Below are 105246 nucleotides of genomic sequence, written 5' to 3' on the forward strand. Positions count from 1 at the left end.
CTCCAATGGCTCATTTCTCTCAGAATAAAAGTCAAGATATTTACAATGACTTCTGAGACTTTATGTAATTGAACTCTTGTTGCTTCTGTGACTTCATCTTCTATACTGTCCTCTCACTCACTCTACCTCAGTTTCACTCCTCTTCTCTTAATATCCAAGACATGTTCCCACCTTAGGGGCTTTGCACTTATTGTTTGTCGATTTGTAATGTTCTTCCTCAATATATCCACATGGTTCACTCCCTCACCTCTTTTAAGTCTTTGCTTAGATGCCACCTTTTCAGTAAGGCCTACCCTGTCCAACCTATTTAAAACGTCAATACCACCTCTCCTACCCATCCTGCTCTATTCCCTTATTCAGTTTTATATTTCTCCATATCATCTTCTACTAACATTTGTCTAATTTATTTATTATATTTATTATCTACCACCCCTTATCCACCACTAGAATGTAAGATCCATGAGGGTAGAGATTGTTTTTATGTTTTGTTTATATTCCTAGAACTGTGCCAGAAACATTAACATTTAATTCAATTTGATTTAACAATGTGAGCCTGGAAATATTTATGCCCAAACAAAATACCAGAAGTGATTTCTTTGAGTGGTAGAATTATGGATCTTTATATTCTTTTTTCCCATCTATATATTTTACTTTTCTACAATAACCTTTTAATATTTGCTTAGTGAAAACAAACAATGTCAGGGTGCAGATTTAAACCAAAGGCATTGAATAGTAGCCTTAATTTATTTGTCTGCTACTTGCTCATATGTTTGTTTAGAAAGGAAAACCACTATCATGGTTGTACTTTAAGAATGTTATCTTGCAAAATGGATCAGATCAGGGAAAGATTCTATTTCGACAATTCTTAGAAGATATAATGAGAGTCTTAACTCTAATGATGGCAGCAAGACTGCTTTCATCATTGAGAATAGGCTACATTATAACTGTGGTAAAACAGCCACAAAATTACAGTTGTTTAATATAACAAGCATTGATTTCCTGCCCATGGTAAGTCCACTGCGAGTCTCATGATTTTCCCTGCAGCCAGGATTTCACAGAAGTTGAAAAATGATGGTTGTCAAAGTCCCAAGCAAGTGGTTAACCTTGTAAAAGAGGAGGAAGACTTCTTAAGACATTTGAAAATGGAAGAGACAGGGATGATGGGTAGGGAACAAAAGTCATGAAGCTATCGTCTAACTCTTCATTAGCACTGTAGGAGAAAAGTACTTTAGGGTATGTCCAGGGTAGTTTATGTAGGTGAAAAGATCCCTGGCAGTCTGGAGAAAGAGGTCAGAGGATACATGTGCATAAACGGTGATGGGACTAGTGATAGCAACTTCAAAATCTGCTATCTCTTATTTGTCAGAAACTTCACTAGAGCTTTTTCTCTCATTTAATTATCTTAGTAACCCTGCAAAGTAGGCATTTTACAGATAAGGTACTTGATCCCAGAGACGGTGAGCCATATGAAATGTTCAAGAGTTTGAATTCCGGTCTTATAAATTAGTAAAGGACAGACAGTAATTTTAAACCTAGATCTATCTTACACCCAAACCATTTTTTCCCTGGATACACGGGGCTTCCCAGTTTCCTCCCTCCTTTTATCAGGATTTGAAAGTGTATATTTAAATGGATACTGAATTGAACACACAAGTTCCTACGTATCATGTATGCATTTTTTTCCTATATTCATCATTTCTTCTCCAAAGAATATAAAAAGAAATGTAGATATTACATCTCTTCTTAAATAAAGCAAAATGTATTACAAAACAACCAATAGAGCATAATGTCAATCGTCTGGATACCAAAAATCTAGCAATCTATATATCTAAATATCCCGGAAAGAGCATACATCAAAGTACTGGTTATCTTTGGGTGGTGAGTTTGAAATCTTATTCTTCCTCATCTCCACCCCGCCCTTTTTTAAAGTGTTTTCACATTTTATACAATGAACATTTTTTTTGTAATCATAAACTCCCTACAATAGATATCATAGAACTCCATCTCACATTTTATGTGACAGTGATAAAATTATACAGATTAAAACGTCACTCTCATCAGAAGTATTGAGGTAATTTAGCAAACGAGGTTTTCCCTGGTCTTTATTATGATAATTGCACCAGTTTATTCTTTCTGTAGTTATTCAAGGTCTGTGAGAATCCCAAAGGACCCCCAACCTTGCTGCATAAAACAAAACAAAACACGACGTAACAAGACTTGAGATCCATGGATCTCAGCTTGGGTATTGGAGATAGACGAGGAACAGCACCCTTGACTGGCAACACATTTTGGGTAGGCCTTGCCTGGGATCTGTCCCTGATCCTTTAGCTTTTCTCTGGACGCTCCCGTTGCTTGGTTACGAGAACCTCCGTCCCCGAGCTCCGCCTCCTTCTCTTAGACCTCGCCCTTTCTCCCTTGCACCTCTCGGACAGGGGCGGGAAGTTGGACTCCTTCAGCCACTCAAAGCCTTCCACTGATAGTCCTCGAGCGATGATTGGACAACATTATGGGCGGTGCTTGGTGAGGGCTTTCCGCGACTCGGAGAAACGTCAGCGCGTCGACGCGGGGTTTTTCTCTGTCCCAGCTCCGCTAACCCTACTCCATGGTATCTGCTTATTTGGCCCTGTGGTACCACCAAGAGGACGGCGGTCATTGTCCGCTCGTTGTCCGCTCGTGGGTTTCTCGCGGTTTCTCCTCTGTGCCTATCCACCTCTGGGACGCCTCGGAGCGGCGGCGACCCCCAAGACTCGGCCCGAAGCAGCGCAGGGACCCATCCCCGCTCCGGGCTCGGATGGGAGGCGGTGGGAGGAGCGGCCTGGGATGTTCAGTCTAATGGCCAATTGCTGCAGCTGGCTCAAGCGGTGGCGGGAGCCGGTCAGGTAGGCTGAGGCGGTCTCGCCTGGCGCGTTCTGGGGGCGGGGGACAGCTGCGCCCCGCGGGTAGGGGCGGGCCGCCGGCTCTTCTCTCTGCGCGGGAGTAGTCTTTCCTAGGCAACGGGGGATGCTTTGCTCCCAGTTTGACTTTGCTCCCAGTTTTGCCCCAGGAGAGAGAGAGGTTATACGGCAGTTGCAGCCTTATTGTCTGTCTAGTTGCCTTTGAGACAAGCTGTGATCAGCAGTACTTATTATTATCTTTTAAATGGGTTCGCATTTCCTAAAAAGTTGTGGAGTGTGTGTTGTGTGTATGGAATTGGAAACTATTCGTTGTTTATTTTTCTTCCGAAGTTTTCGTAATAGGATTTTTTTTTTTTAAGGGAGAGGCATGGGATATAGTTTCCATAAAATCCAAACACCTCTTCCAGTACACACACATGCACACACGTGAACACACACGGTTTTGTTTGAGGACCGGGGCTTGCAATCTGACTCCACTACTTAATCTTATTTTTTAAATGTAATTTTATTGGGATATAGTCACACACCACAAACAGTATACAAAAGGTATACAATCAGTGGTTTACAGTATCATTACATGGTTGTGCATTCATCACCATGCAGTTAGAACATTTGCTTTACTCCAGAAGAAGAAATAAAAAGAAGAAAACCCTACACATCCCATACCGCCGTCACCCCCCCCCCCCCCCGGCTTATTGACTATTAGTATTGCATTCTATCCAATTTTTTTTTTTTTTAAGTAACCAAATTTCTTATTATATTTCACTGAGTTTTTTTTTTATCTTCATTTTGTTGAGATATATTCACATACCACGCAGTCATACAAAACAAATCGTACTTTCGATTGTTTACAGTACCATTGCATAGTTGTACATTGATCACCTAAATCATTCCTTGACACCTTCATTAGCACACACACAAAAATAACAAGAATAATAATTAGAGTGAAAAAGAACAATTGAAGTAAAAAAGAACACTGGGTACCTTTGTCTGTTTGTTTCCTTCCCCTATTTTTCTACTCATCCATCCATAAACTAGACAAAATGGAGTGTGGTCCTTATAGCTTTCCCAATCCCATTGTCACCCCTCATAAGCTACATTTTTATACAACTGTCTTCGAGATTCATGGGTTCTGGGTTGTAGTTTGATAGTTTCAGGTATCCACCATCAGCTACCCCAATTCTTTGGAACCTAAAAAGGGTTGTCTAAAGTGTGCTTAAGAGTGCCCACCAGAGTGACCTCTCGGCTCCTTTTGGAATCTCTCTGCCACTGAAGCTTATTTCATTTCCTTTCACATCCCCCTTTTGGTCAAGAAGATGTTCTCCGTCCCACGATGCTGGGTCTACATTCCTCCCCGGGAGTCATATTCCACGTTGCCAGGGAGATTCACTCCCCTGGGTGTCTGATCCCACGTAGAGGGGAGGGCAGTGTCTATCCAATTTTAAGACTTACAAAGGGGTAGGTTAACTAAGACAGTGTAGTATTGTCTGAGATAGATTTATAGATCATTAACACTTTATTTTGAAAAGCTAGTAGTGTTACTATTCAGTTCATGTTACTTGATAATCATTAGCAAATAATTGAGAATATAGCATGTGTCAGGCACTGTGGTAGGGAAGGAGGAAGGAAAAATGATTTTAAAACTCAGTGACCCAACTTATAAAGAGACCTTGAGTTTATTACACCTTGACTTTATATAGTTCAACTCTGGAATTAGGCTAAAGGTAAAATATAGCAAAGTTTTGGGTTTTTTTATTATTACCATTGAAAATATAGTGTGACGGATGAATTATCTGTTAAAGAATGAATCTTAGAAGCTACACTTATAAGGAAAATACGTGTACATTCGGAAAATAAATTAGCCTTAAATGAACTTTTGAAATTCTTTCCCCATCCTGTTGTGATTGGGTAACATATTTAATATCTGAAGCAACACAAAACATTCACTATTTAAATATAAGTGATACGATCGACTCTGAGTCAGAGGTGTGTTTGAGTGTGTAGATGGTGATTTATTTTGTTTGTTTTAATCATATTCTTATCTCATTCCATGTTCGCTGCTACGAGTTGAGTGTCATTCATGATAGATTGCCCCTCATGTTTTTCCAGCATTTGCGGTTTAAAATGTATTTGATTTTTATAAAAGGGTATTATCATATAAGTCCTCTTAAGAACTAAAAACAGAGATAAAAACACACAAGGAAGGAGTTTTTAATATAATTCATCATTCTTAGTCTTTGTTTTTCTTAGAGAATACTCTCTGGTATGATTTGTTTAAAGAAAAGACAATCCAGAGAGATAAGAGTGTATTGATTTCAAGTAGAGACAGATAATAGATTTTATTAGCAAAGCAAAATTGAAACCCAGTGCTATAACTCAGTACATGGTGTCTCTCATCCTAGGGGATAAATTTGGATTGGTAAATTACCCTCCTCAAATCAGATTTGGTACTTAGCTGTATAGATACCTTTCCCTTCCTCTTTTCCTGTTTTAGAGGAAGGAGGATTCATTTTCCTTTTCAAAGCTAATTCTTATACCTGTGTTCTGGTTATTAAATCCAGTGGAATCTTTTCATTCCTTTCCTTATATGACCTCTTGTTTGGCATTATCTGACACTTATCTTTCTCCTGTGATTTCCTTGTGAACCTGAATTGTTCAACGTTCAGCCAATCCTAATCTATTAAAATCAATGTACAGATGAAGTCAATTATTACAGAGTAAATTTCTGGAATACAAGAATAAACTTAAACTTTTATCCCAAAATTTATTATTTGATTTTATTGTCAGAATTACAAAATCTCTTTCTCTTAGTCTTCAGATCTTCTCTTATATTTTCTTTAGCATGTAAACGTACTTGTCTCTCTAACTTAAAAAACAACCCAAACTAAAGGTATTGGTTTCTTATTGCTGCTTTAACAAATTACCACATGTGTATTTTGCTTAAAGCAACACAAATGTATTATCCTTCAGTTCTGAGGTCAGAAGTCTAAAATGGTATAATGGGTCTGCTGGACTCAGTGCCTTTTGGAGGCCCGAGGGGAAAATTGGTTTTCTTGCCTTTTCCAGCTTCTAGAAGCCATCCGCATTCCTTAGCTCTCGGTCCCCTTTCTCCATCTTCAAAGCAAACAGTAGAGCATTTTCTGTCCTCTCTGATCTCCTACCTACCTCTTATAAAGACCCTTGTCATTACATTGGGCTCACGTGAATAACTGAAGATATCTCAAGATCCTTAACATAATCACATCTGCAAAGTTCCTTTTAGCATGTAAGATAACATATTTGTAAGAGATTAGGACATGTATATTTTTGGAGGGAGCATTATTTTGCCTATCACACTAAACAACCCTCTCTTCCTTCAGCCATCACCATTTTTCTTCCCTTCCCCACCTGGCTTTGCAATCCACAGTGGATTACTGGCTCTTTCTCAACTTCTTCCCTTCTCATCCATCACTTAACTCATGGCTTTAGAAGCTTCTGCTCTGACCCTTCCATTGAATTGCTTTCTATATCAGATGCTGCCTGGTTATTAAATCCAGTGGAATCTTTTCATTCCTTTCCCTTATATGACCTCTTGCTTGGCATTATCTGACACTTAAGACCACTCTCTCCTTGAAATTCTCTGATTTCCTTTTTCTGAAATTTTTTTCTGTACCTTTCTGACTGCTTCCTTTTCTGTCTTTTTTTGCCAGCTATCCTTTTTTCCTCTGACTTCCAAGCTTTCCCCTAGGTTCTGTCTTTAGTCCTTTCTTCTTTTCTGTTTTCTCCCTGGTTGATCAATCTCATTTTAAATTGGGATTTCAGCTACCACCCGAACGTTGATTCTGAAGTTCATGTTTCCGCAGAGACCAGGACTCATCTATCAATCCCAAGATTTAGATGTTCATTTGCCACAGAATCCTCAGTCTCAGCATATCCAAAATTGAGCTAATGTTCTCTCTCATTTCTGTGCTGAACAGTCCTGCTGTTTCCCCTGGACTTCCTGTCAGTGAATTTGTCTGCCTTCCTTTTAACCAAATCAGAAGCTGAGAGTAATCCTGGACTCCTCCTGCCTTGTTGCCTGTGCCCAGGTGCCTTAGTTTCTTCTTAATATCTCCTATATTTCTCTCCACTCTTTGTGCCTTCCCATACCCACTGTTGCTGTTTTAGATCAAATTTTTATTATTTCGCTCCCAGATTTCTTTGATAAGACTTTCCACTGTTCCCTCTAATTAATTCTGCATACTGCTGTCAGTGGTCTTTTTAGTATGCAACTGATTTTAAATCCTTCAATATTTCTTCATTGCCTTCAGGATAAAATCTTAAACTGCTTATTTTACAAGGCACTTATGATTTGACCAGAGCCTGGCTATATGTAGACTCTTTACAAGCCATTCTTTCCCCACCTGTCATGCCAGTTTGGAATATTAAAAGTTCTCTACTCCTGTCTGAAATGCACTTGTCTTCTTTTGACTGTTCCCAGTCATGCTTCAGAGCTCAGCTCAGAGATTCTCTCCTTCAGGAAACTTCTTTGAATTCCCACTAGATTCTTTACCCTTTCTTTCTGTTTCCTTAGCACTTTCTCCCTGTCTCCTCTTATTCATGTATTGTAATGAAATGTTTACTCAACTCTTTTCACTAGTCCCAGAGGATCTCTGGAGGACTGGAGCTGTCTTGTTGCTACCTTTGTTACTGCATGTTTATTGTTATATGCATGTTTATTGTAGAACATTGAAGGCACAAGTTACCCATAATCTTTTCTCCCAAAGATAACCAGTGTTAGTGTTTTGGTGTATAATCTCTTGCATACACACATAAATTTTAAACAGTAATAAAATAATAGAGTGCTATTTCGTAGCTGCTTTTTATTTCTTGCTTTAATGTATTAATGTCTTTCTACATCACTTACATATTTTTCTACATCTTTTAAATAAAAGAGTAGTCCATTTTATAGACTTACCAAAGTATATTTCATCATTGTCCTGTTACTATATATTTAAAATGTGTAAACGTTTTCAACTGTTATCAATAATGCTTTGGTGAGCATCTTTATAAATATTTTTGGAAATGGAATTCTTGTTCAAGTGTTACGAAAAAGTTTAAAATGTTTGGTATATATTTCCGAATTGCTCTTCAGAATTTTTTTTTTTTTTAACCAATTTATACACTCTTACCAGCAGCATATGAGAGTGCCTTTTTCCCTTAAAAAAATGGGGAGTCATTGTCTTTTTTTATCTTTTGCAGGTTATAGGCTAAAATGATGTCTGCTTTAGTTTCTATTTTCTTGATTACTGATGAAATTAAAAGTTTTTACCTTGGACATTTGTATTCCTTCTTATGTGTATTGCCCATTGATTCCTTTTGCCTGTTTTTCTGTTGGGATAGGTGCATTTTCTTACTGAATTTTAAAAAGAGATTTTAAATGTTTATAGTAGTAACCCTTTACCTGTAGTATATGTTACAGATATTTTTCTTCCATCTTTCTTTTTTTTAATTTTTTGATGATTTTTAAGTATAAACCTTAAAAATTTTTCATCAAATATATCCTGTTTTTAGTGTAATGTTAGAAATTTCATTGCCATTCCAAGATTATATTCACCTATACTTTTTTCTAATTCTATATTTTAACTTTTTAACATTTAAATCTTTAATCTTTTACAATTTATTTTATAGCTAGGGAGAAGCTTCGTTCTGGGCACAGAACACAAGGTCTGTCAAACCATGGTGTTCGGTAAATATTATCACATACATACCCTGTGCTTCTGTTATTTATACCAAGTAGTATCTACTTGATGAAATACTGCATATAAAATATGATAAAATATGCCAAGAGTTGAATGATGAATTCAGTGATCTTTAGCAAGAATTAGAAGACAGATTTTTGGAAGAGATAGATTTGCCTAGATTTGAAGGAATTTGTGCATTCTAGGCCTTTCATAAGCGTCATTTCAGGAATGGCCCACAAAAGAGAAACAGAAAATTAAGACAATTTAAATAAAATGATTTTGACAGTGAATTGAAAACAATTGAAAACAATAGAAAATATTTTTGCAATTATTTAAACAAAAAGAAAAATATAATAAATACCCATGTGCCTACCACCTAGCTTTTACAGATATTAATATTTGATCATCATATTTAAAGAAATAGGTAACAAATCCTTAAAGCTCCCTGTATATTCATATCCCACCATCTCTTCCCAGAGGTACCTACTATCCAGAATAGTTTTTCTGCCCATCTCTGTATTATCAACGTCATATTTTTGCCTAACAAAGCTTTACTTAGAATTTATTAGTAAATGATTATTCATTACAGCCAAGTCTAAAAAAAGGTACTCAGATGTAACACCAAGCAATATGAATTGATGCTTACTGTACATCCCTGTGATATCTAGTAAATCATACTATGACATGATATGTCATCTTTGCTATGAATTTTTTCAGTGGGAGAACAGCTCCCTAATACTGTTTTTCTTGGTCTAGCTCATATAACTGGAATTTTTAGACCATTTATAGAAACTGCTGAGTTCTTAATTTCCTAATTAAGCTGTACATCAGATTAGCAAGGATTATCTGATATGCTGTACACAGAACTGGAATACATTTCTTGCATTTCTTTTTGTCCCCCCACAGCTTCTTGCTTATATATAGTAAGAATCATAGAATTTTAGGATAGAAATTTGCCTACAAACATCTAATTCTACCCCCTTTTATTTTAGAAATGAAGAAACTAACACAAAGAAACTGACTTGATCAAGGCTTCAGAACTAGCATATGACCACGTTTCATGCTCTTGCTATCTATTAATGCTCAATAAATACTGGTTTCAATGTAATGTTATGCCGGGCTCTACAACTTGAATTAAAATGTCAGGAAATAATGCATTTGTGTATTAAAAATAACATCATATTTTCTTGTAATATTTTTCATTCTATCATAAATTTTTTTGATAAGTTATTTCATTCTCTCACACTAATATTACAAAACAGTTTTGCCAGGTCTCCTTGTCATATATGTGTTTATGTTACTTTTAAAATTTAGAACTTGCTCCATGCATTTTTAAATGTTTTAAATAATAATAATTTTGATGTTTGTAGTGCAATATTTTATCTTAGGCATATATATCTGAAGTTATAAATAGCTTTTATCTCATTTGAAGTATTATCTTCCTTGGTTGACAGATGGAAGTTTAGACCTGCAGATGTTTAAATGACTGCAATAATGTCCCACACAAAAGATTCAAGTGTTTTCTGAGTCTGAGTTCAGTAGCCTCTAGTATATATGCTGTTTATATTTCTGATGTATATCTGCTATATAAAAAAGGAGACCTGAGATAAGATATCCTCATATATTCACTTTTGGAGTCTCTTACACATATGTTGACATGAACAACAGCAAATACTAGCCTCTGGATACAAATCTTTGCTTTGTGAGGCAAATATAGTTAAAATTATATAAAGCAGGCCTTTGGGTGTCTTCATGCTCTACCTTTTTTTTTTGTTTGTTTAACTCAAAATTATTTTAGTTTTTTTCTTTCTTTCCCCCTGTTAATTGTTAGGTTGAAACAATGAGTATGTAAGCTTTTGCAGAAAACTTCAGCCAATTTGATATATGTGATTTTAACTACATTCTTTAATATTGAACTGTTACTTTAATGTGAAGATTTCTATAGAATTACAGTGCCTTATCAAGTTAAGTTGTATATTTTAATTTGACTTAGAATTTACTTAGCAAATGGGGGATCAGAGAATATATTTATGTTATTTCATTTGGTAAAGATGTCTACTGTGTGCTTTGCGCATTTGATACTTGGGCAACAGCACTGACTAAGACAAATATCTCTAAGTAGAGGAGAATAAGAAAAGTTACATGAGCAAGTTAGTCTTGTCAGTGTGGTAGTAGGGGTAGTCAGGAAAGGCTGGGGCAATTACAAGTTTTGTGGGCCTGCGTGAGTGTGGTAGAAGAGGCTGCAGAGTTTGGACTTGATTCTTTTTAAGGATTTTAAGCAAGAAAATGGCATGGTTAGATTTTTATCAACCTCATAGTTAAGTTTTATCAACAGCGTGCAAGTCATGACCTTAATTAATCTACCTGCTATTAATTAATCTGCCTTCTATTAGGTTGTGATTGTGGGCCTAAATCTGGGGAAATTTTCCTAGATATTTCATTGAAAATGAACTAGAGGGGGCTACCTGATTTGGTGTGTATATATAAATGTGCACAAATTTTAGGATAAACAAAAGGGTACAAGGTACTCTTTTAAATAATTATTTTACTACAAACCGCTGTGTTTAATCTTCCCATGGAAACTTCTGTAACCTTGGGTAATTTATACCTGCTCTACTTGCAGAGACAGTATGGAGGTAAAATGATAGGGTAAAATAGTTTTGGACTATCAAGAGGTGTATATAAATTCAAAGCAGTGGTTATTGAGGGTCTGGGAAGAGTGAGAGCATTTAATTTTGACATACTTAATTTGGGGTAATATCAAAAGGATATTTTTATTTTATAAAACTTTGCAGTATTTGATATTTTTCTTTTCTGAACCTTCTGGAAATTGTTCCTAGTGCTGGCACTTTTTTGGTCTCCTTTTTCTTTCTGACTACAATTTTAAAGGTTTCTTCAGAGGTTCTCAGAGTTCTGTGTTCTCCGGTCCCTCAGTTCTTTTCCCTCTTGTGCTTTCCCTGGGCTCTTTCATCTGTTGTGATGGTTTTGATTACCACTTACGTGATTTATAAGCTGAGTCCAGATTTCTCCACCAGCTTCAATGTGAGATGAGTCCCCTTGCTGCCATGTCCAAAACTGAACTAATTAATCCTCTTCCATAATGAGCCCCAGCCTGTTTCTGGTCTCATCTCTTGGACCCCCTGCCTTGAAGTTTGTGCTGTGTTTTAGTTTTCTAAGCTTCTCAAAGCAAAGACCATGAAATGAATTGGGGTAAAAAATGGGAATTTATTCATTTATAGTTTTGAGGCTGGGAAGAAGCCCAAATCAAAGCATCGTCAAGGCTATGCTTTCTTCCCAAAGACTGGCTTCCAGCAATCCATGGCTCCTCTGCCACATGGAAAGGCAGATAGCCTCATCTGCTGGTCTCTCTCTTCTTTTCCCAGTTTTGTTGATTTCAGCATCTTGTTTCCATGGCATTTTCTCTCTGTCTGAATTTCATTTTCTCAGAAAGGACTCTCAGTAATAGATTATCACTCATCCTGATTGAGGTGGGTCACACCTTAACTAAAGTAGCCTCATCAAAAAGTCCTATTTACAATGGGTTCACACCCACAGGAATGGGTTAGATTTAAGAACATGTGTTTCTGGGGTACATACAGTTCCAAACCACCACCTGCTGTAATAAGATTAGCTTTTGTCTGAGCACTTACTGAGTGCCATAGGCACCAAACACATTACTTGCATTGTCTTATTTGTCACCACAACCCTATAGAATGGGTATTGTTATTATCCCCATTTTACTGACAAGATTCTGAGAAGTTAAGTAATGTCTTGCAGGTCATATACCTTAGAAATGGCAAATCTGGGACTTAAATCAAGGTCTAATACCAAGTTTATGGCTGTATATCAAAATGTCCACAACTCCTATTATGTTACTTTTTACTAGTACAAAAATACTATAAATTTTACAATATCACAGAGTTCCTGTCTGTCTCAGCCTGTCTGGTTTGGTATGTAACCAGAGACTCAGGGATAACCATAAATATTGAGAGTGAAGTGAACACTTTCAATTTCTGGGAAGGTCACATTATGAACTGTTTTTTAATACTGCTCTCTTTTAGAAGTTTGCCAAGTTCCCTTTAGGCTCAATATATAGTTGTATTGTGTTGTTTGTATGGATGAGTCCAACAATTGTGGTCTCCTTTTGTTTAAGACTGTCAAATAAGATGTGCTAAAAACCCCTGGGTTTATCAGCTTACAACATCTGGTCAGTTTTCATCTCCTTAGTGTAGTGACTTACTATGCAGTGTTGTCTGACTGGAATACTTCAACTTCCTCCTATTTCAGTTTTCCTGTTGCTTGCAAACTTCTCTGCTTTAAGAACTTAGCTCAGGCATCTCCTTAGAAGAAGTTTCCCTCATCTTCCCCCCAACCTCTGGTCTGGGTTAAATTCCCTCGCTTTGTATTCCTCTAGCATCTTTGTAGATAGATGGATCATTTTACACTATCTTAGTATCACAATGTATGAATATTTGTTTTTGCTTCAGTCACTCTCATTACAGGGTTAGCACCTTGGGGTAGAAGCCCAGGCATTTTTGTGTCCCTAATGTCTAATGTGCTTCTATTGAATGGCCATTTGACTGAAAGTGTAAATGACTGATTTCATTGCTTGTGTCAACTTTTGTAGACACTATAACCTAAGAACATTCCTATTTATTTTCTTCAATTTGAAGGGCCAATGTGAGTATTTGATAAATAATCATAAGATTGAAAGGCTTAAGCAGTATTCGTCTTTCTATTTCTGTATAGCACCCTAACCAATGATAATTTATTATCTGTTAAAAAGCTGTAATGACATGGACATTGTAACATGTCATATAGATTGTCCATCTTTATTTCTTGAATAGTTGAATAGAATTTTGAGAGTAGGTAAATGTTAATCTTTTAAACTCATTCTGTGCTGGAAATATAAATTGAATGCTTTGATATGAGGCATTGTAGTAATTTTTGCTGTAATTTTTATTTGTACTGATAACATTATGTTTATTCATTAAGGATTTAATTACTGAAATAGTTAATGAAAGCCATTTTTTTTTCAAGTACATGGCGTAATAATCTTACAAATTAAATGCTTACAGGGGTAGTCAAAGTAAAAATAGAAATCCAGAGATACTTACGTCGTTCCAGTTTCAGCATGATTTTGATTTTCTGAAGTGATTTTCATCTTTAAAGGACTTTGTTTTGTTTGTTGAACTTAATATCCTGTAAAAACGAAGAGAAGCTTTTAAGGTAAAAGCTAACATCCTTAGTAGCTTTCAGAGTGATGCTTCAAAATGGGTAAATTATCTGAAGGTTTGGTTTTTGTTTTTAACAGAAATCATGATGTGAATGAGGGTAAGGAAACTAAGATGCCACCTGTGTAATAGAGAATGCGGTACCATTTTCCTTAAAAGGGTATATTTGGGATTTCTTCTCCTTTGGCTTGTAAAGAATGTGAAAAGAATCCACACCGTTCTGGTAACTGCTGACTCAGTTGAAGTTTATTTGTAGTATAGTCTTCCCTGATTTCTAGGGTAAGTTCTGTTAGCCTGTCCAGTCTTCCCATAACTGCCTGTGTTTTACCTTTACAAAAGGTAAATTACTTATTTATTTATCTAATTTCCTATTTTCTTGCTAGGCTCCAAGGTTTACTGTAATTACTTACCTAATTCCTATTTTCTTGCTAGGCTCCAAGGTTTATGAGGGCTAGGAATTGTCGATGTTTGTTTGCCACAGTATAATAGGTGTTTAATAGCTATTGAATAAATGATGCAAACAAGCAGAAAACAGATGTTTCTCCAAAAAGTAGCTGTTTTGGTTTATGCTGATGTTTGAAGCACTATAGGTCTAGAAATGTATTAAAAATCATTAAGGAGTAATTGAATTAGCTTTAGTAGTAGTGTAATTCATTGTATATCTAATAACTTGTATTCTATGTAATATTTATTTAAAGTGCTACATTATTCCTCTTTTCTAGATAGTCATTTACTTTATTTTGTTTAGGAAGATATTGTTGTACTTAATCTTGTTTTTTGAAAATTGGTCATTATGAATATTTCAAACAAAATAATAAAGTTATATTCTAAGTATTTCATAGCTTCCTTAACGAGTAATTCATATTTTTCAAAGTTGATAATGGACATACAATTTCCACGTGGATAGTGGTACCTACACCTCACATACTACCTTGTCTCCTTAAATTCATAATCTGCTGTGGACTCCTTGAATGTTCCTACTGGCTCCAACACCAGCAGATTGGGGATGGGATCAGAGAGTGCTGCTTATTACAGTTTATCTTATTCTTCTGCTGATTCAAGCATAGATATACTTTCATGAATTCCCTGTGGTGGGTAAGCATTTAGAAAAGGCTAAGGTTCTTGGATAACAAAGGAAATTAATATGGAGAGTAAATTCATTTCACTCACAATAAAAGCCACAGTCCTCACAAGGGCCTAAAAGATGCTAAGTGATGTGACCACAGATGCATTTTGGGCTTCCAGTTCTACCTTTCTCACATGGCTTCACCACACTGGCTTCCTTGCTGATACATGAACATTTCCACGTGCCCCTACCTTAGTGTCTTTGCACCAGCTGTTCTTTCCTACCACAGTGCAATTATTTGTATGACCAACTCCCTCCCTTCAAGTCTGTTCAGGTTTCACCTTCTCAAGCTAAATAAAACTGTGACCCTCCCCCTACTGCCTATTTCTTGTCCCCTTTGCACTCTGTTATTTTTTTCCATGGTACTTAATCACCTTCTTACATACTTTATAACTTATAATTTATTTATGAGTTATTTTTATTATTATTGTCTGTCTTCCACCACTAGAATGTACGCTTTTTAGTAAGGGCAAAGTTTCTTTGTCTGTTTTGTTTTCTTTGTTAGTTTTTGTTTCTTGTTTTGTTTGTTTTTTTAAATAAGCAGATATATCTTCACTACTTAGTTCTAAGTAACATTGCTCTAAGTAAACAAATGTCTGCCATTCAGAAGATGGTCAGTAATTATTTGTTTAAGAATTAACTAATTTGTGTTTTGCGAGTCTAAGTTTGTTCTTCCTGGGCTTGTGACTGGTAGCTGGACTGCCTCACACTCCCACCTCTGGCCTTTCTCTGTTACACAACCCTTTTGAATACGTCTGAACCCTCCCTCTATATCCCACGGGAGTGTGGCCATTCCCTGTGGTCTTACAAGGGAAGCTGTGTGAGAAGATAACATTCCATTTCATGGGCTATCTTTCTGTATTTCCAAAACAATTCTCATTCCCAAATCTATGTTGGTAATGGACTACCTCATCTCTCTTAAAGTGAACAGAGATTTAGCCTGGTACAGAAATGAGCTACCAGCTGAATTAGTGGTGGAATGAGCCAACCTCATAGACTAGCATACTAGGTTTGACTTTTGTACCTGTACCAGATTTAGGAAGTTCCTAGGAATTAGGTGAATTAGATTCTGGTTCTGACTCCATAACTGATTCATTTTGTGACCTTGGACAAATTATTTATCTGGGCTTTTGTTTTCTTCGGTTGTAAAATTGAACTAGGTTTTATTTTATTTTATTTTTGCCTGTATGGAGTTTAGTTAGCTATAGTAACAGAAACATTTTAAATTTTATAATTGTGGGAACCTTTTTTGCAAATATGTTAGCATATTTAATAATCATGTTATTATGTTGAAGATTTATACTTGGTAAGCTGCTACATATCTAAAAACAAAGAATTGAGCATGTCAGTAGTACCTAGGACCTAGCAAGAATTCTTGTCCTGTGTATTTTGCCTAGGTAGACAGATTTCTGATAATTCATGGAATTTAGTTAATTAAAATAATTGAGTCTTTGGCCATGAAAATTAACTCAAGTGTTAGAATTCATCTTCTTTCTTTCCTTCTTCTTTTTCTCCTCTCTTCTCCCTTTTTCCCTTCCTTTCTGCTTCTCTTCCTTCTTTTCCTTATCCCTTCTTTATCTTTGGGTTATATAGTGTGCAATTTTTCTTCATTTGCCTAGATAGCGAAGGGATGGCACTTTGTAGGTATTTTATATGAATTTTGCTTTATGAATCGATACTTTGCTCATCATTATACCCCCTAGCATCCAGCAGATTGTCTTGTACATAGTAGATTTTCCTCAGATGTTGCTTGAGTGGATGAATTTGCACTTATTTCTCCCCAATACTAAATTAACTTGGAAAGTGATTGTTAAATTCTTATTATTTCAAGAAAGGTGACTCTTGTGATGGTGGGACTTGATAATGCTGGTAAAACTGCAACGGCAAAGGGAATCCAAGGAGGTAAGCTGAATATATTTGTATGTTTTCTGAACTCGATTAAATTATTCTGAATTATTTACTTATTTTTTAAATGCCTTATTAAATATTCCATAGATACAGATAGTGTGTTTGGTTCTACACTTCATTACTTTATATTCTTAATATTCTTGTGACTACTATAGTTAATAGGCTCAGGCTTGACAATGCTGGCCTATTTTCATATTTCACATTCGAATAGGTGCAGAGATACAGAAGCTCCCTGAGTGCTCTGATCAGCTAAGAGGGATCACATCTGTACTCTAGCCAACAAGAAGGAAAAAAGTAAAAAAGAATGGTATGCCCCTGCCTTTAAGGACACCTCACTTTTACTTATGTTCTGTTGACTAGAATTTAGTCACATGGCCACACCTAGATGAAATGGAGGTAGAGGCAAAGCCACCCTGTTCTTTTAACATCTTTTGATGCTTTTTTTCAGTATTATGTAGTTTTTATACTTATAAAGATATGGCCTCTGTGCTACTAAAGGGTTTATATCATATACAGTACATCTCATGGGATGGATTTAATTAATCTTCTTAATTTAATGCTTTGTACTACAGTATAGCAGTGACCAAGCTAATGAGTTTGTTATGCACCTAGAGAATTTAGCATGAGTCAGGCATCTTAAGACTATGAATTACAAGAAAACCACCATATGTTTATTCCTGAAAACCAATGATTGCAACAAGATCCCATGCATACCACATGGTCAGTGACTTTTATTTATAAGAGTTTATGAAAGAAAAATAACATCTTGCAAAGCTCACTGTTGGGGCAAAACATTTTTTGACTCTAGATTCTACTATATAATATTAAATGTAAATTATGTGTTCTTGTCTGAGAGTCCTTTTTGGTGCCATTCATGCTATCTCCTAAATCATATCCTTATAGAACAGGTACTACATCATCTAAACCAGGGGTCAACAAACATTTCTGTAAAGAACCAGATGGTTAATATTTCAGACTTTGAGGGCCATATGGTCTCTGTCCCACTACACAACTCAAATATGGCTGTGTGAAAGCAGTCATAGACAATAATGTGAATAAATGAGCATGTCTGTGTTGCAATGAAACTTTATTTATGGACACTGAAATTTGAATTTCATATAGTTTTCAAGAAGGGTAGTAGTAAATTTGCTTTTTTATTTACCAGTCAGTTGAAAATGTAAAACACATGCTTAGCTTGTAGGCCATACAAAAACAGGTGGTGAGCCAGTCGTGGCTTAGAGGCCATGACCTCTGATCATTTATAAATTGCTTCCCTTCTGATTTTCCTTCCAAGTCTTACCTTCTAGGGAGCAGGCGTCTAAGGAGCTGCTAAGCAGAACCTTTATAATTTGTTGTGTTTATTTAGAACATCTTCTTTCCCTTCTGTCTTCCGCCTCCATATATCCATCTGTTCCTTTTTCTGAGTCTAGAAAATGCTTGGTGTGTTACAGTGTGAACAAAATATCAAGTCTTTGACTTTGAGCTACCCTCTGGATCTGTTTCTGTTCTTCATCCTAAGAACTTTTAAAAAAAGTTTCCAGTAATATAGAAGCACTTGAAGTTTCCCACATAAGCCTTTTCATTCCTTTGGGTTTTTGTTTGTGTTGTCACCACTTGTCTTACTAGGGAGAATAATTACTTATCTTTATAAACTTATTTTGTTATATAGTCTCCCCTTTGAAGTCTTCTCTGATCCCTTGCTTTTCCACCACAGAAGTAAAATTGACTACTTGCTCCTTTTTGGCATACTCCTACCTATACCCACAAGTATTGGGCTAGTGTGCCTTGCCTATGCTGTTCACTCTGTAACATCCTTATTTCTACCCTGTCACCTGAAAAACATCCCTTTCCCCCCAAGAAATCAGGAAACCTCTGATTCTCTTTGCCATAGACTCAATTATTTGTTTCTTTTGCTCTGTTCTCATGGGACTTTGTTAATACTTTTCATATCACATCTTCATTATAATTATTTGTATATTTTTATTTCCCCTATAAACTAAGAAGACTGTAAGATTAGAAGCTAGATATTATTAATCTTTGTATTTCTAGAACCTTGCCCAGTGTCAGATTCAGTAAATATTTATTATGTATTTGCATTTTATCTTGGACTTTCTAGCGATTATGTTTTAATACATATACTCTCCTGAAATCTTCAGGATTGGGGACCATGTGTCTTTTTATCCCTAATTCTTGTATGCTGCCTGATCTATACTAGGCCCTCAATAAATTATTACAGTGATGGATGGATAGATAACTAAATGGAAGGAAAAAAGGACAGTTGGGCAGATGGACAGCAGCTTCAGCTATCTTAGAAGTTGGGTACTGTTTTATTGAGCCACTATATACTTTGTGCTGGATGCTAAAGATACAAAGACATGATCCCACCTTTTGGGATGGTATAGGCTACATGAAGACCAACAAGTAGCCAGAATATTGCAATAGAGGATGTAGGTGTTAAGACAGATTTGTTTTGCTAATTATCTTATGCGTACTGGAGGTAGAGAAGGAATCACCAAGGAAGGATTTCTGAGGAAAGTAATACTGAAACTTTTAGTCTTGAGTCTTTTTTTTTTTTAAATCTTCATTTTATTGAGATATATTCATATACCACGCAGTCATACAAAACAAATCTCACATTCGATTGTTCACAGTACCATTACATGGTTGTACATTCATCACCTAAATCAATCCCTGACACCTTCATTAGCACACACACAAAAATAACAAGAATAATAATTAGAGTGAAAAAGAGCAATTAAAGTAAAAAAGAACACTGGGTACCTTTGTCTGTCTGTTTGTTTGTTTGTTTCCTTCCCCTATTTTTCTTCTCATCCATCCATAAACTAGACAAAGGGGAATATGGTCCTTATGGCTTTCCCAATCCCATTGTCACCCGTCATAAGCTACATTTTTATACAATTGTCTTCGAGATTCATGGGTTCTGGGTTGTAGTTTGATAGTTTCAGGTATCTACCACCAGCTACCCCAATTCTTTAGAACCTAAAAAGGGTTGTCTAAATTGTGCGTAAGAGTGCCCACCAGAGTGACCTCTCGGCTCCTTTTGGAATCTCTCTGCCACTGAAGCTTTTTAATTTCCTTTCACATCCCCCTTTTGGTCAAGAAGATGTTCTCCATCCCACGATGCTGGGTCTAATATTCCTCCTCGGGAGTCACATTCCATGTTGCCAGGGAGATTCACTCCCTTGGGTGTCTGATCCCACGTAGGGGGGAGGGCAGTGATTTCACCTTTCAAGTTGGCTTAGGTAGAGAGAGAGGGCCACATCTCAGCAACAAAGAGGCATTCGGGAGGAGGCTCTTAGGCACAATTATAAGGAGGCCTAGCCTCTCCTTTGCAGCAACAGTCTTCCCAAGGGTAAATCCTGTGGTAGAGGGCCCAACCCATCAAGCCAGTAGTCCCCTATGTCTGTGGTCATGTTAGCAACCATCGAGGTGGGGTAGGCGAATACCCCTGCATTCTCCACAGGCTCCTCAAGGGGGCTCTACATATTTTTTTCCTTGTTTTTTTTTTTTTTTTAACTTTTTTTTTTTTAAGTCAACTGTATGAAAAATATAAAAATAAAAAAAATAATTAAAAAAAATAAAATAAAAGAACATTTCAAAGAGACCATAACAAGGGAGTAAGAAAAAGACAACTAACCTAAGATAACTACTTTACTTCCAACACGTTCCTACTCTACCCCAAGAAAGTTACCTAATAACGCAACATTTCTGTGAACTTGTTCCTACTATACCCATCAGAAATTAGCAGACCATAGTCATTCCTGGGCATTCCCAGAACGTTAAATTTACCCATGATATCTTATCTGTTCTTCTTGGATTATTGTTCCCCCTTCCTTAATTGCTCTCTTTTGCTAGTTTCCCTACATTCTACATTATAAACCATTTGTTTTACATTTTTCAAAGTTCACATTAGTGGTAGCATATAATATTTCTCTTTTTGTGCCTGGCTTATTTCGCTCAGCATTACGTCTTCAAGATTCATCCATGTTGTCATATGTTTCACGAGGTCATTCCTTCTTACTGCCGTGTAGTATTCCATTGTGTGTATATACCAAATTTTATTTATCCACTCATCTGTTGAAGGACATTTGGGTTGTTTCCGTCTCTTGGCAATTGTGAATAATGCTGCTGTGAACATTGGCATGCAGATATCTGTTCGTGTCACTGCTTTCCGATCTTCCGGGTGTGTTGTTTAACCTCCAAGTATTTGTGAATTTTCTAAGTCTCTGATGGTTATTGACTTCTAATTGCATTCCATTGTGGTCAGAGAATGTGCTTTGAATAATTTCAATCTTTTTAAAGTTATTGAGCCTTGTTTTATGTCCCAGCATATGATCTATTCTGGAGAAGGTTCTGTGAGTACTAGAGAAGTATGTGTATCCTGGTGATTTGGGATGTAATGTTCTATATATGTCTGTTAAATCTAATTCATTTATCAGATTGTTTAGGTTTTTAATTTCCTTATTGGTCTTCTGTCTGGTTGATCTATGTATAGGAGAGAGTGATGTGTTGAAGTCTCCCACAATTATTGTGGAAACATCAATTGCTTCCTTTAGTTTTCCCAGTGTCTCTCTCATGTATTTTGTGGCACCTTGATTGGGTGCATAAACATTTATGATTGTTATTTCTTCTTGTTGAATTGCCCCTTTTATTAGTATCTAGTGGCCTCAAAACATCTCTGCATTTAAAGTCTATTTTATCTGAGATTAATATTGCTACACCTGCTTTCTTTTGGCTGTAGCTTGCATGAAATATTTTTTTGCATACTTTCACTTTCAATTTCTTTGTGTCCCTGTGTCTAAGATGAGTCTCTTGTATGCAACATATTGATGGTTCATTTTTTTTGATCCATTCTGCGAATCTATGTCTTTTAATTGGGGAGTTTAATCCATTTACATTCAACGTTATAACCGTGAAGGCATTTCTTGAATCAGCCATCTTATCCTTTGGTTTATGCTTGTCATATATATTTTTCCCCTCTCTCTATTAATATCCTTTAATGTACCCATACTGAATCTCTTTAGTACTGAACCTTTCTCCAAGTCTCTCTCTCCGTTCTTTGTTTCTCTGTCTGTAGGGCTCCCTTTAGTATCTGAAGTAGGGCAGGTCTCTTGTTAGCAAATTCTCTCAGCATTTGTTTGTCTGTGAAAAATTTAAGCTCTCCCTCAAATTTGAAGTATTCTTGGTTGGAAATTTTTCTCACTCAGAATTTTAAATATGTCGTGCCACTGCCTTCTTGCCTCCATGGTGGCTGCTGAGTAGTCACTACTTAGTCTTATGTTGTTTCCTTTGTATGTGGTGACTTGCTTTTCTCTTGCTGCTTTCAGAATTTGCTCCTTCTCTTCCGTGTTTGACAATGTGATCAGAATATGTCTCAGATTGGGTTTATTTGGATTTATTCTATTTGGAGTTCACTGGGCATTTATGATTTGTGTATTTATGTTGTTTAGAAGATTTGAGACGTTTTCCCCGACAATTTCTTTGAATACTCTTTCTAGACCTTTACCCTTTTCTTTCCCTTCTGGAACACCAATGAGTCTTATATTCGGACGTTTTATATTATCTATCATATCCCTGAGGTCCGTTTCAGTTTTTTTGTTTTTTTTCTCCATTCTTTCTTTTGTTCTTTCATTTTCCATTCTGTCATCTTCCAGGTCACTGATTCATTGTTCAACTTCTTCTATTCTTGTACTATGAGTATCCAGAATCTTTTTAATTTGGTCAACAGTTTCTTTAATTTCCATAAGATCATCTGTTTTTTTATTTAGTCTTGCAATGTCTTCTTTGTGCTCTTCTAGGGTCTTCTTTTTATCCTTTTTATCCCGTACTATGGTCTCATTGTTCATCTTTAGTTCTTTGAGTAGTTGCTCTAGGTGCTGTGTCTCTTCTGATCTTTTGATTTGGGTGCTTGGGCTTGGGTTATCCATATCGTCTGTTTTTTTCATATGCTTTATAATTTTCTGTTGTTTTTGGCCTCTTGGCATTTGCTTAACTTGATAGGCTTATTTTAGGATTTCTTGACCAATTGAAGTCCTTATCTCTAATTTATCAGATCTACAGCTTCGTGGAGTACACTTTCTCTAACTAACCAGCAGGTGGCATCCACGAGCCACGTGTTCTCCACAAGCCAGTTTTCCCCTGCTTTGCCTTTGTGATGAGTGGGGGAGTGAGTGTTGTGGGGTCCAATTGGTGTACCAAGCTTGCGTGTGTAATTGGTGTTGCCTGCCCTGTATATGGGGCGTGTGTCTGGGCAGTCAGGGAAGGGGGGTGGCTCTAACAATCAAATCTCCCTGGTGTTCCTGGAGTTTTAAAGCTGCTGCAATAGTGTAATCCTTCAGTTAAGTCCTGCCGCAGTTTGTCTCTGCCACTGACCCATGAGTCCTTGGTATTGGCATATGGCCCCTGAGAGTTGCGAGTGGCTCCCTCTTCCAGGCCGTGCACCTCCTGGTCCTCTGTTGAGGGATGACTGTGCTATGTCACAGGTGAGTACCATCCCCCCAGGGCGGTTCTGGGCTGCCGGGCTGTGTAGGGAGGCTCCCAGTCTGCTGAAATGATGGCTGAATGGGGCTTTGTTAATTCACACTGCTCCACCTTCCCAACTCTGGGACAATCAGCTGAGGGTGCAGGGAAGGCTAATGTTCATGCCCAGTTTTGTGGTGTGTGCCTGTTATTTGAAGCACTTCCGTCACACTGGGTTGTTTGGGGCAGTTCTGGGCTCTGGGGCTGGCGACGGGCAAGAGTGTTTCCTGTCCACCAGGATGATGGCTGTGAGCGGACACCCCCCTTTTCTTGGGAAGTTGTGTTTAGTGAATTTTCTCAGCCACTGGATTATTGCCTTTTGTCTCAGAGCTCTCCTAGCTCTGCTCTTGTCTTGATCTGCCCAAATTGCAAGTCTTTGAGGCTTTCTGCACTGGGCCCCCCAGAGTAATTGTTTTAGAAACAGAAAAAAAAAAGATTAAAAAAAAAAAACACAAAAAACAAAGCCCTCCTCGCAAATCTAATGGGTTATTGAAATGCCAAGAGACAAAGCAATTAGGATCATTAAGGAAAGATCCAGGGGGGGCAGAGAGATCAGTTTTTCTTTGGGATTTGCATATGAGCCTCAGGGCCTGAGCTCTGCCCCTCCCCTTTCTGTGTTCACCAGAACTCCAAAAAGCCTCTGCTTTTATTTTGAAGTTTTTCTTGCTGTGTTTTGCTGTGCCCGTCTCCTCTCTGCTGGGCTGGCTGCTCTCAGATTCTCTGGTGTCTGGTCTCAGTCTATCTATGGTTGGAGTTTGGATCAGTAGAATGAGTTTCCGATAAGAGCTGCCACTGCAGTTCTCCCTTCTCCTTCCCGGCGCTGACAGACCCTCCTCCCACGGGACTCAGCCTGGCAGGGAGGGGGGCGGGTCCCCTGGCCGCAAAAACTTACAGATATCGCTGATCTCAGCAGTTCCACGTTTTCATGAGTGTTGTATGAAGTATGCCCAAAGTCAAATTGCTCTGCGGTGTCCGGTCCACGCAGTTCCTGGCTTTCTACCTACTTTCCTGGAGGAGTAACTAAAACATACAGCTCACCAGTCCGCCATCTTGCCCCGCCTCCCTAGTCTTGAGTCTTAAAACACAGACTCATGAGTGTGAACCATGAGAAAGGGTAGAGAAGCAGGGGAGGGTATTCCATGTAACAAAAGAAGCAGGCTTTTGAAGTTTTGAAGACCTACATTTGAGTGTGGCTCTGTATATCATGTAACTTTGAGAAAATTACTAATCTGATTTGGTTTACTAGGAATATTACGATCATTTTATCTCTGCCTACATTGCTCCTTCTGCCTCGTATGTTCTTCTGTTTTCTCTGTTACAACTGTATAACTTTTAAAACTGGACTCGCATTTCATTTCCTCTCTGATGTCTTTCTAGACCATAACTTGCCCTCCACCTCCTGCTCTTTGCTTTTTCTCTCTGATTCCTTCACATTCTCCTCCACAAGCTTTTTCACAGAACACATAAATTTTGTATTATTTCCATTAATATTCTGTCTCTGTATTGCACAGTATGTTCCTTGAGGATAGTACCGTATCATATTCAATTTTGTATTCTAAAGCCTAGTAAGTTCTGGTGCAGAGTAGGTGTCCAATACATGTTAATGCCCTTTTTCTTTGTCCAGCATAGTTGATTTACTTTATTTTCAGTGATCATTTCCTGGGGTACCTCCCAGATTACACTCAAAGACAGACCTACCTGTTTTACTTATAGAAGCCAGTTCTGGCCTGGATTAGATAGATATGCATGTTCAAAAGTCCGGTGTAATCCTTGTTCTGGAAAACCAGACTGCTTATATTAATTCTAACCTTGCCTGTTTCTTCTTTAGATAATGAAGACCTGAGCATCAAAATGTGATTTGTAATCGCTCTAAGTTGCTAGGGAGCTCTGTAGACTCTAATAGGGTGACTAATGAAAGGGAATAATGCATTACAAGTCTGTTTCTCAGTTACACTTAACCTAGCAGCAAATGCTTTTCTTATTTGTCTTTGTAATAACAAATGTTTTGCTGAATGTGGGGTTGATAAGTCCCTCTAAATCAATCTTGTCCAATAGAACTTTTTGCAATGATGAAACTGTTCTGTATCAGCTCTGTCTAGCAGGATAGCCACTGGCTTTTTTTTTTTTAATTAAATTCAGTTTTATTGAGATATATTCACATATCATACAGTCATCTATGGTGTACAATCGACTGTTCACAGTACCATCGTATAGTTATGCCTTCATCACCCCAATTTATTTTCGAACATTTTCCCTACATCAGAAAGAATCAGAATAAGAATAAAAAATAAAAACAAAAAAGAACACCTAAATTACCCCCCATCCCACCCTATTTTTCATTTAGTTTTTGTCCCCATTTTTCTACTCGTCCGTCCATACACTGGATAAAGGGAGTGCGATCCACAAGGTTTTCACAATTACACTGTCACCGCTTGTAATCTACATTGTTATACAGTCATCAAGAGTCAAGTCTGCTGGGTTGGAGCTTGATAGTTTCAGGTAATTACCTCTATCTATTCCAATACTTTAAAAGCTAGAAAGTGTTCTCTATATAGTTTAGGAGCTTGATAGTTTCAGGTAATTAATTGTATCTATTCCAATACTTTAAAACCTAGAAAGTGTTATCTTATGCACTATAGCATAAGAATGTCCACAGAGTGACCTCTCGACTCCATTTGAAATCTTTCAGCCACTGAAGCTTTATTTCGTTTCATTTCGCATCCCCCTTTTGGTCAAGAAGATGTTCTAAATCCTACACTGCCAGGTCCAGATTCATCCCTGGAGTCATATCCTGTGTTGCCAGGGAGATTTACACCCCTGGGAGTCAGGTCCCATGTAGGGGGGAGGGCAGTGAGATCACCTGCCAAAGTGGCTTAGTTAGAGAGAGAGGGCCACATCTGAGCAACAAAGGGGCACTCAGGGGGAGACTCTTAGGCACAATTATAAGCAAGTTGAGCCTCTCCTTTGCAAGAACAAGCTTCATAAGGGCCAGCCCCAAGATACAGGGCTCAGCCTACTAAGCCATCAGTCCTCAATATTTGTGAGAACATCAGCAGCAATCCAGGTGAGGAAGTCCAACACTTTCGGATTTCCCCTCAGCTCCTCACGGGGGCCCTGCATATATATTTTTATTCTCTGCCCAAATTACTTTGGGATGTGTTGCTATTTCATGCTAACCTATTCACACCTACCATATCTCACTTCCTATTCAAAGTTCCATGTAATTGTGGTATTTGAACAAATTGACTGTACAAGTTGTATAGTTTAGAAAATATAGATCCTACACCAAATAAACATCTTTTCCCTTGGTCTCACATGGAAGTTGAAGTTTTAACACACAGTCAGTTTCAGCCTTTGCCCTTTGACTAGTCTTAACCAGATCTGCTTCATTCATATCTCTAATTGAAGTTTGGGCTCTTCTTCAGCTTTTTTTTTTTTTTTTTTTTTTTTTAACAGTTGCTGTATGCATTAATACTGACATTCACAACTGCCGAGCTCTAGCTCTGAGTTTCAGGTGTTACACAGTTACGAAATGTTCCAGGTTATACACAAGGGATCAACAACTCAGAGTTTGGAGATAGACATTACAATTCAGGAATAGATTTGACTGCTGTAAGAGTTTACAATCTAGGTACCATTACAATAATCATTTCCCTATTAGGCTGTGCTCTGAGATTCAATTCTGGGTTTACACATTGTAAGTTAGTCCATATTGGTGAGGCCTTAAAGTGTTTGCCTTTGTATCTGGCGTACTTCACTCAAAATGCTGTCTACAGGATCCATTCACCTCGTTGGTTGTCTCTCAGCTTCACTCCTTCTTGTAGTTGCTCAATTATTCCATTGAATGCATACACCACAGTTCGCCATTCTGTTCCTCAGTCGGTGTACTCTTAGACCTCCTCCACCCATTGCAAATCATGAATACTGCCTTCATAAACAAATGTCCATTCATGTCTCTGCTCTCAGATCTTCTAAGTACATACCCCATAATGAGGTTGCAGGATCTTATGGCCCCCACCTACTTAGATTCTTGTGGAACCACCACACTGATCTCCAGGAAGGCTACAGCATTCTGCCTCCTCATCAGCAGTAAATAGGTACATCCCACTCTCCATGTTTTCTCCAGCACTTTTACCCCATTTATATTTTTCCTACGATTTTATAGATTTATATTCACATACCATAAATTATCCACAGTGTACAGTCAGTTGTTCATGGTATCATCATATAGTTGTACATTTATTACCACAGTCAGCACTTGAACATATTGATTACTATGAAAAAGTTTTTTTTGTGTGTGAATAATAAAAAAGATAATAAAAAGAAAAATAAAATGTCGTACAATACAATATAATAGTTCATTTGTTCTCCCACATGTAAAAACATTTTTATATTTGTACATTTAGCAACAGTCATTGGTGACTCCAGTTTTTGCCAAGTTATTCCCAGTCTTTATCATCTTTCTTTAACACTGATGTCATACATTCCCCTATCCCACCTCTTTCAGCTTTACTCACAGACATCTTTGTTCAGTGCACTTACAATGTTTTGCTACCATCGCACAGTATTATGCTATCTATTTCTGGATCTATACAGTTAATCCTGCTGAACATTCTGTAGTCTTTCAACATCAAATACCCGATCTCTACCCTCTTTCTATCTCCTGGTAGCCTGTGTTATCAGCTTTTAACTCGCAAAGTTTGCTCATTAATGTTAGTTCATATTAGTGAGACCATATAGTTTTTGTCCTTTTGTTTCTGGCTAACTTCACTCAACATAATGTCCTCAAGGTTCATCCATGTTATTATATGTTCCATGTCTTTGTTCTGTCTTACAGCTGCATAATATTCCATCATGTGTATATACCACAGTTTGCTTATCCACTCATCCGTTGATGGACATTTGGGCTGCTTCTATCTCTTAGCAATCATGAATAATGCTGCAGTAAACATCGGTTTACAACTGTCCGTTTGTTTTAACTTTCAGTTCCTTTGAGTATATACCTAGCAATGAAATAGCTGGGTCATATGGCAGATCTATACTTAGCTTCCTGAGGAACCTCCACACTGTCTTCCAGAGTGGTTGCACCATTCTACATTCCCACCAATGAATAAGTGTGCCTCTTTCTTCACATCCTCTCTAGCACTTGTAATTTTCTGTGTTTTTGGATAATGGCCATTCTGGTAGGTATGAGATGATAATCTCATTGTGGTTTTGATTTGCTTTTTCTAACAGCCAGTGAAGTTGAGCATTTTCTCATTATTTTTGAGCCATTGTATTTCCTCTTCAGAAAAGTGCCTGTCCATGTCTTTTGCCCATTTTTTAATTGGGTTGTTTGTCTTTCTGTTGTTGAGTTGTACGATTGCTTTATATATTTGGGATATTAAACCCTTATCTGATATATGGTTTCCAAATATTGTCTTCCATTGTGTAAGCTGCATTTTTACTTTTCTAACAAAGTCCTTTGATGTCCAAAAGTGTTTGATTTTGAGGAGATCCCATTTGTCTGTTTGTTCTTTGGTTGGTCATGCTTTGGGTGTAAGGTCTAGGAGACCACCTCTTATCATAAGATCTTTAAGATATTGCCATACATTTCCTTCTAAGTCTTATGGTCTTAGTGCTAATGTTTAGGTCTTTGATCCATTTCGAGTTTATTTTTGGATAAGGTGTGAGATAGGGGTTCTCTTCATTCTTTTGGAAATGTATAGCCAGTTCTCCAAACACCGTTTATTGAAGAGGCTGCTCTGTCCCAGTTGCTTTGGCTTGTGTGCCTTATCAAAGATCAATTGTCTGTAGATGCAAGAGTGTATATTTCTGAACACTCAATTCGATTCTGTTTATTGGTTTCTCTGTCCTTATGTCAGTACCATGCTGTTTTGAGCACTGTAGCTTTGTAGGGTAGTGTGAGAGCTCCCACTTAGTTCCTCTTTCTCAGGTTATTTTTGGCTGTTCGGGGCACCCTGCCCTTCCAAATAAATTTGGTTATTGGTTTTCCTATTTCTGCAGAGTAAATTGTTGGGATTTTAATTGCTACTGCATTGAATCTATAAGTCAATTTAGGTAGAGTTGACGTCTTAATTATATTGAGTCTTCCAATCCATGAACATGATACATTCTTCCATTTTTTTAGGTCCTGTTCAATTTCTTTTAGGAGTTTCTTGTAGTTTTCTTTGTATATGTCTTTTGTGACCTTCGTTAAGTTTATTCCTAAATACTTGATTCTTTTGGTTGCTATTGGAAACGGAGTTTTTTTTTTTTTTTTTATTTCTTCCACTTGTTGCACATTACTTGTGTATAAGAATATTACAGATTTTTGCATGTTGATCATGTAGCCTGCCACGTTGCTGTATTCGCTGATCAGCTCTAATGGCTTTGCTGTAGATTTTTCTGAATTTTCTATATATAGAATCATGTCATCTGCAAACAAGGGAAGTTGTACTTCTTTCTCTCCAATTTGGATGCCTTTTAGTTCTTTTTCTTGCCTAATTGCTCTAGCTAGAACTTCCAGCACAATGTTGTATAACAGTGGTGACAGTGGGCATCCCTGTCTTGTTCCTGAACTTAGAGGGAAAGCTTTCAATCTCTCCCCATTGAGTACTATGTTAGCTGTGGGTTTTTCATATATTGCCGTTATCATATTGAGAAATTTCGCTTCTATTCCTATCCTTTGAAGTGTTTTCATCAAGAAAGGATGTTGAATTTTGTCCAATGCTTTTTCTGCATCGATTGAGATGATCATGTGGTTCTTTTGCTTTGATTGATTGATGTGTTGTATTATATTAATTGATTTTCTTGTGTTGAACCACCCTTGCATATCTGGAATAACTTGGTCGTGGTGTGTGATTCTTTTAATCTGATTCTATTTGCGAGTATTCTGTTGAGGATTTTTGCATGTATATTCATTAAAGAGATTGGTCTATAATTTTCTTTTTTTGTAGTATCTTTGTCTGATTTTGGTGTCAGGGTGATGGTGGCTTCATAGAATGAGTTGTGTAGCTTTCCCTCCTCTTCAATTTTTTGAAGAATTTGAGCGGGATTCGTATTAATTCTTTCTTGAAATCTTGGTAGAATTCACATGTGAAGCCATCTGGTCCTGGGCTTTTCTTTTTGGGAGCTTTTTGACGACTGATTCAGTCTCTTTGCTTGTGATTGGCTTGTTGAGGACATCTGTTTCTTCCCGGGTCAGTGTTGGTTGTTCATGGTTTTCTAGGAAGTTCTCCATTTCATGTAAGTTGTCCAGTTTATTAGCATATAGTTGCTCATAGTATCTCCTCATTATCTCTTTTATTTCTGCAGCTTCAGTAGTTATGTTTCCTTTCCCATTTCTGATTGCATTTATTTGCATCCACTCTCTCTTTTTTTTTTTTTTTTTTTGTTAGCTTAGCTAGGGGTCCATCAATTTTCTTGATTTTCTCGAAGAACCAGCTTCTGGTTTTGTTGATTCTCTCTGTTGTTTTCCTGTTCTCAGTTTCATTTATTTCTTCTCTGATCTTTGTTATTTCTTTCCTTCTGTTTGCTTTGGGGTTTATTTGCTGTTCTTTCTCTAGTTCCTCCAGGTGGACAGTTAATTCCTTAATTTTTGCTGTCTCTTCTCTTTTAATATGGGCATTTAGGACAATAAATTTCCCTCTCAGCACCGCCTTTGCTTCATCCCATAAGTTTTTATATGTTGTGTTTTCATTGTCATTTGCCTCGAGGTATTTACTAATTTCTCTTGTAATTTCTTCCTTTACCCACTGGTTTTCTAAGAGTGTGTTGTTTAGTCTCCATGTATTTGTGAATTTTACAATCTTTTCCTTGTTATTTATTTCCAACTTCATTCTATTATGATCTAAGATAGTGTTTTTTATAATATCAATATTTTTAAATTTGTTGAGACTTGCTTTGTGACCCAGCATGTGGTCTATCCTAGAGAATGTTCCATGAGCACTTGAGTATCTGCTGTTGTGGGGTGTAGTGTTCTATAAATGTCTGTCGAGTCTAGTTCCTTTATTATATAATTCAACATCTCCGTTTCCTTGTTGATCCTCTGTTTAGATGTTCTATCCATTGATAAGAGCTGTGTATCCAACTATTATTATGGTGTTACCTACTTCTCCTTTCAGTGTTCTCAGTGTTTGCGTCATGAATTTTGGGGCACTCTGGCTTGATGCATAAATATTTATGATTGTTATGTTTTCTTGATGAATTGACCCTTTTATTAATATATAGTGTCCTTCCTTGTGTCTTTTAATTGTTTTACTTTTTAAATCTACTTTGTCTGATGTTAATATAGCTACCCCTGCTTTTTTCTGGTTGCTGTTTGCATGAAATATCTTTTCCCAACCTTTCACTTTCAGCCTATTTTTGTCCTTGTGTCTAAGGTGAGTTTCTTGTAGACAGCATATAGATGGGTCCTGTTTTTTAATCCATTCTGCCAGTCTGTGTCTTTTTTGGGGTATTTAATCCATTAACATTTAGTGTTATTACTGTAAGGGCAGTACTTTCATCTGTCATTTTGTCTTTTGGATTTTATATGTCATGTCTTATTTTTTCCCTCTCTCTTTTTAGCCTTCCTGATAATCTTCATTTCTACACTCTTCTCCAAACCTCTTTCTCCTTTCTTTTCCTATCAGTCTGTAGCACTCCCTTTTGTATTTCTTGTAGTACCGGTCTCTTATTCCCGAACTCTCTCAGTGTTTCTCTGTCTGGAAATATTTTAATTTCTCCTTCATTTTTGAAGGACAGTTTTGCTGGATATAGAATTCTTGGTTGACAGTTCTCTTTCACTATCTTAAATATATCATATCACTGTCCTCTCGCCTGCATGGTTTCTGTGGAGAATTCTGTACATAGTCTTATTGAGCTTCCCTTGTATGTGATGGATTGCTTTTCTCTTGCTGCTTTCAAAATTCTCTCCTTATCTTTGACATTGGACAATCTGATCAGTAAGTGTCTTGGAGTAGGTCTGTTTGGGGTCTATTCTGTTTGGGGTGTGCTGTACTTCTTGAATCTCTAATTTTCTGTCTTTCATAAGAGTTGAGAAATTTTCAGTGATTATTTCTTCTGTTATTCTTTCTGCCCCCTTTCCCCTCTCTTCTCCCTCTAGGACACCCATAACACATATATTTGTGCCTTTCATGTTGTCACTCAGCTCGTAAGACCCTGTTCATATTTTTCCATTGTTTTCACCGTCTGTTCTTTTGTGTGTGTGAATTCAGATGTTCAGTCTTCCAATTCACTGATCCTTTCTTCTGCCTGTTCAAATCTACTGTTGTAACCCTCCATTGTATTTTCATCTCCTCCATTATGCCCTTCATTCCCATAAGTTCTGCCATTTGCTGTTTCAAGTTTATGCATAATCTCTTCCTTATGGTCATCCAGTGTCCTTATATGCTTCATCTCTTTTGCTATATCTTCCTTCAGTTCATTGAATTGATGTAGCATTAGTTGTCTCACCTCTTGTATCTCTGTTGAACTATTTGTTTGTTCCTTTGGCTGGTCCATATTTTCATGTTTCCTAGTATGGCTCATTATCTTGAGCTATCTAGGCAGCTGACTTTCTTGATTAGTTTATTCTGGGGCTCATTTTCTCTCTTTTACCTAGGATTTTCTGGTTGGTTGGCTTTGTTCTCTAACCTCTGGTATTTAGTTCAGCTTCTAGGCCTCTAACTTAGGCTCTATTTAGCTGATCGGAGTTTTTCACCCCTTGCTTTTCTGTTTCTTACCCTTCTTCTATGTAGCCTTTTTTTGTGAGGGTCTCCTCAGATATGGTCAACCCCAGTCCAGCTTTCTCGGTCCAGAGAGGTCCAGGTCTCAGGAGGAGCGTATGGAGTTTCCTTGAGATTGAGACCCTCCTTTGAGGCCTCTAGACTCACTGTTTGTCCTGTGCTGCCCATCAGGTGGCACTTGCCAGTCTGCAGCTCCCCCACCAGTGTAAAGAGGCATGGAGCCTTTAGTTCTCCTGGTGACCCTGACCCTGTTGGGGGCATGGCTGACTGAAGCTTCTTCCTGAATTCCAGCCCCTGGGGCCTAAGCTCCCCAGGCAGGACTGCCACTGGAGCTGGGCCACGTCCCCCTTCTCTTAGGAAGTTATGGTCCTTAGCGAATTTTCTCCACCCCTAGACTTTTTGCTTTGTCTCTCAGAGCTTTCTTAGCTCTGCTCTTGCCTGGGCCCAAATTGCAAGTCTTTGAGGCTTTCTGTAATGGGCTTCTTAGAATAGTTATTTAAAACAAAACAAAACAAAAAAAAAAAAAAAGAAAAAGAAGGGCCCAGTATGGACTATTTACTGTCCTTGCAGTTCTCATGGATATTAAAATTCTAAAAGACAAGGAGTTGAGGGCAATTAAGGAACAATCAAGAAAACAGAGAAATGGGCTTTTCAGAGAAGGGATTTGGATTTGCATTATGTGCCTGGTTCTGTTTGAACTCAGCCCTTCTCAGTATTATGTTCACCCCAACTCCAAAACTCTGTTTTTATTTTTTATTTTTTTGCTGTTTTTGTTAGCCCTCTGTATTATGTTCACTCCAACTCCAAAAGTCTCCTTTTATTTTTATTTTTATTTTATTTTTTTTTTTTGCTGTTTTTCCTAGCCATATCTTTTCTCTGCTGGGCTGACTGCTCCCAGATTCTCAGGTGTCTGGTCTCAGTTTATTTGTGGTTGGAGTTTTTGTTCAGCAGTCTGAGTTTGTTAATCAGTGCTGCAACTGCAGTTCTCCCTCCTGGTTCCCAGCACCGATGGCCCTTCCTCCCTTGGGATTGTTCCTGGCAAGGAGGGCTGTGGGCCCCCTGGCTGCGAGAACTTACAGATTTTGCTGATTTCAGCTAATCCACGTGTTTGTGAGTGTTGTATGAAGTATGTCCAAACTCAAATTGCTCTGCGGTGTCCGGTCCACACAGTTCCTGGCTTTCTACCAACTGCCCCAGAGGAGTAACTCAAACTCACACACCTCACCTCTCTGCTATCTTGCCCCACCTCGCCACTGACTTTTGAGGAGTTGAAATGTGGCTGGTGTAACTGATGAACTGAATTTTTAATTTTTAAAAATTTTACTTTTTAATTTTAAAAGTAACATCCTGTTTGTGGCTACTGTGTTGACTGTGCAGCTCTAAACAAAACCTGATCTTTTGTATTCTAGGCATAAAACATGAAGCTTGAGCTCTTTTTTCCTTTAACAATTGAGTCACCAGGTTCTATTAATCTTCAGGAGTTCCCTCTTTTTCCATTCCTTCCTTTTTATTTTCATACCTTATATAGATTTTCTCAGTACCTTCTGGGAAGTGTCTCACTTCTAATCAGTTCTAGAGATATTTGCAAGATGAATCTTAACAAAACAATGCCATAGTTACTTTAATCATATCCTTGGTCAGCTGAAATGCTTTCAATGGCTAACCATTTTCTATCTTCAGAACATTCCTCAGGGTAGCTTCGTTCTATATTCCCAATCTTATACATGTCCTCAACCACAGTGTGCAACTTGTTTATACTTACTTGTCTTTGCCATTCCCTTACTTAGGTTACTCTTCTGCCTGCTTAGATCCTATCTTTATTTAAGGCGTGAGTCCTGTCTCCTCTGTGAAGTCTTTCTTGACCCTTGGTGATCTTTTTGATCTCTTTCCATATTGCTATTACTACTGCTTGGCAGTTATAATCATATGTATTCTGTACCTTCTTTGTGTCATATACAGTAGCCAAAAAAAATTGATTATGAATTTATTGGAACATCCAAAACATGTTCTTCTAGAAATAATGAGATCTTCTCTTTCTGTTAACAAGTTGTGTTCAAAAGTCTCTTTAATCAATTGTACCTGCAATTCAGCTTATTAAAATGAGTGGACTTACTTTTGGTACCATTTCTTATTCTTTGATTTTTCTAAACTTTTCTGTTCTGTAAATGTTCATGGATTCCATTATAAGTCCACTGAAGTTGTAACTGTCCCTGGCTATGGGCACAAAGTGTTGAGATTTTTGTTATTTGTTATATGGGAAATAAAACCCCATAAAGGCAGGGATTCATTCATTTAATCATTTAATAGGTGTTTATGAAATACCTATTATATGTTAGGATTATTCTAGGTGCTGGGTTATATCAGTAAACAAAACAGACAAATTCTTATCTGCATTGAACCCAAATTCTAGTTGAATATTTTATAATATTTACCCTACCCTTTCAATATGCTTGGATATAAAGCAATAGTAAACTTTCCACTTAGAACTAAGATATGATTGAATAATACTTTTCATGTCATTCAAGTTGTAGAGTTAAATTAATGTTATTGATTTAAAGCCTCAAGATTGTTTCTTTTGTGTCATTTGGAACAGAGCATCCTGAAGATGTAGCTCCTACTGTTGGATTTTCCAAAATTGACCTTAGACAAGGAAAATTTGAAGTAACCATCTTTGACTTGGGAGGTGGAAAGAGAATTCGGGGAATCTGGAAGAATTACTATGCTGAATCCTATGGGGTAATATTTGTTGTGGATTCCAGTGATGGAGAGAGAATGGAAGAAACAAAAGAGACGATGTCAGAAGTGCTTAGACATCCCAGGATATCTGGAAAGCCTGTTTTGGTGTAAGTAGCTTTGTAACATTACTTGGGTATTAGCTAATGAAGAAATTTACATAAGTTACAAAATACTGAATAAGCCAAAATAGCTACCCCTAGTATAATAAAAGTATGTGATTAATTGGGAGTTGTTAATATACTGAAGCCTTGTTATGATGCTGTCTCTAGGGATTAAGGGTTGAGGCTATATTTTGAACAAACCTTATAATTACATCTTTTGGGTATTCAAATTTAAATTCTTTGTTTTATTGATGATTTACTTTTTATCAGATTTTGCATTTTGAAATTGTCTAGAATAAATTTTTTTTTGTCTTTTTATAACTTATAGTCTATTAACAAGGCTCTAGAAGAGTATTTTTGTTTGCAGTGTATTTAAATGGTTTATTTTTTTAATGCCACATTGATTTCCCAATTTCATGTCTGCATCTTCATACTGAACATGTAATCTGTGTCTGTATTAATTTAGCAATATGCTTTTATCAGTGTCCAGCTGTCTCACCATTTTTAAAAAAACTAAGTGACAAAGGACTTTTGCACTACCTGCCTTCATAGCATTTATGCACAGTAAACACTGTAAAGTGCTATAACTATGAGACGTAGTAAAGTGAAAGTTTACAATGCATGTTTATGTTGTTCTTAAACTTGGAGTAAACTGAATATGTGCTTGTGCCTTCTTGTTCCTTTTCTCTCATTCTTATGATCCATTAGTTAAGAATTAAAAAAAAAATTAGCCTATCTTTTGGTTAGGTAAGAAGTGAGAAGCAGAGCTTCTTAGTATAGTCCAATGGTAACTGAACATTTTTCAATGAGGCATATTGTAAGCTCTGATTACAAATGGTAAACTTTATTGTATCATTTTTTGGTAAAGTTTATATTGTTTAATTTCTATATATTTAATCACTTGAGAAGTTATTTGTCTTATATAATTACTTCTCACCTTTATTAAATCTGAAAGTAAACTTTAGTAGTGCTATGTATGAAGAATGAACTTTGTTGAACCCCATAGGCTAAATTAGCCTCTAAAAATGTTTATGCATAGAACCAGTGACTTCTAGATTAAATTAAGTAGTATTAATGACTGATAGTCATTTGAAAAAAAAGTGAGTGCTTTTCTTTAACCAAACACTCGTTTATTTATTAATTTATTTTATGTATTTATTCACTCCTTTATTCTTTCATTCATTAATTCATTCATGCATGCATTAATTCAGTTATTTGTTGAGCACACTTTATGTGCCACGCCTTATTTTGGTGATGGAAATGCCTTTTGGAACAAAACAACAAAAATTCATGTATGAGCTCAAGAACTTACAATCTAGGAAGTGAGACACAATAAATATAGTAAATAAATTAAATTGCACATGAGGTAATAAGTATCTGGAGAAAAATAAAGTAGGAGAAAGAGGATCGGGGGTGCCTTTGTAGCAGTGGTGGCAAGGGCATGTTGTTCTTATAATTTGAATAATCAGGTCTTTTGGAAAAGATGACAGTTGAGTTAAGGGAGTTAGTCATGCAGATCTCTTGAGAAGAGCCTTTAGGCAGGGGCATGCAACTGACAAGTGCTGAGTAATTGGGTAACTCTGTAGGCTAGTGAAATCTCCTGAATGGAAACAAAAAATATTTGTGACTAGGGTGATTGTTTGACCATTATAGTCTCCTAGTCTGTGAAAACTTAGAAAAACATGGTAGGTAATTATGAAAAATATAAAATGTTTATGAAATATAGAGTGATTTGCCTATTACCACTTTTTCTCAAGTGAGAATTACAACCATAGAATTTTTATAAATTAAGTAAATTGTTTTTTAAAGTGAATGTGCTTCAAGAAAATATACAGGGGGAAAAGAAGTGAAACAAAACAAAGTTTCAGTGGCTGAGAGATCTCAAAGTTGAGAGATCAATCTGGAGGTTATTCTTATGCATTACATAGATATTCCTTTTTAGTTTCTAGTGTATTAGAATAGCTAGAAGGAAATACCTGAATATGTTGAATGGAAAGCCAATAGACTTGATCCTTACTGAAAATCGTATAACTTACAGCTTTTATCGTGTAACCATGTGATAGTGAAAACCTGGTGACTGACAGTCTCTTTAACCAGTGTGTACAGATGAGTAATAAAATAATGACCAAAAAATATATAAATAATAGGGGGAGGGTAAAGGATATGGGATGGTTTGGGTGTTCTTTTTAATTTATTTATTTTTATTTTTTAAATGTTTTATTTATTTTGGAGTACTAAAAATGCTCAAAAATTAATTGTGGTGATGAGTGCACAACTATCTGATGATACCGTGTGCCACTGATTGTATACTTTGGATGGATTATATGGTGTGTGAGAATATCTCAGTAAAATTGCATTAAAAATAAGTAAAATATATATATATATATACATACGAAATGTACAAAAAATACGTATTCTTAATTTAGAACATATAAGAAAGAATCAGTTAAAAAAATGTAATTGATCTATCCGTCCAGAGCTAATCACTGCTGACATTTTGATGAATTTCCTATGCGTATTTTTGTAAAACTTACAATATGTGTAGTTTTCATATAAATATAGAAATGTGTCTTCCTCTTTTTTTAACTCGTTGTTTTGAAATAACTTCAAACTTGCAAGAAAGTTGCAAAGAGCTTGCTCTCATATGTTCAGAAGACAGAGCAATAGATGATGGATACTAGGGAGGGAGGGAGGGAAAGAAAGAAATGGTGGTGTGATAGGATGTTAAGGTTGGTGGATCGGGATATCGGGGTCGGGGTATACTGGTTTTCTGTGTATGGAGTTTGTATTGTTTTTGCAGCTGTTCCTGTAAGTTTGAATTTATTTCAAAATAAAATAAAAAAATGTGGTGATGGATGCACTAGTAACTATATAATGGTACTGTGAGCAATTGATTGTACACTGTGGGTGATTGTATGGTATGTGAATATATCTCAATAAAATTGAATTTAAAAAAAAGTTGCAAAGATAATACAAAAACAATACATAGAACTCCAATTTATAAACCCCTCTTCAATATCTGCCCAAGTCTTATATTTGAGAGTTCTCCTGTTCACCTTTTTCTTCTGACCTACAATTAATTTTTCTTATCAGTGCTACTGTCCTAATATTTCTCGAGTCATTACTCTTTATTCCCTTTGATATTACCTCCCTCAACTGCTCTTCACTTTTCCCTTGACTTAGTGATAGCTAGTTTCCTAGCTAGCCTCCCTGCCAACAGCCTTGTCTACCCTCCAAGTTCTCTTAGTTACTGGCATGAGCTCTTTTATTTGATGTTTTACAAATTACAAAACTATTACATGTTTGTTATAACAAGTAAAACAATGCAAGCATATGTAAAAAAATATGAAAGCTTTTTTAAAAATGCAAATTTGATAATTGCACTATTCCCCTGCTTAGAGTACTTAACAGCTTTCAAAATCAAGTGCTACTTCTTTATTTTGGCACCCAGGGCTCTTGGTGATCTGGTTCCAGGGCGCCTCCTTGTTTTACCACTCCCTTTTGCCATTAGCTGCTCAAGCCATAGTGAACTCTTTGCAAGTTCTCTAGTCTTTAAGCTGTTGAACATGCTGCTACCTCCTGCACAGAGTGTTTGTTTCTCAATCTTTTATATGGCTAACTTCTATTATTTTTAGGAGTCAACTAAAATATCTATCCAAGGAAGTTTTCCTAATCACACTCACACATGAACCCCTATCTGAGTATGATATTACTGTTTTGTAACCACCTCACTATATTAAAATTACTTGTTTACCTACGTCTTCATTATACCCTAAGCTCTTTGAGGTCAGAGATCTGAGGGCTCTAATACTGTGCTTCACAAATGTTTGTTTAAGGAACAGAGTCAGGTTCATGATTTAAAAAATACCCATACATACTTACATACTGATGATGCAGGTAATCTGAAATGGGCATGGGACGTTATAGAACGTCTTGGAACTCAGAATATTACTGAGAAACAAGCTGTAGTCAAGTGTAAATTCCATTTGCTCCATTTGCCAGCAGATGGTGATATTGTTATTGTGAAATGTTGGTGTGACATCTGCCAATGAAATGCTTTTTGCCAATTTTTACAAATAATGGAAATTAAGATAAATAGATTAACATGGTGAAAAGTCAGAAGAACTGAATATTTGTCCCATCTTTGCTGTTAATTATTGTGCTCTTGGGCCATTCATAGTTGAACTGGATGATCTTTAATGTTTGTGGACTTTTTAAAGGAAGAGTCAGAGATAAAAACCACCAGTTTATGGCTTTGTAACATAAAACTGTTTACCTAGCAGGACACTGTCTGTTTTATTCCTTCAGTCCTTGAACATTCTGTGCTTAGATTTGATCTTTTTTGACATGTAGATCTTTTTCTGACTTTACATGTACATATATTATTATTTACATAGTCCCTGGAAAGAATTATTTGGAATTATTTGACTTTTGGTCTTTAAAGTGTGGGTTACTGTGGGGGAGTAGGTTAGATAACAATTTTGAGAAGACTACACAGGTGAAATTTATGTTTCTTACACAGTCAGCCTTTAATTGGCATAGTCTATTTTGTTGACAATAGGAAAGAAATGATAAAAAATAATTTAGATTTGAAATACATTATTTTCCTTCTTCTGTAGCAGTTGTATTTCTCTAATTCTGTTGTGATTAAGTCGTACCATACTAACCTAGGAAGGTTCCTAATATAAGGAGAAACACAAGGAATCTGATTTTAGATAGGAGGACTGCCATCTGATTCTCAATGTGAGACTATGTGATCTCTAGCAAGCTACTTTGTTCTTTCATTTATGCAGATCATTTCTACCCTACCTTTCTCACAGAGCAGTTTTGAAGAAAAAAATGTGAGAAAGTAAAAAGTCAGGTTTTACATTCAATGTTGTAAGGACATGAACTTCCCTTCCCCCTTTTTTATTTAAGTGATGCAAAAAATATTTAAGCAAAACAACACATAGGGAAAAAACATCTTTGTCTGCCCTTAGACACCAGGGAAGAGTGCTGTTCCTGTTATAGAATCTTAAAGGAATTTATACAATTTGTAGGGCAAGTGACCTGTATGGAATGAAGGGCTAACCAACCTATGGTTTCCTTACAGCATTGAAAAATCCATTGTATGGTAAGTGGGAAGGACCTTTTGCAGAACCCTGCTAAACTCTGTGCTAGAGGCTTGGTGGGTTGTGGAGAAGTAGGGGGAGGATCCTTGTATTAGGAAGCAGGATACAGTGCCCCTTGTAGCACAGCTGCTTCTTTCCTGCCCACAGACATCTGTGATTCTCATCTGCAGAATACAATTACAGCATCTAATTTCTTTCATTCATCCCTTTTATGAATCTAAACTAGTTGCTATAAGACCCACAAAGCCTCTCAGAACTCATTTTAACACCTGAATAACTCTTTCCTTCTACCCTCCAATAATGGGCAAAAAGATAACAAGACCTCTGAAAAGATTATTTGTTCAATAGAAAGAGATAAACCAGAAGAATTAGAATCTTGCCTGTAATCACCAAATTAGAAATTGCTAGAAACCAGGATTCATTATTGCTGGTGAGATGCAGTGTAGATGACCCAAAAAAAGTGTGGGTACTGGACAGTCTTTAGCTCTGTCCTACTTACAGCATGCGTGATTACAGGTGATGCCTCAGCTCTTAATTTCACTTTATGTCACAGACAAGGTTTCTCTTAAAAAGTTAAAATCACACGTCATCACTAGGCTTTTGTGTTTAATATCTCAGAAGTTCTATTTGGCAGTTCTGTAGCAGTTGTTAATCAGCATAATATTTTAGTTAAAATCTTCTGAAATCAGTTATGAAAAGTTGAGCAACATTGGTTGAGAGAAAAGATGGAGAGTTTGGGAACTGTATTCTAAGAACTACCAAGAGTTTATTTATGGCACTGGCAAGTCACTTTACTTCCTTGGACTTGATGATTAAATGCTTCTATAATAAAAGTAGCTTTGAAATATTAAAATTCTGTGTTTTTCTTCAGTTGTATTTAGTAAGGTGAACCATACTAAAGATTATCAGATAGATTCTGAGAACCAAGCTCAATAAGAAGCTTAGAATGATTTGTATTCCTTCTAGAGAGTAAAAATAGGTGCCAGACATTCTGCATTATGTGCATTTGTTTATTTACCTAGAAAGTCTTTTTTTGGGGTCATGTATACTAGAGAGATAAACTTTAGGCCATACTCTGGTTAACCAAGGGAGCTATGTCTGAATTATGTTATCTACTCCCACCTCCCCTCCTGCTTACACTCTTTCTTTAACCATTTATAAATTAATTTAAAAAGAAAAAAAAAAATCTAAAAAAATCACAAAACCTCAAACTTAGATAGTCTTGACAGGTAAAGAAGGCCTTTCCAAAAGAAAGTTTTGTAAATAACACTGAAATCAGCAGTACTCCCAAGTTTTAAGCTCAACATCCACCATAGAAAATTTCTTTTAATAATATAAGGCACTGGTTACTGGTTACCTATGAAACAAACTGAGCTGGGAGGTATTTTAAGTATCTTAACTTATTGAAATTTTCAGCTACCCAAGGTTACATCAATATTATAAGGAGCCAACCCATGATTCCAAATAATGTGTTTAAAGCATCTAGTACAGTGTTTTGTCGTGCTCTGTAAATATATATGATTATTGTTATTGTTATTGTTGATGATACGACGTGCCTTGGTAGAGATGAATTAGGAGAGCCTGTGGCAACATATCTCATCATATGAATTTAAGCTACCTGAAGCTTATAATTACAGAAGATGGCAATGGCATAGTTTAGTGATTAAGAATATGACCCGTAGTGCTTATACTAATTTCACAATCATTATTTTGTTAGTATAATAATTTCTATTATTAGATACTTCCAGGGCCAGTAGAGTCCCGATGTTGTGCTTCCAACTCCAAATAATTTTTTCACCTTAAAGTAGTTATTTTAAGAATGACTGCTTTTAATGCCTATTAAGTATGTGAATAAAATATACAAAATATTCAACAATTAATTTGTTAAATATGTTGTTTTGCTGCTTAAAATAGGATACTAATTGGTTTGAAAATGTAACAATGAAAATTGTTTGTGATACATTGTATTGTAGTGAATCTATGTTTAAGTCTTGCTTTAAAAAGATTATAAAATGTTACAGTAGTCTTTCACAAATCTATCAGGTATGATTATGCTATTGAGTGTTAAATAATACTTAATATTCTAAGTTTCCATAAGGAAACATTTATGAACAATTAAAAAAAGATTCACTAAGGCTCTGGATAAAAGGATATAACACAGATTTAGAGGGAACAGAGGAGATATGACTGTCACCATCCAGTTAGCTGGGGAGTTTATAATCTTTTTTGAATTTGTCTTTTTTTTTAATGTTCCTTAAACATTTGAAGCTGATGTGTGAAACATTCTCCATTAATGATTGATAATCGACATAGTAGAAAGCTCTTAAATTTCTCTGTATTTAATAAATTAAAAATTATTTTATCGTGTTTATGTAAAATAAATAAGTAAATAACTAAATAAATTCATTCCTTTAAAATACCCAAAATTCCATTGACACGGTTTTCCTACATTGTATGTGCTTGGAAAAGCCACAGCTTTGGTTGGACCTAATTACTTACCTGCTCACTCTGTTTCAGCATGTGGGCATCTAAACACTGATAGGTAAAAACACAACACTGTGCCTTCTGAGTTCACATTAAAGTTCTAACCAGAAATTTCAGATGGGCTCTAACTACTCCCTGGTAATCCTACTGCCTTTCCTACAATGTTTATATCCTCCTTTTCAAAATGACTACATCACTCCTTGTCCTCTCTTCTTCTTCCTCCCTTAATGTATTTTTGCCTCATAGTTCTTTAGGGAAATAGCAACTATCAAACAAGAATTCTCTCATCTTCCCACCATGACATTTACTCCACTATTTGCATTTGTTCCTAAACACTGCTTCCCTTCTATACTTTGAATGAAGTGTCTCTGCTCCTATTCAAGGCCAGCTTCTATGTTTGTGATCCCTCCCCTTTCTGCTTTTGCATATTATCCCTTCCCTTTCTTGTATCAAGAGCTTCTCTTTGGATCCTCTGGATTGTTCCCCTCAGTAGAATGTGCTTTTGTTTCTTATCTTTAAATATTGTGGAAGCCTTTGGCCACATCCTTTCTCCAATTATTGACTCTTTTTTCTAATCCCCTATTTAAGCCTCTGGAAAGGATTACTTGTAGTGGTTGCTGCACTTCTTCATATCACATTCCTTCCTCAACACACTAGTCTTGTGCTTCCATCTCTACAAAAGTCCTTGAACTGCTCTTATTAAAGCCAACACATACCTTCCTGTTGCCAAATCCTTTGTCACTTTCCTGTTCTTAATTTACTTCAAGTTGACTATTTCCTTCTCCTTTAAACTCTCATCTTTCTCATTACAGCACAATTCTTGGGTTTTCTTCTGCCTCATTGATGGTTCCTTCTCAGTCTCCTTTACTGACTCCTCTTTTGCTTTAAATCTAAATTTTGTATTACCCCTGGCCATTTTCTGGGCTTCCTGTTTTTAAATCTATGTACTTCATCCCTGAAGTCGCCTGGCCATAAATACTATTTATTTACCCAATATAGAGACTAATTTATACTTCTAGCCCTGACATCTCCCAAGAGGTTCTATTGGTATAGCTAACATCCTAGAAACTCCCACTTGACATCATATAGTCATCTCATTCTCTTGGCCAAAACAGAATTCCTGATTTTCTCTTCACCCCCAATTCTGAAATCTTCAGTCTCTGTCTTTTCTCATCTCAATGATTGCCTCACCATCCAACCAGTATCTTATAGATTCTACCTCTTAACTCTGTCTATCACATATTGATCTAAATTTTTCCGTTACCACTGTTTTAGTATATAGTGTGTAAGAGCTGGCTCTGGACTCAAAGCCTGGGTTCAAATCCTGATCACTATGTTTAGTTTCTGAGTCCTGGGTGGTTATTTAACCTTTACCATATCTCAATGTTGTTACTGGTGAAACTATTATAATAATATCTACCTCACACTTTACCTACTGTAAAATTATTACAATAATGACCAGGACATAACAAGTACTTTATTAATGTTGAGTGTTAGTATTGCTCCTGCCACCATCACTATCACCACCACCATTCTAATCCAAGCTCATCCCTCTTTCCTTTGCATGTGTTGTACAGTCCTATGGTTTTGTTTTTTAATTCTTATTTTAGTAACATATATACAACCTAAGATTTTTCCTTTGTACCACATTCAAATATGTAATTCAGTGCGGTTAATTATGTTCACAATGTTATGCTACCATCACCACTATCCATTATGAAAATTTTTTCGTCTCCCCAAATAGAAACTCTGTAAATTTAAGCATTATCTACCCACTCTCTACCCCCACCCAAACCCCTGTATTCTAGTTTCTGACTCTGTGAATTTGCTAATTCTTACTACTTCAGATTCAGTGAGATCATATTGTCCTTTTGTGTTGGCTTATTTCACTCAGTACACGCCGTCATCTCTTGCCAGGGATATTGCAATAGCTCTCTAATTGTTTTCCATACCTATATGCTTGCCTTCCACTTCCCTAAAACCCATTTTAATCTATTCTACATACAATACATAGAATAAACTTTCTGATATATAAATTATATAACATTACTTCCAGGTTTAAAGCAGTCTGAGGACCTTGCTTTGATTTCACTTGCTATAAACCTTAGACTTCTATGGCGTACTGAACTTTAAATCTAGCCCCTGCTAACCTTTCTTAACCTTACCTCTTAACTATACTCCCTCTTTTCCAAAATGCCCTAGCAGTACTGGCCATTTTTTTTTTTTGAACAGAGTAAGCTCATACTCTCCTCAGCATCTTTTCATTATTTGTTTTCTATGCCTGATATATATCCTCCTCTGTCCTCATCATTCAGATCTTCACTTAAATATTACCTTTCACAGAGTCATTCAGTGACTACCCAACCTTAAGAAGCCACCCTGACAGTCTCTCTTTCATCACCCTATTTTAATTCTGCACAGATTTAATATTATCTAATATTTGTATTTGTTTGTTATCTTCTTTCTCCACCAAAATGTGAGTTCCAAAACTCTATCCCTGTGTGAGCTCATAACTTATATCTCTAGACCATAGTACAGTGCCTGGCTTTAGCTGACAAAACCTTCAGAAATATAATTACCTGCACTTTGACTTTATCTGCAAAGTCTCCTGAACCAGTATCATGAATGGATCCAGTTTTGGGAAAGCAGTGCCTCAAACCACAATGCTAGTCTGTAAGCTAAATTTAGCTCCCAGGTACCAGCTAGATATCTCATCAAGTACATAGTTGGATTTTTCCAAGATTTGTTCACCACTGAGTTAACTGACCTATCAGAACATAAAAAATTTGATACAGACTCTTGTCTGGTTTTGCTTTAGTGTAGCACCTTTAAGGTCTTACTTTATACAATTCTTAACCACCAAAATATTCCCAAGTAAGCCAAAAGGATTGCTTAAGTAGTCATCACTTATTGAACATGCCCCTTGGCATAAAGCGTTGGAAGTTACAAAAATGAATAATCATCTTCATATCTGATCAGAAACTTAAGATCATTCATCTCATTTTCAATAGTTAATTGCATGCTTAAAGGTAACCATATTGTTTTTAGTTTAATTAACTGTTTATGAGTACCTAGATTTAGAAGAGACTAGAAAACACGTTTGACATTTATTTAAACCACTTCTCTATTTTTTCATGATTTTGGAGTGCAACAGGTTTGCAAAGGTTCGCTTTGCATCACTGGCTTCAGAAGTTTCTGTAATTCTAGTGGGTAAGGGCTAAAAGGGAAATTATAACTTACTAATGATTAAAGGTATTTGAATAGATCCATGAAATGAGGAAAAGCAATATAAGATGCTGAAATGGGACACCCTCATCCTAAAGCTGAAAACATTTCTGAAGTAGTTTCTTTATTGTGAACTACAGCATGGACAGCAGCAACAACACAATACTTTGCAAGGATTTCTTTTTTTGTATTTTGCAGCTATTCCGAATTTCTCTTTAGTAGTGATAACATATTCTTTTGTACTATTCACTGTCATTTCAATATTGTTGATGCTTTCTCCATGCTCCTCTACTAAAAGAGATATCTGAATAAAAATGTCCCTTAAATCCTTTATTTGGCTCTCCAAATTAACAAGTTCCTTGTGTCTCTGTTCTATCTCTGAGAGTTGTGCTTTAGTGATACTGATTTCTGTAAGTAAGCTTCCATTGAAAACTTCCCATTTTCCTTGAAGAAGCATATCATTTACTTCTTCTTCAGACACTTCTTTTCCAGCAACTTCAAACTGACGGAAAATAAATGTCTTGCACTTCTCTTGCTTTGCTGTTATTGTGTCGTTGTATATAAACATAGTTTGCTGGAAATGGCGGAACATCACAGCATGCTGAGATTTAAGTATCCTTGTGATCACTGATGATGGTCCGTTTTCAGTCTCTGACTTTTTAACTTCTTTTATTAAATCATCCAAACTTCTTTTAATGTGTTCTGCCTGGGTTTTTATCTCCTTTGTAGTGCTAGATTCTCTCTTAAGTAGACTAAATCTTCTCATTGAAGCCAGTAGACTTTTCTGTTGCTGCCCAAATTTTTGAACATCTTCTGTCAAATTGTTAATACACTCCTGTAGTTTTTGGATCTCATGTAGGTGTCTCTCAACCACAGGTTCTCTTTCATAAATAACAGCTTGCTGCACAAACTCCCCTTGTTCCTCTGCCTCCGTGTTCGACACATGCCTGTCTCTAGAGAGTTCAATTTCCTTTGTTCGCTGTTTTAATTCTTGAAGTCGGTCTTTCATCTTCCCATTCCTTCTAAGAAGCAAAATTGAAAAAAGAGAAGTTTGATATCTTCCCGCAGTAGCAGCTGGCTTCACATAGTTATGCTTGTTGCTCTCCTAGGTTTCTGAAAAGAGATTTAAAAAATAGGAAAATCAATAAGAATTTCCTTATAAAGGTCATTGAAATGAATGTAAAAGTCATGTAAAATAATGTATATATTACTTTGCTTGATGTTGGGCTGCTCTGAGTTCCATTTAGTGGGTAAAGTAGCTGAGAAAGCAATGATGGAGATTAAATTGTCCAAAAAATGGTTTCTTCAGTATCATGATACTGTCAGATGATAGATTTTTTAATGTACAGTGCTTTTGACCATACTTTCAATTTTTAGAAGTAATCTTTAGATTCTGAATGTACCCTTGTTACTAAAGATACTGTTCTCAGTTAATTTGGTTAACTAATGTTAAAAATACACTAATTTTGCTCAATGTGCACACTTCGGTTACAACCAATATAGTGAAAAGGAAGAGTCTTTATGAGAGCTTTAAGCAATATAAACAATGTTGAATTTATCTTAAAATTTCCAAGGCTTCAGGATTGATTAACATGTTATCTGATGTCACTTTGTTTTCTTATCCATTACAAAATATGAAAACATATTCTTGGTTTATGTTAATTTCTCACTCTTAGCATTCCTATGCAAAAATACCTAGATTGTCCTAGAACAAAGTTTACATTAATATTTTTACAAATGTAAGATATATATAAAATCTTGTTTTGGGGGTACGGATATTATATCTGAACATTTATCACTTCCTGTGTTGGTAGTTATCCACAAGGTCAAATTGATTTACATAACTTATATTAAGTGAATAAGAAGAAATCTTTTTAATAAATCACTTTTTTACAGAGTATACTGATTTTAGGAAGGCATTTAATAATGTTTTTTATGATATTTTTTCAGATAAGAAACTGTTCAGGGAGTTCAAATAGCTTGTTGAACCACATATGATATCAGTATCAACTAGAGAAAAGGCCTCTAATGTCATGTTCAGGGACTCGGTCTTTGATATGTTTATGCAAATATATATATTTTTTTGTATCGGAATTTTTCTCTGTTGTTAGGGCTTTGATAAAATATCAAGTAAATTTTTTTAAGTGTTTGACTTCAAGCCATGAAATGAGAATTGTGTGTGATTTTATTTTGTACACACCACAGTACCAAGTGTATTATGTACTTCCTTTGCCAACCCAGATTAGAGATTATATTTCTAAAAAATAGTGTGATTAGCAAAACTGTTATTGGTAAGATCCAGAACTCACACAGTAAGGCATGGGTCAATAAAGTATGTACAGACATTTATAAATGTTGTTGAAATTTTAAATGTGAACATTAGGTTCTAGATCTAAAGTGTTAAAACCGGCTCTGGCAGATGACCTATTTCTTAAAGCACTGTAGCATCAATTAACACAATTAATTGTTTCTTCTTGAAACACTTCCAGGTGCTTTTCCTTGTTTTCTGCTTACCCTTTCTTCATCGTTTCCAAAAGTTTTATGTTGTGCAGATTGTATCATCTTAAAGTTTTTCAAACAATCCTTGCCTTAATTTGTACTTGAATTTCTCCTTGTCATCTTTCATTTTAATATCTTAGGAAAATGTTTGTTTAATACACTGCCTTTTAGTAAATTATCTCAATGCTTTAGGACAAATTCTCTATCTGGATACTCTATTGAGAGAGGGATGGTTTTTTTTTTAATTCAGTTTTATTGAGATATATTCATAATAAAATATATCAGTCATCTACAGTGTGCAATCAGTTGTTCCCAGTACCATCATATAGTTGTGCTTCATCACCACAATCAATTTTTGAACATTTTCATTAAGTTCTTCACTGTGATCTCAGCCATTCCACCTGTTTCAGTCTGGTGTACAATGCATCTCTGGTCGCAGAAGTAACCAAAACAGTGTTCCAAACAGTTCCTGGCTATTTACCAGCTGTCGTAGAGGAGTAACTAAAATTCCACACCAGTCTGCATCTTTCCCTGCCCTATACAAATATTTTATCAGTGATTTGCATGTTGTCATGGGAGACATACTTATCAAAGTTGTGGTTGGTACAGAGTTTGGAGGGTTCTCGAGTATATCAAAGTATATAGTTGGGATTGAAAACATTAAAACAGCATGAAACAATATACTAAAAGTAACAAAACATATTTAACAAAGATAAATGTAAAGTATTGCATTCTGTTGTTGAGAAAATACCTTCACATCTACAAAATGAGGGACCCTTGGTTTCACAACTGTTGCCCATGAAAAATACGGGTTTATTTTGTGAGGTTTTTATTAGAACTACCAGAGCTGTTCATGTGCTTTCATGAATAACAGTGTGTTATCTAGATAAAATAAGAATGATACTTGTTCCACTGACTCTACTGCTAGTCAGAGCAAATGAGGAGGACTATGTTATGTTCTGAGTGTAATAATTTAAAGTGAAAGTTGATAAATTAGGAATTTCCAAATTAGCATGAAAAATGAGATTAGAAAACTATACCATATGGAAGATCATTGAAAGGAATTTAAGTATTTGTACTGTAAAAGGAAGACTAAATGAATACATACAGTTATCTTCTAAAATGTGAAGGACTGTACATACAAGATGGATTAGAATTATTTGGCTTAACTCCAAAGGGCAATGTGCAGAGAAATTACAGAGAGAGGTTTGGTTTAGTATGAAGAGGACTTTCCAAACAATTGAAGTATAATTGAAAAGTTAGACAACATCTTAGAATTGTCCCAAGATGGAGTAAACTGTCTCTTGAGATAATAAGCGTGCCATCATTAGAGATGTTCAGTATGTTCTTGACTGATGATCCAGTCAAGGATGTTGTAGAAATTATGCTTGTATGGGGTAAAAAGTTAAAACAATGGCCTCATGACATTCCTTTGGTACTATGAAAGTACCAATATTTCATCAAATAATTATTGAGGCCTACTGTTTGCAAACTTTTAAATGCTGTAGTATACAGTCAATAATGCCCTCCCTTGAGGAATTCATAGTCTGTGAGAGGGAGAGGGTAAATATACAAGTATAGATAAACAAAATAATTGATCTGTCTTGATACATCAATCGAGCAAGCTCTCTTTAAGAAGATATTTGGGCTGAGAGCTGTTTTAAGAATGAAACAAATGCCAAAATGATAGAAATTAATGAGAAGAGTAACATAGGAGGAATGAAGTCAAAAAGGTAGGCAGGGACCAGTTCATAAAAGGCTTTAAGGGCCAAAGTAAGGAGTTTAGATTTTATTCTGGATGCAGTGGAAGACAAATGAAGGTTAAGCAGTCCATTATCAACAGAAAAATAAAGCAGAAAAGACCGAGTTCCCATATACGCCCCCTTATACACACAGTTTTTGCTGTTGTTAACACTTTGCGTTAGTGTGGTACCTTTGGTAAAATTGATAGAACAATAGTATTATAGTCCATAGTTTACATTAGGGTTCACTGATTTATACTTTTTTTAAATCACCCTTGTTGCTTGCTGTATAGAGAATAGTTCCCTGGGGTAGGGGAAATTGTTTACAGGAGAGAGTTGGATGATAATAATAAAGATGAAATTAACAGGAACTATTCAGGATATATTTTCGAGTTAGAAACAACTGGCCTTAGTGAGATTTCAACCCATCAGTAGCAGTGAACACAATTTATTGTTTCTTCTTGAACACTTTCAGGTGCTTTTCCGGGTTTTTTGCTTACCCTTTTGACTTCTTCATCGTTTCCTGTGCTGGTTTCTATCTCCCCCACCTCTGAATATTGGAAGTCTTCCGGGCTAAGTCCTCTTTTTATCCACCATCATTTCTCCAGTCTTCTCATCCAGTCTCATCACATTAAATGCTGTCCATTTGCTGATGACTCAAATTTGTATCTCCAGCTTAGATTGTTCTCCTAACACCAGACTGTCCACTTGACAGCTCCACTTGAATTGTCTTTGTCTAAAACTAAGCTCCTGATACTCCTCTGACCACCAGACTGCTCCATCTCAGTAAATGGCAACTGTTCTTTCATTTAAAACTTTGGAGTCTCATGCGTGACTCTCCTATTTTTCCTTCTCCTACTTGATGTCCACACTAATAGCAAATCTTGTCAATCCCTCTTTCAAAGTCTATCTAAATCCAAACACCTCTCACCACTTCCCTGGTCCAAGTTATCATCATTTCTCACCCAGTTTACTGCCAGTAAGCTTCCAAGTAGTGTCCTTGTTTCTTCCCTTGCACCCCTCTCTCCTTTGGTCTTAACATGGAAGACAGAGTTAAAATGTAAGTCAGATCATGTCATTCTTGTTTTTGAAATCTTTCAATAGCATTTTATATTAAAGGACAAGTCAGTTTTTTTTAAAGCCTACAAGGTCCTCCGCTTCCTCACCCTATTTTTTTACCTCTGACCTCACCTCCTCCAACCCCCACCCCCACCCCCTCTGCTTCAGCCATGCTGTCTGCTATTCCTCACACAAACTAGGCATGTTCCTGCCTCAGGGCTTTACCGTTTACTGTTTCCTCTGCCTGGAATGCTCTTCTCCATATAGGGCATGATTTCTTAATGTTCCTCACATTCCTCCAACTTTAGGTCTTGCTCAAAATATCACCTTCTCAGTAAGGCTTTCCCTGGTACCTTATCTCAAATTGCAGTCACCCTCTCAACCCTCTGACCCTTCCCAGCTTTTTCTTCTTCCTTTTCTTTATTTAACATGCTAAATATTTTACTTATGTATCTTATGAATTGCCTGCCTTCTTCTCCAAATATAGGCTTCATAAAGGCAAAGATTTTATTCATTCCAGTATTCCCAGCTCCTTGATGACTCTCACGTTGAGCTCTCAATACCTCATATTTACATGAGGTCTTAATATCTGCCAGGCACAGTACTAAGTGCATTGCATGTTCTTCTAAGAACTTTGAATTAAGTATTAACATGATTCCTATTTTAAAGATGATGAAATTAAGAACAGCGTTTTAGTAACTTAACCAAAATGTCAGTGGTATATAGAACAGGAATTCAAATTCACCAACGTCTGGAATGAAGGACTCACTCTACTATGCTATAAAGCCTTTTTCAGTGGTGTCCCCATGCTACAGAGAGAAGAGCTAGGGTGAGTTCTGAGACAAGGCAATTAGGTCAAAGGAGTGGTTGGAAAAGATGCCAGGTCACAAGGGACAAGACCTCAAAATTGTTTTTTTTAATAGAAAAGCTCCTTTATAGATATTAAAGATTTACTCAGAAACATTTGCTGATTAACTGTATTGCTGAATACAGTTTGGGAATGTTTTAGAGTAAGTTTTTGAGGCCTGTAATACACTTAAAGATTTCTGCTGTTTATTTATTATATTTAAGCCAAATAGCTTGTAGTGCTTTATTTTGTTACTGATTTGTTGTATTAATTAAAAAATAAACAAACAAAAAGTTTAATTAACTCAATTTATGCAAATAAGGGACTTTTAAACCAGGAAGGGATTTCTCCCCAGCTTTTCATTCTTTGTATTTTATCTTACTTTCATCTTACCTGCAAGGAATAATTTTTCTACTTAGGAGTAGAACAATGCAAAGCTAGTGGTTCTTTAATGTCCATGGGAAAAAATGATAAGCTATGACATTAAACCTGGAAAATTTGTGAAAAGGGAGATTATTCAGGGAGAAATATAAGAAGGTAGTATAGATAGGACTGCCATCTTTGGGTATCAGAAAGCAGATAAATATAAAATGCTATTAATCCATATGTTAGGATGTTTTGTAGGAATTTATTGGCTTTTTTTTCTATACAGATAGGTATTATGGCATATAATCAGAATGTATTATATGATCAAAACAGAGGAAATGAAGAAAATATATATGTGAGCATACTATTATTTATGTCCTTTATTAAAATAAGAACAAATTGATTTTAATAGGGAAAAATTTTGAGTACTAGAACAACAAAATAAATTTGCAGAAAATCTGATATTCTCTTTTCTTTACATCCCTATAAATTACTGATATTAAAGGAAAGGCATTAGAGTAAGATTTCCTTTCAGTGTCATATACCATGGCATACATATTATAGAGGATGATGTGACCTATAAAGTTCATTCTGTGATCATCTTGGCTTATGAACCTTATGTCTTCATGTATTTCTTTTGAACATTTAAAATATAATTATGTTATAGATCCTTCACATTGTTAGGCTACATCTGGCTTCTCAGGAATAAACTCCCTTGTTTGTTGTATTTGCTGTTTCTTTTGGTGGCAAATTTTCTGAGTCCGTTTTTGTGGTTATCACTACTAGGTCCCCTCTGGAGTTTACCCATTGTAGCCCAGGTCATATAAATATGGGCCTGATTTTCCTCTAGTAATTTTTATAGCCTGGAGCGGGTAGTCCACTTCCTGCCGAAATCCTGGGAAGGTCAACTGCGAATTTCCTATCTTTGTATAGGGATTATGTTCTATTTTCCCTAGTATACTACTTCATCTAGGAAATCCGGTTCCAGTTCCCTGTTTAGGCACAAACCCAACTTCTAAGCTGTAATACTTGCTTTCAGTAGGTCAGTAGAGTTAGCTTCAATTCCTGCTATCAAATTTGACTATTATGAGTGTATTCCTTCTTCATTTCTGGAACCTGGAAATTTTCCTCTCTTACTTTCAAGTTTAATAAGTATTTTACAATTTTGTCTGTCTTTTTTTTCCCCATAAGATTATATTAAACATTTCTGTGTATTTGGAGCAGGAGGGGAGAATTTTGTATCTGTACTCTTCCTTAAAAGTCATAGGTTAAAAGTCAGAGTTTATTATTATTACAGAATTAATATTATTCATCTGTGTTGAAATTGACTTAATGTAGGTACTCAGGTGTACTTACATGCTGTATATAAATTATATTTTCCGGTATTTGCATACTCATAACTTTATATATAACTATTTCCAGTTTAATTGCCTGATCTCATATCTTCACAAATTGGAATATTAGACAAATGAGACACCTAAGCTTATTAGAATTTAAAAGTTGGAAGAGACCGAGATCATATAGGTATAAAAATATTAATTGCATAATTGTGAAATCATTTAATTGCTTAGGCTAGATAAGATTGAGGAGACCACCATTTTGCACAATCTTTTCTGTGCCTTAAATTTATTTTCCTAATGTTCGAAGAGTTCTAAACAAATATGAATCATTTTTCAGCATGTTTAACTTACTGCTTTGCTATACAGAATTATACTAGCAATAACTGCATATATCTATAAGCTTAAATGTGATACTTGAGAACAGGAAGTTAGAACACTAATTTATGGTAATCAGTTTTGGCAATTTGTTCTTAGAGATAGAGAAGTAAACCCATATGACTCAAATAAAACTTTCCCCACCCTATTTTAGATAGGAAACATTCCCAGGGACAGGAAAATTAATAGAAATTACCTAGTGCTTTAAGAAATATACTCTGGGATGGATACTCTATAGATTTATATATATTTTTAAAAGTAAAACATTCCTTTCTATAGTTATGATATTAAGTAAAATATTTCAAGAAATATAACGAGTTTTTAGCCAACATAAAATATTCTTTTGGGTGTGAAGATAATTTGCGAATTTCCCTAGTTCAAGCTGAAATTATTTGAATATTAACATCTGGCTACTTAAATGAGACAAAAGAATGGCTTCAAAAGCAAACTAACAAAAATTATTGTAAATTTCAAATGTTCTTTCTCTGCTAAATTTAAATTATCTGACATTTTTTGTAATGTGGTCTTTAAATGCTTTTTATTATGCTTTTTATTTAGTTAAATAAGCTAATGTAAAACAGTAAGATTATTATTCTTGTTTAAATATCAAATCTTCTTTAATTTTGAACCCTCACTTATCTTACTCAAGTAAGCTATAAATACGTAGAATCGCCTCTATTAAATTTACAACCATGTAGCCATGAAGATAAAATGTTATTAATCCTAAGTATTATATGAACAACTTACAAGACCAACTTTAAAATACTTATTCAAAGTCACTATTATTTTGATTTGGAGTATGGTGCCTATTGAATTCTAACCTGGTAACAGTTATATGATAACTTTGAAGAAATCTCAAAAAAAAAAAAAATGTTTGGGCTAAGCATCTAAATATTGTTTAATTTTGAAAGTGTCATACCTATCTATATATATTGCTTATGTGATGCTGACTTCAATTTTTCAAATTATCAAATCAAATGTAATTTTTATATTAAATTTTATAATTTAAGTACTTTCAATACACTAACAGACATTAAAGAGGTAACTGGGTACTTTGATATTTTACAGTAGTCTTTTTACAATAAGATAATTTTCTGATTTCTTGAAGTTAATTTATAAAAATTCTGGGAAACCACAGTGAAGAAATTAAGACCTTGTAGAAAATTATCTTCACTTTAAAGGTTATGTATGTATCACAATTAAGCATAAGCTGCTTTGCAAGTTTAAAAGTAAAGGTATTTTTTCAGGCAAGCATAGTCTGTTTAATTAGTAATCTGTTTATAAACGAAAGAATTTTAAGTTTGTTTTTATAAGACCTGGCTTTCTAGTGTTTCCAGAGTGAGTTGTTTTGTAAACGACTTAAAAAAGAAAAAGCTATTTCCTTTGAAGTTTATTTTTGTTTAAGTGATGTATTTCCAAGGGCTCAAAATCCAATACCCAAACCTCTTTTAGGATATCAGTAGCATATAGGAACAAATCAGCTGCCTATAGCCAGTCCAGATCTGAACAAAATAAGTAACTTGAATGATCTGTTGAGTTGTTTTTAAATAGTATAACCAGATTTCAGCCTATGGATGTCTGATATTTAAAAGTGCAAAAAAGAGTCATTTATTTACCTTTCTGTCTTGTTCCTTTTGTTGATTTTCCACGTGCGATGGAGTCCTGCTTTGGAGAGAAAATCTGAAAATCATCTCATGTAATGTTTTGATCAAATTATTTAAATATCCATCCAGTAGTTCACAGGCTAATTTCTGTATAGTTTTCGTATGGTGAGTTTAACTGAAAACCAAATAACGAGGTCAAATAAGTTGGAGATAAAGTTGTTCTTTTGCTGTTAATATTGTATGAGGACAGATTGCTTACTTCACACTTGGAGAATCCGGTTCTGCTTGTTAGACGCCTATTCTTTGGCTTAAAGAAAAATCATTTTCATTGGAGCTAGTTGGTAACAGGAAGTCCTTGTTAAACTGCCTACACTGAGTGAGTATATGGCACAACTCTGTAATCCTAGTTATACATTATATATAAAATACATTCCTCATAAAAAATAGCTTTGTGTTTAAACAAGGGTTGCTTCTTTATTTTCTTTACATATCAAAACTTGCAAGAATTTAGAATTTGAAATAAATAGGAATAAAAAGAAGCTTGATGTTAAGGGCTTATATTTTTTTCATTAACATTACAATGAGTGAATTCTATCCTATTTTAGGAAATCCCATAGAGCTTAGCTCATAAAATCATAGCGTTTCAGAAGAACAGTCAAAAAAAGAATTCATATCTTTAAGCCTTCCACTTCATTTTTCATTTTACTAAACCTGCTATTTTTATTTTCAAATAATTTTCTTCCATAGTTTTCAGTTTAAGGGGACTGAAGTTATGCAACTGTATATGTTAAGCAGTTTCTTTATTATAATAATATAACATACTCAGGGATAAATATTTGTAGGAAAAACTAGAAATGAAACTTCTCTTATTTTACAAAATTTCCTTACCTTCCTTTTTATTATTTCTGAGTTGTTATGATTTTGGTGGTGGGGGCAGAGGGATAGAAATATTGCTATAATACATATCTAAGAAATGTTTGCATTTATTCTTTGGCTTAGTAGTTATATTTCTTGGAATCTGTTTCCAAAATAAGAAAAGACTTCTCTTATACCTATTTTTCACAACAGTTCTTGTAAAAACCGAAGATCGGGAACAACCCCAAAGTCTTTCATTTTAGGACTGGTTGAAATACAGATTTAATTTTTAAAACTGTTATATGGTTCCAAATTCAAAACTATAAAAACAAGTTGCATTCAGAAAGAACACTCTTCCATCTCTGTCCCTTTCTCCTCTTTATTTCTTCCATTCTCCTAAAGGTAGCAATTTTCACTAGTGTTTAGTTTATCCTTCCATTGTTTCATTTTGAAAATATAAATAACTATATGGAGGAATTTTTCTTTTTAAATTCAATTTTATTGAGATTGTTCACATACCATACAGTCATCCAATCAATTGCTCATAGTACCATTGTACCATCATACAGCTGTGCATCCGTCACCACAATTAATTTTTTTTTTCAATTTTTAGAACATTTTCATTACTCCAGAAAAGAAATAAAAACAAAGAAAACTCCAATCCTCTCATACACCTAACCACCCCCCACCCCATTATTGACTCATAGTATTGGTATAGTACATTTGTTACTGTTGATGAAAGAATGTTACAGTACTACTAACTGTAGTACATAGTTTGCAGTAGGTATACTTTTTCCCTGTATAACCCTCTTATTAACTCCTAGTTATAGTGTCATATATTTGTTCAAGTTCATGACAGGGATTTCTAGTATTTGTACAGTTAATCATGGACATTGTTCACCACGAGATTCACTGTTTTATACATTCCCATATTTTAATTCCACTTTTCCTTCTGGTGACATACGTGACTCTAAGCTTCCCCTTTCCACCACATTCACACAGCATTCAGCAGTGTTAGTTATTCTCACGATAACATGCTACCGTCACCTCTCTCCATTTCCGAACACTTAAGTTCAACCTAGTGAAACATTCTGCTCATGATAAGCAACTGCTCCCCATTCATTAGCCTCATTCTATGTCCTGGTAACTTATATTTCATGACTATGAGTTGACATATTATAATTAGTTCATATCAGTGAGACCATAAAATATTTGTTCTTTTGTGGCTGACTTATTTCGCTCAATATAGTGCTCTCAAAGTTTTTTCATCAACCTATTTTTTCTAAGATGGTTTTGTTCACCCACCATACATTCTGTCCTAAGTGAACAATTGATGGTTCACGTATAATCATGTATTAACACATTCACCACCATCACCACTATCTATAGAACGACATCTCCGTTTCTTCCACAAAGAAGGAGGAAGAGTCAAAGAAGGTAGAGAGACAAAAGGAAAAAAGAAACAAAAAAAATGAGAGTTCAAAAGCATCAAAAGGAAAGATAGAATTAAACTAAAGTATAATAAAAGAGTCAGACAGCATCCTCAATGCCAAGAGTCCCATACCCCTCCCTTATATCCCCCTCTTATAGATATTTCGCTTTGGTATATTCTCTTTGTTACTTTAAAGGAGCTATAATACAATGTTTCTGTTAACTATAGTCTCTAGTTTGCATTGATTGTATTTTTTTTTTTACCCAATACCACCCCATTTTTTTTTTTTTTTAATTCAGTTTTATTGATATATATTCACAAACCATACAGTCATCCATGGTATACAATCAACTGTTCACAGTATGATCATATAGTTATGCGTTCATCACCACAATCTATTTCTGAACATTTTCCTTACATCAGAAAGAATCAGAATAAGAATAAAAAATAAAAGTGAAAAGAGAATACCCAAACCATCCCCCCATCCCACCCTATTTGTCATTTAGTTTTTACTCCCATTTTTCTACTGATTTTTTTTCAATTTTTTAACTTTATCAAAAAATTAAAAACAAACAGGCAAACAACAACCAAAAAAACCCCACAACATTTCAAACAAAGCAATGGATTAAGGAAAACAAATAACCTAAAATAACTACTTTGCTTCCAATATGTTCCTACCATACCCCAAGAAAATTAATAAACCATCTCCAAACAGAGGAGTAAGAAAAACAAATAATCTAAAATAACTACATTGCTTCCAACATGTTCCTACCATACCCCAAGAAAATTAACAACCCCTAAGAAAACAAAGGAATAAGAGAAAAAAAAAACCTAAAATAACTCTATTGCTTCCAACATGGTCTTACTATATCCAAGAAAGTTTACAAACCATAATCATTCCTGAGCATTCCCATAACATTGAGATTACCCTCCATAGTTTATCTGTTCTTATTAGATTATCATTCCCCCTCCACTAATTGGTATCTCTAAGTCCCCTACATTCTACAGTATAAAACATTGTACATTTTTCACAGAATTCACATAAGTGGTAACATACAATATCTCTCTTTTTGTGCCTGGCTTATTTTGCTCAGCATTATGTCTTTTTTTTTTTTTTTTTTAATCTTCATTTCATTGAGATATGTTCATATACCACGCAGTCATACAAAACAAATCATACTTTCGATTGTTCACAGTACCATTACATAGTTGTACATTCATAACCCAAATCAATCCCTGACCCCTTCATTAGCACACACACAACAATAACAAGAATAATAATTAGAGTGAAAAAGAGCAATTGAAGTAAAAAAGAACACTGGGTACCCTTGTCTGTTTGTTTCCTTCCCCTATTTTTCTACTCATCCATCCATAAACTAGACAAAGTGGAGTGTGGTCCTTATGGCTTTCCTAATCCCCTTGTCACCCCTCATAAGCTACATTTTTATACAACTGTCTTCGAGATTCATGGGTTCTGGGTTGTAGTTTGATAGTTTCAGGTATCCACCACCAGCTACCCCAATTCTTTAGAACCTAAAAAGGGTTGTCTAAAGTGTGCGTAAGAGTGCCCACCAGAATGACCTCTCGGCTCCTTTTGGATTCTCTCTGCCACTGAAGCTTATTTCATTTCCTTTCACCTCCCCCTTTTGGTCAAGAAGATGTTCTCCGTCCCACGATGCCAGGTCTACATTCCTCCCCGGGAGTCATATTCCACGTTGCCAGGGAGATTCACTCCCCTGGGTGTCTGATCTCACGTAGGGGGGAGGGCAGTGATTTCACCTTTCAAGTTGGCTTAGCTAGAGAGACAGGGCCACATCTGAGCAACAAAGAGGCATTCGGGTGGAGGCTCTTAGGCACAACCATAGGGAGGCCTAGCCTCTCCTTTGCAGCAACCGTCTTCCCAAGGGTAAAACCTGTGGTAGAGGGCTCAACCCATCAAACCACCAGTCCCCTATGTCTGTGGTCATGTTAGCAACCATGGAGGTGGGGTAGGCGAATACCCCTGCATTCTCCACAGGCTCCTCAAGGGGGCACTGCATCTTTTTTTTTTTTCCTTGTTTTTTTTTTTTTTTTTTTTAGGGATGTATAAATGCAGCTTTATTTTTTCTTAACATAGGGAGGAAATTTCCCCACCACCAGCCACCCTATAGCCTGTTCATCCCCCTGAAGGTGGAGGTGCCCTGGGAGGCCATGCAGGGCTGTGCTTAAGAGCATGGGCCCTGGGGCCTGGCCGCCCAGGTCTGAATCCCAGCTCCAAAATGCACCAGCTTCATAACAGAGGCAATATTTTACAGGCCTCCGAATTGCAATGGGTTTTTTTTTTTCACTGAGATGTGATATTGCATTTTTTTTTTACATTCAGTTTTTTTTTTTTTTTGTAATATGTATTTTTATTTTTATTTTTATTTATTATTTTTTTTAATCATCATTTTATTGAGATATATTCACATACCACGCAGTCATACAAAACAAATTGTACTTTCGATTGTTTACAGTACCATTACATAGTTGTACATTCATCACCTAAATCAATCCCTGACACCTTCATTAGCACACACACAAAAATAACAAGAATAATAATTAGAGTGAAAAAGAGCAATTGAAGTAAAAAAGAACACTGGGTACCTTTGTTTGTTTCCTTCCCCTACTTTTCTACACATCCATCCATAAACTAGACAAAGGGGAGTTTGGTCCTTATGGCATTCCCAATCCCATTGTCACCCCTCATAAGCTACATTTTTATACAACTGTCTTCGAGATTCATGGGTTCTGGGTTGTAGTTTAATAGTTTCAGGTATCCACCACCAGCTACCCCAATTCTTTAGAACCTAAAAAAGGTTGTCTAAAGTGTGCATAAGAGTGCCCACCAGAGTGATCTCTCGGCTCCTTTTGGAATCTCTCTACCACTGAAGCTTATTTCATTTCCTTTCACATCCCCCTTTTGGTCAAGAAGATGTTCTCCATCCCACGATGCCGGGTCTACATTCCTCTCCGGGAGTCATATTCCACGTTGCCAGGGAGATTCACTCCCCTGGGTGTCTGGTCCCACGTAGGGGGGAGGGCAGTGATTTCACCTTTCAAGTTGGCTTAGCCAGAGAGAGAGGGCCACATCTGAGCAACAAAGAGGCATTCAGGAGGAGACTCTTAGGCACAAATATAGGGAGGCCTAGCCTCTCCTTTGCAGCAACCGTCTTCCCAAGGGTAAAACCTGTGGTAGAGGGCTCAACCCATCAAACCACCAGTCCCCTTTGTCTGTTGTCATGTTAGCAACCATGGAGGTGGGGTAGGCGAATACCCCTGCATTCTCCACAGGCTCCTCAAGGGGGCACTGCATCTTTTTTTTTTTTCCTTGTTTTTTTTTTTTTTTTTTTTTAACTTTCCCTTCTTTTTTAAATCAACTGTATGAAAAAAAAGTTAAAAAGAAAACAAACATACAATAAAAGAACATTTCAAAGAGACCATAACAAGGGAGTAAGAAAAAGACAACTAACCTAAGATAACTGCTTAACTTCCAACATGTTCCTACTTTACCCCAAGAAAGTTACCTAATATAGCAACATTTCTGTGAACTTGCTCCTACTATATCCATCAGAAATTAACAGACCATAGTCATTCCTGGGCATCCCCATAACGTTAAATAGCTTATCTGTTCTTCTTGGATTATTGTTCCCCCTTCCTTAATTGCTCTCTATTGCTAGTTCCCCTACATTCTACATTATAAGCCATTTGTTTTACATTTTTCAAAGTTCACATTAGTGGTAGCATATAATATTTCTCTTTTTGTGCCTGGCTTATTTCGCTTAGCATTATGTCTTCAAGGTTCATCCATGTTGTCATATGTTTCACGAGATCGTTCCTTCTTACTGCCGCGTAGTATTCCATCGTGTGTATATACCACATTTTATTTATCCACTCATCTGTTGAAGGACATTTGGGTTGTTTCCATCTTTTGGCAATTGTGAATAATGCTGCTATGAACATTGGCGTGCAGATATCTGTTCGTGTCGCTGCTTTCCGATCTTCCGGGTATATACCGAGAAGTGCAATCGCTGGATCGAATGGTAACTCTATATCTAGTTTTCTAAGGAACTGCCAGACTGACTTCCAGAGTGGCTGAACCATTATACAGTCCCACCAACAGTGAATAAGAGTTCCAATTTCTCCACATCCCCTCCAGCATTTGTAGTTTCCTGTTTGTTTAATGGCAGCCATTCTAACCGGTGTTAGATGGTATCTCATTGTGGTCTTAATTTGCATCTCTCTAATAGCTAGTGAAGCTGAACATTTTTTCATGTGTTTCTTGGCCATTTGTATTTCCTCTTCAGAGAACTGTCTTTTCATATCTTTTGCCCATTTTATAATTGGGCCGACTGTACTATTGTCATTGAGTTGTAGGATTTCTTTATATATGCAAGATATCAGTCTTTTGTCAGATACATGGTTTCCAAAAATTTTTTCCCATTGAGTTGGCTGCCTCTTTACCTTTTTGAGAAATTCCTTTGAGGTGCAGAAACTTCTAAGCTTGAGGAGTTCCCATTTATCTATTTTCTCTTTTGTTGCTTGTGCTTTGGGTGTAAAGTCTAGGAAGTGGCCACCTAATACAAGGTCTTGAAGATGTTTTCCTGCATTATCTTCTAGGAGTTTTATGGTACTTTCTTTTATATTGAGATCTTTGGTCCATTTTGAGTTAATTTTTGTGTAGGGGGTGAGGTAGGGGTCCTCTTTCATTCTTTTGGATATGGATATCCAACTCTCCCAGCCCCATTTGTTGAAAAGACCATTATGACTCAGTTCAGTGACTTTGGGGGTCTATCTCCGAATTCTCAATTCGATTCCATTGATCTATATGTCTATCTTTGTGCCAGTACCATGCTGTTTTGGCAACTGTGGCTTTATAATAAGCTTCAAAGTCAGGGAGTGTAAGTCCTCCCACTTCGTTTTTCTTTTTTAGAGTGTCTTTAGCAATTCGAGGCATCTTCCCTTTCCAAATAAATTTGATAACTAGCTTTTCCAAGTCTGCAAAGTAGGTTGTTGGAATTTTGATTGGGATTGCATTGAATCTGTAGATGAGTTTGGGTAGAATTGACATCTTAATGACATTTAGTCTTCCTATCCATGAACATGGAATATTTTTCCATCTTTTAAGGTCCCCTTCTATTTCTTTTAGTAGAGTTATGTAGTTTTCTTTGTATAGGTCTTTTACATCTTTGGTTAAGTTTATTCCTAGGTACTTGATTTTTTTAGTTGCTATTGAAAATGGTATCTTTTTCTTGAGTGTTTCTTCGGTTTGTTCATTTCTAGCATATAGAAACATTACTGACTTATGTGCATTAACCTTGTATCCCGCTACATTGCTAAATTTGTTTATTAGCTCTAGTAGCTGTATCGTTGATTTCTCAGGGTTTTCTAGATATAAGATCATATCATCTGCAAACAATTACAGTTTTACTTCTTCTTTTCCAATTTGGATGCCTTTTATTTCTTTGTCTTGCGGGATTGCCTTGGCTAGCACTTCCAGCACAATGTTGAATAACAGTGGTGACAGCGGGCATCCTTGTCTTGTTCCTGATCTTAGAGGGAAGGCTTTCAGTCTCTCACCATTGAGTACTATGCTGGCTGTGGGTTTTTCATATATGCTCTTTATCATATTGAGGAAGTTTCCTTCAATTCCTACCTTTTGAAGTGTTTTTATCAAAAAGGGATGTTGGATTTTGTCAAATGCTTTTTCAGCATCTATTGAGATGATCAATTGATTTTTCCCTTTTGACTTGTTAATGTGTTGTAATACATTGATTGATTTTCTTATGTTGAACCATCCTTGCATGCCTGGAATAAACCCCACTTGGTCATGGTGTATGATTTTTTTAATGTGTCTTTGGATTCGATTTGCAAGTATTTTGTTGAGGATTTTTGCATCTATATTCATTAGGGAGATTGGCCGGTAGTTTTCCTTTTTTGTAGCATCTTTGCCTGGTTTTGGTATTAGATTGATGTTAGCTTCATAAAATGAGTTAGGTAGTGTTCCATTTTTTTCAATGTTTTGAAAGAGTTTGAGTAAGATTGTTGTCAGTTCTTTCTGGAAAGTTTGGTAGAATTCCCCTGTGAAGCCATCTGGCCCTGGGCATTTATTTGTGGGAAGATTTTTGATGACTGATTGGATCTCTTTGCTTGTGATGGGTTGGTTGAGGTCTTCTATTTCTTCTCTGGTCAGTCTAGGTTGTTCATATATTTCCAGGAAATTGTCCATTTCCTCTACATTATCCAGTTTGTTGCCATACAGTTGTTCATAGTATCCTCTTATAATTTTTTTAATTTCTTCAGGATCTGCAGTTATGTCACGTTTTTCATTCATTATTTTGTTTATATGGGTCTTATCTCTTTTTGATTTTGTCAGTCTAGCTAGGGGCTTGTCAATATTGTTGATCTTCTCAAAGAACCAACTTTTGGTGATATTTACCCTCTCTATTGTTTTTTTGTTCTCTATGTCATTTATTTCTGCTTTAATCCTTGTTATTTCTTTTCTTCTACTTGGTTTAGGATTGGTTTGCTGTTCATTTTCTAGCTTCTTCAGTTGATCCATTAGTTCTTTGATTTTGGCTCTTTCTTCCTTTTTAATATATGCGTTTAGTGCTATAAATTTCCCCCTTAGCACTGCTTTTGCTGCATCCCATAGTTTTTGGTATGTTGAGTTCTCATTTTCCTTCGTCTCTATATATTTAGCAATTTCTCTTGCTATTTCTTCTTTAACCCACTGATTGTTTAGGAGTGTGTTGTTTAACCTCCAGGTATTTGTGAATTTTCTAAGTCTCTGATGGTTATTGACTTCTAATTGTATTCCATTGTGGTCAGAGAATGTGCTTTGAATAATTTCAATCTTTTTAAATTTATTGAGGCTTGTTTTATGTCCCAGTATATAATCTATTCTGGAGAAAGTTCCATGAGCACTAGAAAAGTATGTGTATCCTGGTGATTTGGGATGTAATGTCCTGTATATGTCTGTTAAATCTAATTCATTTATCAGATTGTTTAGGTTTTCAATTTCCTTATTGGTCTTCTGTCTGGTTTCTCTATGTATAGGAGAGAGTGATGTGTTGAAGTCTCCCACAATTATTGTGGAAACATCAATTGCTTCCTTTAGTTTTGCCAGTGTTTCTCTCATGTATTTTGTGGCACCTTGGTTGGGTGCATAGACATTTACGATTGTTATTTCTTCTTGCTGAATTGCCCCTTTTATTAGTACGTAGTGGCCTTCTTTGTCTCTCAAAACATCCCTGCATTTGAAGTCTATTTTATCTGAGATTAATATTGCTACACCTGCTTTCTTTTGGCTGTAGCTTGCATGAAATAGTTTTTTCCATCCTTTCACTTTCAGTTTCTTTGTGTCCCTGTGTCTAAGATGAGTCTCTTGTATGCAACATATTGATGGTTCATTTTTTTTGATCCATTCTGCGCATCTATATCTTTTAATTGGGGAATTTAATCCATTTACATTCAACGTTATAACCGTGAAGGCATTTCTTGAATCAGCCATCTTATCCTTTGGTTTATGTTTGTCATATTTTTCCCCTCTGTCTATTAATATCCTTTATTGTACCCATACCGAATCTCTTTAGTACTGAACCTTTCTCCAGGTCTCTCTGTCCTTTCTTTGTTTCTCTGTGTGTAGGGCTCCCTTTAGTATCTCCAGTAGGGCAGGTCTCTTGTTAGCAAATTCTCTCAGCATTTGTTTGTCTGTGAAAAATGTAAGCTCTCCCTCAAATTTGAAGGAGAGCTTTGCTGGATAAAGTATTCTTGGCTGGAAATTTTTCTCACTCAGAATTTTAAATATATCGTGCCACTGCCTTCTCGCCTCCATGGTGGCTGCTGAGTAGTCACTACTTAGTCTTATGCTGTTTCCTTTGTATGTGGTGAATTGCTTTTCTCTTGCTGCTTTCAGAACTTGCTCCTTCTCTTCTGTGTTTGATAGTGTGATCAGTATATGTCTCGGAGTGGGTTTATTTGGATTTATTCTATTTGGAGTTCGCTGAGCATTTATGATTTGTGTATTTATGTTGTTTAGAAGATTTGGGAAGTTTTCCCCAACAATTTCTTTGAGTACTTTTCCTCGACCTTTACCCTTTTCTTCCCCTTCTGGTACACCAATGAGTCTTATATTAGGACGTTTCATATTATCTATCATATCCCTGAGGTCCATTTCGATTTTTTCAATTTTTTTCCCCATTCTTTCTTTTATGCTTTCATTTTGCATTCTGTCATCTTCCAGGTCACTGATTCGTTGTTCAACTTCCTCTAGTCTTGTACTATGAGTGTCCAGAATCTTTTTAATTTGGTCAACAGTTTCTTTAATTTCCATAAGATCATCCATTTTTTTATTTAGTCTTGCTATGTCTTCTTTATGCTCTTCTAGGGTCTTCTTGATTTCCTTTATATCCCGTACTATGGTCTCATTGTTCATCTTTAGTTCTTTGAGTAGCTGCTCTAGGTGCTGTGTCTCTTCTGGTCTTTTGATTTGGGTGCTTGGGCTTGGGTTATCCATATCGTCTGGTTTTTTCATATGCTTTATAATTTTCTGTTGTTTTTGGCCTCGTGGCATTTGCTGAACTTGATAGGGTTCTTTTAGGATTTGTAGACCAATTGAAGTCCTTATCTCTAATTTATCAGATCTACAGCTTCGTGGAGTACACTTTCTCTAACTAACCAGCAGGTGGCTTCCACGAGCCACCTGTTCTCCACAAGCCAGTTCTCCCCTGCTTAGCCTTTTTGGTGAGTGGGGGAGTGAGTCTTGTGGGGTCCAATTGGTGTACCAAGTTTGCATGTGTAGTTGGTGTTGCCTGCCCTGTATATGGGGCGTGTTTCTGGGCAGTCAGGGAGGGGGGGGGTGGCTCTAACAATCAAATCTCCCTGGTGATCCTAGAGTTTTAAAGCTGCTGCAATAGTCTAATCCTTCAGTTCAGTCGTGCCACAGTTTGTCTCTGCCACTGACCCACAAGTCCTTGGTATTGGCGTATGGCTCCAGAGACTTGCAAGTGGGCCCCTCTTCCAGGCCGTTCACCCCGGGTCCTCTGTTGAGGGATGACTGTGCTATGTCACAGGTGAGTGCTGTCCCCCCAGGGCAGTTCTGGGCTGCTGGGCTATGTAGGGAGGCTCCCAGTCTGCTGAAATGATGGCTGAATGGGGCTTTGTTAATTCACACTGTTCCACCTTCCCAGCTCTGGGACAATCAGCTGAGGTTGCAAGGAAGGCTAATGTCCACGCCCAGTTTTGTGGTGTGTGCCTGTTATTTGAAGCGTTTCCGTCACACTGGGTTGTCTGGGGCAGTTCTGGGCTATGGGGCTGGCGATGGGCAGGAGTGTTTCCTGTCCACCAGGATGATGGCTGTGAGCGGACACCCCCCTTTTCTTGGGAAGTTGTGGTGTTTAGTGAATTTTCTCAGCCACTGGATTATTGCGTTTTGTCTCAGAGCTCTCCTAGTTCAGCTCTTGACTTGACCTGCCCAAATTGCAAGTCTTTGAAGCTTTCTGTATTGGCTTCTTAGAGTAATTGTTTTAGAAAAAGAGAAAAGGATTAAAAAAAAAAAAAAACAGGTCTCCTCAGAGATCTAATGGGTTATTGAAATGCTAAGAGACAAAGCAACCAGGGCCATTAAGGAAAGGTCCACAGGGCAGAGAGATCAGCTTTTCTTCGGGATTTGCATATGCGCCTCAGGGCCCTTCCCCTTTCTATGTTCACCAGAACTCTAAAAATCCTCCGCTTTTATTTTGGAGTTTTTCGTGTTGTTTTTTTTCTATGGCTGTCTCCTCTCTGCTGGGCCGGCTGCTCTCAGATTCTCTGGTGTCTGGTCTCAGTCTATCTATGGTTGGATTTTGGATCAGTAGAATGAGTTTCCGATAAGGGCTGCCACTGCACTTCTCCCTTCTCCTTCCCGGAGCTGACAGCCCCTCCTCCCACGGGACTGAGCCTGGCAGGGAGGGGCGCGGGTCCCCTGGCCGCAAAAACTTACAGATTTCGCTGATCTCAGCAGTTCCACGTTTTCATGAGTGTTGTATGAAGTATGCCCAAAGTCAGATTGCTCTGTGGTGTCCAGTCCACGCAGTTCCTGGCTTTCTACCTACTTTCCTGGAGGAGTAACTAAAACATACAGCTCACCAGTCTGCCATCTTGCGCCGCCTCCTCAGGGACATATCCCACCCCAGTTTTAACACCTTGCAAGGTTGACATTCATTTGTTCTCCCTCATGTAAAAATGTATTTGTACATTTTATTACAGTTGTGGAGCACTCTAGGTTTCACTGAGTTATACAGTCCCAGTCTTTATCTTTCCTCTTTCCTTCTGGTGTCCCACATGCTCCTAACCTTCCTCTTTAAACCATACTTACAGTCATCTTTGTTCAGTGTCCTGACATTGTTGTGCTGCCATCACCCAAAATTGTGTTCCAAACGTCTCACTCATGTTTTTTCCTATCTGTAGTGCTCCCTTTAGTATTTTCTGTAGAGCAGGTAACTTGTTTACATACTCTGTCATTGTCTGTTTGTCAGAGTATATTTTAAACTCTCCCTCATATTTGAAGGACAGTTTTGCCAGATACAGGATTCTTGGTTTGTGGTTTTTCTCTTTCATTATCGTAAATATATCACACCACTTCCTTCTTGCCTCCCTAGTTTCTACTGAGAAATCCGCACATAGTGTTATTAAGTTTCCTTTGTATGTGATGGATCGCTTTTCTCTTCCTGCTTTCAGGATTCTCTCTTTGTCTTTGACTTTTGATAATCTGATTATTAAGTGTCTTGGCGTAGTTCTATTCAGATCTATTCTGTTTGGGGTATACTGCGCTTCTTGGATCTGTAATTTTATGTCTTTCGTAAGAGATGGGAAGTTTTCAGTGATTATTTCCTCTGTTATTGCTTCTGTCCCTTTTCCCTTCTTTTCTTCTAGGACACCCATGACACATAGATTCATGTGTTTCATGTTGTCATTCAGTTCACTGAGATGTTGCTCATATTTTTCCATTCTTTTCCCTATCTGTTCTTTTGTGTGTAGGATTTCAGATGTCTTGTTCTCCATTTCCTGAATGTTTTCTTCTGCCTGTTGAGATCTGCTGTTGTATGTCTCCATTATGTTTTTTATCTCTTGTGTTGTGTCTTTCATTTCCATAGATTCTGCAAGTTGGGTTTTCAGACTTTCAATTTCTACCTTATGTTTGCCCAGTGTTTTCTTTATATCCTTCCTCTATTTTGCCATATCTTCTCTGAACTTGTTGACTTAGTTTTTGAATGATTTGGCGTATTTCTTTGAAAATCTTTAATTGATTGTTTCATTAACATGAAACAGTGTCTCACTTGTATCTTAATTGAGGTGTAAGTTTGTTCTTTGAGTCGGGCATTTGTTTGTTTTTCCCAGTATAATTTGTAGTTTTCTGTTGTTTAGGCATCTGGTTTCCTTGGTTACCCCAATCAGATTTTCCCAGACCTGAACGTGTTCAGGTCTCAGAATGGGGCTATATTCAGTGTCAGGTTTCCCTGAGGGTTTGTCTTCGAAGATTGACAGACTTTCCTGTGAGGCCTCTAGGCCCTTTGCTTTTCCTAACCTGCCCAGCAGGTGTCGCCTGTCAGCCTTTCGCTCCTGACTAGTTTAAGGAGGTGTAGCCCCTTTAAATCTCAGCTTAGGTTGTTTTTCTTTTGACTTTTTCCCCCTGGTCTTGGGGTCTGAATTCTGAAGGGAGGGCTGGCACTTGAGTTGGGCCCTATCTCCTTCCTCTTAGGGAAGATACACCCCCTAGGGAACTGTCTTCTGCATTTGAATTATTCCTTTATCTCTCTGACTCTCTTAACTCCACCCCTGTCTGGGTCAGAGGTGCTGCAAACTGAAAATGGCTGAGGCTCTCTCCACTGAGCCATTCAGGTTGAGAGAGAGAAAAAGGGAAAGAAAGCCCCCTTTCAGAACCAGTCTACGGGCCCCCAGTTTCAACTGTCGGTCAGAAAGAGTACCTGGTGTTCTGGGCTCCGTTTCCTGGGGCACAGGCGTTTTCTGGCTCTCTAAGGTCAGTCTCTTTAAATGCCTCTGTATTTTTCCTTCTTTTTTCTAATTATTATTATTTTTTTCCATCAGTCCCATCTCCTCTCCACTGGGAGTGACCTCAAGGTACTTTGCTGCTTTTTAGGGGTTTTTCTATGTTTGTGGCTTGTATTTAGCAGTCCACATTTGTTAATTAAAACCCCAGTTGGAGCTAGGTTGCAGTATATTCACTCACTCCTGGCATGCTGCTTTCTCCCACAGTGAGGTCTTACAGCTCAGCTTTCCATGGGGAGGGGGGGCTCCCAGCATGATTCCGCAGTTTTTATTTACAGATTTTATGCTGTGATCTCAGCCATTCAACCCAGTCCAGGTTGGTGTATGATGTGTGGTCAGTCATGGTTGTCCCCCAGCAGTTGTTCCAGATTATTTATTAATTGTTCCTTGTTGCTCCAAGGGACTAACTAAATTCCACACCTCTCTATGCTGCCATCTTGCCCCTCCATACTCAGGAAATATTTTAAAAACCACAATATGGATACTACAGATCTATTGCTATTGAGTTGCCTTTCTTCCTGAAAAGCTAGCATAGTATACTCTTCTGCAGTATACCTTTTTTTTTTAACTGAATAGTGAATCTTGAGATTGTTCTGTGGCTGTATAAAGAAATCATCTTTATTATTTTTTACACTTTCATAATGACAGATTGTATGGATCTGTTGAATACCATCGTTTATTCAACCAGGATGCCTTGCTGGAAAGGGGGAAAGAGCGAGCCACTCTTCCCAGGTAAATGGGAGCAGCTCTGGCCTCGGCTTCTGTGGCCCATAGCCATTTTCCTCTCCCCTGCATCTTTAAAAACCCTGATTCCTGATCTCTGAAGAGAAATGGGCCAGGAAGGATTGTGTGGGTGCCAGGAGAATGCTTGATTTATTTATTTTTTTTGATCTTTATTTAAAAAAAAGTATTTCTGAGAAAAGCAGCCTGAAACAATTGAACATAGCTGTTTATGTTGATGGTGGCATAACCACACAGAGAAACATTATTTCAAGTAATGTTAGTATTCAGTATTTTGACAGCATCTTTAGTGGACTATATCCTAGAGACAAAAATAACCGTAAAGACATCTCGACCTCCATTTATACTCTTACTTTCAGTAATAATGTTGTTATTATTATACTGAAACTCTTACTTAGGTTTATTGTAGGATAAAGCAAATAGTTAATTACGTTAATGTCATTAAGAACCATGGTTTCCAACATAACAAAAGAAAACAAAATCTAAGAAGCTAAGTAAAAACTTGGTAACACTGGATTTGAAATCGAAAAATCAATATGGGTTCATGATTTATTTAATTTTTGTTTCTAAAAAAGTCTACATATTTTCTAGCTTTGTCCATTGAAAGGGTCTAGAACCAGTGATATTGTCAATGACTGAATATTTGTAGTACTCAGATTGTGGCCTTTAAAATACCATTTCCCACTGATAGTAACCAGGGCCCCTTAGAATAATGAATGATTCCAGATCTGGGACATTGTTTCTTACAAACAAACAAAGAAGTTACTTATTGGAGTTAATACTAGAAGGATACAGGAGCCCATCTTCAGGGGACTGCCACTGACCAAAGATGGGAAACATTAAGCCTCAAAAAGAACAGGAACTGCAATTGATTGAAATATACCAAATATAATTAAAAATTTATGAGTTCATAATAATGCCCCCCTCCTCTGGGAAACAAACAAACAAACAAACAAAACAATTCAGTCACCTTTGGAGATTGCTAGGATAATAATTCTTCCTGAAAATTAGGAAATGAAGGCAAGGAGTCAAACACTTAACTTTTCTCTGTGAATTTTATTTAAGGGTCACCAAGTAGTTGATGAAAGTGTTTTTTGTTATTTGTTTGTTTTTTAGCCAAAAACATTTTCTGCATTTTAGTAAATGCAAAAGGAATATAAAACAACTTAAAAAGTCACTATTTTATAAACTCTAATAAAATAATGGAACTAAGCAAAAGTGACCAAAAGGTGCTAAAATCATTAGGTCAGATGTTAATGGGGAACTTTATTTCTGATGAATCAGGCTGACCAATTGAACCCACTCATTAATATTAATATCACTAAAAGTGAAATGACATAGTATTATATACCTGAAGTATTAGCACCACCTATGAAATTCACGTGTCAAAAGAATTCAACCTGAAACTCATCCAGCCTCTACATCCAAATATCAGGTATGGGAAATACAGGGTATGTATGAAAATAACCTCCTAAGGAAGATAGCAGCGGAATCCCAAATGTGGGAAATTTCATAGAAATAAATAAATAAATATCATGGAGAAAAACAGGTGGTGTTGGTGGGAGGGGTGTGGTAGCAATGAATAAAAAGACTTCGGAGGTAAATTGCAATTTCTTCATCAGTTTTGGACCTGATTTGAAGATACTACTTGTAAAAAGATATTGGGGAATACTGAATCGATTGATTGATTGATTGAATATTAAGAATTTACTATTAATTTTGTTAGGTGTAATAGAAGTATTGTGGTTATATATATATAGATATATATATATATATACATATATATTGTGTAATTTTCAGGTGAAGAGAGATGATGCCCACATGGAAAAAAGTGGAAGATTTGTAGATGAACAAGAATGGCCCTATGTTGATAATTTTTAAAGGTGGTTGATAGGGGTCCATTATACTTAGTTTATGTATTTTTAAAAAGATATATCTTTGCTTAGTGTCTGTTAACTCTGTCTTTCATTGAACTTTTTGACCTTTGACAACTGATAGGCAAATTAGTTTTATTTTGTTATAATTCTGATTTCTCTTATGAGCTTATTTAGTGTTTTAATTTGGTTGTTGTTCCCAAATTTCTTCCTAATTGAATATAATTTTTTTATGCCCAATGCTAAATATGACAAGTAAATCAGATAGAAATGACCCCACTTGTCCAACAGATTGCACATTTATGTGAATATATGTACACACACTGGAAATGCAGATAAGCTCAAATATTACAAGCTCAGAATGAATATTTGGAATATTTGGGCATTTACAACATGATGGAGTGTATTTTAAGATGATAAGGATATAATGCAAAAGTTGGAATTGCTAGGCTATGGGCTGTGGAAAATAATTCACTTCTTTTTCTCTTTGTAACATTTTTTTGTTGACTTATTTCTCTGGTACTTACATTTTCTTGATAATCTTCCTTTATAGGCCTGTTCTTACAAAATTCCTTTTAGTAATAAGAAACTAGGGGAAATCAGGATGTAAAATATTAAAATACATTCTAAAACCCATGTAATCAGTAAGGTTAAAACTTTGAATAGAAGAATATTGTCAAAATATTTTTAAGTAGCATCTGATTATATATTTGTCATAAAACTACTTTACTTGTCTCTCTAGATTGGCAAATAAGCAAGACAAGGAAGGGGCTTTAGGAGAAGCTGATGTTATTGAATGTCTGTCTCTGGAAAAATTGGTCAACGAACACAAGTGCCTATGTCAGATAGTAAGTTTTTTTTTCTGTCCTTTGACATATGTTCAGTATAAATGATGAACGCTAATAGGCACTTAGAAAATAGTCTTTTAAAAGAATTGTGTTTTACCTGGAATCATGCTTTTAATATTCTGATATTATTTAATACTGTAATAGTTTGTATTTTGTACTTACTGGCTTCCATAAACTATTCTTCAAGATTACAAAGAGTTTAAGATTTGCTTTTTGTATAAGGTTTCAAGATATTGCTGACAGGACCTGTAAGTTATACCAGTATGTCATGCTATAAATTTTATAAAGTGGGAGAAAATATAAATTCAAAATTTAAACATGAAAGATTATCAGGAGTTTTGAAAAAATTATATCAGGAGAGTTACCATATAAGCTTAAGAAAGATGGATAAAGTAGAATTAATCGTTTATTCTCGTTTCATAAAATGATCATTAGACTATCAGTCTTAATGGATATTTACTGCTGTAAATTTCCTGGTATAAGGAATTAAACGTTCCTCGTATTTTTTTTTTTTTATAAGTAGGGACATTTTTTTTTCCTGGCAGTTCAATTTTGTTTTCCAATAATCTTGTTTAAAATAATAAATGACACTAAGGACTTTGTGTATCATAATATGTCCTGTAGCTTACAGATATTATCTATAGAATACTTCAACTCTGATGTACTAATGTTAGTGATCATTGCAAAGGTGTATTTTGTAAGTTAACTAAACAGGTGCTCCATATCATTAATTTAAATAGATAAATTTTGAGTTGCCAGTAATTATTCTTAATGCTTTATAAATAGGTTTGTGTGAAAAACTTTTAGTTTTAATCTTTGAGTCAAATCAATTATTGTGCTTCAGGAACCTTGTTCAGCAGTTTTGGGGTATGGAAAAAAAATTGACAAGTCTATTAATAAAGGCCTTTACTGGCTGCTACATATCATTGCAAAAGACTTTGATGCCTTAAATGAACGCATCCAAAAAGACACAACAGAACAACGTGCTCTTGAGGAACAAGAGAAGAGAGAAAGGGCTGAGCGAGTGCGAAAATTACGAGAAGAAAAGTAAGTGGATTAACTCTGTATTACAATGCATTTGAAGAGTCAACAAAGCCCACCATTTAATGAAAAAATTGTTAATTTTGTCTATTCAGTTTTCTCTCTGTATGGAGGAAAATACTAGGTAAATATTTCTATTTTCTCTGTGGATTTTTCTCTGTACAAGTTTGGGCGATACATTTATAAAATGCCTGGTAGAGTTTTATGTAATTAAATTTACTCCTTGTGAATTTATTATTGCCCCAAGTTTTAAAATTATATCACTTATTTCTTGTGGGTACTTTTAGTGCAGTGATTTTCAATCCACAGGTAATTTTTTCCACAGGGAACTTTTGTCAATATCTGGACACATTTTTTATTGTTCTTACTGGTGGGAAGGGTAGCTGCTACTAGTGCTTAGTGGGTAGAAGCCAGGGATGTTTCTAAACATCCTATGATGCACAGAACAGCCCTTCACAACAAAGAGCTATTGTGCCCAATATGTCAATAGTGACAGTGTTGAAAACCCCTGCTTTATTCTCAGCAAAAATAATTGGTGACTAGTTAGAGGATCACCTTGAGGAAAATCTAGTCTTTAACACTAGTTTTGTCGGATAGTAGTCTAAGTTACACTGTCTCAGGTTTTTAAATATAGGTTGCCTGAAAGGAAAAACTTCAACTAAAATTACCAAACTGAATTTGTAAAAAATATTGATTACATAAATTCTACCATAGAATCATTTATAATAATGTTAGTGCTATAAGAATGTACTAAGATTTTAAAAGAAGTTCAATTTAATACTTAACCGCAGGATTTTTCTTTCACCACCAGCTTGGTACATGGAAGGGGGAGAAAAGAAAAGGATTTTTAATTGAATTCCTGTAAGAGCCAGAGTTGACTTCCACTTATCGAAGTACCATTTGTCTTCCAAGTGGTTTAACATAGTTGCAACCCATTTGATGATCTTTCCATTAAATCAGAGATAGGACTTAAAGGAAAGAAATATTTGTAGTGATAAGTTTCCATACTTGAGCATTCCATATATGAGTGGGTCATTTAACTAGATCTCTTGAGAAAAAATGGGGATAAGTGGTTTTTGCCAAGTAAGAAATGGGGTGAGAACCTTTCGTTTTCTATCCTAGTGTATCTTTTCATGGTGTTAAAGCTTAGTAAAACCAATTATTCATGTAAGTATACCTCTCATATATTTATAAAAATAAAATGAAATTATACTTTTTTGAACACTCTTTTGTTTTTCCTCCACTAAGAAAACAAAAACAAACAAAAACCAAACAAAAATTTAGACTTTTATTTTTAAAAAAAGTTTTTTTACCTTTTCCCTGATACTCTATATCATGTTGTAGCAGGCTTTTTCTATACCCAGTGCCCTTTCTTCCTTTCTCGTTAGCCATGTTGGTCTGAGGCCTCTCCTGTTGAGCAAAGCTTCCATAATTAAAAGTAAATTGGCACATTCTGTAAGCCTACACTTTCCCTAATATATGTATTTTAAGAAAAGCAAACTGACATTTAGAGAGGAATGATAAAAAAAAACTCTTTATTTACTTAAATCCAATCTATTTGCTTCATATATTCATTTCTAGTGTTTTTGAAAACCATAAAACATGCTATTGCTGGTACATGAAAATAGTTTATTGATACTAGATACCAGAAGTTGCTTGCTAATACATGAATAGCATTAATAACAGTGACTATCCCATAGTATATTCGTTTACAGAGTGCTTCACATGTATTGCTTTATCTGACTCTTGAAACATCCCTATGAGGTATGTATTATCCACATTTGTGGGAAGGCTGAGACTCAAAAATCCAGACAAGTGCCTAAAATCACAGAGGTAGTAAATTGCAGAGCCTGAATTTTGGCCTCCTAGGTTCAGAATGAAAGGGTATACATTTCCATCATAGAACACAATTAGTAAATGTCATAGTAGTAAATATTCACATTGTCATGCTATACTTGCAGTCTAGTTCTAGATCTACCCTAGAACTACTCATTTTTCTCTCTGCTTGTTTTATTAACTTATCATCCTTCATATATGGGGTAACATTGAATGTAAATCACTGAGGTACTAAACATTTCAGTGGTAACTAATATGGAAATACTTATTTAATCTGAGTGACATTGGGCAACTTTTTCTATAGCCTTTTCTATTATACAACTTGTTACCTAGTTTCAAATATGATGGCAAAATGTATTGTTTTACATTATAATTTGTCATGTACTTTTTTTTTTGAAATAAATTCAGTTATAGGAATAGTTGCAAAAACAATACAAACCCCATACACAGAACTCCAGCATACCCTGACCCCCCTCCCCTGATACCCCACTCCACCAACTTTAACATGCTGTCACACCGCTATTTCTTTCCCTCCCTCCCTCCATATCATCCATCTATTGCTCTGTCTTCTGAACATACGAGAGCTAGCTGCACACATCCTTGAACAAACACTATAATTCACATATACAATTCCCATGAACAAGAACATTCTTTTATGTAATCCCATTAAGCGCAGCTAAGAAGTACAAGAGATTCAACATTGCTTCAAAGCTTACATTCTATATTTCCTTTTTTTTTGTCTTATGTCTCAGCTGTGTCCCTTTGAGCCTCCTCTCCTCCATCCTCAGATCCCATCCAGGATCATCCTTGGCATTCAATTGTCATCTATTTAGACTGTCTTTTTTTTCAATTGTGGAAACATATATACAGCCTAAATCTTCCCATTCCACCCCCTCCCTAGTATTCCATTAGTGGGATTAATCACATTTAGAGTGTTGTAATGTGATGACCTTCCCACCATCCATTACTAGAAATTTCCCTTCACGTCACGTCAAACAGCAACCCTACACTCATTTCTTAATTCCTCATTGCCCCTTCCCCCATTTCTCTTAACCCATACTCTACTTTTCATCTCTATGGTCATATTCTCTGATAATTTCTTTATGTTTACTGTGGGGCTTAAAATTAACCTCTTAAATCCATAACAATTTTGTTTTTCTTTGATACCAACTTAACTTCAATAGGACACATAAACTATGTTCCTGTACTCCATCATTCCCCCACTTTTATGTAATTCTTGTCAAAAATTACATATTTTACATTGAGTTCAAAACCACTGATTTGTCATTAGAGTTTGTGTATTTTATATCATGTAGGAAGTAAATAGTAGAGTTACAATTCAAAAATTATTGACTTTTATTTGTATTCCATTGTGGTTGGAGAATGTGCTTTGAATATATTCAATTTTTTTTTTTTTTTTTTTTTTAATTTATGGAGGCTTGTTTTATGTCCCAGCATATGGTCCATTCTGGAGAAAGATCCATGATCACTAGAGAAAAATGAGTGTCCTGGTGATATGGGATGTAAGGTTCTGTATATGTCTGTTAAAATTCTCTATATCTCTTTCTTCTTTCTTTGTTTCTCTGTTGGTAGGGCTTCCTTTAGTATCTGCAGTAGGGCAGGTCTTTTATTGGCAAACTCTCAGCATTTGTTTGTCTGTGAAAAAATTTAAGCTCTCCCTCAAATTTGAAGGAGAGTTTTGCTGGATAAAGTATTCTTGGTTGGAAATTTTCCTCTCTCAGAATTTTAAATATGTCATGCCACTGCCTTCTTGCTTCCATGGTGGCCACTGAGTAGTCACAAGTTAGTCTTATGTTGTTTGCTTTGTATGTGGTGAATTGGTTTTCTCTTGCTGCTTTCAGAACTTGCTCCTTCTCTTCAGTATTTGACAGTCTGATAAGAATATGTCTTGGAGTGTCTTTATTTGGATTTATTCTATTTGGAGTTCGCTGGGCATTTATGCTTTGTGTATTTCTATTGTGTAGAAGGTTTGGGAAGTTTTTCCCAACAATTTCTTTGAATACTCTTTCTAGACCTTTACCCTTCTCTTCCCCTTTTGGGACACCTGTGAGTCTTAAGTTTGGACATTTTATTTTATCTGTCGTATCCCTGAGATCCATTTCAATTTTTTCAATTTTTTTCCCCATTCTTTCTTTTGTTCTTTCATTTTCTGTTCTGTGGATTTCTAGGACACTGAGTCATTGTTCAGCTTCCTCTAATCTTGTATTATGAGTAGCCAGAGTCTTTTTAATTTGGCCAACAGTTTATTTCCATAAGATCTTCTGTTTTTTTATTTACTCTTGCAATATCTTCTTTATGCTCTTCTAGGGTCTTCTTTATGTCCCTTATATCCTGTGCCATGGTCTTCTTCATGTCCTTTATATCCTTTGCCATGTTTTCTTTCCTTGATTGTAGTTCTTTGATTAATTGTGCCAAGTACTGAGTCTCTTCTGATATTTTGATTTGGGTGTTTGGAATTGGGTTTTCCATATCGTCTGGTTTTGTCATGTGCATTAAGATTTTCTGTTGTTTTTGGCCTCTTGGCATTTGCTATGCTTGACAGGATTCTTTCAAGTTGTAAAAAAAATACCAATCTAATTTTTCAGAAATACAAGTTGGTGGCATACACATTCTCTAACTAACCAGCAGATGGTATCTGCGAGTCACCTATACCCCTCAAGTCAGTTCTTCTCAACTTTCTCCTTGTGGTGTGTGGGGAAATGATTCTTGTGGGGTTCAGTTGTGAACTCAGTTTGGGTATGTTGCTGGAGCCGTCTGCCCTGAATGTGAGGCATGTGTCTGGGTGGCTAGGGAGGCAGGGCAGCTTTAATAATCAAACCCCCCAAGTGTTCCCGGAGATTCAAGGCCACTGCCAAGAGTCTAATCCTTCATTTCAATTCTGCCCCAGACCCTCTCTGTCACTGACCCACAAACCACCCCGGCATTGATGTAGCATCCCTGGGTTTTCCGAGCAGGCCCCCCTTCTCAGCTGTGATCTTCCAGGACCTCTGCTGAGGGAAGGCTGTGCTATGTCACAAGGGCATGCCATCCCTCAAGTGAAGCCCTGGGCCGCTGGGGCGCTCTCAGCCTGATGCAAAGATGGCTGAATGGGGCGTCTCAACCCCCCCCACTCCTCGCACAGTTCCTCCTTCCCAGCTAGAGGACAACTGGTGCGGCTCTGGGCTGTGGGCATGGCCCCAGGCAGGAGTGTCTCCAGCCGACCGGGGGGCCAGCTGCAAGCAGAGGGGTTTCTTTCTCCTTCCAGCTCTCCAATTCCCTGGCCCTGAGGGAATCTGCCGTGGGCTATCCTCCATGCCAGACACTGAGAGGCTGGCTCAGCCCGCTCCTGCCGTGTTCCCACCATCACAACTGTAGCCGCTCCTGGGTTTTTCCCTTTTTTTTCTCAAAAGAACCAGTCTGTCTCCAAACGCCAACCCCCGGCTTCCCCACACCGCAGCATGGCTGCAGGTCTTGGGTCTTTCAGCCGGCTTACTCACTCGTTTCAGAATGCAGACTCCCGGTTTCACTAAGTGTACGGCCCCTGTGTTCTAGCAGACTTCGTCCAGCCGGTGCATCGGTGTTCTAGCAGACCTTGTCCAGCCGGTGCATCGCTGAAACCTGTATTCTGGGTTACCTTCTGGTTTTTATCCAGTATTTTTCATGGAGGTGTTTTTTTTGCCCTGTCTCACGTACGCCATCTTTGGTTCTCTGTCATGTACTTTTATAGAATTAATCTGTAGATATTCCTGCTCCTTTATTTTGTTATTTTTTAAACATTTTTTATTGTGAAATATATATATTGAAACGTGATAAATTTCAAAATACAGTTTAACAGGTAGTTATAGAGCAAGTTTCAAAGTATAGTATGGGTTATAGTTCCACAGTTTCATGTATTTCCTTCTGGCTGTTCTAATACACTAGAAACTGAAAAGAAATATCTATATAGTGATTCGGTAGTCATAATCATTTGTTAAATCGTAACTTCTCTGTTACAACTCCTGCCTCTTGTTTGATTGATCATTTTCTCAGTCTCTGGGGATATTTGGGCAGTGACCATTCTAACATGTCTTCATGTTGAAAAGGAGTGTCAACATCATGGGGCAGGGGAATGCAACTGGTTGATGTTCTAGGAGAGACTAGTACCTCCAAGTTTCAGGGCTTATCTGGCCGTTCCAGTTTGCTAATGCTGCCATTTTGCGAAACACCAGAAGTGGATTGCCTTTTATAAAGGTGGTTTATTTGATTACAAGGTTACAGTCTTAAGGCTATAAAGTGTCCAATGTAAGGCATCAACAATAGGGTACCTTCATTGGAGAACACCAGTGGTGTTCGGAAAAACTCTGTTAGCTGGGAAGGCACGTGGCTGGCTTCTGTTTGCTCCCAGGTTGCATTTCAAAATGGCATTCTCCAAAATGTCAGCTTCAATGGTTGTCTTTAGAATGTCTCTTAAGCTGCGGCAAGCAGTGTGCTCCTTCTGTCTGAGCTTTTTACATGGCTCCAGTGATTTAATTCAGACCCACCCTGAATGTGTGGGATAACACTTCCATGGCAATTATCCAATAAAGGTCTTGTCCACAGTTGATTGAGTAACAACTCCATGGAAACAGTCCATAGGTTCATTCCAGCCTAATCAACACTAATATGTCTGCCCCCACAAGATTGCATCAAAGAACATGGAGTTTTGGGGGACATAATACCTCCATCTGGCATAGGTGCAATCTGGAGGTTTTAAGTTTCTGGAAAATAAACTTAATAAGTAAAACTTTTATAAAGTCTTAAATAGAGCCCTGAGTTTTCTTTAAGGTTTTCAGGAATACTGTTAGTTGGGGCTTGACATACTGTGGTCCTGCTCTTTTATTTTTGTAAAATAAATAAATAAAAAGTTTTTGTGTATAAATAAAAACATCGATTGAATTAAAGAAATGTTATTCATGTTATAAGAGAAGACATCCTTAAGAAAAGGGTTAATGAGAACTTATTTATGTCTGTTACTACCAGTGAAGAGGACAGCATTGATTTTGGAGGGTAATTCATAAATTAATAAAAATAAGTCCTTGGCATGTGGAAAAATAATTAATAGGCATTGTTGACATTAAGAAGTTAGTCATAGAAAATGTCATTTTGTCAGCATTTCTTTCTTTTAAAATACAAATGATTGATGTTTACATGGGGATAGAGCCCTATTATTTGCATAAGAATTTCTGAAATGCTCTCAGTAATTGAAAGCCACTTCTAGATGTTTAAAATACCAATTTTAATAGCCTTTAAACCTATTAAATGTTTTCTTAAACATGGGTCAGCACTTTCTCATATGGAATTCCAATTGTGTTTTTTCTTCAAACTATAGAGAACAGATAGAGCAAGAACAGGCTGAACTTAATGGAACCAGTGGTCTGGCTGAATTGGACCCAGAACCAATTATTGTTAATCCCTTCCAACCAATAGCATCTGTAATTATTGAGGTATGTTGGTGGCAAGTGTAATTTTTATATCTTAAATTATAAAGTTGGAAGTTGGGAGAGGAGGGTGGGGAGTTGGAAAGAGGAGGCAGGGAGATTGAAGGTATTGTTTAACCAGTGAAAGATTATTTCTGAAAGAAATTAAATGAGAGAGATGGGCCGAAGGTTTATTTATTGCTTTTTCTTCCTCTTCAAATTTATTTTTTGTTCTGGTGTAAAAAGAGAAAGATGATTTCAGAATTAAATGCAAATGAAAATGAAGATTGAATGTAGCAGTCACTATAGATACTGTTCTGATAAATCTCTTTTGTTATTTATATCATAAAATACTAATATATCCTTATTCCTGTATTGCTGTTACTATCCCTTTGCAGTAATATTTAGGTGCTAATAGTGCATTAGAGTACATAAATAATTTTCTAACTATTTTTCCATGATTCTCAAGATTGTTCAAAGCTATAGTCAATTCTTAGAGTAATTTTCTGTGGTAAAAAGTTCAATTGTCTTTACCAAAATTAATTTGTATGTTTTAGTTATGAAGAAGTTAATAGACTCTGAGGGTGTGCATGTGTATTTATGTCTGTGTCTATGGATCTAGGACTTTGTTTTCAATTTCTATTGGTGTCTGGTGTTTGTATATTGGCCCTGCTTTAATTGCCCTCAGCAGCCACTTGGAGCTTAGTGTAAAGGCTGGCTTTCTGGTCCTGTCTCCATGTTTTCCATTTCTATTCCCCTTCGCTGCCTCCTTACACACAGGTGCTCAACTGAAAAGGTGAATGTTGTTTCTTCCTTTGGGACTGCTGCTAAGAAGGGAGGTAAGTAGGTAAGAAGAAGGTTGTATAGTTCTGGTATTGTTTTATTTTGAAAAATAATTGATAATATGAGATATTTGGTGTTAAGTTGCTTAGGTACTAGGAAGTTTATTTTGTTGAATATTTTATTAACCATTTACATTTAAGTGTCTTTTTCTAAGTACAGTAAAGCAGTCTTAATAACATAAGCTATTGTTTTCTCTGCATCCTATCAAATATTATCTTTGGCGCGTTTTGCTTTATGTTCTTTTAAAAAGAAGAAGGAAATCAAGTTTTACTTTTTACCGTGGAGCATTGCTTACTCTATGTGTGTAATAAAGCTGACCTTATAAATAATGACCAATTATTTTACAGTACCATGATTTGTAAATTATCTAGAAGACCCTAGTGCTTCTCTCAAATTTGTTTATTTTGCTATATAAAAGAGAAGGGAACAGTATTGCTACCATGTATGGAACGTTTCTAAATTAATTAATGGCATGGGGAAAGTACAGTTACTGTGTTTTGAAATAACAGTAATTTTAAGATTGGTCAATAAAGAAATTAAAACTATTACCTATAATCTTTTTGCCATCTATAATTTTTTTTCTTTTTTCACGAAACTCTTCCTTTAAATTTTTTGCATTTTTGACAATCACCAAATATTCCTTTGCATTTTACCACAGATAATTAGAATGGTATGTTCTTGGTTCCAGATTAGACAGGTAGCTCACTGGAATTAAAAGAAATAAGTATTATTATGCGTGTGCAGTTAGTATAAGATAAAGGTAACATTTCACATCTGAGAGAAAAGATTGTTGGAACAACTGAACAAACATTTGGAAAAAAATAAAATTGTTGAACACTATACCAAATTCAGTTCCAAAAGTATTAGAGATTTTAAATGTATTTTAAAAATGAAGACTTAAAAATACTACTAGGTAATATTAAATATTTACATATTCTTGAAGAAGGAAAAACTTTCAAAGCTGGACAGTCAAACCACAAAATCATATTGTGGAAAATAGATAGATCTTATTATATTCCATTTAAAAAGAGCTGTTCTACAAAGTTAAAAGGAAAAAAAAAAAAGAAAATTAAGGAAAAATATTTGAGAGGCGGGGCAAGATGGCAGACTGGTGAGCTGTATGTTTTAGTTACTCCTCCAGGAAAGTAGGTAAAAAGCCAGGAACTGCGTGGACTGGACACCACAGAGCAATCTGTCTTTGGGCATACTTCATACAACACTCATGAAAACGTGGAACTGCTGAGATCAGCGAAATCTGTAAGTTTTTGCGGCCAGGGGACCCGCGCCCCTCCCTGCCAGGCTCAGTCCCGGGGGAGGAGGGGCTGTCAGCTCCAGGAAGGAGAAGGGAGAATTGCAGTGGCTGCTCTCATCGGAAACTCATTCTACTGATTCAAACTCCAACCATAGATAGACTGAGGCCAGACACCAGAGACTCTGAGAGCAGCCAGCCCAGCAGAGAGGAGATGGGCATAGAAGGAAAACAACACGAGAAGCTCCAAAGTAAAAGCAGAGGATTTTTGGAGTTCTGGTGAACACAGAAAGGGGAAGGGCGGAGATCAGGCCTTGAGGCGCATATGCAAATCCCGAAGCAAGGCTGATCTCTCTGCCCAGGGCACCTTTCCTTAATGGCCCTGGTTGCTTTGTCTATTAGCATTTCAATAACCCATTAGATCTCTGAGGAGGGCCGTTTTTTTTTTTTTTTTTTTTTTTTTTTTTTTTTAAATCCTTTTTGCTTTTTCTAAAACAATTACTCTAAGAAGCTCAATACAGAAAGCTTCAAAGAATTGAAATTTGGGCACGTCAAGTCAAGAGCAGAACTAAGAGAGCTCTGAGACAAAAGGCAATAATCCAGTGGCTGAGAAAATTCACTAAACAACACAACTTCCCAAGAAAAGGGGGGTGTCCGCTCACAGCCACCATCCTGGTGGACAGGAAACACTCCTGCCCATCGCCAGCCCCATAGCCCAGAGCTGCCCCAGACAACCCAGTGTGACGGAAGTGCTTCAAATAACAGGCACACACCACAAAACTGGGCGTGGACATTAGCCTTCCCTGCAACCTCAGCTGAATGTCCCAGAGCTGGGAAGGGGGAGCAGTGTGAATTAACAGAGCCCCATTCAGCCATCATTTGAGCAGACTGGGAGCCTCCCAACACAGCCCAGCAGCCCAGAACTGCCCTGGGGGGACGGCACTCACCTGTGACATAGCACAGTCATCCCTCAACAGAGGACCCGGGGTGCACAGCCTGGAAGAGGGGCCCACTTGCAAGTCTCAGGAGCCATACGCCAATACCAAAGACTTGTGGGTCAGTGGCAGAGACAAACTGTGGCAGGACTGAACTGAAGGATTAGACTATTGCAGTAGCTTTAAAACTCTAGGATCATCAGGGAGATTTGATTGTTAGGGCCACCCCCCCTCCCCGACTGCCCAGAAACACGCCCCACATACAGGGCAGGCAACACCAACTACACACGCAAGCTTGGGACACCTATTGGGCCCACAAGACTCACTCCCCCACTCACCAAAAAGGCTAAGCAGGGGAGATCTGGCTTGTGGAGAACAGGTGGCTCGTGGACGCCACCTGCTGGTTAGTTAGAGAAAGTGTACTCCACGAAGCTGTAGATCTGATAAATTAGAGATAAGGACTTCAACTGGTCTACAAACCCTAAAAGAACCCTATCAAGGACAGCAAATGCCACGAGGCCAAAAACAACAGAAAATTATAAAGCATATGAAAAAACCAGACGATATGGATAACCCAAGCCCAAGCACCCAAATCAAAAGACCAGAAGAGACACACCTAGAGCAGCTACTCAAAGAACTAAAGATGAACAATGAGACCCTAGTACGGGATATGAAGGAAATCAAGAAGACCCTAGAAGAGCATAAAGAAGACATTGCAAGACTAAATAAAAAAATGGATGATCTTATGGAAATTAAAGAAACTGTTGACCAAATTAAAAAGATTCTGGACACTCATAGTACAAGACTAGAGGAAGTTGAACAACGAATCAGTGACCTGGAAGATGACAGAATGGAAAATGAAAGCATAAAAGAAAGAATGGGGAAAAAAATTGAAAAACTCGAAATGGACCTCAGGGATATGATAGATAATATGAAACGTCCGAATATAAGACTCATTGGTGTCCCAGAAGGGGAAGAAAAGGGTAAAGGTCTAGGAAGAGTATTCAAAGAAATTGTTGGGGAAAACTTCCCAAATCTTCTAAACAACATAAATACACAAATCATAAATGCTCAGCGAACTCCAAATAGAATAAATCCAAAAAAACCCACTCCGAGACATATACTGATCACACTGTCAAACATAGAAGAGAAGGAGCAAGTTCTGAAAGCAGCAAGAGAAAAGCAATTCACCACATACAAAGGAAACAGCATAAGACTAAGTAGTGACTACTCAGCAGCCACCATGGAGGCGAGAAGGCAATGGCACGATATATTTAAAATTCTGAGAGAGAGGAATTTCCAGCCAAGAATACTTTATCCAGCAAAGCTCTCCTTCAAATTTGAGGGAGAGCTTAAATTTTTCACAGACAAAGAAATGCTGAGAGAATTTGCTAACAAGAGACCTGCCCTACTGGAGATACTAAAGGGAGCCCTACAGACAGAGAAACAAAGACAGGACAGAGAGACTTGGAGAAAGGTTCAGTACTAAAGAGATTCGGTATGGGTACAATAAAGGATATTAATAGAGAGAGGGAAAAATATGGCAAACATAATCCAAAGGATAAGATGGCCGATTCAAGAAATGCCTTCACGGTTTTAACGTTGAATGTAAATGGATTAAACTCCCCAATTAAAAGATATAGATTCGCAGAATGGATCAAAAAAAATGAACCATCAATATGTTGCATACAAGAGACTCATCTTAGACACAGGGACACAAAGAAATTGAAAGTGAAAGGATGGAAAAAAATATTTCATGCAAGCTACAGCCAAAAGAAAGCAGGTGTAGCAATATTAATCTCAGATAAAATAGACTTCAAATGCAGGGATGTTTTGAGAGACAAAGAAGGCCACTACATACTAATAAAAGGGGCAATTCAGCAAGAAGAAATAACAATCGTAAATGTCTATGCACCCAATCAAGGTGCCACAAAATACATGAGAGAAACATTGGCAAAACTAAAGGAAGCAATTGATGTTTCCACAATAATTGTGGGAGACTTCAACACATCACTCTCCCCTGTAGATAGATCAACCAGACAGAAGACCAATAAGGAAATTGAAAACCTAAACAATCTGATAAATGAATTAGATTTAACAGACATCTACAGGACATTACATCCCAAATCACCAGGATACACATACTTTTCTAGTGCTCACGGAACTTTCTCCAGAATAGATCATATGCTGGGACATAAAACAAGCCTCAATAAATTTAAAAAGATTGAAATTATTCAAAGCACATTCTCTGACCACAATGGAATACAATTAGAAGTCAATAACCATCAGAGACTTAGAAAATTCACAAATACCTGGAGGTTAAACAACACACTCCTAAACAATCAGTGGGTTAAAGAAGAAATAGCAAGAGAAATTGCTAAATATATAGAGACGAATGAAAATGAGAACACAACATACCAAAACCTATGGGATGCAGCAAAAGCAGTGCTAAGGGGGAAATTTATAGCACTAAACGCATATATTAAAAAGGAAGAAAGAGCCAAAATCAAAGAACTAATGGATCAACTGAAGAAGCTAGAAAATGAACAGCAAACCAATCCTAAACCAAGTACAAGAAAAGAAATAACAAGGATTAAAGCAGAAATAAATGACATAGAGAACAAAAAAACAATAGAAAGGATAAATATCACCAAAAGTTGGTTCTTTGAGAAGATCAACAAGATTGACAAGCCCCTAGCTAGACTGACAAAATCAAAAAGAGAGAAGACCCATATAAACAAAATAATGAATGAAAAAGGTGACATAACTGCAGATCCTGAAGAAATTAAAAAAATTATAAGAGGATATTATGAACAACTGTATGGCAACAAACTGGATAATGTAGAAGAAATGGACAATTTCCTGGAAACATATGAACAACCTAGACTGACCAGAGAAGAAATAGAAGACCTCAACCAACCCATCACAAGCAAAGAGATCCAATCAGTCATCAAAAATCTTCCCACAAATAAATGCCCAGGGCCAGATGGCTTCACAGGGGAATTCTACCAAACTTTCCAGAAAGAACTGACACCAATCTTACTCAAACTCTTTCAAAACATTGAAAAAAATGGAACACTACCTAACTCATTTTATGAAGCTAACATCAATCTAATACCAAAACCAGGCAAAGATGCTACAAAAAAGGAAAACTACCGGCCAATCTCCCTAATGAATATAGATGCAAAAATCCTCAACAAAATACTTGCAAATCGAATCCAAAGACACATTAAAAAAATCATACACCATGACCAAGTGGGGTTCATTCCAGGCATGCAAGGATGGTTCAACATCAGAAAAACAATCAATGTATTACAACACATTAAAAACTCGAAAGGGAAAAATCAATTGATCATCTCAATAGATGCTGAAAAAGCATTTGACAAAATCCAACATCCCTTTTTGATAAAAACACTTCAAAAGGTAGGAATTGAAGGAAACTTCCTCAACATGATAAAGAGCATATATGAAAAACCCACAGCCAGCATAGTACTCAATGGTGAGAGACTGAAAGCCTTCCCTCTAAGATCAGGAACAAGACAAGGATGCCCGCTGTCACCACTGTTATTCAACATTGTGCTGGAAGTGCTAGCCAGGGCAATCCGGCAAGACAAAGAAATAAAAGGCATCCAAATTGGAAAAGAAGAAGTAAAACTGTCATTGTTTGCAGATGATATGATCTTATATCTAGAAAACCCTGAGAAATCAACGATACACCTACTAGAGCTAATAAACAAATTTAGCAAAGTAGCGGGATACAAGATTAATGCACATAAGTCAGTAATGTTTCTATATGCTAGAAATGAACAAACTGAAGAGACACTCAAGAAAAAGATACCATTTTCAATAGCAACTAAAAAAATCAAGTACCTAGGAATCAACTTAACCAAAGATGTAAAAGACCTATACAAAGAAAACTACATAACTCTACTAAAAGAAATAGAAGGGGACCTTAAAAGATGGAAAAATATTCCATGTTCATGGATAGGAAGGCTAAATGTCATTAAGATGTCAATTCTACCCAAACTCATCTACAGATTCAATGCAATCCCAATCAAAATTCCAACAACCTACTTTGCAGACTTGGAAAAGCTAGTTATCAAATTTATTTGGAAAGGGAAGATGCCTCGAATTGCTAAAGACACTCTAAAAAAGAAAAACGAAGTGGGAGGACTTACACTCCCTGACTTTGAAGCTTATTATAAAGCCACAGTTGCCAAGACAGCATGGTACTGGCACAAAGATAGACATATAGATCAATGGAATCGAATTGAGAATTCAGAGATAGACCCTCAGATCTATGGCCGACTGATCTTTGATAAGGCCCCCAAAGTCACCGAACTGAGCCATAATGGTCTTTTCAACAAATGGGGCTGGGAGAGTTGGATATCCATATCCAAAAGAATGAAAGAGGACCCCTACCTCACCCCCTACACAAAAATTAACTCAAAATGGACCAAAGATCTCAATATAAAAGAAAGTACCATAAAACTCCTAGAAGATAATGTAGGAAAACATCTTCAAGACCTTGTATTAGGAGGCCACTTCCTAGACTTTACACCCAAAGCACAAGCAACAAAAGAGAAAATAGATAAATGGGAACTCCTCAAGCTTAGAAGTTTCTGCACCTCAAAGGAATTTCTCAAAAAGGTAAAGAGGCAGCCAACTCAATGGGAAAAAATTTTTGGAAACCATGTATCTGACAAAAGACTGATATCTTGCATATACAAAGAAATCCTACAACTCAATGACAATAGTACAGACAGCCCAATTATAAAATGGGCAAAAGATATGAAAAGACAGTTCTCTGAAGAGGAAATACAAATGACCAAGAAAACACATGAAAAAATGTTCAGCTTCACTAGCTATTAGAGAGATGCAAATTAAGACCACAATGAGATACCATCTAACACCGGTTAGAATGGCTGCCATTAAACAAACAGGAAACTACAAATGCTGGAGGGGATGTGGAGAAATTGGAACTCTTATTCATTGTTGGTGGGACTGTATAATGGTTCAGCCACTCTGGAAGTCAGTCTGGCAGTTCCTTAGAAAACTAGATATAGAGCTACCATTCGATCCAGCGATTGCACTCCTCGGTATATACCCGGAAGATCGGAAAGCAGTGACACGAACAGATATCTGCACGCCAATGTTCATAGCAGCATTATTCACAATTGCCAAGAGATGGAAACAACCCAAATGTCCTTCAACAGATGAGTGGATAAATAAAATGTGGTATATAAACACGATGGAATACTACGTGGCAGTAAGAAGGAACGATCTGGTGAAACATATGACAACATGGATGAACCTTGAAGACATAATGCTGAGCGAAATAAGCCAGGCACAAAAAGAGAAATATTATATGCTACCACTAATGTGAACTTTGAAAAATGTAAAACAAATGGTTTATAATGTAGAATGTAGGGGAACTAGCAGTAGAGAGCAATTAAGGAAGGGGGAACAATAATCCAGGAAGAACAGATAAGCTATTTAACGTTCTGGGGATGCCCAGAAATGACTATGGTCTGTTAATTTCTGATGGTTGTAGTAGGAACAAGTTCACTGAAATGTTGCTATATTATGTAACTTTCTTGGGGTAAAGTAGGAACATGTTGGAAGTTAAGCAGTTATCTTAGGTTAGTTGTCTTTTTCTTACTCCCTTGCTATGGTCTCTTTGAAATGCTCTTTTATTGTATGTTTGTTTTCTTTTTAACTTTTTTTTTCATACAGGTGATTTGAAAAAAGAAGGGAAAGTTAAAAAAAAAAAAAAAGAAAAAATACAAACAAGGGAAAAAAAAAAAAAAAAAAAAAAAATTTATGGCCCCCTTGAGGAGCCTGTGGAGAATGCAGGGGTATTCGCCTACCCCACCTCCATGGTTGCTAACATGACCACAGACATAGGGGACTGGTGGTTTGATGGGTTGAGCCCTCTACCATAAGTTTTACCCTTGGGAAGACGGTTGCTGCAAAGGAGAGGCTAGGCCTCCCTGTATTTGTGCCTAAGAGTCTCCTCCTGAATGCCTCTTTGTTGCTCAGATGTGGCCCTCTCTCTCTGGCTAAGCCAACTTGAAAGGTGAAATCACTGCCCTCCCCCCTACGTGGGATCAGACACCCAGGGAAGTGAATCTCCCTGGCAACGTGGAATATGACTCCCAGGGAGGAATGTAGACCTGGCACCGTGGGACGGAGAACATCTTCTTGACCAAAAGGGGGATGTGAAAGGAAATGAAATAAGCTTCAGTGGCAGAGAGATTCCAAAAGGAGCCGAGAGGTCACTCTGGTGGGCACTCTTATGCACACTTTAGACAACCCTTTTTAGGTTCTAAAGAATTGGGGTAGCTGGTGGTGGATACCTGAAACTATCAAACTACAACCCAGAACCCATGAATCTCGAAGACAGTTGTATAAAAATGTAGCTTATGAGGGGTGACAATGGGATTGGGAAAGCCATAAGGACCAAACACCACTTTGTCTAGTTTATGGATGGATGTGTAGAAAAGTAGGGGAAGGAAACAAACAGACAAAGGTACCCAGTGTTCTTTTTTACTTCAATTGCTCTTTTTCACTCTAATTATTATTCTTGTTATTTTTGTGTGTGTGCTAATGAAGGTGTCAGGGATTGATTTAGGTGATGAATGTACAACTATGTAATGGTACTGTAAACAATCGAAAGTACAATTTGTTTTGTATGACTGCGTGGTATGTGAATCTATCTCAATAAAATGATGATTAAAAAAAAAAAAAAAATATTTGAGATAAATAAGACAAAGAGAGTCCTACAAATTATTATGTGAAGATAAAAATCCGAAAGAAAAATAGGCTTGTGGTTACCACAGGCAGTTCCCTAAAGAAGAAATAAAGATTCCATATTTAATCATACTCCCTCCTCACTAGTAATTAAAAAATCAAATCAAATTAAATTAAATCTAAAACAACACTAAGATATTTAAGTATTTATTTAAAGGTTCAGAAGAAATTTAAAAGGTTATTAAATGATATGCAGTACTGAAAAAGAGAAAGGGAAACTACACTCAACCCTTTGGGTGGAGTGTAAATTGATCCAGTCTTTCTGAAGGGAAACTTGTAAATCTGTATCCCATTGATTCAGTAATTACATTGTTAGGAATCAATTCCAGAGAAGTAATAGTCTAATTGCACTTTTTTTTTAAACAGTGAAAAATTGGAACAACTTCTTTGTCCATTGAGAGAGAATTGGTAAAATAAATCATGATATAGCCATTAAAAATGGTAATATACTTGATGAAAATAATAACTTTTTGTTGCATCTACTGCATGTCAGTTGCTATTCTAAGCACTTCATATATTGACATGGAATAAATAAAAACTTCAATTATTTTTCAGTTTAAAAAACAAATACATGAATCTGCATTTAGAGAGAACAAATAATCACAGATTTACATATATTTGTGGGTGGTGTATGTCTGAGGGGAGCTGGGAGAGGCAGAAAAAAGTGCCTCCTGGTGATTATATACCAAATTGGGGTTATCTTCAGATTGTGGAATTATTGGTAATATTTGTTTTCTTTCCTTATACTTTCTGTATTTTCTGAATTTTGACAAGTAAAATGTTTTAGTGATATATTCAACAAGTTGTAATAGAAATATGGTGTTTCTGAAGTTACAGAATGCTCTTGGATTATTTGATTTCTCCCTTAATATTGTCTTAAATACAATAGTTATTTTAAAGATAATTTATTTCATTTTTGTTAGAATGAAAAAAAACTTGAAAAAGAGAAAACAAGGCAGAAGATGGAGAAAAATAGTGATGTCTGCCCCCTGAAACATAAAATGGATCATGAGCAAATAGAGACACAGAGCCACATCAGTGATAGTAGCCAAAAAAATGAATCTGGAATAGTAGAAAATTATGAAGAGGCATTAACACAGCAGTTGGAGAATGAAAATGAGACAGACCAACAATCATCAGAATCAGGTAATAAATCTAATTATTTAAAGTTATATATATATAAATTATTTATACTGCATTTCTTTTATAATGATTATTTTCACAAAAAATATATGATTGTTTTTTTCTGTTTTGTCTTCAAATGCAGTATTCATCACTATTATCCTATGGTCTTTAGTTACCCATTAGCCAGTTTATTCTTATGTTTTTATTCATAATGCCTTAAAATGTGGTCTTTTGTAACTTAAGAGGATTTCAGTAGAAAACTCCATTTTTCAGAAATTCGGGACAAAACATAACCCCAGGAATCCTCGAGAATGTATTTAATACCTTTATGGCTCTTTTCTTTTCCTTCTTTTTTTTTTTTTTTTTAAGCCTTATAGGATTCAAGCATAATCAGTTGAACATTTTTCAAAAGTCTTGTCAAATAGCCATTTTTCCTCTTATTTTAATATTGTAAAAAAGCTTCCATTGCTTGTTTATCTTTTGCTAAGTTGCATGATTTAATAGGATGTTCGTGTCTTTTTGATGTCATAAACAGACAGCCTGTATCATTTTGGAATCGGACAACCTTGTACAGAATTCTAACTCTCCCATCTACCAGATACATGTTAAGTTATACAATCTTCACTCTTATTAGGTTCCTTACCCCTAATGTAGGAATAAATATCATCTTTATTGTTGGAACTTTTAAGGTTACTTATATAAAAGAACCCTACAGTAGACCTAGCGCAAGTGCCTGACACATGGAAGATGCCCAGACATTGTTGCTTTCTTATCATTCCTAGTCAGTGATTATGGTTCCATTGTATCTAAGAGTTTTTATGCAGTATCATAGGGTTTATGGAAAACAGAATATCAGTCCCTGAGGCACAGATTATCAAACATGAATATTCTTTCTGGATGAATAATATTCAATTTGAAAGCTATGCTTTTAGTCAGTTGGAAATCTGGGCACATTCATACTATATAGCTCTGTCAGCAGGAGGTTGACTCATTACAGTGGCTTCTCAATCACATGAAAGTACTCTTTCTTACACTTATAAATTGTTGAAGAACAAAGTATTTTGACAAATGATTTGAAAATATAATGTAGGAAGATATATGATAATTATATAATTTGATGTTTATATTTTAAAATAGGTTTTCAGATGTATTATTTAGCACAGCATTATATTGCTTAACTTAGCAATTTTGGGTATATTAGCCCCATTACATAGATGAAGAAGCTAGGGACTTGGAGTGGCTAAGTAACTTGCTTAACATCATAGGACTCTTCTGTGGCTGGGCTGAAACCCCAGTCCAGATCATCTGATTCATATTCTGTGCTCTTCCATGACCGTGAGTTAGAGCCCATCCTGAAGTACCCTATGGTTCTGGAGTCTCTCCTTCCATTTTTCCAGCTATAAGGTTTATAGCTTTAATTGTAAAAGGATTCCGTTATTTCTGTCTATAATGAAAAGTCTCAGATAACACTAATTTATTTGGGAAAATAATGTGTTTCTAAATATATTTGTATTTTTTATTGCTTTTTGCATTTCACAGTGTTATCTGTTAACGTTTTTAAAAATGTAGGACCTTTCTTCTAAATTTGATCATTTATTGCTATCTGGTTTACACTATTAAACTTACATGTTAACAAAGTTTAAATGTCCTCAAAGTGTTCATATATGTTTAACTAACAATCTATAAATGTTACTTAAAAAAAAAGCACAGATCTGATTTTGTAAAGTCTACTAATGCCACTTTGGTTACATATATTAACATTGAGCCATAACTTGTGTGAGGTTATTTTAATGGGTAATGTGTTTAGGTTTTTTTTTCAGCTTATCATAAACATTTAATAAATATTTGCTAAATAAACACATGTATGAATGGATTTGTCCTCATTACAGATTTTTATGGTTCATAAAGATACAGCTATTGACTTTTTTTTTTTAATTAGTTACCATCTCTAATTTATGTTGATTGCGTCCTTCCCCCAATGCCTCCCCATTTTTAACACCTTGCAAGGTTGACATTTGCTTGTTCTCCCTCTTAAAAGAACATATTTGTATATTTTATCAAAATTGTTGAACACTCTAGATTTCACCAAGTTACACAGTCCCAGTCTTTATCTTTCCTTCTCTCTTTTGGTGTATCACATGCTCCCAACCTTCCTCTCTCAACTGTATTTATAGTTATCTTTGTTCAGTGTACTTACATTGTTGTGCTACCATCTCCCAAAATGTGTTCCAAACCACACACTCCTGTCTTCTATCACTCTGTCGTATTCCCTTTAGTATTTCCTGTAGGGCAGGTGTCTTGTTCACAAAGTTTCTCATTGTTTGGTTGTCAGAAAATACTTTGAGCTCTCCCTCCTATTTGAAAGACAGCTTTGCTGGATATAGGATTCTTGGTTGGCAGTTTTTCTCTTTCAGTATCTTAAATGTATCACACCACTTCCTTCTTGCCTCCATGGTTTCTGCTGAGAGATCCACACATAGTCTTATTAAGCTTCCTTTGTATGTAATGGATCGCTTTTCTCTTGCTGCTTTCAGGATTCTCTCTTTGTCTTTGATATTTGATAATCTGATTATTAAGTATCTTGGCGTAGGCCTATTCATATCTCTTCTGTTTGGAGTACGCTGCACTTCTTGGATGTGTAATTTTATGTCTTTCGTAAGAGATGGGAAATTTTCATTAATTATTTCCTCTATTATTGCTTCTTCCCCTTTTCCCTTCTCTTCTCCTTCTGGGACACCAATGAAGTGTACATTATTGTACTTTGTTTCATCCTTGAGTTCCAGAGACATTGCTCATATTTTTTCATTCTTTTCTCCATCTGCTCCTTTGCGTGTAGGCTTTCAGGTGTTTTGTTCTCCAGTTCCTGAGTATTTTCTTCTGCCTCTTGAGATGTGATGTTGTATGTTTCCATTGTGTCTTTCATCTCTTGTGTTGTGCCTTTCATTTCCATAGATTCTACTAGTTGTTTTTTTGAACTTTTGATTTCTGCCGTATATATGCCCAGTATTTCCTTTACAGCCTCTATCTTTTGCAATATCTTCTCTAAACTTTTTGAATTGATTTAGCATTAGTTGTTTAAATTCCTGTATCTCAGTTGAAGTGTACGTTTGTTCCTTTGACTGGGCCATAACTTTGTTTTTCTTAGTGTAGGTTGTAATTTTCTGTTGTCTAAGCATGGTTTCCTTGGTTATCCAAATCAGGTTTTCCCAGACCAGAACAGGCTCAGGTCCCAGAGGGAAGAAATATTCAGTATCTGGTTTCCCTGAGGGTATGTCTTAGAAAATTGCTCCACCCTGTGATGCCTCAGGTCACTGTGCTTTTCTGCCCAGCAGGTGATGCCTGTTAGCCTATAATTCTTGACTGGTGTGAGGAGGTATGGCCATGTTCCCCCAGGCTCTGGGGTCTGGTTCTGAATGGAAAGTGCCCCACCCCTTTCCTCTTAGAGAAGATAGACCCCTAGGGGGAGGTCATTAGCATTTCAGTGGTCTCTCTCTCTCTCTGCTTGTGCTGTCTCCACCCTTCTCTGAGTCACAGCCCTGGAAACTGAAAATGACTGGGGCTGTCTCCACTGATCCAAAAAAGAAACAGGTAGTCCCCTTCAGACCTAGTCCAAGGCGACCCAAGGTCAGTTGTCACCCAAAGCCTGTCTGTTTTTTGGGGATTCGTACCTGTAGTGAGCAGTTCACACTCGCTACTTAAAACCCCAGTTGGAGCTCTCAGCTGAGGTATATTCGCTTGCTGGGAGAGCGCTTCTCTCTGGCAGCACGGGCTATGGGGGAGCGGGTCTCACAACTTGGATCCACAGGTTTTACTTACAGATTTTATGCTGTGATCGTGGGCATTCCTCCCAATTCAGGTTGTTGTATGATGAGCAGATGGTCTCGTTTGTCCCCCCACAGTTATTCTGGATGATTTACTAGTTGTTTCTGTTTTTTTTCAGTTGTTCCAGGGGGACTACTTAGCTTCCACTCCTCTCTATGACGCCATCTTGCCCAAGCTCCTCGTGTTTAGATTTGACTGAGATTTTATTTTCACATTTTCAAAGGATTATTTTTGACCTATTTAGTTTCCTAGAGGCATTCTATATATCCTACTGAGAAAAGTCAACACTTTTCTTCCTTCTCCAGCCCATTCTTAATTTCATGGAAACCCCTGCAATTAAGCAACTATATCTCCTTAATCTGAAAACAGGAAGGAAATAAAAGTTTGTTTTTGCGAATGTGAAAATTTTTTGTATGCTGAATAACCTTAGGTTTTAAAATACAAAATTTGTGCTGTTTGTTTCATATTTATTATTTCTTCAATAAGCCATCATTTAAAAAATTATTTTTAGTAAAAGCAAGTTCACATGGTTATTTGTAACAATTTCCAAAGTTGAATAGAAGTTACGTTTCTATTCTAATAATTATATCAATATTCTAGTTTTATTCTTTGTTTTCTATTGTAGCATAGAAGTTTACTTTTCCCAAAGGTATAAAGTTCCATGATTATATTCTTGTAGATTACAGTAAAAAGAAAACTAAGAAGCTAAGAATAAAAAGGAGTCACCGGGTAGAACCAGTTAATACAGATGACACTGCTCTTAAGAGTCCACCACCACCTCCACCTCCTCTACCTGGTGAGTTAAATTGATACTGATATAGCATTTAGAAATACTGGTTTAAACAACAGAGGGGAAAAAGAAAACTGGGTAGTTTTTATTCAGTATACTGATTACCTTGTGAATTTTTTGAAAACGTTATCTTTGAAGAATTCTTTGCTCTGTACAAAATTTATCAGCTTAAGTATAATGCTTTTTTTAAATCAGAAAAAAATGTTTTATAATTTTTTTTTAAAAAGTAAAAACTAACAAGAAAACTTTGTCCCAGGTACTTCCTAGAATGTGTTCAAGCTTTATTTGAAATATCAGTAAGTTTAATAGACGGTTAATGTAAGCTTTTAAAAAATTGGATCTTTTTTCCTGAAAGTTACCATTTGAAACCAAGATTTGTGAAATTTTCTGTTATATTTCTATCGTATATAGCCACTTCCTAAACAGAAGTCATTTAAAATGGGTTTTATGGCTACTCAGGACTGTGTCATTCCTTATTTTTGAAAGGACATCAAATGTTATGTACACTTCCTATCAAAGGAGGGGTCCTCTCAACAGACCCAAAGAATGTTTAATGGTGTTTAAAAATGTTTTTCTTTTTCTTTAGTTGGCTGGGGAACTCCCAAAGTCACTAGACTTCCAAAACTTGAGCCTCTTGGTGAAACACATCATAATGGTAATGCAAAAGGATCTGTTTTCAAATATTATCTGTGCATATTACATTCACTTTTCTTCGTAACTTCAACAAATGTTTATTTTTGGAAGCCTTTCCAATCCACAGCCATCCTTTTTCATTATACTTCATTTTTTTTCCATGTTACTTAATTTTTTACTCATGCATGTGTATCTTTATTATTTGATTTGATGTTTATCTTAGAATACAGTGGTTAAAAAGAATCATAGCTTGCATTTATCCATTATATATTTATGCAAATAATGATGAAAAGGGAAAAGGTTTTAAAAAATTTAAGTTAAATATCAGGCATTGCAATTTTACTTATGGTGTTTAAAAATCGCATTGTCCTGTATATACTCAATTTATTCAATAATAATATCACATAATTGTTTTTCTCTGTTCTTAATAAGATACTTGGATACTGAATATTAAAATGAAGATCAACAAAAGTTATTGAATTAGAGATTTAAGCCAATAAACCAACTAAAATTCATTAAAATAGAATAGGTAATGGCTTTGACACAAAGTTACTAAAAGCTTAATTGACTCAAGAAAGCAGTTTTCCCTGAATGAAATTAACATAAGCCATAGTCTAGCCAGTATATGGCATTAGAACACCAAGACTCAAAAACTAGAAAAAGGGTAGTTGGGAGCAGAAAATTACCTGGTATGAATGAGACGAGTCAGTAGACAAAAGAAACAGGTAGAATTTTCAAAGAGAGAGAGGTGGAAAAGAATGTGGCTAATTTGGAGAACAGCTGAGGTTACTTACAACTGGTTCATATGGGTAGAGTGGGTAAGGAAGAGGAAATTTAAAGTTACAAATAGTGTTGAAACTGGAATTGTGGTTTAGTGTCAGATTGAGAAAGGCCTAGCAAATATGTTAAGATGTTTTGATTTGCTGTAATTTTTCAAGAGACACTATAGTTTTTAACAGGGAAGTAGTGGTCTTAGGTTGTTGATTGAGAAAATACTTTTTGTCATAAAATTCAGCCTGAACAGTGGTTACACCTGAAATAAGGAACCTAATTTAGGAGGCTCTAGCAATAAAGTGAGGAAGGGAAATTGGAATGATGAGTAAACAGTAGATTCAAGGAATATTTTCACAATTAAAGTAAATAAGATTTGATGAATGATTGGATATGTGGATTGAGGGAGAAAAGAACAGAGGGTAATTTAGCTCAACAGAGGTTGGTGCGATCTCTAAGATTAAAAAAACATCTGAGGAGAAAGGAAATCTGTTTTGGAGAGACATACAGAGTTGTGTGTAGGCTTACCTATTTGGAAATATTTATAGCCCAGTATGAGTAAGATCGGGAGCTTAGAAGAAAAGAAGGGATGGATATGTAAGTAGATTTTCTTTTTTTCAGTTGTCATCACACAATAGGAATGATTTGCCAATAATAGATTTGTTTACTGAATGAAAATGAGGGAATGATAGCTTGCTTTTTCTGAGGGAAAGAAGGTCAAATGAGAAGTAAAGAACTGATGATAACATCTAGGGGACAAGTGGAAAAAGAGGTTGAAATGGATTAAGAGGTTTGTTGTGTTTTTGTTTTTTTTTGTTGTTCGCTTTCCTGTGTTTCTTTTAAAGTTAGAACTCTTAGGAAAGAATCATAATAAATTATTTAATGTTAAGGCCATCATATCCAATATTTGCTTTAATTTTCAGTGTGTATCAGTAAATTTTAGCTTCCCAAGGCAGAGGGGAAAACACTGTAACTTCCCCAAGTTTTTAAATGTTTTTATTATCCATAAATTTTGACAATCAAAATAATCTGTAGTTAAAAAAAAAAAAAAAAAAGTCAAGTCAAGTTGGCTTTCATTAATGGAGATAAAGCAAATATAATAGTTTTTTTTTCATTCTAAAAGCTTACATTACATAATTTTTAGGGTTTTTAAATAAGATGTTCATCAGAGATGCTGATAGGTAACAATTATATAATTGCATCCTCTTCTTTTCCCTTACTTTTACATGTTTCTTTGCCTTTATTTACAGCAACATCTTGACAAAAGGTTGATGACAAGTAGACAACAGATACATGATTAACTATAGTAGATAATTAAAAGTTGACTGCAATTGTTGTGACACTTAAAATTTACTAAAATGAGAAACAATTTGGTATAGACAGACTGGGAATGTTTAAGGCAGATTCTTACTTGTTCTTTGATTATAGACATTTACCTTAATAGCAGTTTGATTCTACTTTTCTAATTGCTTTTATTGCCTACAACCCTTATTCAGTGTAACAGGTAAGACCTGCATTCAGAGAAGAGACTTAAAAAGAGAATCTATGTTTACTTCAACACTCTCAATCCATACATTATCAACATGTTGTGTATTATGTATCATATATTATGAGAAATAAATTAAAGATTCCATTAGTCATAAATACTAAATACACTGACTAAAGAATATTTTCACATCTCTTAATTATGAAGGAAATAAAATTTTACATGTACTTCTACTCTTCGATTTTTCATGTTAAAAAAGTTTGAAGCCCTTTATTAAAATGTATGCTGGCAATTAAGTTGGTCATTTCAGTTGGGCATTAATATTGATGTATATGTGCTACAGTTAAGGCAATAAGAAACCTACTTTATGTAGAATGATTTAATTTTCTGATAAAGAAATAATACAAAATTAACTGCAGAAATAAACTAATTTCTTCAGGAGGAAAAAGACACATATTGCCATACGCATTTGATTTATCTTATTTAGAAGACTAAAGAAGTAATACATATTAGGAAAGATTATATTCACTTGTAATTTAATATGAGTTCTGTTATGTATTACAATTTTTATTAATTTTGAATTCAGGAAATAAAAGGCATACTTCAAATTAAAATAATTGAGTATTTATAATTTCAATTATTATAATAATAATAACTGCATATACCATGTGCCTATTGTGTTGCTAAGCACTTTATGTACATTTTTTCATTTTCATTCCCACTCTAATCTTAGGAGATGGGCAGCAGTACCAACAGTACCATTTTGTGCACTGGGAACTAAACCCCATGAGGCACAGAGCTAATGAGTGGCAAAATCAGGATTTGAATATGGTCTGTTCAGATTTAAAACACATACCTTTAAGCCACTATGTTATACTTCTGTATTAAGATTTATTAGGACAGCCTTGCAACTTAGTAGTTGCTTTGAATTTATAGTTGTTGTGAAAAAGTTTATTTTCCCCTAAAACATTTTTGATATATTTATTTCAAGTGATCCTGAGTACATATGCTCCTAGAATGAAATTAAGGTAATATGCTAAAAAGTAATTACTTACTGAAGGTTTACAAAGGCTATTATATTTTATAAGCCAATTTGTGAAAATTAAGGAACAGGAATTTATTATGAAGTTCAAAATAAGACTTTTTTACTTTTTATCACATATGCCCCAAATCATTAAACAGAAGCATTGTTGTAAAAGATTCCTACTTACAAGAACACTGGGATAATTAACACTTCTAAAGTGCCTAGCAAGAAATGGGGTAAGAAGCTGGATTGTACAAATACTGACTTATAGCGGCTCCAGTATTAGGTAGCATTTCTTCCTTGTTTTGTTCTAATGTGAATGTGTAACTGGAAAATAAAACAATTTAACAATAAATCCATTTGGTGCAGATTTTTATTTAGTCAAGTAGAGATTAATTTCTAATCTAGAGTTAGGAATTTACACTATTGGTGTGTTTTGCACTTATTCAAGTTTTCTAGGATTCTGTTTTTTTCTGTACTTCACCCTCCATTGCCTCATCTGCCAAGTCAGAATGTCTTACTTTTTTAAAGATTGTGGTTGGGAAATAATGATTTGTTTCAAAAGCCTGGATTTACCATACCTGTTTTGTGTGTTTGTTTCCCTTCTTTCCACAGATTTCTATGGGAAGCCACTGCCTCCGCTGGCTGTGCGGCAGAGACCTAACAGTGATGCTCATGACGTGATCTCATAACCAAGTCATGCAGATGAGCTCTCTTAATGTGGGCAAGATGAACTGAAGGACTTTCTCTTTCTCAACAAAGAAAAACCCTGAATATCGATGACTGGCAGGAACTGTAGTGATTTCAGTAGGAAGGACCTAAGTGATCTGATAATTACCTATTCATGATCTTCATGGTTAAAAAAGAAAGGAAGTAAAATGACCAGTAGACAGAAGGGGCATTTGCATCAAATTTGCAAGATTAAATTGACTCTGGTTTACACCTCCTTACTCATGGACATATTCCTGAAGGAAAACCTCTACAGAAAAAGAGCCAATGGACTCTGAATACTTTACTATTTAATAGTCTGTATTTCTATATATTAGACTTTTTTTTTTTTTTTTTTTTTTTTTGGTAAGATACATGTGCATGTAAGGGGCACTTCTAGGAATTTATAACCTGAATTTTTAACTATTTTTTTATATTTTTCGAAAACTTTTGTTTAAGAATTTTAATGATACTGATTGTGCACTTTTCTATAGATGCTTTGTTTAAATTGTGTCTGGAAAATGGAGTTTTGATTCACTTGTCAGTGGTGTTAACTATACAAACAGGATATATTTATGTGGTGTTTAGTTATGTTCTATGATAGTACTGTTCTTGAAGTGTATATTCTAATTTGACCTAACTTTAAAATGTTATCTTTTATAAAATAGCAGATTCTCAGATCTTTATTCTACCAAATTATGTTATTTAAAAATACTACCCAGAGCTACAGTTCAATTTTTTGTCATTGTCGTTTAACTCTTTTGGCTTCAATAAATGAAAGAGATTTGAGTACCTTTTTGACCTAAATGTTTTTTAAATTAATACATGTTATGTAAAATCATATTAAAATCCCAGTAAACATGTATTTTAAATGTGAGATAGTTTCAGAGATCATGGTGCATCTTCCTGTCACTCCCTTTGTTCTTTCAGAATCTGCAGTAAATCTTTTAAGTTATTCTAATTTCTTTTATGGCTTTACAGGCAAAAAGACTAAAAGAGCTAGAGATTTGTGTATTACAACCAAGAAATAGCTTGGGTACTGAAGGAATAAGAATAAAAGTATTGCTTCACAAATTACTTTCATAAAGAAATAATTCCAAAGTAATTTCTCAATTTAAAATAATAGCACTTTTCTTGCACTTAATAATGGCATTCATAGGATTTTCTCTTCATCTGGCATATAGACAAAATTTTAGATATATATTTTGAGTAATCAATATATAATGTTGCATTTAACTTAAAGCATACATTTATATCAAGCTGACAAGACTGTAAAGAGAATGATTACTGTATCATCTTGTCAAAATTAGTCAGTTTGATAACTTGTACTGACAACAGATGTGTTGATATCTGATAGTAAGTACTTATAAACCAGTTTAATATGATTATTTGCTGTTCAAATTTTATTTGATAGCATATTTTATCCACTTTTTTTTAACTCTTTGATTTTCAATAAGCAGGTCACTTACAATTCTAGTCAGCCTTAAATGCATTTTCTTGAAGTTTTGTAACACTAGACTTAACAGCACACCGAGTAAAGAAAAAGCATTCCATTTCAGATGTAAAGTTCATAACTTAAATTTGATAGCTGGTGAGGAAAAGCAACACAAGTAGACAGGACACAAATTTTGAACTGGAATTGAGAGGCAAAAAGATTGCACATCTTTTTGGTTCCTTTTGTAACATATACATTTACTCAGTTTTTAAAATGAAACTCAGAGTTTTGTCATCTTTTTAATATTCATCTAATATGAGAGCAAACATAATTTGTAAAATCTTTGTTTTCTACTGGTAATTAATGTAGTGTAAAGTAATTATTAAAGAATCTATTTTAAATGATTTTGAAATTAAATATGACAAATGTAATAAATATTTTATGTATCACTCATAAAATAGATTAATTTGTATCTTTAAAGCATCCTAAAAGTACATTTTAAAATGTTTTGTAAATCCAGGTGGCTTTTAACACCAAATGGCTATTTTGTTTACATAGTGCATTTTTATTCTTAGTGATCCTGAATTCTGACATTTTCATGCAATAAAAATACTTTGTATCTGTATGTGTTTCTCTTTTCATTTCATAGATTTAAATGTTTTCTTTGGATGCTACAATAGTTAAGGATTTTGGAATATTGTTGAAAGACATTTTAATTCAGTAGACTAAAATGGTACATTTTCTGTTATTTTTTTCTCAGGCAAGTTAATATATGGAAAAAGATGTCATTTTAAAGTAAGCTAAAAATAGCATCCTGTCACTTTATGATTCCAGATGATTCTTTTAAGTCAACTGATATATTTTTGATTATTTAAAAAGAT

The 105246-nt window shown here is 36.1% G+C and overlaps 2 protein-coding genes across 4 annotated transcripts; one reads left to right on the plus strand and one right to left on the minus strand.

The window, feature by feature from the left end:
* Positions 1-2428: 2428 nt before the first annotated feature.
* Positions 2429-104964, plus strand: ARL13B (ADP ribosylation factor like GTPase 13B). Of its 3 annotated transcripts, none has more exons than XM_037833963.1 (10): positions 2429-2879; positions 16788-16858; positions 35708-35957; positions 74314-74419; positions 75264-75466; positions 82644-82758; positions 93495-93717; positions 98198-98314; positions 98895-98963; positions 102838-104964. In XM_037833963.1, exons 1-10 carry the CDS (start codon positions 2491-2493, stop codon positions 102912-102914), a joined length of 1620 nt encoding a protein of 539 aa, XP_037689891.1. In that variant the 5' UTR covers positions 2429-2490; the 3' UTR covers positions 102915-104964. The 3 variants fall into 3 exon arrangements, with proteins under 3 accessions (XP_037689891.1, XP_037689908.1, XP_037689900.1); XM_037833980.1 differs by having other exon boundaries at positions 2550-2879; positions 16792-16858; XM_037833972.1 differs by lacking the exon at positions 16788-16858 and having other exon boundaries at positions 2747-2879.
* Positions 46653-56840, minus strand: STX19 (syntaxin 19). Its single transcript, XM_037833991.1, has 2 exons — positions 56616-56840; positions 46653-47884 (listed from the first exon to the last, which is right to left on the minus strand). The coding sequence occupies exon 2, from the start codon at positions 47778-47780 to the stop codon at positions 46896-46898; it is 885 nt and encodes a 294-aa protein (XP_037689919.1). The 5' UTR covers positions 47781-47884; positions 56616-56840; the 3' UTR covers positions 46653-46895.
* Positions 104965-105246: the final 282 nt, after the last annotated feature.

The sequence above is a fragment of the Choloepus didactylus genome, chromosome 1 (genome assembly GCF_015220235.1).
Source record: "Choloepus didactylus isolate mChoDid1 chromosome 1, mChoDid1.pri, whole genome shotgun sequence".
In the NCBI taxonomy this organism is placed as follows: Eukaryota; Metazoa; Chordata; class Mammalia; order Pilosa; family Megalonychidae; genus Choloepus; species Choloepus didactylus.

Coding starts and splice junctions, on each gene's coding strand:
- ARL13B (XM_037833963.1), top strand. CDS start 2,491: ATGATTGGACAACATTATGGGCGGTGCTTGGTGAGGGCTTTCCGCGAC. Junction 75,467..82,643: donor CGAAAATTACGAGAAGAAAA/GTAAGTGGATTA, acceptor TTCAAACTATAG/AGAACAGATAGAGCAAGAAC. Junction 82,759..93,494: donor TAGCATCTGTAATTATTGAG/GTATGTTGGTGG, acceptor CATTTTTGTTAG/AATGAAAAAAAACTTGAAAA.
- STX19 (XM_037833991.1), bottom strand. CDS start 47,780: ATGAAAGACCGACTTCAAGAATTAAAACAGCGAACAAAGGAAATTGAA.